Here is a 144,179-nt window from a genome sequence, read left to right as displayed (position 1 = left end):
CGAGACAGATAGACTGAGGTAACACTATTGGTTTTCATTCAACCAGCATTCCTTGAGAGATAGACTGAGGTAACACTATTGGTTTTCATTCAACCAGCATTCCGAGTGAGATAGACTGGAGTAAGACTATTGGTTTTCATTCATCCAACATTCCTTGAGAGATAGACTGGGGTAAGACTATTGGTTTTCATTCAACCAGCATTCCTTGAGAGATAGACTGGGGTAAGACTATTGGTTTTCATTCAACCAGCATTCCGAGTGAGATAGACTGGAGTAAGACTATTGGTTTTCATTCATCCAGCATTCCTTGAGAGATAGCCTGGGGTAAGATTATTGGTTTTCATTTAACCAGCATTTCGAGAGAAAGAGATTGGGGTAAGATGATTGGTTTTAATTGAACCAGCATTCCGAGATAGGCTGGGGGTAACACTATTGATTTTTATTCAACCAGCATTCCAAGAGAGATAGACTGGGGTAAGACTATTGGTTTTCATTCAACCAGCATTCCTTGAGAGATAGCCTGTGGTAAGATTATTGGTTTTCATTTAACCAACATTCCGAGAGAGAGAGATTGGGGTAAGATGATTGGTTTTAATTGAACTAGCATTCCGAGATAGGCTGGGGGTAACACTATTGATTTTCATTCAACCAGCATTCCGAGAGAGATAGACTGGGATAACACTATTGGTTTTCATTCAACCAGCATTCCTTGAGAGATAGACTGGGGTAAGACTATTGGTTTTCATTCAACCAGCATTCTGAGTAAGATAGACTGGAGTAAGACTATTGGTTTTCAATCATCCAGCATTCCTTGAGAGATAGACTGTGGTAAGATTATTGATTTTCATTTAACCAGCATTCCGAGAGAGAGAAATTGGGGTAAGTTGATTGGTTTTCATTCAACCAGCATTCCTTGAGAGGTAGAATGGGGTAAGACTATTGGTTTTCATTCAACCAGCATTCCGAGTGAGATAGACTGGAGTAAGACTATTGGTTTTCATTCATCCAGCATTCCTTGAGAGATAGACTGGGGTAAGACTATTGTTTTTCACTCAACCAGCATTCCTTGAGAGATAGACTGGGGTAAGACTATTGGTTTTCATTCAACCAGCATTCCGAGTGAGATAAACTGGAGTAAGACTATTGGTTTTCATTCATCCAGCATTCCTTGAGAGATAGTCTGGGGTAAGACTATTGGTTTTCATTCAACCAGCATTCCGAGTGAGATAGACTGGAGTAAGACTATTGGTTTTCATTCATCCAGCATTCCGAGAGAGATAGACTGGGGTAAGATTATTGGTTTTCATTTAACCAGCATTCCGAGAGAGATAGATTGGGGTAATATGATTGGTTTTCATTCAACCAGCATTCCGAGAGAGATAGACTGGGGTAACACTATTGGTTTTCATTCAACCAGCATTCCGAGTGAGATAGACTGGAGTAAGACTATTGGTTTTCATTCATCCAGCATTCCTTGAGAGATAGACTGGGATAAGATTATTGGTTTTCATTTAACCAGCATTTCGAGAGCGAGAGATTGGGGTAAGATGATTGGTTTTAATTGAACCAGCATTCCGAGATAGGCTGGGGGTAACACTATTGATTTTTATTCAACCAGCATTCCAAGAGAGATAGACTGGGGTAAGACTATTGGTTTTCATTCAACCAGCATTCCTTGAGAGATAGCCTGTGGTAAGATTATTGGTTTTCATTTAACCAACATTCCGAGAGAGAGAGATTGGGGTAAGATGTTTGGTTTTAATTGAACCAGCATTCCGAGATAGGCTGGGGGTAACACTATTGATTTTCATTCAACCAGCATTCCGAGAGAGATAGACTGGGATAACACTATTGGTTTTCATTCAACCAGCATTCCTTGAGAGATAGACTGGGGTAAGACTATTGGTTTTCATTCAACCAGCATTCTGAGTGAGATAGACTGGAGTAAGACTATTGGTTTTCAATCATCCAGCATTCCTTGAGAGATAGACTGTGGTAAGATTATTGGTTTTCATTTAACCAGCATTCCGAGAGAGAGAAATTGGGGTAAGTTGATTGGTTTTCATTCAACCAGCATTCCTTGAGAGATAGAATGGGGTAAGACTATTGGTTTTCATTCAACCAGCATTCCGAGTGAGATAGACTGGAGTAAGACTATTGGTTTTCATTCATCCAGCATTCCTTGAGAGATAGACTGGGGTAAGACTATTGTTTTTCACTCAACCAGCATTCCTTGAGAGATAGACTGGGGTAAGACTATTGGTTTTCATTCAACCAGCATTCCGAGTGAGATAAACTGGAGTAAGACTATTGGTTTTCATTCATCCAGCATTCCTTGAGAGATAGTCTGGGGTAAGACTATTGGTTTTCATTCAACCAGCATTCCGAGTGAGTTAGACTGGAGTAAGACTATTGGTTTTCATTCATCCAGCATTCCGAGAGAGATAGACTGGGGTAAGACTATTGGTTTTCATTCAACCAGCATTCCGAGTGAGTTAGACTGGAGTAAGACTATTGGTTTTCATTCATCCAGCATTCCGAGAGAGATAGACTGGGGTAAGATTATTGGTTTTCATTTAACCAGCATTCCGAGAGAGATAGATTGGGGTAATATGATTGGTTTTCATTTAACCAGCATTCCGAGAGAGATAGACTGGGGTAACACTATTGGTTTTCATTCAACCAGCATTCCGAGTGAGATAGACTGGAGTAAGACTATTGGTTTTCATTCATCCAGCATTCCTTGAGAGATAGACTGGGATAAGATTATTGGTTTTCATTTAACCAGCATTTCGAGAGCGAGAGATTGGGGTAAGATGATTGGTTTTAATTGAACCAGCATTCCGAGATAGGCTGGGGGTAACACTATTGATTTTTATTCAACCAGAATTCCAAGAGAGATAGACTGGGGTAAGACTATTGGTTTTCATTCAACCAGCATTCCTTGAGAGATAGCCTGTGGTAAGATTATTGGTTTTCATTTAACCAACATTCCGAGAGAGAGAGATTGGGGTAAGATGATTGGTTTTAATTGAACCAGCATTCCGAGATAGGCTGGGGGTAACACTATTGGTTTTCATTCAACCAGCATTCCTTGAGAGATAGACTGAGGTAACACTATTGGTTTTCATTCAACCAGCATTCCGAGTGAGATAGACTGGAGTAAGACTATTGGTTTTCATTCATCCAACATTCCTTGAGAGATAGACTGGGGTAAGACTATTGGTTTTCATTCAACCAGCATTCCTTGAGAGATAGACTGGGGTAAGACTATTGGTTTTCATTCAACCAGCATTCCGAGTGAGATAGACTGGAGTAAGACTATTGGTTTTCATTCATCCAGCATTCCTTGAGAGATAGCCTGGGGTAAGATTATTGGTTTTCATTTAACCAGCATTTCGAGAGAGAGAGATTGGGGTAAGATGATTGGTTTTAATTGAACCAGCATTCCGAGATAGGCTGGGGGTAACACTATTGATTTTTATTCAACCAGCATTCCAAGAGAGATAGACTGGGGTAAGACTATTGGTTTTCATTCAACCAGCATTCCTTGAGAGATAGCCTGTGGTAAGATTATTGGTTTTCATTTAACCAACATTCCGAGAGAGAGAGATTGGGGTAAGATGATTGGTTTTAATTGAACCAGCATTCCGAGATAGGCTGGGGGTAACACTATTGATTTTCATTCAACCAGCATTCCGAGAGAGATAGACTGGGATAACACTATTGGTTTTCATTCAACCAGCATTCCTTGAGAGATAGACTGGGGTAAGACTATTGGTTTTCATTCAACCAGCATTCTGAGTAAGATAGACTGGAGTAAGACTATTGGTTTTCACTCATCCAGCATTCCTTGAGAGATAGACTGTGGTAAGATTATTGATTTTCATTTAACCAGCATTCCGAGAGAGAGAAATTGGGGTAAGTTGATTGGTTTTCATTCAACCAGCATTCCTTGAGAGATAGAATGGGGTAAGACTATTGGTTTTCATTCAACCAGCATTCCGAGTGAGATAGACTGGAGTAAGACTATTGGTTTTCATTCATCCAGCATTCCTTGAGAGATAGACTGGGGTAAGACTATTGTTTTTCACTCAACCAGCATTCCTTGAGAGATAGACTGGGGTAAGACTATTGGTTTTCATTCAACCAGCATTCCGAGTGAGATAAACTGGAGTAAGACTATTGGTTTTCATTCATCCAGCATTCCTTGAGAGATAGTCTGGGGTAAGACTATTGGTTTTCATTCAACCAGCATTCCGAGTGAGATAGACTGGAGTAAGACTATTGGTTTTCATTCATCCAGCATTCCGAGAGAGATAGACTGGGGTAAGATTATTGGTTTTCATTTAACCAGCATTCCGAGAGAGATTGATTGGGGTAATATGATTGGTTTTCATTCAACCAGCATTCCGAGAGAGATAGACTGGGGTAACACTATTGGTTTTCATTCAACCAGCATTCCGAGTGAGATAGACTGGAGTAAGACTATTGGTTTTCATTCATCCAGCATTCCTTGAGAGATAGACTGGGATAAGATTATTGGTTTTCATTTAACCAGCATTTCGAGAGCGAGAGATTGGGGTAAGATGATTGGTTTTAATTGAACCAGCATTCCGAGATAGGCTGGGGGTAACACTATTGATTTTTATTCAACCAGAATTCCAAGAGAGATAGACTGGGGTAAGACTATTGGTTTTCATTCAACCAGCATTCCTTGAGAGATAGCCTGTGGTAAGATTATTGGTTTTCATTTAACCAACATTCCGAGAGAGAGAGATTGGGGTAAGATGATTGGTTTTAATTGAACCAGCATTCCGAGATAGGCTGGGGGTAACACTATTGATTTTCATTCAACCAGCATTCCGAGAGAGATAGACTGGGATAACACTATTGGTTTTCATTCAACCAGCATTCCTTGAGAGATAGACTGGTGTAAGACTATTGGTTTTCATTCAACCAGCATTCTGAGTGAGATAGACTGGAGTAAGACTATTGGTTTTCAATCATCCAGCATTCCTTGAGAGATAGACTGTGGTAAGATTATTGGTTTTCATTTAACCAGCATTCCGAGAGAGAGAAATTGGGGTAAGTTGATTGGTTTTCATTCAACCAGCATTCCTTGAGAGATAGAATGGGGTAAGACTATTGGTTTTCATTCAACCAGCATTCCGAGTGAGATAGACTGGAGTAAGACTATTGGTTTTCATTCATCCAGCATTCCTTGAGAGATAGACTGGGGTAAGACTATTGTTTTTCACTCAACCAGCATTCCTTGAGAGATAGACTGGGGTAAGACTATTGGTTTTCATTCAACCAGCATTCCGAGTGAGATAAACTGGAGTAAGACTATTGGTTTTCATTCATCCAGCATTCCTTGAGAGATAGTCTGGGGTAAGACTATTGGTTTTCATTCAACCAGCATTCCGAGTGAGTTAGACTGGAGTAAGACTATTGGTTTTCATTCATCCAGCATTCCGAGAGAGATAGACTGGGGTAAGATTATTGGTTTTCATTTAACCAGCATTCCGAGAGAGATAGATTGGGGTAATATGATTGGTTTTCATTTAACCAGCATTCCGAGAGAGATAGACTGGGGTAACACTATTGGTTTTCATTCAACCAGCATTCCGAGTGAGATAGACTGGAGTAAGACTATTGGTTTTCATTCATCCAGCATTCCTTGAGAGATAGACTGGGATAAGATTATTGGTTTTCATTTAACCAGCATTTCGAGAGCGAGAGATTGGGGTAAGATGATTGGTTTTAATTGAACCAGCATTCCGAGATAGGCTGGGGGTAACACTATTGATTTTTATTCAACCAGAATTCCAAGAGAGATAGACTGGGGTAAGACTATTGGTTTTCATTCAACCAGCATTCCTTGAGAGATAGCCTGTGGTAAGATTATTGGTTTTCATTTAACCAACATTCCGAGAGAGAGAGATTGGGGTAAGATGATTGGTTTTAATTGAACCAGCATTCCGAGATAGGCTGGGGGTAACACTATTGATTTTCATTCAACCAGCATTCCGAGAGAGATAGACTGGGATAACACTATTGGTTTTCATTCAACCAGCATTCCTTGAGAGATAGACTGGTGTAAGACTATTGGTTTTCATTCAACCAGCATTCTGAGTGAGATAGACTGGAGTAAGACTATTGGTTTTCAATCATCCAGCATTCCTTGAGAGATAGACTGTGGTAAGATTATTGGTTTTCATTTAACCAGCATTCCGAGAGAGAGAAATTGGGGTAAGTTGATTGGTTTTCATTCAACCAGCATTCCTTGAGAGATAGAATGGGGTAAGACTATTGGTTTTCATTCAACCAGCATTCCTTGAGAGATAGACTGGTGTAAGACTATTGGTTTTCATTCAACCAGCATTCTGAGTGAGATAGACTGGAGTAAGACTATTGGTTTTCAATCATCCAGCATTCCTTGAGAGATAGACTGTGGTAAGATTATTGGTTTTCATTTAACCAGCATTCCGAGAGAGAGAAATTGGGGTAAGTTGATTGGTTTTCATTCAACCAGCATTCCTTGAGAGATAGAATGGGGTAAGACTATTGGTTTTCATTCAACCAGCATTCCGAGTGAGTTAGACTGGAGTAAGACTATTGGTTTTCATTCATCCAGCATTCCGAGAGAGATAGACTGGGGTAAGATTATTGGTTTTCATTTAACCAGCATTCCGAGAGAGATAGATTGGGGTAATATGATTGGTTTTCATTCAACCAGCATTCCGAGAGAGATAGACTGGGGTAACACTATTGGTTTTCATTCAACCAGCATTCCGAGTGAGATAGACTGGAGTAAGACTATTGGTTTTCATTCATCCAGCATTCCTTGAGAGATAGACTGGGATAAGATTATTGGTTTTCATTTAACCAGCATTCCGAGAGAGATAGATTGGGGGTAATATGATTGGTTTTCATTCAACCAGCATTCCGAGGGAGATAGACTGGGGTAACACTATTGGTTTTCATTCATTCAGCATTCCTTGAGAGATAGACTGGGGTAAGATTATTGGTTTTCATTTAACCAGCATTCCGAGAGAGATAGATTGGGGTAATATGACTGGTTTTCATTCAACCAGCATTCCGAGAGAGAGAGATTGGGGTAAGATGATTGGTTTTAATTCAACCAGCATTCCGAGATGGGCTGGGGGTAACACTATTGATTTTCAATCAACCAGCATTCCGAGAGAGATAGACTGGGGTAAGACTATTGGTTTTCATTCAACCAGCATTCCTTGAGTGATAGACTGGGGTAAGACTATTGGTTTTCATTCAACCAGCATTCCGAGTGAAATAGACTGGAGTAAGACTATTGGTTTTCATTCATCCAGCATTCCTTGAGAGATAGACTGGGGTAAGATTATTGTTTTTCATTTAACCAGCATTCCGAGAGAGATAGATTGGGGTAATATGATTCGTTTTCATTCAACCAGCATTCCGAGGGAGATAGACTGGGGTAACAGTATTGGTTTTCATTAAACCAGCATTCCCTGAGAGATAGACTGGGGTACTACTATTGATTTTCATTCAACCAGCATTCCTTGAGAGATTGACTGGGGTAATACTATTGATTTTCATTCAACCAGCATTCCTTGAGAGTTAGACTGGTGTATGACTATTGGTTTTCATTCAACCAGCAGTTCATGAGAGTTAGACTTGGGTATCACTATTGGTTTTCATTCAACCAGCATTCCTTGACAGATAGACTGGGTTAAGACTATTGGTTTTCATTCAACCAGCATTCCTTGAGAGATAGACTGGGGTAAGACTATTGGTTTTCATTCAACCAGCATTCCGAGTGAGATAGACTGGAGTAAGACTATTGGTTTTCATTCATCCAGCATTCCTTGAGAGATAGCCTGGGGTAAGATTATTGGTTTTCATTTAACCAGCATTTCGAGAGAGAGAGAGATTGGGGTAAGATGATTGGTTTTAATTGAACCAGCATTCCGAGATAGGCTGGGGGTAACACTATTGATTTTTATTCAACCAGCATTCCAAGAGAGATAGACTGGGGTAAGACTATTGGTTTTCATTCAACCAGCATTCCTTGAGAGATAGCCTGTGGTAAGATTATTGGTTTTCATTTAACCAACATTCCGAGAGAGAGAGATTGGGGTAAGATGATTGGTTTTAATTGAACCAGCATTCCGAGATAGGCTGGGGGTAACACTATTGATTTTCATTCAACCAGCATTCCGAGAGAGATAGACTGGGATAACACTATTGGTTTTCATTCAACCAGCATTCCTTGAGAGATAGACTGGGGTAAGACTATTGGTTTTCATTCAACCAGCATTCTGAGTGAGATAGACTGGAGTAAGACTATTGGTTTTCAATCATCCAGCATTCCTTGAGAGATAGACTGTGGTAAGTTTATTGGTTTTCATTTAACCAGCATTCCGAGAGAGAGAAATTGGGGTAAGTTGATTGGTTTTCATTCAACCAGCATTCCTTGAGAGATAGAATGGGGTAAGACTATTGGTTTTCATTCAACCAGCATTCCGAGTGAGATAGACTGGAGTAAGACTATTGGTTTTCATTCATCCAGTATTCCTTGAGAGATAGACTGGGGTAAGACTATTGTTTTTCACTCAACCAGCATTCCTTGAGAGATAGACTGGAGTAAGACTATTGGTTTTCATTCATCCAGCATTCCTTGAGAGATAGACTGGGGTAAGACTATTGTTTTTCACTCAACCAGCATTCCTTGAGAGATAGACTGGAGTAAGACTATTGGTTTTCATTCATCCAGCATTCCTTGAGAGATAGTCTGGGGTAAGACTATTGGTTTTCATTCAACCAGCATTCCGAGTGAGATAGACTGGAGTAAGACTATTGGTTTTCATTCATCCAGCATTCCGAGAGAGATAGACTGGGGTAAGATTATTGGTTTTCATTTAACCAGCATTCCGAGAGAGATAGATTGGGGTAATATGATTGGTTTTCATTCAACCAGCATTCCGAGAGAGGTAGACTGGGGTAACACTATTGGTTTTCATTCAACCAGCATTCCGAGTGAGATAGACTGGAGTAAGACTATTGGTTTTCATTCATCCAGCATTCCTTGAGAGATAGACTGGGATAAGATTATTGGTTTTCATTTAACCAGCATTTCGAGAGCGAGAGATTGGGGTAAGATGATTGGTTTTAATTGAACCAGCATTCCGAGATAGGCTGGGGGTAACACTATTGATTTTTATTCAACCAGCATTCCAAGAGAGATAGACTGGGGTAAGACTATTGGTTTTCATTCAACCAGCACTCCTTGAGAGATAGCCTGTGGTAAGATTATTGGTTTTCATTTAACCAACATTCCGAGAGAGAGAGATTGGGGTAAGATGATTGGTTTTAATTGAACCAGCATTCCGAGATAGGCTGGGGGTAACACTATTGATTTTCATTCAACCAGCATTCCGAGAGAGATAGACTGGGATAACACTATTGGTTTTCATTCAACCAGCATTCCTTGAGAGATAGACTGGAGTAAGACTATTGGTTTTCATTCATCCAGCATTCCTTGAGAGATAGACTGGGGTAAGACTATTGTTTTTCACTCAACCAGCATTCCTTGAGAGATAGACTGGAGTAAGACTATTGGTTTTCATTCATCCAGCATTCCTTGAGAGATAGTCTGGGGTAAGACTATTGGTTTTCATTCAACCAGCATTCCGAGTGAGATAGACTGGAGTAAGACTATTGGTTTTCATTCATCCAGCATTCCGAGAGAGATAGACTGGGGTAAGATTATTGGTTTTCATTTAACCAGCATTCCGAGAGAGATAGATTGGGGTAATATGATTGGTTTTCATTCAACCAGCATTCCGAGAGAGATAGACTGGGGTAACACTATTGGTTTTCATTCAACCAGCATTCCGAGTGAGATAGACTGGAGTAAGACTATTGGTTTTCATTCATCCAGCATTCCTTGAGAGATAGACTGGGATAAGATTATTGGTTTTCATTTAACCAGCATTTCGAGAGCGAGAGATTGGAGTAAGATGATTGGTTTTAATTGAACCAGCATTCCGAGATAGGCTGGGGGTAACACTATTGATTTTTATTCAACCAGCATTCCAAGAGAGATAGACTGGGGTAAGACTATTGGTTTTCATTCAACCAGCATTCCTTGAGAGATAGCCTGTGGTAAGATTATTGGTTTTCATTTAACCAACATTCCGAGAGAGAGAGATTGGGGTAAGATGATTGGTTTTAATTGAACCAGCATTCCGAGATAGGCTGGGGGTAACACTATTGATTTTCATTCAACCAGCATTCCGAGAGAGATAGACTGGGATAACACTATTGGTTTTCATTCAACCAGCATTCCTTGAGAGATAGACTGGAGTAAGACTATTGGTTTTCAATCATCCAGCATTCCTTGAGAGATAGACTGTGGTAAGTTTATTGGTTTTCATTTAACCAGCATTCCGAGAGAGAGAAATTGGGGTAAGTTGATTGGTTTTCATTCAACCAGCATTCCTTGAGAGATAGAATGGGGTAAGACTATTGGTTTTCATTCAACCAGCATTCCGAGTGAGATAGACTGGAGTAAGACTATTGGTTTTCATTCATCCAGCATTCCTTGAGAGATAGACTGGGGTAAGACTATTGTTTTTCACTCAACCAGCATTCCTTGAGAGATAGACTGGGGTAAGACTATTTTGTTTTTCTTTCAACCAGCATTCCGAGTGAGATAAACTGGAGTAAGACTATTGGTTTTCATTCATCCAGCATTCCTTGAGAGATAGTCTGGGGTAAGACTATTGGTTTTCATTCAACCAGCATTCCGAGTGAGTTAGACTGGAGTAAGACTATTGGTTTTCATTCATCCAGCATTCCGAGAGAGATAGACTGGGGTAAGATTATTGGTTTTCATTTAACCAGCATTCCGAGAGAGATAGATTGGGGTAATATGATTGGTTTTCATTCAACCAGCATTCCGAGAGAGATAGACTGGGGTAACACTATTGGTTTTCATTCAACCAGCATTCCGAGTGAGATAGACTGGAGTAAGACTATTGGTTTTCATTCATCCCGCATTCCTTGAGAGATAGACTGGGATAAGATTATTGGTTTTCATTTAACCAGCATTTCGAGAGCGAGAGATTGGGGTAAGATGATTGGTTTTAATTGAACCAGCATTCCGAGATAGGCTGGGGGTAACACTATTGATTTTTATTCAACCAGCATTCCAAGAGAGATAGACTGGGGTAAGACTATTGGTTTTCATTCAACCAGCATTCCTTGAGAGATAGCCTGTGGTAAGATTATTGGTTTTCATTTAACCAACATTCCGAGAGAGAGAGATTGGGGTAAGATGATTGGTTTTAATTGAACCAGCATTCCGAGATAGGCTGGGGGTAACACTATTGATTTTCATTCAACCAGCATTCCGAGAGAGATAGACTGGGATAACACTATTGGTTTTCATTCAACCAGCATTCCTTGAGAGATAGACTGGGGTAAGACTATTGGTTTTCATTCAACCAGCATTCTGAGTGAGATAGACTGGAGTAAGACTATTGGTTTTCAATCATCCAGCATTCCTTGAGAGATAGACTGTGGTAAGATTATTGGTTTTCATTTAACCAGCATTCCGAGAGAGAGAAATTGGGGTAAGTTGATTGGTTTTCATTCAACCAGCATTCCTTGAGAGATAGAATGGGGTAAGACTATTGGTTTTCATTCAACCAGCATTCCGAGTGAGATAGACTGGAGTAAGACTATTGGTTTTCATTCATCCAGCATTCCTTGAGAGATAGACTGGGGTAAGACTATTGTTTTTCACTCAACCAGCATTCCTTGAGAGATAGACTGGGGTAAGACTATTGGTTTTCATTCAACCAGCATTCCGAGTGAGATAAACTGGAGTAAGACTATTGGTTTTCATTCATCCAGCATTCCTTGAGAGATAGTCTGGGGTAAGACTATTGGTTTTCATTCAACCAGCATTCCGAGTGAGTTAGACTGGAGTAAGACTATTGGTTTTCATTCATCCAGCATTCCGAGAGAGATAGACTGGGGTAAGATTATTGGTTTTCATTTAACCAGCATTCCGAGAGAGATAGATTGGGGTAATATGATTGGTTTTCATTCAACCAGCATTCCGAGAGAGATAGACTGGGGTAACACTATTGGTTTTCATTCAACCAGCATTCCGAGTGAGATAGACTGGAGTAAGACTATTGGTTTTCATTCATCCAGCATTCCTTGAGAGATAGACTGGGATAAGATTATTGGTTTTCATTTAAGCAGCATTCCGAGAGAGATAGATTGGGGGTAATATGATTGGTTTTCATTCAACCAGCATTCCGAGGGAGATAGACTGGGGTAACACTATTGGTTTTCATTCATTCAGCATTCCTTGAGAGATAGACTGGGGTAAGATTATTGGTTTTCATTTAACCAGCATTCCGAGAGAGATAGATTGGGGTAATATGACTGGTTTTCATTCAACCAGCATTCCGAGAGAGAGAGATTGGGGTAAGATGATTGGTTTTAATTCAACCAGCATTCCGAGATGGGCTGGGGGTAACACTATTGATTTTCAATCAACCAGCATTCCGAGAGAGATAGACTGGGGTAAGACTATTGGTTTTCATTCAACCAGCATTCCTTGAGTGATAGACTGGGGTAAGACTATTGGTTTTCATTCAACCAGCATTCCGAGTGAAATAGACTGGAGTAAGACTATTGGTTTTCATTCATCCAGCATTCCTTGAGAGATAGACTGGGGTAAGATTATTGTTTTTCATTTAACCAGCATTCCGAGAGAGATAGATTGGGGTAATATGATTCGTTTTCATTCAACCAGCATTCCGAGGGAGATAGACTGGGGTAACAGTATTGGTTTTCATTAAACCAGCATTCCCTGAGAGATAGACTGGGGTACTACTATTGATTTTCATTCAACCAGCATTCCTTGAGAGATTGACTGGGGTACTACTATTGATTTTCATTCAACCAGCATTCCTTGAGAGTTAGACTGGGGTAAGATTAATGGTTTTCATTCAACCAGCATTCCAAGATGGACTGGGGGTAACACTATTGATTTTCAGTCAACCAGCAGTCCTTGAGAGTTAGACTGGTGTATGACTATTGGTTTTCATTCAACCAGCAGTTCATGAGAGTTAGACTTGGGTATCACTATTGGTTTTCATTCAACCAGCATTCCTTGACAGATAGACTGGGGTAAGACTATTGGTTTTCATTCAACCAGCATTCCGAGAGAGATAGATTGGGTTAATATGATTGGTTTTCATTCAACCAGCATTCCGAGAGAGATAGACTGGGGTAACACTATTGGTTTTCATTCAACCAGCATTCCGAGTGAGATAGACTGGAGTAAGACTATTGGTTTTCATTCATCCAGCATACCTTGAGAGATAGACTGGGATAAGATTATTGGTTTTCATTTAACCAGCATTTCGAGAGCGAGAGATTGGGGTAAGATGATTGGTTTTAATTGAACCAGCATTCCGAGATAGGCTGGGGGTAACACTATTGATTTTTATTCAACCAGCATTCCAAGAGAGATAGACTGGGGTAAGACTATTGGTTTTCATTCAACCAGCATTCCTTGAGAGATAGCCTGTGGTAAGATTATTGGTTTTCATTTAACCAACATTCCGAGAGAGAGAGATTGGGGTAAGATGTTTGGTTTTAATTGAACCAGCATTCCGAGATAGGCTGGGGGTAACACTATTGATTTTCATTCAACCAGCATTCCGAGAGAGATAGACTGGGATAACACTATTGGTTTTCATTCAACCAGCATTCCTTGAGAGATAGACTGGGGTAAGACTATTGGTTTTCATTCAACCAGCATTCTGAGTGAGATAGACTGGAGTAAGACTATTGGTTTTCAATCATCCAGCATTCCTTGAGAGATAGACTGTGGTAAGATTATTGGTTTTCATTTAACCAGCATTCCGAGAGAGAGAAATTGGGGTAAGTTGATTGGTTTTCATTCAACCAGCATTCCTTGAGAGATAGAATGGGGTAAGACTATTGGTTTTCATTCAACCAGCATTCCGAGTGAGATAGACTGGAGTAAGACTATTGGTTTTCATTCATCCAGCATTCCTTGAGAGATAGACTGGGGTAAGACTATTGTTTTTCACTCAACCAGCATTCCTTGAGAGATAGACTGGGGTAAGACTATTGGTTTTCATTCAACCAGCATTCCGAGTGAGATAAACTGGAGTAAGACTATTGGTTTTCATTCATCCAGCATTCCTTGAGAGATAGTCTGGGGTAAGACTATTGGTTTTCATTCAACCAGCATTCCGAGTGAGTTAGACTGGAGTAAGACTATTGGTTTTCATTCATCCAGCATTCCGAGAGAGATAGACTGGGGTAAGATTATTGGTTTTCATTTAACCAGCATTCCGAGAGAGATAGATTGGGGTAATATGATTGGTTTTCATTCAACCAGCATTCCGAGAGAGATAGACTGGGGTAACACTATTGGTTTTCATTCAACCAGCATTCCGAGTGAGATAGACTGGAGTAAGACTATTGGTTTTCATTCATCCAGCATTCCTTGAGAGATAGACTGGGATAAGATTATTGGTTTTCATTTAAACAGCATTCCGAGAGAGATAGATTGGGGGTAATATGATTGGTTTTCATTCAACCAGCATTCCGAGGGAGATAGACTGGGGTAACACTATTGGTTTTCATTCATTCAGCATTCCTTGAGAGATAGACTGGGGTAAGATTATTGGTTTTCATTTAACCAGCATTCCGAGAGAGATAGATTGGGGTAATATGACTGGTTTTCATTCAACCAGCATTCCGAGAGAGAGAGATTGGAGTAAGATGATTGGTTTTAATTCAACCAGCATTCCGAGATGGGCTGGGGGTAACACTATTGATTTTCAATCAACCAGCATTCCGAGAGAGATAGACTGGGGTAAGTTGATTGGTTTTCATTCAACCAGCATTCCTTGAGAGATAGAATGGGGTAAGACTATTGGTTTTCATTCAACCAGCATTCCGAGTGAGATAGACTGGAGTAAGACTATTGGTTTTCATTCATCCAGCATTCCTTGAGAGATAGACTGGGGTAAGACTATTGTTTTTCACTCAACCAGCATTCCTTGAGAGATAGACTGGGGTAAGACTATTGGTTTTCATTCAACCAGCATTCCGAGTGAGATAAACTGGAGTAAGACTATTGGTTTTCATTCATCCAGCATTCCTTGAGAGATAGTCTGGGGTAAGACTATTGGTTTTCATTCAACCAGCATTCCGAGTGAGTTAGACTGGAGTAAGACTATTGGTTTTCATTCATCCAGCATTCCGAGAGAGATAGACTGGGGTAAGATTATTGGTTTTCATTTAACCAGCATTCCGAGAGAGATAGATTGGGGTAATATGATTGGTTTTCATTCAACCAGCATTCCGAGAGAGATAGACTGGGGTAACACTATTGGTTTTCATTCAACCAGCATTCCGAGTGAGATAGACTGGAGTAAGACTATTGGTTTTCATTCATCCAGCATTCCTTGAGAGATAGACTGGGATAAGATTATTGGTTTTCATTTAAGCAGCATTCCGAGAGAGATAGATTGGGGGTAATATGATTGGTTTTCATTCAACCAGCATTCCGAGGGAGATAGACTGGGGTAACACTATTGGTTTTCATTCATTCAGCATTCCTTGAGAGATAGACTGGGGTAAGATTATTGGTTTTCATTTAACCAGCATTCCGAGAAAGATAGATTGGGGTAATATGACTGGTTTTCATTCAACCAGCATTCCGAGAGAGAGAGATTGGGGTAAGATGATTGGTTTTAATTCAACCAGCATTCCGAGATGGGCTGGGGGTAACACTATTGATTTTCAATCAACCAGCATTCCGAGAGAGATAGACTGGGGTAAGACTATTGGTTTTCATTCAACCAGCATTCCTTGAGTGATAGACTGGGGTAAGACTATTGGTTTTCATTCAACCAGCATTCCGAGTGAAATAGACTGGAGTAAGACTATTGGTTTTCATTCATCCAGCATTCCTTGAGAGATAGACTGGGGTAAGATTATTGTTTTTCATTTAACCAGCATTCCGAGAGAGATAGATTGGGGTAATATGATTCGTTTTCATTCAACCAGCATTCCGAGGGAGATAGACTGGGGTAACAGTATTGGTTTTCATTAAACCAGCATTCCCTGAGAGATAGACTGGGGTACTACTATTGATTTTCATTCAACCAGCATTCCTTGAGAGATTGACTGGGGTACTACTATTGATTTTCATTCAACCAGCAGTTCATGAGAGTTAGACTTGGGTATCACTATTGGTTTTCATTCAACCAGCATTCCTTGACAGATAGACTGGGTTAAGACTATTGGTTTTCATTCAACCAGCATTCCTTGAGAGATAGACTGGGGTAAGACTATTGGTTTTCATTCATCCATCATTCCTTGAGAGATAGTCTGGGGTAAGACTATTGGTTTTCATTCAACCAGCATTCCGAGTGAGATAGACTGGTGTAAGACTATTGGTTTTCATTCAACCAGCATTCCGAGAGAGATAGACTGGGGTAAGATTATTGGTTTTCATTTAACCAGCATTCCGAGAGAGATAGATTGGGTTAATATGATTGGTTTTCATTCAACCAGCATTCCGAGAGAGATAGACTGGGGTAACACTATTGGTTTTCATTCAACCAGCATTCCGAGTGAGATAGACTGGAGTAAGACTATTGGTTTTCATTCATCCAGCATACCTTGAGAGATAGACTGGGATAAGATTATTGGTTTTCATTTAACCAGCATTTCGAGAGCGAGAGATTGGGGTAAGATGATTGGTTTTAATTGAACCAGCATTCCGAGATAGGCTGGGGGTAACACTATTGATTTTTATTCAACCAGCATTCCAAGAGAGATAGACTGGGGTAAGACTATTGGTTTTCATTCAACCAGCATTCCTTGAGAGATAGCCTGTGGTAAGATTATTGGTTTTCATTTAACCAACATTCCGAGAGAGAGAGATTGGGGTAATATGATTGGTTTTCATTCAACCAGCATTCCGAGAGAGATAGACTGGGGTAACACTATTGGTTTTCATTCAACCAGCATTCCGAGTGAGATAGACTGGAGTAAGACTATTGGTTTTCATTCATCCAGCATTCCTTGAGAGATAGACTGGGATAAGATTATTGGTTTTCATTTAAGCAGCATTCCGAGAGAGATAGATTGGGGGTAATATGATTGGTTTTCATTCAACCAGCATTCCGAGGGAGATAGACTGGGGTAACACTATTGGTTTTCATTCATTCAGCATTCCTTGAGAGATAGACTGGGGTAAGATTATTGGTTTTCATTTAACCAGCATTCCGAGAAAGATAGATTGGGGTAATATGACTGGTTTTCATTCAACCAGCATTCCGAGAGAGAGAGATTGGGGTAAGATGATTGGTTTTAATTCAACCAGCATTCCGAGATGGGCTGGGGGTAACACTATTGATTTTCAATCAACCAGCATTCCGAGAGAGATAGACTGGGGTAAGACTATTGGTTTTCATTCAACCAGCATTCCTTGAGTGATAGACTGGGGTAAGACTATTGGTTTTCATTCAACCAGCATTCCGAGTGAAATAGACTGGAGTAAGACTATTGGTTTTCATTCATCCAGCATTCCTTGAGAGATAGACTGGGGTAAGATTATTGTTTTTCATTTAACCAGCATTCCGAGAGAGATAGATTGGGGTAATATGATTCGTTTTCATTCAACCAGCATTCCGAGGGAGATAGACTGGGGTAACAGTATTGGTTTTCATTAAACCAGCATTCCCTGAGAGATAGACTGGGGTACTACTATTGATTTTCATTCAACCAGCATTCCTTGAGAGATTGACTGGGGTACTACTATTGATTTTCATTCAACCAGCAGTTCATGAGAGTTAGACTTGGGTATCACTATTGGTTTTCATTCAACCAGCATTCCTTGACAGATAGACTGGGTTAAGACTATTGGTTTTCATTCAACCAGCATTCCTTGAGAGATAGACTGGGGTAAGACTATTGGTTTTCATTCATCCATCATTCCTTGAGAGATAGTCTGGGGTAAGACTATTGGTTTTCATTCAACCAGCATTCCGAGTGAGATAGACTGGTGTAAGACTATTGGTTTTCATTCAACCAGCATTCCGAGAGAGATAGACTGGGGTAAGATTATTGGTTTTCATTTAACCAGCATTCCGAGAGAGATAGATTGGGTTAATATGATTGGTTTTCATTCAACCAGCATTCCGAGAGAGATAGACTGGGGTAACACTATTGGTTTTCATTCAACCAGCATTCCGAGTGAGATAGACTGGAGTAAGACTATTGGTTTTCATTCATCCAGCATACCTTGAGAGATAGACTGGGATAAGATTATTGGTTTTCATTTAACCAGCATTTCGAGAGCGAGAGATTGGGGTAAGATGATTGGTTTTAATTGAACCAGCATTCCGAGATAGGCTGGGGGTAACACTATTGATTTTTATTCAACCAGCATTCCAAGAGAGATAGACTGGGGTAAGACTATTGGTTTTCATTCAACCAGCATTCCTTGAGAGATAGCCTGTGGTAAGATTATTGGTTTTCATTTAACCAACATTCCGAGAGAGAGAGATTGGGGTAAGACTATTGGTTTTAATTGAACCAGCATTCCGAGATAGGCTGGGGGTAACACTATTGATTTTCATTCAACCAGCATTCCGAGAGAGATAGACTGGGATAACACTATTGGTTTTCATTCAACCAGCATTCCTTGAGAGATAGACTGGGGTAAGACTATTGGTTTTCATTCAACCAGCATTCTGAGTGAGATAGACTGGAGTAAGACTATTGGTTTTCAATCATCCAGCATTCCTTGAGAGATAGACTGTGGTAAGATTATTGGTTTTCATTTAACCAGCATTCCGAGAGAGAGAAATTGGGGTAAGTTGATTGGTTTTCATTCAACCAGCATTCCTTGAGAGATAGAATGGGGTAAGACTATTGGTTTTCATTCAACCAGCATTCCGAGTGAGATAGACTGGAGTAAGACTATTGGTTTTCATTCATCCAGCATTCCTTGAGAGATAGACTGGGGTAAGACTATTGGTTTTCATTCAACCAGCATTCCGAGTGAGATAAACTGGAGTAAGACTATTGGTTTTCATTCATCCAGCATTCCTTGAGAGATAGTCTGGGGTAAGACTATTGGTTTTCATTCAACCAGCATTCCGAGTGAGTTAGACTGGAGTAAGACTATTGGTTTTCATTCATCCAGCATTCCGAGAGAGATAGACTGGGGTAAGATTATTGGTTTTCATTTAACCAGCATTCCGAGAGAGATAGATTGGGGTAATATGATTGGTTTTCATTCAACCAGCATTCCGAGAGAGATAGACTGGGGTAACACTATTGGTTTTCATTCAACCAGCATTCCGAGTGAGATAGACTGGAGTAAGACTATTGGTTTTCATTCATCCAGCATTCCTTGAGAGATAGACTGGGATAAGATTATTGGTTTTCATTTAACCAGCATTCCGAGAGAGATAGATTGGGGTAATATGACTGGTTTTCATTCAACCAGCATTCCGAGAGAGAGAGATTGGGGTAAGATGATTGGTTTTAATTCAACCAGCATTCCGAGATGGGCTGGGGGTAACACTATTGATTTTCAATCAACCAGCATTCCGAGAGAGATAGACTGGGGTAAGACTATTGGTTTTCATTCAACCAGCATTCCTTGAGTGATAGACTGGGGTAAGACTATTGGTTTTCATTCAACCAGCATTCCGAGTGAAATAGACTGGATTAAGACTATTGGTTTTCATTCATCCAGCATTCCTTGAGAGATAGACTGGGGTAAGATTATTGTTTTTCATTTAACCAGCATTCCGAGAGAGATAGATTGGGGTAATATGATTCGTTTTCATTCAACCAGCATTCCGAGGGAGATAGACTGGGGTAACAGTATTGGTTTTCATTAAACCAGCATTCCCTGAGAGATAGACTGGGGTACTACTATTGATTTTCATTCAACCAGCATTCCTTGAGAGATTGACTGGGGTACTACTATTGATTTTCATTCAACCAGCATTCCTTGAGAGTTAGACTGGGGTAAGATTAATGGTTTTCATTCAACCAGCATTCCAAGATGGACTGGGGGTAACACTATTGATTTTCAGTCAACCAGCAGTCCTTGAGAGTTAGACTGGTGTATGACTATTGGTTTTCATTCAACTAGCAGTTCATGAGAGTTAGACTTGGGTATCACTATTGGTTTTCATTCAACCAGCATTCCTTGACAGATAGACTGGGTTAAGACTATTGGTTTTCATTCAACCAGCATTCCGAGATAGACTGGGAGTAACACTATTGATTTTTATTCAACCAGCATTCCTTGAGAGATAGACTGGGGTAAGACTATTGGTTTTCATTCAACCAGCATTCCGAGTCAGATAGACTGGAGTAAGACTATTGGTTTTCATTCATCCAGCATTCCTTGAGAGATAGACTAGGGTAAGACTATTGGTTTTCATTCATCCAGCATTCCGAGAGAGATAGACTGGGGTAAGACTATTGGTTTTCATTCAACCAGCATTCCGAGTGAGATAGACTGGAGTAAGACTATTGGTTTTCATTCATCCAGCATTCCTTGAGAGATAGACTGGGGTAAGATTATTGTTTTTCATTTAGCCAGCATTCCGAGAGAGAGAGATTGGGGTAAGATGATTGGTTTTAATTCAACCAGTATTCCGAGATAGGCTGGGGGTAACGCTATTGATTTTCATTCAACCAGCATTCCGAGAGAGATAGACTGGGGTAAGACTATTGTTTTTCACTCAACCAGCATTCCTTGAGAGATAGACTGGGGTAAGACTATTGGTTTTCATTCAACCAGTATTCCGAGTGAGATAAACTGGAGTAAGACTATTGGTTTTCATTCATCCAGCATTCCTTGAGAGATAGTCTGGGGTAAGACTATTGGTTTTCATTCAACCAGCATTCCGAGTGAGTTAGACTGGAGTAAGACTATTGGTTTTCATTCATCCAGCATTCCGAGAGAGATAGACTGGGGTAAGATTATTGGTTTTCATTTAACCAGCATTCCGAGAGAGATAGATTGGGGTAATATGATTGGTTTTCATTCAACCAGCATTCCGAGAGAGATAGACTGGGGTAACACTATTGGTTTTCATTCAACCAGCATTCCGAGTGAGATAGACTGGAGTAAGACTATTGGTTTTCATTCATCCAGCATTCCTTGAGAGATAGACTGGGATAAGATTATTGGTTTTCATTTAAGCAGCATTCCGAGAGAGATAGATTGGGGGTAATATGATTGGTTTTCATTCAACCAGCATTCCGAGGGAGATAGACTGGGGTAACACTATTGGTTTTCATTCATTCAGCATTCCTTGAGAGATAGACTGGGGTAAGATTATTGGTTTTCATTTAACCAGCATTCCGAGAAAGATAGATTGGGGTAATATGACTGGTTTTCATTCAACCAGCATTCCGAGAGAGAGAGATTGGGGTAAGATGATTGGTTTTAATTCAACCAGCATTCCGAGATGGGCTGGGGGTAACACTATTGATTTTCAATCAACCAGCATTCCGAGAGAGATAGACTGGGGTAAGACTATTGGTTTTCATTCAACCAGCATTCCTTGAGTGATAGACTGGGGTAAGACTATTGGTTTTCATTCAACCAGCATTCCGAGTGAAATAGACTGGAGTAAGACTATTGGTTTTCATTCATCCAGCATTCCTTGAGAGATAGACTGGGGTAAGATTATTGTTTTTCATTTAACCAGCATTCCGAGAGAGATAGATTGGGGTAATATGATTCGTTTTCATTCAACCAGCATTCCGAGGGAGATAGACTGGGGTAACAGTATTGGTTTTCATTAAACCAGCATTCCCTGAGAGATAGACTGGGGTACTACTATTGATTTTCATTCAACCAGCATTCCTTGAGAGATTGACTGGGGTACTACTATTGATTTTCATTCAACCAGCAGTTCATGAGAGTTAGACTTGGGTATCACTATTGGTTTTCATTCAACCAGCATTCCTTGACAGATAGACTGGGTTAAGACTATTGGTTTTCATTCAACCAGCATTCCTTGAGAGATAGACTGGGGTAAGACTATTGGTTTTCATTCAACCAGCATTCCGAGTGAGATAGACTTGAGTAAGACTATTGGTTTTCATTCATCCAGCATTCCTTGAGAGATAGCCTGGGGTAAGATTATTGGTTTTCATTTAACCAGCATTTCGAGAGAGAGAGAGATTGGGGTAAGATGATTAGTTTTAATTGAACCAGCATTCCGACATAGGCTGGGGGTAACGCTATTGATTTTTATTCAACCAGCATTCCAAGAGAGATAGACTGGGGTAAGACTATTGGTTTTCATTCAACCAGCATTCCTTGAGAGATAGCCTGTGGTAAGATTATTGGTTTTCATTTAACCAACATTCCGAGAGAGAGAGATTGGGGTAAGATGATTGGTTTTAATTGAACCAGCATTCCGAGATAGGCTGGGGGTAACACTATTGATTTTCATTCAACCAGCATTCCGAGAGAGATAGATTGGGATAACACTATTGGTTTTCATTCAACCAGCATTCCTTGAGAGATAGACTGGGGTAAGACTATTGGTTTTCATTGAACCACCATTCTGAGTGAGATAGACTGGAGTAAGACTATTGGTTTTCAATCATCCAGCATTCCTTGAGAGATAGACTGTGGTAAGATTATTGGTTTTCATTTAACCAGCATTCCGAGAGAGAGAAATTGGGGTAAGTTGATTGGTTTTCATTCAACCAGCATTCCTTGAGAGATAGAATGGGGTAAGACTATTGGTTTTCATTCAACCAGCATTCCGAGTGAGATAGACTGGAGTAAGACTATTGGTTTTCATTCATCCAGCATTCCTTGAGAGATAGACTGGGGTAAGACTATTGTTTTTCACTCAACCAGCATTCCTTGAGAGATAGACTGGGGTAAGACTATTGGTTTTCATTCAACCAGCATTCCGAGTGAGATAAACTGGAGTAAGACTATTGGTTTTCATTCATCCATCATTCCTTGAGAGATAGTCTGGGGTAAGACTATTGGTTTTCATTCAACCAGCATTCCGAGTGAGATAGACTGGTGTAAGACTATTGGTTTTCATTCAACCAGCATTCCGAGAGAGATAGACTGGGGTAAGATTATTGGTTTTCATTTAACCAGCATTCCGAGAGAGATAGATTGGGTTAATATGATTGGTTTTCATTCAACCAGCATTCCGAGAGAGATAGACTGGGGTAACACTATTGGTTTTCATTCAACCAGCATTCCGAGTGAGATAGACTGGAGTAAGACTATTGGTTTTCATTCATCCAGCATACCTTGAGAGATAGACTGGGATAAGATTATTGGTTTTCATTTAACCAGCATTTCGAGAGCGAGAGATTGGGGTAAGATGATTGGTTTTAATTGAACCAGCATTCCGAGATAGGCTGGGGGTAACACTATTGATTTTTATTCAACCAGCATTCCAAGAGAGATAGACTGGGGTAAGACTATTGGTTTTCATTCATCCAGCATTCCTTGAGAGATAGACTGGGGTAAGATTATTGGTTTTCATTTAACCAGCATTCCGAGAGAGAGAAATTGGGGTAAGATGATTGGTTTTCATTCAACCAGCATTCCTTGAGAGATAGACTGAGGTAACACTATTGGTTTTCATTCAACCAGCATTCCGAGTGAGATAGACTGGAGTAAGACTATTGGTTTTCATTCATCCAGCATTCCTTGAGAGATAGACTGGGGTAAGACTATTGGTTTTCATTCAACCAGCATTCCTTGAGAGATAGACTGGGGTAAGACTATTGGTTTTCATTCAACCAGCATTCCGAGTGAGATAGACTGGAGTAAGACTATTGGTTTTCATTCATCCAGCATTCCTTGAGAGATAGAATGGGTTAAGACTATTGGTTTTCATTCAACCAGCATTCCTTGAGAGATAGACTGGGGTAAGACTATTGGTTTTCATTCAACCAGCATTCCGAGTGAGATAGACTTGAGTAAGACTATTGGTTTTCATTCATCCAGCATTCCTTGAGAGATAGCCTGGGGTAAGATTATTGGTTTTCATTTAACCAGCATTTCGAGAGAGAGAGAGATTGGGGTAAGATGATTAGTTTTAATTGAACCAGCATTCCGACATAGGCTGGGGGTAACGCTATTGATTTTTATTCAACCAGCATTCCAAGAGAGATAGACTGGGGTAAGACTATTGGTTTTCATTCAACCAGCATTCCTTGAGAGATAGCCTGTGGTAAGATTATTGGTTTTCATTTAACCAACATTCCGAGAGAGAGAGATTGGGGTAAGATGATTGGTTTTAATTGAACCAGCATTCCGAGATAGGCTGGGGGTAACACTATTGATTTTCATTCAACCAGCATTCCGAGAGAGATAGATTGGGATAACACTATTGGTTTTCATTCAACCAGCATTCCTTGAGAGATAGACTGGGGTAAGACTATTGGTTTTCATTGAACCACCATTCTGAGTGAGATAGACTGGAGTAAGACTATTGGTTTTCAATCATCCAGCATTCCTTGAGAGATAGACTGTGGTAAGATTATTGGTTTTCATTTAACCAGCATTCCGAGAGAGAGAAATTGGGGTAAGTTGATTGGTTTTCATTCAACCAGCATTCCTTGAGAGATAGAATGGGGTAAGACTATTGGTTTTCATTCAACCAGCATTCCGAGTGAGATAGACTGGAGTAAGACTATTGGTTTTCATTCATCCAGCATTCCTTGAGAGATAGACTGGGGTAAGACTATTGTTTTTCACTCAACCAGCATTCCTTGAGAGATAGACTGGGGTAAGACTATTGGTTTTCATTCAACCAGCATTCCGAGTGAGATAAACTGGAGTAAGACTATTGGTTTTCATTCATCCATCATTCCTTGAGAGATAGTCTGGGGTAAGACTATTGGTTTTCATTCAACCAGCATTCCGAGTGAGATAGACTGGTGTAAGACTATTGGTTTTCATTCAACCAGCATTCCGAGAGAGATAGACTGGGGTAAGATTATTGGTTTTCATTTAACCAGCATTCCGAGAGAGATAGATTGGGTTAATATGATTGGTTTTCATTCAACCAGCATTCCGAGAGAGATAGACTGGGGTAACACTATTGGTTTTCATTCAACCAGCATTCCGAGTGAGATAGACTGGAGTAAGACTATTGGTTTTCATTCATCCAGCATACCTTGAGAGATAGACTGGGATAAGATTATTGGTTTTCATTTAACCAGCATTTCGAGAGCGAGAGATTGGGGTAAGATGATTGGTTTTAATTGAACCAGCATTCCGAGATAGGCTGGGGGTAACACTATTGATTTTTATTCAACCAGCATTCCAAGAGAGATAGACTGGGGTAAGACTATTGGTTTTCATTCAACCAGCATTCCTTGAGAGATAGCCTGTGGTAAGATTATTGGTTTTCATTTAACCAACATTCCGAGAGAGAGAGATTGGGGTAAGACTATTGGTTTTAATTGAACCAGCATTCCGAGATAGGCTGGGGGTAACACTATTGATTTTCATTCAACCAGCATTCCGAGAGAGATAGACTGGGATAACACTATTGGTTTTCATTCAACCAGCATTCCTTGAGAGATAGACTGGGGTAAGACTATTGGTTTTCATTCAACCAGCATTCTGAGTGAGATAGACTGGAGTAAGACTATTGGTTTTCAATCATCCAGCATTCCTTGAGAGATAGACTGTGGTAAGATTATTGGTTTTCATTTAACCAGCATTCCGAGAGAGAGAAATTGGGGTAAGTTGATTGGTTTTCATTCAACCAGCATTCCTTGAGAGATAGAATGGGGTAAGACTATTGGTTTTCATTCAACCAGCATTCCGAGTGAGATAGACTGGAGTAAGACTATTGGTTTTCATTCATCCAGCATTCCTTGAGAGATAGACTGGGGTAAGACTATTGTTTTTCACTCAACCAGCATTCCGTGAGAGACAGACTGGGGTAAGACTATTGGTTTTCATTCAACCAGCATTCCGAGTGAGATAAACTGGAGTAAGACTATTGGTTTTCATTCATCCAGCATTCCTTGAGAGATAGTCTGGGGTAAGACTATTGGTTTTCATTCAACCAGCATTCCGAGTGAGTTAGACTGGAGTAAGACTATTGGTTTTCATTCATCCAGCATTCCGAGAGAGATAGACTGGGGTAAGATTATTGGTTTTCATTTAACCAGCATTCCGAGAGAGATAGATTGGGGTAATATGATTGGTTTTCATTCAACCAGCATTCCGAGAGAGATAGACTGGGGTAACACTATTGGTTTTCATTCAACCAGCATTCCGAGTGAGATAGACTGGAGTAAGACTATTGGTTTTCATTCATCCAGCATTCCTTGAGAGATAGACTGGGATAAGATTATTGGTTTTCATTTAACCAGCATTCCGAGAGAGATAGATTGGGGTAATATGACTGGTTTTCATTCAACCAGCATTCCGAGAGAGAGAGATTGGGGTAAGATGATTGGTTTTAATTCAACCAGCATTCCGAGATGGGCTGGGGGTAACACTATTGATTTTCAATCAACCAGCATTCCGAGAGAGATAGACTGGGGTAAGACTATTGGTTTTCATTCAACCAGCATTCATTGAGTGATAGACTGGGGTAAGACTATTGGTTTTCATTCAACCAGCATTCCGAGTGAAATAGACTGGATTAAGACTATTGGTTTTCATTCATCCAGCATTCCTTGAGAGATAGACTGGGGTAAGATTATTGTTTTTCATTTAACCAGCATTCCGAGAGAGATAGATTGGGGTAATATGATTCGTTTTCATTCAACCAGCATTCCGAGGGAGATAGACTGGGGTAACAGTATTGGTTTTCATTAAACCAGCATTCCCTGAGAGATAGACTGGGGTACTACTATTGATTTTCATTCAACCAGCATTCCTTGAGAGATTGACTGGGGTACTACTATTGATTTTCATTCAACCAGCATTCCTTGAGAGTTAGACTGGGGTAAGATTAATGGTTTTCATTCAACCAGCATTCCAAGATGGACTGGGGGTAACACTATTGATTTTCAGTCAACCAGCAGTCCTTGAGAGTTAGACTGGTGTATGACTATTGGTTTTCATTCAACTAGCAGTTCATGAGAGTTAGACTTGGGTATCACTATTGGTTTTCATTCAACCAGCATTCCTTGACAGATAGACTGGGTTAAGACTATTGGTTTTCATTCAACCAGCATTCCGAGATAGACTGGGAGTAACACTATTGATTTTTATTCAACCAGCATTCCTTGAGAGATAGACTGGGGTAAGACTATTGGTTTTCATTCAACCAGCATTCCGAGTCAGATAGACTGGAGTAAGACTATTGGTTTTCATTCATCCAGCATTCCTTGAGAGATAGACTAGGGTAAGACTATTGGTTTTCATTCATCCAGCATTCCGAGAGAGATAGACTGGGGTAAGACTATTGGTTTTCATTCAACCAGCATTCCGAGTGAGATAGACTGGAGTAAGACTATTGGTTTTCATTCATCCAGCATTCCTTGAGAGATAGACTGGGGTAAGATTATTGTTTTTCATTTAGCCAGCATTCCGAGAGAGAGAGATTGGGGTAAGATGATTGGTTTTAATTCAACCAGTATTCCGAGATAGGCTGGGGGTAACGCTATTGATTTTCATTCAACCAGCATTCCGAGAGAGATAGACTGGGGTAAGACTATTGGTTTTCATTCAACCAGCATTCCTTGAGAGATAAACTGGGGTAAGACTATTGGTTTTCATTCATCCAGCATTCCTTGAGAGATAGACTGGGGTAAGATTATTGGTTTTCATTTAACCAGCATTCCGAGAGAGAGAAATTGGGGTAAGATGATTGGTTTTCATTCAAGCAGCATTCCGAGATAGGCTGGGAGTAACACTATTTATTTTCATTCAACCAGCATTCCGAGAGAGATAGAATGGGGTAACACTATTGGTTTTCATTCAACCAGCATTCCTTGCGAGATAGACTGAGGTAACACTATTGGTTTTCATTCAACCAGCATTCCGAGTGAGATAGACTGGAGTAAGACTATTGGTTTTCATTCATCCAGCATTCCTTGAGAGATAGACTGGGGTAAGACTATTGGTTTTCATTCAACCAGCATTCCTTGAGAGATAGACTGGGGTAAGACTATTGGTTTTCATTCAACCAGCATTCCGAGTGAGATAGACTGGAGTAAGACTATTGGTTTTCATTTAACCAGCATTCCGAGAGAGAGAGATTGGGGTCAGATGATTGGTTTTAATTGAACCAGCATTCCGAGATAGGATGGGGGTAACACTATTGATTTTTATTCAACCAGCATTCCACGAGAGATAGTCTGGGGTAAGACTATTGGTTTTCATTCAACCAGCATTCCTTGATAGATAGACTGGGGTAAGACTATTGGTTTTCATTCAACCAGCATTCTGAGTGAGATAGACTGGAGTAAGTCTATTGGTTTTCATTCATCCAGCATTCCTTGAGAGATAGACTGGGGTAAGATTATTGGTTTTCATTTAACCAGCATTCCGAGAGAGAGAAATTGCGGTAAGATGATTGGTTTTCATTCAACCAGCATTCCTTGAGAGATAGACTGGGGTAAGACTATTGGTTTTCATTCAACCAGCATTCCGAGTGAGATAGACTGGAGTATGACTATTGGTTTTCATTCATCCAGCATTCCTTGAGAGATAGACTGGGGTAAGACTATTGTTTTTTCACTCAACCAGCATTCCTTGAGAGATAGACTGGGGTAAGACTCTTGGTTTTCATTCAACCAGCATTCCGAGTGAGATAGACTGGAGTAAGACCATTGGTTTTCATTCATCCAGCATTCCGAGAGAGATAGACTGGGGTAAGATTATTGGTTTTCATTTAACCAGCATTCCGAGAGAGAGAAATTGGGGTAAGATGATTGGTTTTCATTCAACCAGCATTCCTTGAGAGATAGACTGGGGTAAGACTATTGGTTTTCATTCCACCAGCATTCCGAGTGAGATAGACTGGAGTAAGACTATTGGTTTTCATTCATCCAGCATTTCTTGAGAGATAGACTGGGGTAAGACTATTGTTTTTTCACTCAACCAGCATTCCTTGAGAGATAGACTGGGGTAAGACTCTTGGTTTTCATTCAACCAGCATTCCGAGTGAGATAGACTGGAGTAAGACTATTGGTTTTCATTCATCCAGCATTCCTTGAGAGATAGTCTGGGGTGAGACTATTGGTTTTCATTCAACCAGCATTCCGAGTGAGATAGACTGGAGTAAGACTATTGGTTTTCATTCATCCAGCATTCCGAGAGAGATAGACTGGGGTAAAATTATTGGTTTTCATTTAACCAGCATTCCGAGAGAGATAGATTGGGGTAATATGATTGGTTTTCATTCAACCAGCATTCAGAGAGAGAGATAGACTGGGGTAACACTATTGGTTTTCATTCAACCAGCATTCCGAGTGAGATAGACTGGAGTAAGACTATTGGTTTTCATTCATCCAGCATTCCTTGAGAGATAGACTGGGGTAAGATTATTGGTTTTCATTTAACCAGCATTCCGAGAGAGATAGATTGAGGTAATATGATTGGTTTTCATTCAACCAGCATTCCGAGGGAGATAGACTGGGGTAACACTATTGGTTTTCATTCATCCAGCATTCCTTGAGAGATAGACTGGGGTAAGATTATTGGTTTTCATTTAACCAGCATTCCGAAAGAGATAGATTGGGGTAATATGACTGGTTTTCATTCAACCAGCATTCCGAGGGAGATAGACTGGGGTAACACTATTGGTTTTCATTCAACCAGCATTCCGAGAGAGAGAGATTGGGGTAAGATGATTGGTTTTAATTCAACCAGCATTCCGAGATAGGCCGGGGGTAACACTATTGGTTTTCATTCAACCAGCATTCCGAGTGAGATAGACTGGTGTAAGACTATTGGTTTTCATTCATTCAGCATTCCTTGAGAGATAGACTGGGGTAAGATTATTGGTTTCCATTTAACCAGCATTCCGAGAGAGATAGATTGGGGTAATATGATTCGTTTTCATTCAACCAGCATTCCGAGGGAGATAGACTGGGGTAACAGTATTGGTTTTCATTAAACCAGCATTCGCTGAGAGATAGACTGGGGTACTACTCTTGATTTTCATTCAACCAGCATTCCTTGAGAGATTGACTGGGGTACTACTATTGATTTTCATTCAACCAGCATTCCTTGAGAGTTAGACTGGGGTAAGATTAATGGTTTTCATTCAACCAGCATTCCAAAATGGACTGGGGGTAACACTATTGATTTTCATTCAACCAGCAGTCCTTGAGAGTTAGACTGGTGTATGACTATTGGTTTTCATTCAACCAGCAGTTCATGAGAGTTAGACTTGGGTATCACTATTGGTTTTCATTCAAGCAGCATTCCGAGTGAGATAGACTGGTGTAAGACTATTGGTTTTCATTCATTCAGCATTCCTTGAGAGATAGACTGGGGTAAGATTATTGGTTTCCATTTAACCAGCATTCCGAGAGAGATAGATTGGGGTAATATGATTCGTTTTCATTCAACCAGCATTCCGAGGGAGATAGACTGGGGTAACAGTATTGGTTTTCATTAAACCAGCATTCGCTGAGAGATAGACTGGGGTACTACTCTTGATTTTCATTCAACCAGCATTCCTTGAGAGATTGACTGGGGTACTACTATTGATTTTCATTCAACCAGCATTCCTTGAGAGTTAGACTGGGGTAAGATTAATGGTTTTCATTCAACCAGCATTCCAAGATGGACTGGGGGTAACACTATTGATTTTCATTCAACCAGCAGTCCTTGAGAGTTAGACTGGTGTATGACTATTGGTTTTCATTCAACCAGCAGTTCATGAGAGTTAGACTTGGGTATCACTATTGGTTTTCATTCAAGCAGCATTCCTTGAGAGATAGACTGGGTTAAGACTATTGGTTTTAATTCAACCAGCATTCCGAGATAGGCTGGGGGTAACGCTATTGATTTTCATTCAACCAGCATTCCGAGAGAGATAGACTGGAGTAAGACTATTGGTTTTCATTCAACCAGCATTCCTTGAGAGATAGACTGGGGTAAGACTATTGGTTTTCATTCAGCCAGCATTCCGAGTGACATAGACTGGAGTAAGACTATTGGTTTTCATTCATCCAGCATTCCTTGAGAGATAGACTGGGGTAAGATTATTGGTTTTCATTTAACCAGCATTCCGAGAGAGAGAAATTGGGGTAAGATGATTGGTTTTCATTCAAGCAGCATTCCGAGAGAGATAGAATGGGGTAACACTATTGGTTTTCATTCAACCAGCATTCCTTGAGAGATAGACTGAGGTAACACTATTGGTTTTCATTCAACCAGCATTCCGAGTGAGATAGACTGGAGTAAGACTATTGGTTTTCATTCATCCAGCATTCCTTGAGAGATAGACTGGGGTAAGACTATTGGTTTTCATTCAACCAGCATTCCTTGAGAGATAGACTGGGGTAAGACTATTGGTTTTCATTCAACCAGCATTCCGAGTGAGATAGACTGGAGTAAGACTATTGGTTTTCATTCATCCAGCATTCCTTGAGAGATAGAATGGGGTAACACTATTGGTTTTCATTCAACCAGCATTCCTTGAGAGATATACTGAGGTAACACTATTGGTTTTCATTCAACCAGCATTCCGAGTGAGATAGACTGGAGTAAGACTATTGGTTTTCATTCATCCAGCATTCCTTGAGAGATAGACTGGGGTAAGACTATTGGTTTTCATTCAACCAGCATTCCTTGAGAGATAGACTGGGGTAAGACTATTGGTTTTCATTCAACCAGCATTCCGAGTGAGATAGACTGGAGTAAGACTATTGGTTTTCATTCATCCAGCATTCCTTGAGAGATAGACTGGGGTAAGATTATTGGTTTTCATTTAACCAGCATTCCGAGAGAGATAGATTGGGGTAATATGATTGGTTTTCATTCAACCAGCATTCAGAGAGAGAGATAGACTGGGGTAACACTATTGGTTTTCATTCAACCAGCATTCCGAGTGAGATAGACTGGAGTAAGACTATTGGTTTTCATTCATCCAGCATTCCTTGAGAGATAGACTGGGGTAAGATTATTGGTTTTCATTTAACCAGCATTCCGAGAGAGATAGATTGGGGTAATATGATTGGTTTTCATTCAACCAGCATTCCGAGGGAGATAGACTGGGGTAACACTATTGGTTTTCATTCATCCAGCATTCCGTGAGAGATAGACCGGGGTAAGATTATTGGTTTTCATTTAACCAGCAGTCCGAGAGAGATAGATTGGGGTAATATGACTGGTTTTCATTCAACCAGCATTCCGAGGGAGATAGACTGGGGTAACACTATTGGTTTTCATTCAACCAGCATTCCTTGAGAGATTGACTGGGGTGCTACTATTGATTTTCATTCAACCAGCATTCCGAGAGAGAGAGATTGGGGTAAGATGATTGGTTTTAATTCAACCAGCATTCCGAGATAGGCTGGGGGTAACACTATTGATTTTCAATCAACCAGCATTCCGAGAGAGATAGACTGGGGTAACACTATTGGTTTTCATTCATCCAGCATTCCTTGAGAGATAGACTGGGGTAAGATTATTGGTTTTCATTTAACCAGCATTCCGAGAGAGATAGATTGGGGTAATATGATTTGTTTTCATTCAACCAGCATTCCGAGGGAGATAGACTCGGGTAACAGTATTGGTTTTCATTAAACCAGCATTCCCTGAGAGATTGACTGGGGTACTACTATTGATTTTCTTTCAACCAGCATTCCTTGAGAGATTGACTGGGGTACTACTATTGATTTTCTTTCAACCAGCATTCCTTGAGAGTTAGACTGGGGTAAGATTAATGGTTTTCATTCAACCAGCATTCCAAGATGGACTGGGGGTAACACTATTGATTTTCATTCAACCAGCAGTCCTTGAGAGTTAGACTGGTGTATGACTATTGGTTTTCATTCAACCAGCAGTTCATGAGAGTTAGACTTGGGTATCACTATTGGTTTTCATTCAACCAGCATTCCTTGAGAGATAGACTGGGTTAAGACTATTGGTTTTCATTCAACCAGCATTCCGAGATAGACTGGAAGTAACAATATTGATTTTTATTCAACCAGCATTCCGAGAGAGATAGACTGGGGTAAGACTATTGGTTTTCATTCAACCAGCATTCCTTGAGAGATAGACTTGGTAGTTGTGAGCTGTTTTTTTGTTGTTGCGGAAAACACTTGTGTTTAGAAGTGGGTATATAAATAGAAAAAAATGTTTTAGAAGTGAGTATGGTTTACGAGAGGTGTGCTACACACCCTTATCCACTTAATGTGAAAGTAGTAGTGGGGGATAAGACTATTGGTTTTCATTCACCCAGCATTCTTTGAGAGATAGACTGGGGTAAGACTATTGTTTTTCATTCAACCAGCATTCCTTGGGAGATAGACTGGGGTAAGACTATTGGTTTTCATTCAACCAGCATTCCGAGAGAGATAGACTGGGGTAAGATGATTGGTTTTCATTCAACCAGCAGTCCTTGAGAGATAGACTCGGGTAAGACTATTGGTTTTCATTCAACCAGCATTCCAAGATAGACTGGGGGTAACTCTATTCATTTTCATTCAACCAGCATTCCTTGAGAGATAGACTGGGGTAACACTTGGTTTTCATTGAACCAGCATTCCAATAGAGATATACTGGGGGTAACACACAAGTACAAGACTGTTGTGTTGTAAAATGTAATGTACTTTTTATTATTAATACAAAATAAGGGCAGCACAACTTCAGAAAATTACACGTTACAGGAATTATTCACTTCATGACCTGTTCAAAATGTTGGCCAACAAAAATAGTTTTGAATTACAGGAAAAAGAAGACACTACATAGTATAGAAAGCCATAAACATTCACAGTACTGCAATAAAGGTGTGTAATTCAAAGGAATTTGTACTGGCAATTTGGTTACTGCAGCTCAACCCAAAGCTTCATTTTAAAAGTATTTATAGCAGGCGCTGATCAGAAAAATCTCCTTGGCAACACTAATATTCCTTAAAACATTACTAGTGGAGTTGTTCCTTCAACCTTTGGAAATTAATATCGATTGAGAATCAAATTGTGTTTAAATAACTTGCAGTGTTCAAATGTAGAACACTCAATAATTCACTATTTTCATATTTCATGCAATAGAAATCAGATGTTACAAGGAATATTACATGTAGGCGAGTGGTTTTCTGGATCAGTTTATTTTGGCACCCACTGTAAAATTGTTACAACAATTTGATTCTGACTACTGGTAGTTTACACTGTTGCATTCACAATGTAAGATAAATATGTGCATAATATTTATGTACAAACTGGACAGATGGAAAGTAATGATTTTATGCAGCCAACTTACCATGTTCTTATTGGCAAAAAATACAATGCTTGGCACCAAGCGGTATAAAATGTGATCTATGTTTACAGAAAAAGATTGGGGTGAATCTAGAATTACAAAAACTTCTATACAATTAGAACTACTAAGAACTTTATTACAATTCAAAATTTCATGAATAATATAAAACTAATTTAAGGACAAGTCTGTACAAGTTTTAACATTCAATCTGTCTTTGGGCTTCTTAGAAGTAATCCAGATTGAACTACTAATGTCACTGCTTTTTAGCCTTTTGAAGACCTAAAATACAAACTTCAAAGAAAATTTCAGCTGTGATTTAAAAAGAAAATACACATACATATTTAGATGGTGGAATGGGAGGGTTGGGGGCTAATAAATGAAGGCACCAAGATACTTTCAACATGCAGCAATTTACCACACACACTACAGTCAAGATGAGGTTTTCTGAGCTCTATATTACAAGTGTTGTTAGAGGGGAAACAAATGGTTTTCACAAAGCACAGTCCGGTCAACTCCATTTAAATATGTTTATGGCGAGTACATTTACATTCTCAAGTGGTTTCACTACTGATGGGAAAAATTAAAATTGGCATAGATTTATACCAATATATGCATTAGACATTATTTTGATTTGTTTATTTAGGTTATGTCTGTCAAAGGCTAAAATAAAAAATATCTGTGGTTTATTGAAAATGCAATACAGACAAGAAAATGTAATTTTTAGTATTGCTGTTTGATACTCCATATTGATAAATACATTGGACTGATTTATCATGACATGAAAACTCCATTCTTGTAGCATATATCTGAGTAATAGTTTGATAAAAGAATAAAAGTCTCTAATACACATGTGCACTGGTTGTTTTGCTACGCACCATAACAATCACTGCACATGCGCGGTTTTGATTCATCAAACAACTACTTTTGTGTCTGGCAAATGCAACATTTTTAGTTAAGATAAATTATAATCCGATTCGGTCTACAGTATGGAGCATCAAACAAAAATATTAAAACGTACATGTCTTTGTCCATATTGCATCTTTAAAATTAGTATACTAGGTTATGAATGTATGCATTTTCTCCAGTCCTACAGACATTGGCATAGTTGTAGAGATGTGGTTAAATTTAAAATGATGGGCAGGCAAGAATTGCTTTTTTTAGGTCAGATTATTTCAGGTAACTACATCACTACATGCTGATCCAGTAGAAGGGAAAATACATGTAACCATCACAATATCAGCAAGTCCATCTATATACAGTATGATATACATAACAAGACACCGAAAGACCAACAGGACAAGTCCAAAAAACAAAACACAGCAGCATAGTTTACAGCAAGTTTATCTATTGTTTAACAATACTCAAACTTAGAAAACTACAAGTATTTTAGCTAGTGCTTTAAAACAAATTTCTGCAACTATTAGCGTTTGTCAATGTGTTTTGCACTTAAATAAATGAATTAGAGAATCTCTAAAAATAGACAGCTTTTAAAACCTTGAAGGGTTCGATAAAAAAACATGACTTAAATAGATCAATGACAACCAGTTTAATGGTGATATGAATCCATCCAACTTTTAAATAATACCTTAAAAATGCAAACAATACAACTCTGAACTAAATTTAAATTGGAAGATGCGTTTTGAACCATATGCTTGATATAAAAATAACAAGCTGTCAGATGTCTTATCAGTTGATTTACAGGATTCAACAGCATTATGAAGCGTTGGCTAGTAGCTTTTAAAAACAAGTTGGATTATATAAAATATTCGCTAAAAATATAGAATTTAAGATATCATCAAAAATTAGGAAATCTGATAGAGTTCCACCCAAGGTACCTACATACGAAGTATCAAAGCAATCTGGCTAGTAGTTTAAGAAAAATGACAAAAATATTTGCTAAAAGAATTGTTTGAAAATTATAGCAATGAAATGAACAAATCTGATAGGTACTTGTATACCAAGAAGTCAATGAAAAATATAAAGTTGAGTAGGGAATTGTTGCTATGCTAAATAATCTAAATAGAAATACTATGCATAATACATTGCAGTAACTTGGTTGGTCTATAGCTTATTGTAATATTTTTGGGCATGTTAATTAGGTCATGCAATAACGTTATACATTTGAATTGAGTAATGTTCTTCGTACAGAGTACATACAATGCAGGTATATTCCCATGCACAGTCCAATGGATTCAAATTTAACTTTGATAACTGAAGCGTGTTTTAGTGTTATGAAAGTATTATAAAACTTGTCAAAACAATCATTTCCTATTGTACATTTCATACAGTTTCGAAAGCCAAAATAAGGTCAATCTAATAGATATCCCTATAAGGACTTCAGAACTTTACAAGAAATACAAGACAGTAATGCATATACACTGTGAGCCATGAATCATACAGCCAAACATATCTAACCAGATTGGACCACAATTTTCTTAACATTTTATGATCTTTTATGAAATGGTATGAAGATTCAACTCTGGCAAGATTTTAAACTGACTAAGAGAAAACCAAGTTTGATATTATTTGGATTAAAATTACTCAAGCCATTACACAAACATGAGCAATAAATAACAATGAGAACAGTGCCGCCATAAGCAAAAGCCACCACCCCTCCCCAACATAGTTGAGGGAAAAAATTAACATATAAATCTAGAGAATAAAATCGAATAGTTCTTAGCAGCTTTATGACGAGCTATTTGAATATTGTGAGCAAAATAAAATTGCTCTGATATAACTTGGTATATATTAAACATTCTTTACAAAGGAGGATTTCCCAGTGTTCCCCATAGCTCCTTCAGTCCATATCATTTAGGATTTAAGGTTTTATTCTTAAATTTATATCACAATAGGTTAACTTCATAATAATGAAGAAAAACAGAAGCAGCTTCAGAAATGGATCAACAAATACACACACAGTACTATGTCTGAAAAAATAATCTGGAGCAAGAGGAGATAGAACATAAAAAATTTACAGTTCTGAATTTTGCAGGATTTCGAACAGAAACTTGCAAGGTTTTATAAAATTAATCAATTATTCCATCATGTGTATTCTTTCTGAATAAAAAGAACCACCATGTGTATCTATTGCAGTGTCAACAATGAAGTATCATCTCTATATTGTGGCAATAGACACTTATTGCTGACCAGCACAGACCATTCAATTCACAAGTCCTTATTCTCAGCCATGAAGAACACTGGAAGGCAACATCAAAGCACAAGTCAGTATATTCTTGCTTACAGTATCATATCAAATCTAGGTCCTTTACTGATACTGATTTCGCCAAATGAGTCATCCTGATGAACATCAATTGCATTTTGTTTCTTTAATACAAGGAATGTGTAGAACTTGGATGCAGCTTGTTTGCGGTTGTTTTTCTTTGACAATTCAGAAAAGGTGATTTGGTCTTGTCTTTGAAGTTGTTTCTGTAGAATGTGTATCATTTGTTGTGTTCTTTTATTCCATCGCCTCTCTTCCATTTCTTCTACGTTTTCATCATCTTGTTCATCCCCCGTCTGAAAGAAAGTTATAATCTTCTATTAAAAGTATGTCTACCAAGACAATTTTACATGTCAATCTGAGGGCAAGTGTTAAACATAAAAACATCTTGCAGAGATGGTACAATGACAAAGAACCATTTGCTCTATTGCATGCTCTTATTTTTCATGAGAAATTTTTAAATGTAGATTAGATTCATCACCAACTTTTCTTTCAGTGAGAACAAAGGTTTTGTCCTTTTCTTTTCAAAGAGCTCATTACTTTTTCCATTTATGCTTAGAGTACTTAGTAGTTGCCAAATGGCTGTATTTATTTCTTTACCCTCATAGAAAAATATGTCATCTGACAGTTTATTAGTTCTGTTCAAAATCATTATTTATTTTTATGTGGTAACAGTACAGTACGCAGATGATTTTGAGAGATGATTTTGACAACTTTGCAATCCTAATTTAGTATCAGAGAGAATTATAATGTAGCCTGCATTCATAAATAAATTGATGAAAATTTGGAGGGATGGAGGACACAGAAAAGATGAACTTAATACTTACATCTTCTTCTTCTTCCTCTTCTTCAGGTTGTGCCTCTTCCTCTTCACTGTCGGAGGGCGCTTCAACACCGAATGACTGTACAGAACCAGGTCCAAATAGATCATCACCCATATCACCTGCATCACCATCACTTGATGGGGAATCTGGTCGTCGTACTGGTGACATTAATGGCAGATCTTTAGCAGCAATTGTACTTACTTCCCTATTTTCTATCCGTGCACTCTCATTGATATGAAGTGTTGAGTCAAGTTCTTGCACAGGTTGTTCTGAATCAATAAACATTTATATAAACAATGACATTACAAATAAAGAAACTGGCTATCAGTATCAGTCAGTCAATCTGGTGCAAGTAGCAACTCAACTTGCTGGTGACAATCTAAACAATGATGACTATCCAAAGAATGTTAAGTTCTAGTTTGATCAACAATCAGACCTCGAGTTACAGGCCACTTCCTGTATGGCACACTAACTGGTTGAGAAATCCTAGAAAAAGTATTTCTGAACAATTATTACACTAATCATTTGTCTGATGTATAGCAACTACAACTACAATTCCAAGCAAACAAAGCCTGGATAATGGATAATTAAATTGGTTGAAGTTTCATTCCCTCTTGGCAAATCTGACCAATTAAATGTTTAGACTGTGGATGGGCAATGAAAAAAACTGCATAAAAAGAATTAGGCAGCTCTGTTTGATCAGTTACATTGTAGTCTACAGAGTTGAGACCAGCCAGTACTTTCAAAATGAAATTAATGCGAAAGTATATCTTTTTTTATAGCTAAAATGGCATCCTTTGAACACATGCCATTAGCTTGTTTTGGAAAAATGTTTTACATATTTGCAAAATGAGAACTTTGAGATGTCAACTGGAAGAACTTGCTTATGATAAGATGACACTAAATATTGAATTATTCTCTTCACTTTCACAATAATTATCAATCTCTTGTTTACCTTCATGAATTTCTTCCTCTCTTGGTATTTCTGGTTCATCTACTTCCATTTTTTCTTCTGGTTCAGGTTCTGGTTCTGGTTCATGATTTTTCGAAGCCATTTTTTGTGTCGTTAAATTACGTGTGAAAATCTAATAAAACAGTAATAGAATTTATACTATGATGGTTCTAAAAATCGGCTGAGATAGCTCCGCTGTTAGCGATGCACATTTCAATTAAAGAACAGAAGATATTAGAAAATGAACAATATGTATAGTATCAAAGCAATGGGACTTGCTGTTTTCAACAGGAATTCAAAAATATAATTTTTCACCATAATTGATTGTGGTTTTTAACAAGAAGTCGAAAATATCACTTTTTACCAAAAAATGACAAAAATATTCACCAAAATTAAAAAATTAAAGATATCATTACAAAATGAAGAAACCTGAGAGAGGTACATATGTAGTACCTATATATGTAATATCAAAGCAATTGGACTTGCGGTTTTAACAAGAAGTCGAAAATATCATTTTTTACCAAAAATGACAAAAATATTCACCAAAATTAAAAAATTAAAGATATCATTACAAAATGAAGAAACCTGAGAGAGGTACATATGTAGTACCTATATATGTAATATCAAAGCAATTGGACTTGCGGTTTTAACAAGAAGTCGAAAATATCATTTTTTACCAAAAATGACAAAAATATTCACCAAAATTAAAAAATTAAAGATATCATTACAAAATGAAGAAACCTGAGAGAGGTACATATGTAGTACCTATATATGTAATATCAAAGCAATTGGACTTGCGGTTTTAACAAGAAGTCAGAAAATATCATTTTTTACCAAAAATGACAATAATATTCACCAAAATTAGAGAATTGAAAATATCATTACAAAATGAACAAATCTGAGAGAGGTCCACTGTAGTACCTATATATGTAATATCAAAGCAATCAGACTTGCGGTTTTCAACAAGAAGTTGAAAATATCACTTTTTACCAAAAATGACAAAAAAATTCATCAAAATTAGAGAATTGAAGATATCATCATGAAATGAACAAATCTGAGAGAGGTTTACCCAAGGTACATATACACCAAGTATCAAAACATTCAGGCTTGTAGTTTTCAAGAAGAAGTCGAAAAAGTAAAACACGATAAGCTCCGCTCGACAAAGTCGACAGCGGAGCTAAAAAAATTAATGCGTTTTCCCATGTAAATCAAAGCCAAACAATCGCACTACAACAACGATAAATCTTTTCCGTGTTTCGTTCACCACGAGGTCGCTGAACTATCATTAATATATTTAAATGAGCTATGGTAATTTAAACACGTTGGCACCACCCAGCGTTTCGATTGGTTAATCAGCGACTTGACCTATCAGGTCAAAAAACAGTTTCAAGTCACTAAAGAACCAGTTTGAACAAACATGGCGGATATCGTACCGGATCGAGCATTTATGTGTGACCGAAATCATTGGCTTGCGGAGAAACTAAGTTGAATTTTCACAACAATTCAACAAATTTAATTTTTGTACGTTATTGTAATCACTACTGAGTAATAATCATCAATTGTAACACTTCGAAAACAAGCAAGTTATTCACTTGTGTGACCGTTACCGTGATCATTTGCTACTAAAAATGCATTCGTTTTTGTTTTTACTTCTTTTAGAATATATATTTCGTTATCAAAAAAAAAGTAAGAAAATAAATACATATTACATTAATAATATACTGAGAATTTTTTTGTTATCATTTGAAAATTTTTTTTTGGAGTGACTGTAATTTCCCGATCTCTAAATTAAACATGGAATGTACAGTCACTCTGCCGGAAGTCGAACACGTCAGTAGTCTAACGCAATCAACTGTGTCAGACGACTGTCTCTCAGTTGTGACCTACTACTAGTATACCGGTGCTAACGAATTCAGATGCGTGAAGTCTTGGTGCGGCTTTAATTAGAACATTCACTTCGGTAACAGTGGGAAATTTTTTCAGAAAACAAAGGCCAGAAGGGATAATGATATGCTAATGAGATGCATGACACTCGATTGCAACTTTATTGCGATTCTAAGCGCACTTTCGGATTTTTACACACAGACAAACTTGTACACAAACAAAATTTCACACTGTATAACACACTGCACAATAAATAATATCTACAAATAGTACTGTATAATACAATTTCTTGAATAGACCAATTTGTCCATTGAAAAAAATAATTTTAATTAAAGCCACAACCTCAAATAGGAATTTTATGGTTGTTAATTAATTTTATTGTAACAAAATAGAATATATATAATAAGATGCCATGATTGGTAGTGTAGCTAGGGAGATACCAGTATTAACTACTTTTCAATGTTATTGATAATTCATACATAAATTAGAATGTGGAATATATTTGATATATCAATTTTTTTTTGTTTTTTTTTTGCTAAGATTTGTGTGCCCGCTGACATTCCAAGGCAATGTCATCACTTCTTCTGTGTTTAATGACAATCGCAAGTTAATTTGCAAACCAGTCTCTCAAATCTAATACCAGGTGTTTGGCACGTAGGGCAGACTGTACTCTGATTCATACCACTGAGTGAACCAGTCAGCTTCAGGATTCAAACCCAGAACCTCCTTCGAGCAAGACGAACACACTAACAATTGTACAAATGTCCAGGTGCCAACTATCTGAACAATGCTGGAGGGCACTGCACCATAAGCTTTTTTTGCCAGAAGCAGGACAAATCAAATCTCATCTGTTTTAATCAAAAAGCTTACCTTAAGAAGACATGTTCCTGTGACTCTGCCAGGCAATGAAAAAAGTTTATCTACACCTCCTGTTTCCTTCCAGATCATAAGTTTCTTGGTGGGTGGTGCTAAATCTAATGTTGTAACAATATCTGATGTGTCTTTCAGTTGTGCTTTTATGATATCACCTGATAATTCCTTACAATCATCAACAACTAATTTACGCTTGCGTCTTTGCCTAGTTTCTTTTAAACCTATAGAAAAAAAATCAACGAAATAAGCACATCTACCATACTCGACTCGACTGGGACATTTCTAATTTTGGGTTTACGGTTGGCTAAGCGGCAATCGCCAAATTTGACTGTCTAATCATAAAACTTCGTCTTTGATCATTGTTTAACTTTTCCGAATACTGGCAATCATTTTTAGATGATACAGCGTGGATATCGACCACCGTGAATCATTTGTGAATGCGTAGACCACGGTAATCGTGCGTAAACTACGCTTCAACAATGACCTATAAACGAAAGTGAAATACAGTAAATACTTCATGCCATATTCAGTTTACCTATCAAAAATTGCCAGTTGCCAGTTTTTGAAAAAAAATCATGCAGTTTATTTGCTGAAATCAAATCAACATAATCGATAATTCACTTCCGCATTGTGTTACCAGAAAGTCTTCGAGAATTTCCGAAGAATTGCATTGGCTCAACACAGCAATCTCATTGGTTAAATAACAGACGATGTTATTTGATGATGTTTTCTTGCACTATTTGAGCATTTTTGTTTCTTCATTGTAAAAGTCGCAACTAATTTTATAATTTTATTTCCTTCTAAAGTCGGTGAACTTAAATTGTCATTTGCTCTCTTTTACGAGGGGGGTGCTCGGGTAAGCGCCCACCCCTGGAAAAAAAAATCATGATTTTTTGAGTTGAGTACACTGTGAATGTTATATTTGTTCAGTAGAGGAAGGAAGCAGAATTCAATTCACTTTCCATTCTAACCATCAATTACATCATAGGTCATTTAATTCTATTTGAAAGAACATTTGTTTTTTTTCTCTCTTCCCCATGTTTTTGTACGACAGTTGTATTGTCAGCACTCTGCCATTATTAGGTTTATCACCAATATACAGAGATTTACTATACCTGTGACATCAATAGGTTCTAATGCAAATGCTTCATCTTCGTTTGGTACAAGTGTGGTTTGATCAATGATAGACGGAGCAACTGATGGAGGAGGTGCTACTGACGGTGGGGGGGAATATGATATAGGGTCTTCAACTACTCCTTCTACTTGTGGAGGCTCTTCACGTGCTTTCGCCACTACAAAATAACAATTAAAAAAGAATTAAAATTCAGGTTTTGCCAGGGCAGGGTTGTTCTAAACCAACGAGAAGCCACCCATAAAGTTAAAGTAACTTGTTTCTACTTTGGTTGATGAAAAGTTAAAACAAAAAGAAAAGATGGAATGATTGATGAAGAATGAATGAATCAAATTTGAGTGAATGATGCAGTGTGTGGTGACCAGCAACTAAGGCTGGCAAGGTATTGAGAATATTCAAGTACATACAATATACGCCTGAATTTCATCCGAGGATAACATCATGAGGAACTTGTATTGGGAATACTATAAAGTATTATACACTGTCACAATCCCAGTTAAATTTATGAGCATGTGTGTGAATACAAAAAACTTACTTCTTTCAGCTCGCTTTGCTCCTGGTTCAGGGCCAAGAGATATATCATTGCCTGTTATTTCTGGCTGTTCTTCAAAAAGATTGCCATCTATCATAAACCCATCACCTATCAAGAAAACAGTCATTATTACATAAGCAACTTCATTTATGTTATAACATTTACATACTGAAATTCAGTATATTGAAGGCACCCAATTTCAAACAGCATCAAAGCATACAGTTGGGGCATCTTGGCCATTGCCTCCATAAATTCCAAGCCCTGTAAATAACATTGACTAGTTCTACTAGCATAATTTACTCCTTTTATATAGGGGTTGTAGGTACTGACTACTTATATGAAATTCTTGGTTTGAATCCACCTTTCCAATAGCTGAGAAAGAACATTCACATCCAAAATTCAAAACCTTCAGAAATATCTAACACTAATGAGTGTGCAAATTACCAATCTACATGTGCGCAAACCAAAACTGTAGTAATTACTAGTATGCATACAAAACCTGGCGATTACTAATTTGCATACTGTATGTGGCTGATTATAATTCCACAGAGAAGAGATCAATTGTGGAAATACTATAATAAACACACGATCAGGGCAGCGGGTCACATGACCAAGAGTGGTAAAATATAATTTCCCACAGGGCTCATACTTTTGCATTCCAAGGATACTCATTTCTATATATGCCTTGGACTAAAAAAAACATTTGACAATTTTGAAGGGCATGAAAGCATTGTTGTTAAAGATCCAGACAATCTGTTCATGAAGTTTGAACCAAGTCATCAACTTCTGGTCAAATTTACTATTAACAAATTTGTATGCTTACCGAGAATACCATCACCCATTCCCATTCCTCCTCCAAAGCCATCATCTACAAGTGGTTTATCATATCCACCAAGATCCATAGGTTTATCCAATGATGCATCAATATTGCTATCTTTCTTTTCTCCTTCTAACAACAAATTACTTTCATCACCAGATGGCTTGTACAATGTCTCTTCCATTTGACTAGTATCCCGAAGAACTTCACGATCATCAAATGGAATGTCACCTGTATTAAACAAAAACATAACATTAACATATTTTTCCAAATGTTTATATTAGAACACAAGTAAAGACTCATGTTACAGCATGCCATAATTATGTAGTACTGTACAGAGTACCTGCATTCTATGTTAGGAAATTTGAATTCCAAATATGGAATAGTTGCTGTAATATTTCTAAACACAGCAGAAAACAAGATTCATAGCAAGAAAGTGGCACATTTCAGAAAAATAAGTTATTCACTTGTGAAACACAACATGACCGGATTGTGCTATTGACACTAAACATTTGCTACGAAGCAATGCATAAGAGTGTTATTCTCTGAATACAGTAACCTAATAAACAGTAGTGACTTACCAAATCCATCATCATGACCAGCCAATGTAATATTTCCGAAATCTTCTTTCATTGTGATTTCTTCTACTCGACTTTGATTCATAGTAAATTGTTTTTGAATTTCAATGTCACTGAATAAAATAAAAAGCATTATTAAAATTATTTTATGTAGATCAACGGCAAGTAGATTCATAAAGAAGCCCTAAATATGTAATTTGAAGATAAAAAATTGGAAGGATGTCAATTTCATTGAAATCAAATTGGGCAAGGATGACAACGTGGCTGCCAATCAAACCATTGAGTCGTATAACATGTTTGCATGATCCAAAACTAATAGTGGCAAAAGAAGCGTAAATCAGAATTTTCCATGATTAAATGAAACGTTCAACTTAGTTTGAATTCCTGATGGTCTAGATTTAAAAAACAAAGTTCATACATTGTCTTTAATTTTACCAACAACTTTGATTAAGTCTGGCGCAATTGCTAAACATTTCACAAATTAGAAAACAATGTTTACATGGAAAAAAATTATTGAAAGAATGATTTGAAACTGTTGTAATTAAAATTATCTAATTAATTGAATGTGTATTGTTAAATAAGGACAATGACTTTAGTAAGAAAAGAAATTTCTCTGAAAAGTTGGAAATTACATGCTTTTGCAACTTCAAGAAAATTATTTCCCACTAAAATTATTTACTAGACCCAAACATCTAGCATGTAAGAATAAGTTATGAAATTTAAAAAATGGCAAGCATATCAGTTGAAAGGCAACAAGCCTTATTTTTGTAAATTTCTAGTCCTAGTAAATACTTAGATAAAAAAAAAAATTATGTTCAAGTTACCCATATGCCAACAACACCTAACCAGGAGAATAATGAATCAAATCAATCAAAAATTAATTTTCCAGCTATTTGTATATGATAGTCATAAATGTATGCCATGTTACACGACATATCACTAAGTGATAACGCATTTACAAATAAGTAAAAACTCTGTTCATGTCGCTGAAACAGTTATCGCACGATGCATGCAAAAAGAAAAGTGCAATTTAAATATGGTTGATCAATGAGTATAGGTACTTACTTATAGTCTGGGACAGGTGCATCAAAATCATGGAACACTTCCGGTAAGGTGATGGCAGTGAATGCAGCTTCACGGTTTTCTTCTGGTAGGTCAACAACTCCAGGCCTAAAAGCCATCTTGATTTTTACAAAGGCTTCATTGCAATCTGCTAATAAATATTTGGCTTTCCGACTGTGGATTCGCACAACACCCAAGAGCAAATGACCCGATGTTCGTAATGCCATCTTGACCTAATAAAAAAATTATTACATTATGACCTATTTATTTTTTTGGTGAAATGTGGTACTTTATACTAAATAAACATCTTAAAACCAACTATGAAGTCAGGATTACTGAAGTTTTTTGTTTAAACTTGCTTTATCTATTGATCAGTGTTTCTCAGAAATTTAAACCACTGTGGAGGAAATCATTTGCACAATTATTCCATCCAGAAATGTTGATGATTAACATATTCCTCTTGGACGACATGCATACAATTATTTACAAACTAAACTTTTAAAAAGGAGAATCAAAAAACAACATAATGCTCCCACAAGGAAGATGTAGAATATAATCTACAGTTTTTTTTTTACATCATATTCAGTATTAGTAATCTACCATCTTATTATCTAGCAAAAAATTGTGGGTAAAGACATGCTAGTCACTTATGAAAACCCGAGAAAATGATTTCATCAAAAAGATCCATAAATCTGCAAATACAGTAGGTGGAAAAAGATTCTCATTTTTCATTCTTATTAAACTTTTCACCACCTATTCAAATGGTAGTTATCTTCAAGGGTGACTTAATTCTGTATTTATTAAAAATGCCTTCACTGTAGATTTCTGCATGTTTTGCATATGCTCATTAATTAATATTACATATATTCACAACTCTTGACAGTCATTAATGTAGGACACTTCAGCCAGGAAAATTTCAGGCACACGCATGTTTAATATTGCTTATATTCTTATATTTATATAGTTTTATGTGTATTAATGAGAAGTTTAGCATATTTATATTTACCAGTAATTTGCAAGTTGCAAGTATGGTTCAATTATATTTATTTACTAATAACTCATTGCAAGTACGGCATATTTAAATTTATTTTCTAATACATGTACATTACAAATTACATATTACACAACAATAACAGATTTTCATACACTGTCAGTGTTCTCTGTAAGCCTTATTTTCGCTCAATTTTCTCAGATTAAATTGTAGTTTCTCAGTGAAATTTTGTCTTTTGAGAAACTTTCCATGCATTTTGTATGCAGAAAAAACATTTCAAGGGGAAAATGGGCAAATTTTCACATTATTTTCATAATTCAAAAAAATTTAAGGGAACAGTGTACACTGTAATAGCATAAAATGTTGAAACATTACCTTGGGGTGTATGATACTCTCCACACTGCTTTCCACATTTGTTTCAAATACATGGGCCTTTGTCAGTTTCTTGTCCCAATGAGCTGCTAGCCATATCCTGGCCAACGGACCCTTCTTACTCAACACAAAATGAGCGTAAAACATTATGCAGTTTGTGAACTTTTTCTACAACTACCAAGGTTCCACACCTGAGTAAGAAAGGCAGACATAAAATTACATACCCTACTTGCTCCATCAGAAGCAGTTACAAATGACATATAGAATATAGTTGCATTTATGCACAGTTCCTCAGCACAGGCTGAAAGGTTAACCTGTACTAAGAAAATGTGTGTGAACGCTTAAGTATGGGTTAAAAAAACGATTACTGTAAAATCTGAACATTTTTAAGACCCAATCTTGACACTAAAGCATACCTACTAGATAAAACATTGCAACAAAATACTTATTTATAGTCCATTTGAAAGATTTACTATTACTGCCAAAATAAACATTATCCATTCATTTTTATAAATATCTATATTTCAATGACCAATCAATGAGCAGTGACAATGATATAATTTTAATATGTTTGAATGTTATTCCAATGGCTTTTGTTTCAGTGTGAATTGTGAAATTTATAAATATTAAAAAAGGGATACATGTACATTCCCTTCATATTTGAAAATTATGTTGTGTTGATAGAATATTCATAATTATTCATTTTGGCATGTCATTTCTGAAACGACAATCAATGTGAGCACATCCAGAGACTGACATTGTTCAAGAAAAAATGTACTGAAAATGCAACCATGTACTACTTTCTGATATTCTACAACTTGTACTTTCAGCTTTTGCACTGTTATTGTTTTATAATGACAGTCAATTTGATACCAAGGTACCTCACACCTCAATGTATTAAAACTGCGAAAATAGGTCAAAAATTGACAGAGCGATATTGTTGATTACCTATCGCAAAAGGTCATGATTCAACAATATTTAATTAATATCAACAAATGCACACCTAGTGATAACATACGTTTTTGTTGTGATTTTTCAGATCTTCAGAGACAATTCAAAACGAACGTTCTATTCATGCAAAAGGATGTTTACAATATTGTTGAACCCACGAAATTAATGCGTCACCTCACCTCGACCAGGCAAACTTCACGCCACTTTACTATACTAGTTGTTTTGCACCAAACAAAGTTCAATTTAATGTGTATAATATCCTTGATGACGACAATTTCATTGAGATATACAAATGAGAAATACCTATAAAAGTAATATGTACAACGACGATGGCAGGCAGTCTTATGATAATTCGTCGAGGACCAAATTCTTTTACACGTCAATTACAAAATCAATAAAATTTTACAAATACTCAAATAATATTGCCTAGCTGGGATACCGTTAATTATACATATTTAGCAGAAATGATTTCCTAAACAACAATAAACAGATTCTCAGTCATTTGAAATTCTGCGGATAAAATTTAAAATTTTCATGCTGCTATTCGCTTCCTAGTTAACTGAAATCCCCAAATAAAACCACTACAATGCAATAATTTACCTGAAGTGGGTAACAGAACAGACACCGGTGGCCGGAATCTGATACTGTACTTCGACGCACCTCCACGATGTGGCAGAAACAATCCTATTTTTTGCAAAATATTGTAAAAACGAGAGTACCGTCCACACAAACGCTGAAATGAGTCCAAGATGGCGTCCCTTTTTGTTTCCCGCCCAAACACTGCGTTCGAATTTGGACCATTTACGCCACTTCCGACAAATAGTTCATGAATTACTGTTATTTCTCAGCTTATTGCGGCAAATTTAACGCCAAAAGACACTATATTAATTAATTCTGATTAAATCTCTTGGGCTTGAGATCATAAATTGTCACAGGTTTGACGTTTGTTTCTATTCGGATAAGAATATTTCGTCGACGACTGGTCATGACCCTGAGGAAGGATTTTATTTACATGTTATAGTAATGCGCCAGGGTAGCTGTTTACATACATATTGCTCTTACAATATTTTTCCCTTATTTGTAGGTTATCGTAACTTTTTGTGTTGAAAATAAATTTTAAAAACACAGTTAGCTTTAACTTTAAACCGGTGATATATGTAAAGTCTAATAAATCTATTTTTTTCGAGAAAATTTATTTTTCGATATTTGATTCATTTTACGCGTCTCGTCGTTTGATGGCGCTGATGATGTCACCGGGCTCGGAAACGATTGATTGTATGACGTGTTTAATATCACGTGACATTCCAATATGGCGATCGCTGTAAAGAGCTGAACTTTATCTTCTGTCTTCGGTTTATATCTGAGTAGCGTTTCGTTTCTTAACACGGGAATATATTATTCATTGTATATCCAATTATTTGCAAAGCACGGTCCGTATTTTTGTGTGATCATGGCCGAAGGAGGAGTTCCGATTGATATACCTGTGGAAGAAAGCGAAGGTAAAACTAACAAGTTTCTCAGACTCGTCTCTCACTCACTGGCTCGCTTACCAGTGATTTTTTTCATGTTGTCAATATTATTTTACCCCAACGACTTTAAACTTGCGTCTTTTTTTATCCAACCCAGCGCTTAAACATTTTATTGTCTTCTTGAATGTTTCCGATCTATTGTTTGTGTATAGCTGCAAGTTGCATCCCTTCATGTGTTCTGCATATTAGTCACCGTGTCAGCAGGGTGCTGAAATTGAATATGCCGATGACCTGTTTCGCCACTGTTTCACACAGTGATATTTGAGTTCATTCACGATCGTCTTCACCTGAAACACCCAATCCTATAACTCAGATAAAACCAAATCCGACAATTTGTGTGATCGTTTGATTGCGATTTTCGAGGGCGTGGTTGTTATTGGACTTGGCCATGTTTGTGACCGTAGTGTGCTACGTGTTGTTGTAATGGACAATGCAACAGGCTAATGGAATATGACATGACTTGGATGTACAGGTACTGTGTTGTGGCTGAGTGACAACTTATTTCCTGCATGTTTGGATGTGTTGCAGTGGATACTAGGTGTGTTATTACGACATGATTGCCGTACAATTCAAGACTTTGATTGCAATTTATTTGGCAGTATTTAATAATTACATGTCTTATCAGATATCTACTGTGTGTTGAAATATTAATGTTTATTCATTTTTATTCACAATATATCACTGGATTTTACTTTGATATCCAAAATTTATCATTCTCTTAGCTTTCTTTTTCTGCAAGTATTAATTAAACTAGGGTTTTTCTGGGGTCTTCCCCTAAAAATTGTGCCCTTTACCATATATATTATAGAAGATTGAACTGTTGCATCAACTGTTGTTGTTCAGTATGTAATCTTGAATATAAAAGGTGATCTTTGTGTTTCTCTCGGTGGGTCATGCATTGTTCAGTGGCTACTGGTTGTGAACAAAATCAATAAATGCAAAATGTAATATATGCAATATAATATCTAGGGTCAGTTACATAAATAGCAAAAACAGGGAAAATGTACAAAACATTGTACAGATAAAACTATTTTGTTTCATTTTACAAATTCAGCAAGGCATATTTAAACTACCACAAGAAATTTTTTTTTTCAAATTTGTCTTGTAAATCTCGTAATGCCCTCGTATAGTGAAATACATGTTGCAGTCCTCTTGTTAATCAAAGGTCATCTTAAGGTCAAGGTCAAAACTTATGACTTGTTTATATTTGCTTTTTTTGGAATAAAAACAATTTCATGTTTTCCCACTCAGCAATTGTCTAAAGTTTTACTTGTGTTAACTTCTAAGTTGATTACTGCAGACTTAAAGTTACAGTTAATTTTTTTGCAATACATGTATTTGAAAACTTATTGTCTTCTATTGCTCTCTGCCTCTCTGCTTTTATGTGGATGTGCAGATAAATGTAGTTACTTTGTACATAATATTGTAATATGTACTGCTTGTTCTTTGAACTTTGTTATCAGAGGAAGGGGCCCATTAGTCTGCTCATAAATACACAAACCAAACATTTATCTCGGAGGCCATGTCATTCTTAGCAGCATGGAATTTTAACTTTAAAAAGTTTATTTTTTTTTATATCATTTAAGTTTGTTGAATATTGTAACAATCAACCTGCCCGGCTGCTCACAGCTTGTTATGAAATCAATTGTTACACTGTGTTCATGTTAGGGACAACATCAAAAGTTCAATGTAGGATAAAAAACTTAATTCCTTTTAGCCCCCCCCCCCCTGCCACTGAAACTTAATTGATAAATATTGATCATGGCGTCCAACTACATTCACCATTAAATACAATAATCGGACAGTAGTATGGCATAGCAGTTGGTTGTCGGGTGGGTGTAAAAAGACTTTACAAATGCGCCTCATTTGACACACATATTTACACTCGGGCCAAACAATTTTCCTGTCTTGGATGTTGTTTTTTTCATTTTCTGTTATTTCTGTTCATGATTAGATAGAAAGAAAAAAAACTACATATACTTCAAGATTTTTTTGACTTCATTAAAACATAAAATCGTTTTTGTAGGATGGATACTTTTTGAGGTCAACATCCAACCCCCAACCCCCACCTCCATACTAAAGCAAATAAGTTTTTTATCCGACATCGATCTTTTGATCGTTAGTTTGTGTAGTTACCGGTAATATAGTTTTGAGTTACTTCATCATGCTTTATTGTCAACTGGGTTTTATTTTCACCTTATTTCACCAATACATGTATAGCTAAATACTAGCATGCTACATTAAAACCTAGAGATTATGCAAAGTTAACAACAGAATTTATTGTTTCATTCACAAACTAATCAATTTCAAACCTACTAAATATCTCAGCAACATTGAATCTGCTAAAATTAAACCTTGTGAATATTTATCCTCCCACAATAAATACAATTCTTGGTATACATTCCACTGAATTCTAAGAAAACTGCAACATTTGCTGTTCTGCCATTACTTCCATTTTATCAGACATGCACAGGGCAAATTAAAAAAAAATAGTTTGCTTATTTAAAGTGCCTGTGAAATGGCTGCTATTTTCACGCCTAAAATTATCCATTGATACATAAATATTATTATTTTTTTATGTTTCTAAACATGAATTATTTTTTTAAGTGAAAAAATATGTTTTAAACTCAATCTGCGGCAACTTTATTTTTGTGTATTTTAAAACGAGACTCCTCATTAGCTTCTTATTTGCATACAGAAATTCCCCTTGTGACGTCAGAAGGGGAAGTCGCATGGCAGCTTGCATTGCAGATACGTGTAAATAAGGCAAATTTCTTCTGCAGTTTTCTCGTCTTCGACTAAATTTTCACTTATGTACTTGTTCGTCGAGGAGGAATGGGCCATAATGAACACATACTATCAATTTTTGTTGCATGGGGTTGAGTTAGATGCGAAATATGTTCGTTCTGGTGTTGCTGGTCACCGTGATCGTCAGCGGCGCACGTTTGTACACTGTCGCTGGACAAAATAGAATTTGACGTTGGAGTTATCTCGTTATTTAGCAGGTTACTAGGCACGTCACTATTTCATCGATCGTCTGAGTAAAACTTTCAAAATTAAAATAAAAGAGAACATATTTTGACATTCTAAACATCAGACCATAGTGATCACTATAAAATAATTAAAAAAAACGACAAATCACAGTTACTAAATAAATGACAGTCGCGTGGAAATAAATTGAAATTTTGTTGAAATAGGTGAACGCGTCGGGTCACGACGAGGGCAAGTGCGTTAAAAGCGGCGTTTAATTGGATGACAAAAATAATCGAGATCGACACACATACAGATAAATTCAGAGTGGATTCGAGTTAGCGTGATCCATGGCGTGATTGTCATAATTATAACATCATATTAAAACTTTATTTGGTGGAAACACATTGACCAAGCCCGGATTCTTATTTCAGAAATTATTACGCAGATCAAGCTGCAAGCATGGAGGTAAAAAAAGAACAGAGGTGTGAATTTGACATTCAACATAAACCACCAAACAATTCAGAAACTTTTAGCCTTCGAAAATGAAAACAATTAGCAGTGTGGAAGGGCTGTGTAATTTCCTGTTTGTCCGACGCTTCGTTTTCGTGTCACTGTTGAAATTATTGCTACCTTTTACTTAACAGGGACTAAATGGTCTCTATAAAACGATAATCAGGATCGCAAAAAAGTCAACTCATTTGAAACACTTGCCGGACGTCTCTCTCTCTTCTGAAATCCGCCTCGGTGATCATGGTCCGGAATCTATTTCTTTCAAAAGTGTTGCGCCAGGTTTATTTTGTCGGCGTTTCTCTTTTAAACCTATTTTTTTTTTTTTTTTTCATGAACGAGGACAGTTTTTCCAAAAAATGAATCTGAGGTTAAGTGGCTTTCGTCTACTGATGTCGCACCTTCGGATCGATTAGAAAAGTGTGAATACTTACACTATGACTATACGTTTCACTGCAACTGCCCACAACACAACATCTAAAAACAGAAAAAGAAAGAAAAAAACGCCAACTGAAAAATGTATATCGTTTAAATGTATACTGAATGACCAGTGTTATTACGGCTCAGGGGTATGACTTCCTCTCACATTTTGGCATTTGGTGGCGCACTTTCGGTGAGAGTCGGAAATCCGGAAACAGTAGGCCGTTTCAGGATAGGTGGGCGTGGCTACGACACGAGAAATATCCCAAATTTTCTTGGATACGAGTAATCATTTTCAGCAAAAAAATCAATAACTGCCCATTTCAGTGGGATACAGATCTAAAATGGGAAAGGTGAGGGTGGGCATTGCACAGGCACTTTAAAGTAATTGATTTATTTGCAAATCTTGCCAATTGATGTTAGTAATATTAGATTTTCACATTGTAACACACTTAAAACTGTTTTTGCCTCTAGTACCCGGTGATTCCATGAGTGACATTTTCTGTACTCAGAATATACATGTATCTCATAATTCAAATAATGAATTTTACATGTGACTAATTTCATTTAAAGTCTGTCTATAATTAATTATGATATTATTAGTCAACAATATGTGGGCTTTTGTTTTTATTTTTGGGGAAAAAATAGCCAAATAATATGCAAAAAAAGTACCATTTACAGTCAGTCGCTGGTATTATAATAGACTTTCCTTGATTTTGACACTGGTTTATTTTCATTGTTCACAAAACTTGCATAAAAATATATGGTCATGGGACTTTTTGCATTAAAAAATGGTGATGTTTGAGCCATTTAACATTTATGACAAATTAAATTATTTTTTACCTTATTTGATAGGGAAAATACCAGCAAATGACCTTAATATAGGGCAAAATAAAATCAGTTTGATATTATTCCTTGATATTAACAAGTACATTGTAAGACTATCCTTTTTTAACCCTATGCCACCAAACACAATTTAGAAATATTGAGATATCATTGCCATGGTAAAATATCCTAAACCAAACATGCTCTTTTACCTTCTGTTCATTAATAACTATATATGTTGATTCCATAATTGTTATTTATTTTATTGTGTGAAAAGTACAATATATTTTTCCCTTTTCGTAGAAGTGTGGTTTTTTTTTTGTCACTGTTTTTCAAAGGACCTGTAGTAAATACAAAATTCTTCCTATTTGGTTCAAAATTATCCAAAAAAAGTAGAGAAAAGAACATAAAAAATATGATAGCATGTAAAGAATATGTATAATTTACTGTAAAATACTTTATTTTCGCTTTGAATTAATTTTCGCTATTTTCGCTGAAGGGATGATTCAGTGAAAATAAAATCCAGTGAATATACCATATTTCCTATATTTCACATTCAACTCGTCAAAAAATCTGTGAAAATAAATTCCATACAAAACACCCAAAAGGTCTTTTCAGAAAAAATTTATTCCAGCTAAAATAAAGAATTTTACAGTAAACTGAATACCTGCATGATTAACCCTTTTCCGGTCAGGGGAGTTTCACGCTATCAGGTTAAGTCGTTGAAAAACGGTCATGATTCAATGCACTCCAGTAGCCAGCATCTGTGCATGCTATCCTGCCAGACATTTTTGTAAAAATAGGCCATAGTTAACAGACTGTATCGACCACAGTTTTCACATTTTTTGCAATCTGTTTGCATACACACTTCATTACCACCATGGACAACAATTTCTCGTATAAAAAAAATCACCGTTTTATTTCAATACACATTTTTTACTGTCGTTAAGTAACGATGTTTTGCCCTTTGTACAGTCTCAATAAACACGTGTTAAACATTGAAATAAATATTGCTTAATTGAAAACACATTACAAGCAAGTACAAGGTCACTACATGAATGCAAATTCGAAGTAAGAAAAAAAAAAACGCGTGAGTATGGGGATATTTGGGACATGTACCGTACGGGGGAAAACGTGTTTGACGTACTCGACCCGTTAGCGTACATTTCAAATTGCAACGTATATTCAACGACTGGAACTACATGTGTTACATATTACAACGTATTTTCCGTGACTTAACTGATGTTATATTCAAGCTCTAACGTATATTAACCGACTTGACCGTATGAGTAAGTCCACACTTACAACGTATATTTAACGACTCAAACTGAGACTGAAACGAACGAGAACGTAACTGCAACGACTTGATCGGGGTTACCTTCACACGGCAACGTATATTCACCGACATGACCACATTAACCAACTAAATATTTCAACGTATATTTAACGACTTGAAATAAAACGAACTAGCGAGAACGTAACTGCAGGGACTTGGCATGTATATATACTCACGCAGAAACGTATTTCCACCGACTAGACCCGATGAACTATCCTGACATTAAAACGTATAAATACCGACTGAGCATGAAACTAAATTAAAGTGTACACTGAACGATAAATTCGTCAAAGATATTATATTTCAATAAATAAATTGGTGACAATACCGAAAATTTCATCAAAATTCACGCACCATGAGCTTTGTTATGGGCGATCAATGTTAGCATTTTTACCGGTGCGTCGATGCTCATTTGTCTGTCAGGAACTCCGCGTCATTTATGGGCGTCAAATCTGTGACGTCACAAGTGTGACCCAAACATAACCCTAAGGAATAATGGCGTCGCCAACTCATAGTGCTGAAAGTTCGTCAACTCCAAGTGATGCGTCGTCGCAAAGCCGTGATTGCGAGCTTGAGTTGAATTACGAGTCTTCTGACTTCGATGTCGAGGGTTCATCGGTTGACGGAGGTATACGGCCCTACCAATTTGAGCCCGAATTTAACGACGACAGTCACAGTGATTCTGCTGAAGAAAACGATGTCGGTGATGCTTTGGGCGATCGCCTGAATACTACCGAGTGGTAAGTGGTCGAATCAGCTGGTTTTGATAACATTAACTTTCGGAGTTCCGCATATTTTGAATAATTATTAACCTGTATTTCGGAGTAGTTTAAGTCCCAGAACGAAATGTTCTGATTACGTTCAATCACGGAACTCAGACATGTATAGCCCACTAAGTTTAATTTCATTTTCTGTATCTGATGACATTATATTTGCAAGTCAGTACAATACGATCGGTGACACAACAGCTACCATTTAAGCTTCATATTATTGCCCTAGTAGTTAATTACAATTTATGATTAAATTGTATGCATAGGAGCTTATATTTGTGATGCATGTAATCACAGTCCCTCTATCCCCAACTGTGATGTAATTATAAATTATAAAGTCGAATTTAAGCAAGACATTTACTAATTAGCCAAATTGAAATTATCTTGTATATTGGACATCCAGCATTATTATATTAGACAGATCATGACAACCACAACACATACAATTAAATTGTAAGGGGCCAGAATGTTAGTATTTGGGAGGAGACTTAAAAAACTTATTCCCAATAAGTTGCTGTGATGTTTTTGTTTTTTTATTTGAGACTTTGGGTGGGGTGGTGCTATATCGTAGAGGTAATGCCTAATGAATATTAAGGTGAAGACCATATTTTCAAGTGTCAGGAATAAATGATTTTGAAAATATGCAAAATAAATCAATCTTAAGATTTTGACAACTTACCTTTGATAGTTCTGATATGGTAATAATTTGTTCTCACAAATAATTATACTGTATTTAGGAGGTAAATAACAAGATAGTAAATTTCATTTTTGCTGAGATACCTGCTTCAAGTATATGTTGTTTATATAATTCAGGTGTCAGTGTAACAGATGCCATGTCATGCCCTCTGCTGAGGAATGTAGATGCTGTTATGAAATAATGCAGGTGAAAGCTGTCTGTGATGAAGTTCCAAATACAGCATGCATCGCAGAACATCCTGGATTTAAGCCAGTGTGTCTGGACAAGTATGTATTGCTAACAGCTTATCATGTATATAGACAGTACCATGGAACTATTCCAGAATCCTCTGAGTAAGTATTAAAAGTCGCACATACTGGTCTGGTATGAACACAATTTTATTAGGACAAAATATATCATGGTTTTTGTTACACTGAAAATGTATTATGGTAGATGTGCATAAATGTTAATGAATGTCAGGCCAATTACAATTATGTTTTGCTAGAAATTTCTGAACTTTGTGAACTGAAAATGGTTGACACATAAATATGTACAACCAGAACCTCAGTATTTTGTTGAGGGCCATACCAACTACATTATATTTGTAATTGTATACTAACAGTATTCTCTCATGTCCAATAGAAGTATAGGCATTTTATTAGGTTGGAATAAACTGTGTGCAGTAGACAGAATTTGTACATTCAATTTATTTTCCTTGCAGGAGATACAGATATGTTGCCTACAGGCAACTTGTCCGATGGTGCTGGGGATATTTAGGCAAAGATGTCAGAGTTCCACTCCCATCATGTGCAGTTCATCTTATCAGAGAAACATATCCTTCACAGAATGGAGTTTATCAGGGATTTAATTATGTTGATTAAAAAACCTCGACTGAAAGTCAGAAACTGCCACTTCTTTATTCGGTCTTTTGAACTCACTGCAGAGTGCAGGAGGTACTTTGTTCAACACATCACCTTTTGCCTGTGACATGGTACATTTTACCACTCTTGCAGTGACATTAGTTGTCACATTTTGTACATACATTGTAATCTGTAATAAAGAATATTTTATTTTTTTAATTATTGTTATTGTATTATTTGTTGAAAAACTGAGCTGTGGTTGTGATTTTAAGTAGCTTCAGTCATGCAAATATATAAAGCTGCTAGTGTACATGCATGTAGAACATTTTATACCAGTACTTACTGAAGGTAGGTTCTGTCTTTACTTGACGCACTGTGTAACTGCCTTTTTTAAATTTTGGATAAGTTATTTTATAGCAAGGATTTCCCTCCTTAGTAACAGCAGCATGTCGCCCACCATTTTCATTATAATGCATTGCTGCCAAGACAAGCCTATAAATAAAACAACCATGCATTATGATATACTGTATTTTACCACTAAGGACTTAATAGAATTACAAATTCTGAGTGTTAGAATACTTGTTACATACTACATCAATTGTGATTGCTAACTTTTGAAGTTAGAAGGCTCTATCATAGGGATAAGACCTGTCAGTAAATAATTAAAGTCAAAGACAGTAATGAGAACTTGTGTATTACACACGTCTCCAAACCTGTTGATTTGTAAACAATATGTTGTTCTCTGTTTGATTGTAGAATTTAATGTGATAAAACTAATGTGATTGTACTAATTTAATCTACTAATTTGTTAGCCAGAACTACCAGGGCCAATGTTTTTTCAAAAATGTTGAATTTCAGGTCGTCATTTCAATGTTAATATATTTTGCTGCTATTAGACAACTGTACCAGTTGGAAGGTAGTTTTTTGGGGGGTACACATTGTGAAATAATACAATGACAAGTTTCTTTTATGGTGCCAAACTTTATCAACATCACTCCAGCCTACGTTTCCAACTCACAGTATATTACAACAAAGCTCTTTTGACCGCAAAGTTACTTGTTTATTTTCAATGTTGATTAATACAAGTACGCAGTAACGTCGCAGTTACCTGCACATCATTCCATTGTATGAGAACCCATGCATCTTTGGGGCAAACTGATTCACCACAGAATGGTATCCTTCCAGTTCTGAAGTCTGTTGTATTGTTGACAACTTAGGTATATCTTTCTTCATTTGTCGAGAATTGAGGAGCGTTATCAATTTCTCTAAGGGTTTAGTTCCTGGAAATATATATATAATATTTAGGCATTATAATAACAGCATACATATACCACCCTAGTCAAAGTGTGTTAAAATGTGAATAAGAGAGAAATACCTGGTTTTAACCATCGCTTTCTTCTCTCTTGTCTTGTTAAATCCTCATGTTCACATCTGGGAAAGAAAGTTGCATGCCCCTCATGAATATTTTGGATGTGGTTTACAACAGATGTCCATTTGTCCATCATCAAATCACCATTTCCATCAGGTGTTGAGGCAGCAGTCCAATAAAGATGATTGGTGACACTTTTGATCCAGTCTTGTAATATACCACACTCTTTCTCTTTAGAAAGAGCTAGCATTTTTTTCTGTAGACCTTAAGGAATAAATCCTATCATCAGTATTCTGTGTTTTCAGTCATGATTATAGTTGAACTGTTGCAAGGTAATTTGCTGGTCATGTTATAAAATTGCACTTAAATTGCTCTGAATATTGAATATTATCAATATCACTGATGCTGTATTTGACTAAAATAAATTGAAAATATCCTACAAGGATTAACAATTTCATCTAAAATAATCTGTTCTACTCTAGTACCCATCAATTTTTGATATCAATAGACCACGGATAACAGTGGATCATTTGCATACCAATAGAACAATGGAAAAATGTTTAAGCATGATAAAACAGCTGCTCTCAAAGATTGTGGGGAGAGAAAACTGCTTACCTTTAGCAACATGCCACACATCCACACAGTGTTGAGTATCTGTCATGTTCTCTCTGACCCATTTAATTATTTGAACATGACGGTCTGTGACTATTTTGTAGATACATGTATTAATACCTTGACCCTGTAAATATGCCACACTCCTTGCCAAACCTTCCTTCTCCATGTGGCAGCTACTTTTCACCTCGTTACTCTGAATATAAACAATAGATTCAATTTAATTATAAATTGTTACTAGATTGGTGTTTACATAAAACGAGGTACTTGGTAAGTAAAATGTATAAATACCTGCACAAGCTGTATGTCAATCATAGTACCATTATCAAGGTCCATGACTGAATATGAGCCAAATTTAGCACTATGGCCAGGGGTGTCACACCTCCCATCTCCACCTATGCAAAGTGACCTTCCATTTTGAAGTGCACCATCAATGTACTTTCCACGCATGTTTCCCCATACTTCCATTACTGCTGGTTGGAGGTAGTAGCTTTGATGTTTCATGAAAGTATCCATTGAAATACTTGGCATATTCATAAACTGTAGGACACGTAAAGTTTTTGATGCTAATGCCCCAGCTAACAAAATTCCACAAGAAAGTCTAAGATTTCCACTTGGAATGGAACCTATCATGGATTGGCTGTTCCATTTTGTGCTTAGTCCACAAAAAACACAATTCTGCTCCACTCTTACCATTGTGCCACATATGTGTGTGATTTCACCTAATATAGGTGAAGAGCATCTGGTACATGTGTGGAATAAATTCATGAGTTGAGCTTCCCCAACAACAAACAATCTATTTTTCTGCATACACCTATAATTAAGAGAAATAAACTAAACTATATTTATTGTATAACACATTTTATTTTACCATAAACCGTGTGATCTGAAGCTACTCAATGCTCACCATGTTTACCTACTTTCATTCACAAATTTTCCCATTTATATTTTATAATTTTATTAAAACTTACCAATCATCAGCACTCGAACATGAAGCTTGTGATTCACATTCTGACTGTTCATACGTCTCATCAGAATCAGTTGTTGCATTGGACTCTGAACTTGACCAAGTTGTGTCAAGTTCATTGTCTGGGGGTGGTTCTTGTACTTGTATTGTTTGGTTTGGTTTCAGGAGATCACATTGTACTTGAACGCTTCTTCTTTCTGGAGGATGCAACATCTCTGTCTGGCAAACTGTAATGCAAATAACACAGTCAAGTTCAAATACAATACCAAATGTAATTGTCCCATCTGAAAACCTGGCAGTGTGATGGAGAACTTTTTTAAAAAAAAATCTGAGGGTAAGAGAAAAAAAATATATTCATTGTCAAGATACGAGAAAAAAATATTTTCAACATAAAATATTCTCCTAGCCTCCCCACATACAATACATACCTTTATTTGATCCAAAGGGCCTTACTTGTACACGCACACTTCTCTTATTAGGCTGCTTGTAAGATATTTGAGTACCATATGTTCTAACAGTCTTAGCCTTGGTTAAAGTCTTAAATGTGAAACAAAATTTAGGAAGTGATTATTTATTTATTTATTTATAAACACACTAATATAAACACACCAAGACGCTGTTTATAGAATACATACATGTTTTTCATGCAAGTTTCTCGCAAATGTTCAGTACCTGAATAGAGCTGTCGGTAAGAGAATCAGTGTCCTGTACTTGGTGGCTTGTGTCCTCGTCATGGGTGTCCTCTGAATACTGCAGAGTTACCTGTATTAAACAATGATTACAAATAATAATGTATGAAAAAAACAGACAAGTGAACGTACGTAATAGCATTACCGCCATAGACAGTCGTTATGTGTAAACGTAAACATACTCGCGGTAAATTCAGTGCGCGGCACATAGTCGAACATGAACGAATACAAATACCTACCCTAGCATTTTCTCTTTTAAGAAAAGCAATCCTTGGCCTTTTAGGTGTTGTTGTTTTTCTTCCGGGAACTTGTCCCATCGCACGCATAAACTTGTATTTTGCCAGGTAGCACTCGTCTGTGAAATGGACTGAGCAAAGCACAGAATGCTTCGTAGGACCATGCCATTTAGCTCTCTTCACCCGAACAAACTTCGTCCAAAGTTTGCTCAAAGACGGTCTGTCGAGGGGGAATGCGTGAAGCGAAACACCGTCAAGGTTCGTGTTCCAGCACCCGAAAGCAACGCAGCGTTTACCTCGTCTGTCACAACGACTTGACATTACTAGTTTAAATACGAAGCTCAAATGAATAAAAAAAAATCCCAAACGCAACAGTTCGCGTCTTTGGTTGCAATATCACTAAAATAAAACCGTAGAACATACACGAAAATCAACAATAACACAGCTGATCACGAACGACATTTACATACGGTTTACATATCAATGGCGGCAAACTGAACAGGGTGGTCACACTTATGACGTCACATCCAAGAGGTCATGTAAACGAGGTCAAACGGGGGGAGCTTACGTGCGATTTTAACAGAATCCGCTATATTTCGTAAATGAGTCATCGGATTTTAAAACAAATTTCTGGTGTTTGATATTTAAATACAAGATAGCAGAAAATGAAATAAAATCTAGCGTTCAGTGTACACTTTAACGATAACGTATTTTCACCAACTCAAACTATTGTACAGTTCGTGACGCTGTAATAAGTCCCAAATTTATTTGTTGTACGCCTTTCTTAGTCGTCCACCCCGGCGGGCTGCTCCCATGCGTCTGCCTGATGTCGAGGGCTGCTCTTCCGTACTTCGTGTTTGTGTTCCCACGGTGCGTTTTCCCCTCAGTGCCATGTTGTGATGAAAAGCAGCGAAACATTCGCCCGCGTGAAGGTGAACTTTACAAATTGGGCATCCTTTTGATGTTTCTGATAATCGGCCACTCGCAGTTTTTCTCCTGTCCTTGTTGCACTGCTTACACGATTTTTGACGCCCGGATAGTCTGCATATTTCGTGCGAATCCATGTTTTCACTACGAATAAATGACGTGTTACTTGGAAGAGAGCCAACTTCTCTTATGGATTTTTGAATTCTACTCGAGTGTCCACCAAACAGTTGTTTACCTGTGCGGATATTGAAGAATTTGTGCGTTACTTTAGTCGTGCGATTCAATGCCTTGAAACATTCATAAGCATTGACCAATGCAACATCTACATGTATGAGGTAACAGGCCATGTAGATCCACCAACGATTGTTTTTTCTGCCCGTGTGATAGTATTTTCGCCTTTGGTTAGAACGATCCACGCCACCCATGTGATGTCTGTAACATTGTAACGATACAGGCACGTGTCTCTGGTCATCTACTGCTTCTGCCAACGTAGCCAGTGGGGGATAGACTGTATTTAAAATCAATATTTGCGCGCTGTCATCCTGGTATGCAGTACAGTGTTCTCCCCAGGCTCAGAGGCAAGCATGGCGGTCTAATTTGCATGCTAATTTGCATACTAATTTGCATATTTTTCAGGATTCACTCTCACAAAAACAAACATATAAGACAGTATTAAAATGTATGAGAGACTTTATTTAAATTACATAATACTTTACATAATATACCATAATTTGACAAGATCGTCATTTAATGTGAACTGCTCCATAAAACTTAGTCAAAACTAATCCTTCTGAGTTTGTTGTGCTCCAAAAATTGGCTGCTTTACTGTAGTTAAACTCGATCGTCATAGACTTGCACGTTACTTTGTTCCATAAAGAAGATCCACTCTTTGCAATCATGTTGTGCTTTGAGCATTAACTGCACAACATTCCTAGTGGGAAAAAATGATAAATAATAAAAAAACAACAATAAGGATTGAGGTTCAAATAAATGTAAACATAACGATTGAATTGTGCCACGATCGGGAACCCAGTGCCGTATGGATAGCATTTCGTCTGCAAAACATGTTGTTTACATGTTGGTTTTGTCAGGTCAACGACAAGGAGACTCGGGAATTTCGAGTAAAAAAAAACATGAGGTCACTATTCAATTAAAATTAAAACGTAACGATAGAATTATGTATACAAATCGGGATTCCATCGATCATAGCGCGTGATGATAGCAGCTGTCGTTCGCAAGACGTTGACAGGCCGCCATCTTGGAAATACCTACACAGGTCAACATGTGACCGGAAGATTACAAAATTCGATTTTTTTTTTGCTTGGACAAATTATAACAAACGCGTACCCATTAATCTATGAAGATATCCATAAATAATCTAAAAAAAGTTGACAGTAACGAGTGATGTTTTTTTTTTCATGTCTTGTCTATACCAGCCTCGTGTCTAAGATGTTGATTGAAATCGGTGTAGGCCTACCATGTTCGGTGTTCTTACGATCGGCAAAACATACACACACTGGCATTTTATTTCTAAAATTACGAAATCTTACCTGAACAATTGACCTTAACCAGGGAAATGTCTTTTTCCACGACTCATCAAAACCAGCCTCACACCGTTTCCGTGTTTCTACACGCTTCCGTTTCTGTGCTGTGCTAGCGGTGATTGTACGTTTTAGCCGGGCGGCATCACCTTTTTTTCCTTTACATGTTTTGTCATATAGCATCTCGGTGTTTGCAACTTGAGTGACAATTTGTTTCCCATTGACAGCGTCTGTACTTCACACGTGTTTAACAATGGGACTGTTTAATTTGTCCCGGCAAGTTCAAACCGCCGTGGCGTAGACGGTGATAATTTATGCAGTGTTACGTGTGAGCGGGTCAAATGGACGTAAACAATGCATCCTATTAGCATGGCGGTGAAGTTGTAAGCATGGCGGTCCGAGCCCAAGCGTGGCGGCCGGGTCGCCAAGCATGGCGGTGCCGCCATGCTTTGTTCTATGTGGGGAGAACACTGCAGTAATATTGATAGTGTCGTCCGGTCTAGTTGCTGCTTTCATTTCACCAATTTTCAATTTCAGCTTCTTGCTTTTCCCTTCAGGAATTAATTGCGGCGGCATGGTTTTCCGATTTCGTCTGCTAAAACTACCGACCATGTACACTTTCTTGTCTTGTAATTCAAGGGCTGTGTTAACTGACGTAAAAAGCGAATCACAGAAAAGAATATGTTTTTTTTCTGTGAAGGGCTGTAGCAACCGGTGTGTTGTCTTCTTGATTGTCCCAGTTTCTTTCTTTCTCCCCTCAATTGTAGTTTTATATTTCACCCCCAAATATGGTTCAAAGTTTGCAATGTAAGACGTTGTCGAGTCGCACACCTGCCATATTTTGAAGCCATCACGGTCGGGTTTGTGGGGCAATCTCTGCTTAAACTTGGACCGTCCCTTGAATCTAATCATACCCTCATCAATCGAAATTTCCTGTCCCATCTGGTAGTATCGCCGACAATTTTCGAGTACGGGTTTCAGCCACGTGTTGATTTTATACAACGGGTCGGCCTCTGATCGTTGACGGCGACGTTCAATGTCAGGATTACGCTGTGGGTCATTTACTGGATCAGCTAAATGGAAATAACGCATTAGCATTTGAAATCTGGCCCGAGTCATTACAGATGCAATTCCCATGTTCTGCAGAAAGGGGTCACTCGACCAATAATCGTCGATTGCTGATTTGTGATCAACACCCATACATATCATCACACCAAAGAATGCTTGCATTTCACTGAAATTTGTATTACTCCAACGGGCATTTAATTTTTTTGCAATGCATTTTTGATGATATTTGGCGTATTTATTAGTCTCGGTAGAAGCCAGTTCTATCAGTTCTGGTGGGATAAATTTGTAGAAATATTCCACCTCACGAGCATATGAAGGCAGTTCGAAAGTTGGTCCAGGTTCGGGTTCAAAAACTGGAATAGTAAATATATCGCTGTCTTCCTCCGTGGCCATTCTCCATTCACCAGTGCCGGAGGCAACATAATTGAATGTAGCACCAATTTCTGTGTCGGATTCAATTTCAATGTCGCTATCGAGTACAGGTGGGTAACGTTGCTCTAAAAAATCGTCATTCTCAGCACGATCTTCATCGATTTCTGAATCTGTATCGTCGTCATTGCAACTATGAAGTCATCTGGTATTTTGTGTCGTAGCTCATTAGTTTTTTCGTCCAATACAAGTTCATCATCACGCGTGTCAATTGGCGATGCGTGTGCATACACAACACGTTTTTTAATAGTTTGTTTTTCGGGGAAACTCGCAAGTGTTGATTGTTCTGTATCGCATACATTTTCTTGTACCATTTCTTTGGTGACATCGACGTTTTGTTGCGTACTCGCTGGGTCGATATGTTCAGGCCCCTGCTTTTCTGCGTTGGCAGTTGTGGCGGATATCGACGGTTCCGAATCGCAAACATTGTCTTGCAAAAATTGTATCACATCTTCGACGGCACGTTGTATTTCAGCATGACCAACTTCCGTTTCTTCGGCATCTGCTTTGTCGGCAGCTGGCGATTCAACCACTTTACGGTTCGTCTTCGATTTACGTTTGCCTCCTGGTTTGCCCCTGCAGTCCTTCAAACGTTTTTTTTCTGTAATCGCATGTTCATTGACAGAGGAGACAGTCTCCGACTTGCGTTTGTTCTTATTCTTTTTACGCCTTTTCTTGAGTGGACTATTATCACTGGTGTCCGTGGTACGCTCGGCTGGTAACTCACCGACGTCAAATGTTTCCTTTGCTTTGGATTTCTTTCTTTTTCCACGCTTTGCTGGTGAAAAATCTGTCGTGTCAATGTCAAACTTATCACTCCCCGTGCCACTGCACGATTGACGCGTTTTCTTCAGTTTCCTTCTTGCCTTCATGAAACACTTTCTATCTGTATAAGACGGCATATTAACGTATGTGTCGGAAAGGAGGCACACAGCGAGTCTGGGCTTTATCTCACTTTCTTCAGCCATATTTATACTGAACGACCAGATGTCCACAAGACTGCATCTCCCCACAATTTGAATATTTATTGTTATGTAAATAAATATGTTATTTTTTCGAACACGGATTGGTTACAATTTGCATACACATAAAATTGCATATGCTAGCTCAGACGGTGAAATCACGTGGACTTTAATATTTCCCACCAGCTGTCCTGGTCATTTTACGTTGGTGATTGCCGACATTCCAAGCTCAGCCGTTGGAATCCGTTATGCTATTCATTCTAAGTGCCGGGACTATTTGCCAAGCTGGTCAAAATATGTTACTACCGTTATAACCGTGAATCGTGTCGTTCAAATACGGTTGTAAAGCTGCAGTTTGCAATATGGTCAAGGCGGTTTTTTTACGTCGTCGCAAACGTCGCGTTGTGACGGTAAAATAGTGAAATGAGCAGACAAGAGTATAGAATTACATTCTTTATTACTTGGTTAATTTATTTGACTTGGCGTAATCAAAAACAAATTCTCTCCCTCCATAATTTCGCAAGTGTAAAATATCAGGTTCCGTACAACGTATTATAAACGCTTGACCGTCTGAGCAACCTAAATAGCAGGCCGTTTTTCAACGACTTAACCAGTTAGCTACCTGGAGTGGGAAATTCTAGCATACCCATATTGACGGCGGTTTTTCACCGACTTGACCGGAAAAGGGTTAACAGCTGCCTATATAAACCACAACCCTGTTTAAAACCACAAACCACAATGGCTATAAGTTATTTTAAAAGGAAGTGATCTCCATTTCCTTATTTATAATTCTTGCTCATCATTCAGGTTTCACACCACGTTTACAAAACCTACATACAGCCAGAGACTGTAACAAAGGTGTTGACCATTAGAAATGCTGCTTGCGCTTGTAGTGGGAATGAGAAGCGGTGTGTAGAATTAGAGACAAAAAAAAATTACACAGGCAAAAAAAAAATCTGCATGCCTAAGTCTTATGGGAAAAAATATTCCACACGATGAAAAGAAAGAAAAATATAGTAAATGGGGAAAAAAAATTGCAATAAAGTGAAGCAAACAAATATTAATAATAATAATAAATCTTTATTGTAGAAAATTCATCCAATATTAAGAAAAATATATCTATATATACAAAACAAACTAAGAGAAAAAAAATAATTGGTGAAATATATAGTTGTAGTCATAAACATATGGGCAATGTAGCTACCGTAAAATCTGTATTAGAAGACGCAACCCTAATAGAAGTCGCACTCAATCTTTTTGAATAATTGAGAACAAAAAATTCATCATTTCTCATATGTGTAGATGCTCTAATAGAAGCCGCATCCCTTCTGTTGCATTGTACCATTTTAATAGAAACTGCGGCTTCTAATACAGATTTTACAATACGGTACAATTATTTTGTAAAACCAGTTATATTAGGAGAAAACTGAAAGAATCTGTGGTAGCACTGGACACTTCCTCACTTCCACTGAAGGTCAACTCTGCTGTCATTTTGGATTATTCAAATTCCAGTCTTGTTTTCTTTATGCAATTATCATTGTTTATGATCTCTAAATCATGTTGACTTTAGACTTGCAGAAACCTATATCAACTATGCTACACAATAGTTGCGTTCACGCACAGCTCCTTAGCACGGGCTAAGAGGTCAAATTCCTTAGCCCGTGCTAAGAAAACGTACATGAACGCTTAGCACGGGCTAAGGAATGCTAAGTATGGGTTAAATCTGATCTGAATTTAAGACGCGGTCTAGACCCTTAGCACGGACTAACGAAGTATGCATGAACGCTTAGCCTAGAGCTAAGCGCCCTCTGCAGCGACCTTTGGGTGTGAAAATTGTCCCATGTTCGTATAACGACTCTATTCCACCAGTCATTACTCCGCGCTCACTTCCACACCGATCAGGTCGCTGTAGTAGAGCGTACAGCAGCTCCAATTGTAGACAAAATAAATTTGGTTCACTGTCTACGATATGCATTAATAAAACTCTGTATTCTGTTACGCCCGTTGTATACTGTTTCTGTGCATCCAAATAAGTTGGGTCCGTCTTCTCCTCGCGTTCCTGTGCATGTCGCTTCGAAATTAGAACGAAACATGCCAGCAGCAGAAATAGAACCTTGCGTGTGTCATCCGTTTTTCGTTCGTAAATGGAGGCTTACCAAAGGTCACTGACTAATGGCACCCATTAGCCCATGCTAATGTGAACACAACTAATAACCTGTTTCAAATTTGGTGTTTGTTGAATAAACAAGATTAAAATTTGGTTCACATCAACTTTTCGTTGGAATGCAGATTTGATACGTCAGAAGTGTCAAACATAGCAGACCTTAACGTGTTGTTTTCTCTGAGATTTGCTGTATTTATGTAGCAAATCCTGACAAAGAGTACAGTAGTTTGGATCATCAGAATGGTTTATTTAATTGTCCCAGAGTTCTCTCAATTAATTTGAGTTGTGGATAGCGGGGAAAGTGGCCACAAACAAACTTTTCAGTTTGGTTTGGAATATGGTTTGTTTTGAACTGTTCAATGGAAACTTGACGACAGTGGCAAAATTGAACAAGACAGTAAATTGGTACACTTGCTCCTCTGGCCACTATGATGGTTGATGTCAATTATCACTTTAAAATCTGCTGACAGAGAAGTATCTCCTAACCAGGCAATAATCTTTGTGTTGAATTTGGTCTTCCTTTTTTTTGGCAGTCAAATTGATTCTCTCACACTTACAGCCATCATCGTTGTTTTTGTGAAAAAGGTTTGTGAGTGTGCAACAAAGCACACAAACCTGATTTGCATATTTAGTCAGCTGTGACTTACTTAGGCCGGCCTAAATATTCATGTTTGTGTTCACTCACAAAATTTAGGAAAACCCAAAATTGGATAAGCCTAAGTCCGGCCTTATTTTCTGATGGGAAACTACTAATAGTGGCTTACAATGCTGATGTTGTGTCTTTAAATCAATAAATGTGGATGGAGTGACCAGTGCATCTCTTTAGTCAATTTTATAGTTTCATTCAGTCTGACAGTGTTACCTGTTAGATATAGTAGAGGTATACTATTAAAACATTAATACTCACACATTGGCTTATTGTTTTTGTGACAAGTTAGATAGAATGGAATCCTATCTCCAATGCACCTGATATCCTAATTCTGTTTTGTTCCTGGCGATTACAATATTTTATTTTATTTTTGTGATTAATTTCAGATGACCTCAATAAAAAGCGAGTAAGACCACCGAATAAAAAGAAAATGGAGGACGAAGTTGATGCATTGATGGTTGAAATCAAAATAAAAGAACAAGAATTTGTATCCTTGCTGATCTACTATGCAGCAACAGATATATGTGACATACTGTAGAATACTTTATTTTCGCTTGGAATTTATTTTCGCTATTTTCGCTGAAGGGATGATTTCGTGAAAATAAAATCCAGCGAATATACTATTTTTCCTATATTTCATATTAAACTCATCAGAAATCAGTGAAAATAAATTCCATACAAAACGCCTAAAAAGCCTTTTCAGCGAAAATTAATTTCAGCGAAAATAAAGTATTCCACAGTACCCCTCAATAAAGCTACAAAAATTTCTTTAATTTCTTGGATATGTTCCAAACAAAAACACCTCCAACTGCCACAAAATTGCCAAAAATTTGTTTGTCTGTCCGTCCACTAATCATACAGTAAATCACCCTAATGAAGTTACAATAATTTGGTCACTATTATCAAATTATGATATGCTGGTGGAGACAAATACCAGTTATGCTATAATCAGCTGTCTATACATAGAATTACCAACAATAATATATTGGTATTTTTCTCAACTTGTAAAATTCGCAAAAGATTTACATAATTTGTACCATAACTAAAATATCATAACTTTATATTATTCAACTCATTAAATAATGTAATGCTAGCAGAGAACTTTTGATTGGTTTTTGTATCTATATGTTGTGAGGAAATCATCTTAATCTCACTATTAAAGCTACAGTCAGGTTAGCAAGTAATGTCATTTCATTCAGTAAACTGTGTATGAGGTATGATTTTATTGCACTTCAATTGGAGGCTAATGTGGCAGTAATAAAAAAAATGATTTAGAAATGTGTCTATGATCAATATACCATACAATGAAATGACGTCATATTTAACTCATTATATCTCCCGGAAAAAACAATAATGTGAAATAAACATGACGATTTTGCACGCTGACTGGAACATTAGGCAGAATAATATGTGGTTGTAAATCTTTCTTCCTCTCGCTTTCTAACTCTACCAACCAACATACCATACTTACCTAATTGTGTTTAAAACTTGACCATGATTGAATTGTAATTAATTGCTCGGAGTACAACTTGAAAGTACTGATAATTTGATCTCTACTTTGTGCAAAATACATCAATCTAAAATTAAAGCCTTGCCAGATGAGACTTCAGTACAAAGATTTGTTATGCTTCCTTAATTCAAGCTATTCTAGAAATGTCTTCAGCTTCGACCACCATCTAATGATGGGTCAACGGAGAGTCTTGGTGAACGAGAAGTTTTGCAGGCTAAACTGAAATCACTTTATTCTGACAAGGAGGTTGCAGTAGCAAAAAGAAAAAAACTTGATGAAGAACTGCGTGTGATCAACGCCCAGATTGCTAAAAAGGTATTTGATATTTATTTATTAGCTTCATTCCTCTTGAATCTCATTGTGTTTACTGTGATTGATTGGTATTATCTCTTTTATCATTGGATACAGTAATATTATCAAAACGTTTATTGAGTCAAATGACTTGGTAACCTGTTATTCATAAATAACCTGTTAGGTCATTCCATTAGCCGTGAACTTTGACACACCAGCTTACAAAATAGACCTTGATACTATTTAGGGAGAAATTCTAACATTTTGACAAAAATCAAAATAATTTAATCTGACCTGTATTCCACTGAGGAGGCTTAGTGTTCCCTCTTAGCCTGATTTTCTAAGTGAAATTTGACAATCTGTCTGAGAAACATTCCTTCAAATTTTATAAATATTGTATTCACCTGATTTCACATGAAACAACAGCATTTGTCAGCTCCACATTTGCTGAGGGAATGAATAAATAAAAACTTGTTTTATTTTCTAAAACTAGTTTTTTTGAGGTTTTTATTTTTACTCATTTCAAGTGTGTGTTTTTGGGAACAATAAAAACTGTTTGTTTTGTGTTTGGTTTTTGACATCAGTGGACATTGCTGTAAATTAAGACTTCTTCCAGCAAACATCACCAGAGCTATGCATCACTTTAATAGGTAAAAATCTTAAAGCATACCCAGCCAATAACATGTGTGAAGTTGTCTGTAATTGAGCGGCCACAATGCCATATAATGTGGTTATAGTGTCAAAGTTTATCTTGCTAATCATCATGGTATTAGGGGTCGTTTTTTTAATAAAATTATTAACTTATGTCACTCATACTGATTTTTTTAATAAAAACTTTGACCAGTTCTAAAGGATTATTTCGTAAAATCAGTGATTACAATAACATTGGGTTACATACAAGATGCATTGTTTATTGTTAGAAAGGCAAAATGTCTGTCAGTTTTTGGATTGATTCATGGCCAGAACAGCCAGAATTCAACTGAGTTAATGCAAAAAAGAAAACACTGTTACATCATTTTTTTTCCATACTCAACAGAGTTGTTTCTATGATCAAAATAAGTAACATTTTAATGATTCAGTATACATGTACAACAAATGGGATTATTGGGTTAATTGTGATTCTATTAAAGATGAGCTTATGTAAATGCAAATACAGTCCTCATCTTAGCTTTTAAAATTATTAATTACCTAAGGAATTACAATCCAATGTCTTTGAAATATATGCAGACTTTAGTTTATTATTGTTTTCAAGACCCGGTAAACACTATCGGTATTTTTAATACATTACAAACATGCAGACAACTATGGTACAATACACTATAAAAAGCAAATACAATGGGCTCCTTAGATTTGTTGAACGAAAATTATGAAAAAAAAAATTGGCGAAAAGGAAAATTGTACAACAGACTTTTTTTAAATATAACACAACATTGGTAATTCTAGCAGATTGAATTGTGGTATTATAAGTGTTGTAACAGTATATATCTGTAGATGTCTGTGAATATATACAGTTGTACTTCACAACGGCTGCCCTTTTTGTTCAATATTTAGGAATAAGTTAAACAAAAAAAAACATTCTTGCTGAAACCATGTTGTATTTGTGTCATAATAAGTATAACAAGAATTAGAAACTAAAAACCAGTTTTTCAGTCTATACATGTTAGCTTCCTTTATTGCTCATAGTTATTTTTAAACTGTTCACATCTGGAAAATCCCCAAGGACTTTAATGTTACATGTCTCAACATGCTTTTATTCTTAATTAGGATTGAACAAATTATGAATTATCACTTGAAATTTAAATATTTTTTTTTCTCATGGCTACCAGCTCTTCAATCGTAATATTTGCCAATCCATTGTAATATGGAGTTTATTCTTGCACAAAACTGACTACAAAAATAAATAAATGTCATTACTGAATTCATATAGCACACCCATGCAATATTTGTAGTCCAACAATGAAATTGTAGGTCTAAGACAGACATGGTTTTTTTGCCTCTGAGAACTATTTTGAGCCCTGTTTGTGATGCAAGATAATGATGATAATAAAACACATAACTTTTAAGTGTCATCATATTCCCACTCAAATTTAGGTTTTACATTTAATGATTAACCTCCATGGCTGAAGCACAGGTTGTACAATGTGTGCTTTTTTTTGGCATCATTCCAAGTGTCTCTCTATCCTGATGTCTAGAGAGAAGCAGAGTGGGTGTCAATGAAATGATGAAACTCATCCACACTGGAATTAAATCATTATTGAAATAATAACAGTAGACATGCTCTGACTTGTCTTTTTTTGTGGCAGATGGCAATAATAAGCATCATTTGTACCGGTAGTTATTGTTTAGATTTTCTGAATCGTGACTAATTATTTCCATTTTTATCTGCTGTTATATGTATCTAAATTTATGAAATTCAGTTTCAGTGAATTATTTGAAACCTGTGGGTTTTTTGAGCAGCAATTTTTCATTTATTGCTTTCATAATTTTTAGTCCATATAATTCAGGGATAAAATGACACACAAAGAGGTAAATGCTAGAATATCTATGCTATGCATGTATAAACAGACGTAGACAGCTGGAATATGAATATTTTGTAGACTATAAATCTTTATATTCTCGCTATTTGCATGCTATTACCATAGATATTCCATGTAGCATGATGTATCACTGTGCATCTACTTATGTGATACTACACAAGTAATATTCACTTGGTATTAGATGGATTAAAAAATATGAAAAGAATTTGCGAAAAGCAGCTCTTTAACCTTTCCACATTCCAAACATGAATCAAGACTCTATCCATCATATATTTGTAATCTATAACAAGGTCATATTCTGTCTATACAGTTCAGATTTAACATTGTGTATAAAACTACCAATGAGGTGAGAAAACATGCATCCAAATGTTGCCTCTATTTTTAGTCCCCGTTCGGACGTAGTCCGAAAACGGGGACTTATGGTTTGCCCTGTGTGCGTCCGTCCGTCCGTCCGTCCGTCTGTCCGTCCGTGATCACCTGTATCTCGAACATGCATGGACCGATTAAGTTCAAACTTCACTCATACATCACACATTATATGGGACATATGCACATGCATTTTATTCATGATCCGATTAACGATAGCCGAATAGCGGCCATTTTAAGGCCAAAAATGCATCAAAATCACACATTTTCACCATTCCGGACCCGGATCTCAGTTATGCATGGACGGATTTTGTTCAAACTTGGTACATACATTAAACATAATAGGACCTTGATGCACGTCATTTTTTTGGGGGGATCGGGTTTGAAATGGCCGACTGGCGGCCATTTTGTTTTAAAGAATTCAGTTCTGGATCCGTATCTGAGACATGCCTGGAATGATCGAGTTCAAACTTCACACACACAAGGTACATCATGTCACAAATATGTATGTGCATTTGTTTCATGATCTCATTAACGATAACCAAATGGCGGCCGTTTTAAGGCCGAAAATGCATTGAAATCGCACATTTTCACCATTCCGGACCTGGATCTCAGTTATGCATGGACAGATTTTGTTCAAATTTGGTACATACATTAAACATAATAGGACCTTGATGCACATCATTTTTTTTTCCGGATCAAGTTCGAAATGGCCGACTGGCGGCCATTTTGTTTTAAAAAATTCAGTTCTTGATTCGTATCTGAGACATGCATGGATTGATCAAGTTTAAACTTCACACACCCAAAGTATATCATGTCACAAATATGTATGTACATTTGTTTCATGATCTCATTAACGATAGCCAAACGGCGGCCGCTTTAAGGCCGAAAATGCATTGAAATCGCACATTTTCACCATTCCGGAACGAGTCTCAGTTATGTATGGACGGATTTTGTTCAAATTTGGTACATACATTAAACATAATAGGACCTTGATGCACCTCATTTTTTTTTTCGGATCAAGTTCGAAATGGCCGACTGGTGGCCATTTTGTTTTTAAAAAATCAGTTCTTGATCCATATCTGAGACATGCCTGGATTGATCGAGTTCAAACTTCACACACACATGGTACATCATGTCACAAATAGATATGTGCATTTGTTTCATGATCCGCTCAACAATAGCTGAATGATGGCCATTTTAAGGCCGAAAATGCATCAAAATCACGTATTTTCACAATTCCGGAACCGGATCTCAGTCATGCATGGATGGATTTTGTTCAGATTTAGTACAATCTGTTGTACATATACAGGTGCATTTCGGATCAGACCACGGAAAGTGGTCTGCAATTTCGGTCATGATCTGCTTTGAATGTATATGTCACTCAAATATGAACGGAACGGGGACGTGTCATTGACAATGACTTGTTTTTTATGAATGTCTTTAGTCCCGAGATGTATTAAGCTCAGTTGTCAATATTGCCCTTGCACTGAAAGGAGAGTATAAATAATTGTGATAGATTGACACAAATGACTTTATTACATCGATAGAGAAAATGTGATAAAGATATACGGTAGGTTGATTTAAGACCACTCCCATATTTGCAGGGGCTTATATTGTTTTATACGGCACATGATAAGAGAAATGTTCACTGGTTTGCATTTTAGACGATTTGATGTAAACTGATTAATTTTCACTTGTAGAATTTTATGACATAAATGAAAAAAAATGTTTGCAACTCACAGAATAGGAACATAGGATCTGAGAAATTGTCACTGCTGCAAAATTTTCTCTGACTTGAAATTCACGATAAAATGTCTCTTGAAAAATTAAGGCGGTTTACAGTATTGACTAGGTTAGGGACAATGTCAAATAAAAAAATTAATTCTTTTAGTTTTTTCCCAAACCCTCCCACCCCTCCCCCACAGAAACATAATTGATAAATATTGATCATAGCATCAGACTAGATTCAATACAAATTGATAATCGGACAGTAGTATGGCGTAGCAGTTGGTTGTAATGAGAATATACGCATGCGCAAACTGCTTTTCTTGGTTCTGTGCATGCTCTAGGTCCATGTCCTGAAATTTACCTCATATTCACATATTCACACTCGGACCAAACCATTTTCTTGTCTTGGATGTGTGTTTTTTCATTTTCTGTTATTACCAAACGCTTCAGCGTGGTATTAAGAATTTGTTTTCAGGGTTGGATGATACCAAGGTTGAAAATGGATGCACATATGTGTGTAATTTCTGGAATTGCAATAGAGAGGGTTCAGGCCGAAATACAATATATAGTGTTTCCATGTTTCGTCTGATATTTCTGTGGTATTCTGCTGCTGTAAATAATGCAAGATTTGTTCCGAAATTCAGTGTGTTGTGTGCACTCCAGGGTTATTCGTTTTTTGCTCAAAACACCCCTATTTTTTAATGGCAGAGTCGAATAGTTTCACTCCAACTGGGAAATCTGCATTGTTGCTTGAATGAGATCTAATTAAACACATTTTCCAGACCGGCGAAAGTGTATGCAACAGCCAATTTTAACAGCCTGTCACGTGATTTTACTCAGAATGTCAACATGAAAAGAGGCTATTCCATTTTACGCAGGAATAATTGGGAGTAGAATATGTGAGGGATAGTATCAACAGAGATGTGTATACTCAAAATTAATACCTATCCTTCTCTTCCATCACTGAGCATTTCTGTTTTAGTATACTGGTTTGAAAATGTTGAATTTGCATGATTTGCGATGACTTTCGTCGAGAGCGGTCGTCGCTGAGCTGCACGCTACAACTTCGCTTGTGATGTAACTTGTTAGCCGTGGATTGAATGAATCTGGATTACCGGTTAAAATGTTGTTCATTTGGCGTTGGTAATCTTTATTTGGAACTGGGTAACGTCACAACGTCGCCAGCAGAAACCTCCTGGTACTTTGATCTTGATGGTTGTGCCTCCATGGCAATCACTAATTTTACTGCGGGGGGGAGGGGTCTTCCGAGAGCCCTTCAGGGTTTATAAAACTCAACATACACCAAGTTTTCTCAATCGTAGTATTCCATGTGATGTACACTCAATATGCCAAAAATGTTGCTCAACAATTTGAACTGGATAAAAATAGCAGATGAAAATTTGTATACAAAATAAAACTAGTCTGTTGCCAATGAAAACAAGCTGGTAGGCTGGTTGGCGATGGTAGGACATGAACGTGAAGCTATAACTAAATAAAACTAAAACCGGGCACCGTATATTAAGTTCGCAAAAAACATTCAGTCTTTAGAAGTCACTTAATTTTATTGCTAGGACGTATTCTGCCGTTAAATGTATTATTTCCAACCATTTTGCGATAGTATTTTCTAGATTGGAGGCAGTATTTACATTTCATTCAAAGTTCAAAGTTGCGTTGAGATTACGTTGATACAGTGTAACAATGTCCGTCGGCGCCGGTGTGCAACGTAGCCAAAATAAAAGGCATAATCATTTAAGTATTAAGTATTAAAAAAAACAGTTTCTGGCTGTTGGGCCAGGGTTGTTTTTCCAATTAGTGACGGTAAAACATGCCTGTCATGTGTGAACAAAATTAGCCAAGAGAGGAGTTAGAAGCTGTTGCTGGTGAAAAGTTATATTCTCAGTAATGAAAATAGACATAAAAAACAGTAAATTGTTGCCCACACTCAAGCTGAGTAGAATGAGCTACGCCCGTGCTTTTTTAGTCCCCGTTCGGACGGAGTCCGAAAACGGGGACTTATGTTTTGCCCTGTGTGCGTCCATCCGTCCATCCGTGATCACCTGTATCTCGAACATGCATGGACCGATTATGTTCAAACTTCACTCATACATCACACATTATATGGGACATATGCACATGCATTTTTTTCATGATCCGATTAACGATAGCCGAGTAGCGGCCATTTTAAGGCCGAAAATGCATCAAAATCGCACATTTTCACCATTCCGGACCCGGATCTCAGTTATGCATGGACGGATTTCGTTCAAATTTGGTACATACATTAAACATAATAGGACCTTGATGCACGTCATTTTTTTTTTCAGATCAAGTTCGAAATGGCCGACTGGCGGCCATTTTGTTTTAAAGAATTCAGTTCTGGATCCGTATCCGAGACATGTCTGGATTGATCAAGTTCAAACTTCACACACACAAGGTACATCATGTCACAAATATGTATGTGCATTTGTTTCATGATCCCATTAACGATAGCCAAATGACGGCCGCTTTAAGGCCGAAAATGCATTGAAATCGCACATTTTCACCATTCCGGACCCAGATCTCAGTTATGCATGGACGGATTTCATTCAAATTTGGTACATACATTAAACATAATAGGACCTTGATGCACGTCATTTTTTTTTTCAGATCAAGTTCGAAATGGCCGACTGGCGGCCATTTTGTTTTAAAGAATTCAGTTCTGGATCCGTATCCGAGACATGTCTGGATTGATCAAGTTCAAACTTCACACACACAAGGTACATCATGTCACAAATATGTATGTGCATTTGTTTCATGATCCCATTAACGATAGCCAAATGGCGGCCGCTTTAAGGCCGAAAATGCATTGAAATCGCACATTTTCACCATTCCGAACCCGGATCTCAGTTATGCATGGACGGATTTCATTCAATTTTGGTACTTACATTAAACATAATAGGACCTTGATGCACGTCATTTTTTTTTCCGGATCAAGTTCGAAATGGCCGACTGGCGGCCGTTTTCTTAAAGAATTCAGTTCTGGATCCGTATCCGAGACATGTCTGGATTGATCAAGTTCAAACTTCACACACACATGGTGCATCATGTCACAAATAGATATGTGCATTTGTTTCATGATCCGCTTAACAATAGCTGAATGATGGCCATTTTAAGACCGAAAATGCATTAAAATCACGTATTTTCACAATTCCGGAACCAGATCTCAGTCATGCATGGATGGATTTTGTTCAGATTTAGTACAATGTGTTGTACATATGCAGGTGCATTTCGGTCATGATCTGCTTTGAATGTATATGTCACTCAAATATGAATGGAACGGGGACGTGTCATTGACAATGACTTGTTAATTATAGAAATGTAAGGTGTGATACATTTGGCGTGAAGGTATTAAACGAATCAGTTTTTGGATGTTGCCATGGAAACGGTGGTCAGAATTTGTTTTCGGATTTTACAAAAAGTAACTTTGTGCCCACACTCAAGCTAAGTAAAATGAGCTATGTCTGGGGTGTTGTATCCTAAATTTGTAGCAGGAGATACTTTTAGTGAGAAGTTATCAACAAATCAGTTTTTAGCTCCGCTGTCGACTTTGTCGAGCGGAGCTTATCATATGAGTGATTGTCTGTCGTCGTCGTCGTCCGTGTCAATGTTTTACTTTTTCGACTTCTTCTTGAAAACTACAAGCCTGAATGCTTTGATACTTGGTGTATATGTACCTTGGGTAGACCTCTCTTAGGTTTGTTCATTTCATGTTGATATCTTCAATTCTCTAATTTTGGTGAATATTTTTGTCATTTTTGGTAAAAAGTGATATTTTCGACTTCTTGTTAAAAACCGCAAGTGCAATTGCTTTGATATTACATATATAGGTACTACATGTGGACGTCTCTCAGATTTGTTCATTTTGTAATGATATCTTTAATTCTCTAATTTTGGTGAATATTTTTGTCATTTTTGGTAAAAAGTGATATTTTCGACTTCTTGTTAAAAACCGCAAGTGCAATTGCTTTGATATTACATATATAGGTACTACATGTGGACCTCTCTCAGATTTGTTCATTTTGTAATGATATCTTTAATTCTCTAATTTTGGTGAATATTTTTGTCATTTTTGGTAAAAAGTGATATTTTCGACTTCTTGTTAAAAACCGCAAGTGCTATTGCTTTGATATTACATATATAGGTACTACATGTGGACCTCTCTCAGAATTGTTCATTTTGTAATGATATCTTTAATTATCTAATTTTGGTGAATATTTTTATCATTTTTGGTAAAAAGTGATATTTTCGACTTCTTGTTAAAAACCGCAAGTGCTATTGCTTTGATACTACATATATAGGTACTACATGTGGACCTCTCTCAGATTTGTTCATTTTGTGATGATGTCTTCAATTCTCTAATTTTCGTGAATATTTTTGTAATTTTTGGTAAAAAGTGATATTTTCGACTTCTTGTTCAAAACCAATAGTTCAATTGCTTTGATATTACATATTTAGATACTACATGTAGACCTTTCTCAGATTTGTTCATTTCGTGATGATATCTTGGATTCTATAATTTTGGTGAATATTTTTGTCATATTTGGTAAAAAGTGATATTTTCGACTTCTTGTTAAAAACCAAAAGTTCAATTGCTTTGATATTACATATATAGATACTACATGTAGACCTTTCTCAGATTTGTTCATTTTGTGATGATATCTTCAATTCTCTAATTTTGGTGAATATTTTGGTCATTTTTGGTAGAAAGTGATATTTTCGACTTCTTGTTAAAAACTGTACGTCCGATTGCTTTGATACTATACATATTGTTCATTTTCTGATGATGTCTTCAGTTCTTTAATTGAAATGTGCATTTCTAACAGCGGAGCTATCTCAGCCGATAGGCTGCTTGTTTGGCTGTTGCTATGGCAACAGTGGGCAATTTTTTTTTCAGATTTGTCCTGATGAATGTGTAACCTACCTGCTAAGTTTGAGCGAAATCAGCCAAGCCAAGACACCCAAAAGTGATTGTACAGCCAAAACAAAGTCAGCTTAGACGTTCAGTTGTGAGACATGACAAAATAAACGGTGTCAGCGATAGATTTCGAGTATGAAAGAACAAAATAAACGCAATCAAAGGCGCCGACCACGCGCGTTGGAAATAAATAGAACACGTTGCGACATGCAATCTCACCTGCATCTTTCACTCACGCAAATGCACACAGGCATGCTATTTCCGTATATTGAATACGTTGGCAACGGAAGGGACAAGTTTAAATCATCTTTGTATTAACAGAACTTGAAAGCAACAGTCTCACACTGAATATATGTTTATAAATTATCAAATTAAACATTCAATGAAGCGGACTGCGAGGGTTAAGACGAAAAGACAAGGCTAAGACGTAAAAACATGTGACAGTACGATTATGCTCGTCTACTACATGCCCCGGGACTACACGTTCAAGTATTCAACTTCCCAATACAAAATTTTTTTAGTATCAGCAATAATTTCTAGTACTGCCCGGATAATTGCGTATTATTAGTTTACATCAGACATAACTCTGTACAGGATTTTTTTAACAATGTCTCAAATTTCCGAAAGAATATTCAAATAAGTTGGGATGAATATGAATTGAATGTCCATCTTTTAAAAATCAGCTAAACAGTTCAGTTTAATATGGTGAATTGTCGAGTTATCAACGAAGACGACGGGACGTCTCCGATCATGAGCTGGTTGGTTCGAATTTATCCACTTTTACAGTGATGAATATTGCGTTCGAGTTGAGTTACTTGTAATTACAAGCTTGATTTACATTTTTTTTGTGGTGTTTTTGTCAATGTTTTAAATATAAGTGTGTTAGGAAATAGCATAATTATATTGCGTCAGTGAAAGAGGCTGGTGAGACTGTGTCACAACGCGTTCTATTTATTACCAACGCGCGTGGTCGGCGCCTCTGATTGCGCTTATTTTGTATTTTCATTTTCAAAATGTATCACTGGCTGCGTTTTTTGTTGTTACGTCTCGCAACTGAGCTGTAAGAGCAATCCCAGTGGAGTGGATCGCCAATACCATGTTCATTTGCATATTGACCGTGAAAATACAGAAAACATTATTGCATGGGTGATATGCAAATTAGTTTTAGTCAAAATAAATGACTGCCTAGAAGTATCATTACTGTTGTTCAAATTTTATTTCACTCGGCAAGTATACTGTATCCATGTTCCCAAGCGTAAAATATCGTACTTCTAAATATAGTTTATTTCTGCTATGTTTCGAAAAACACTACTCTTGAAAGGACTAATTTGTTTGCTCCAAGACCTCATTTGCATATGTGGTGTGGAGATAACGATTTTGATTTCAGGGACGAATCAAAATAAACTGCAGTACATATGTAATAATGTGAAATACTTCATTTTCACTGTAAACATTTTTCCGCTAAAATAAATTCCAGTGAAAATGCCATTTCCCACATACCCCATTGAGACTTGACACAGCGCAGTGAAAATTGGATTCACACGTAATGCTTGAAAACGAAAATAATTAAGTGAAATTCTATGTGACTTCATGAGAGTTGGAAATGAACAAATTATATGACACCCAACCCTACCATTCCATACACAGTCTAAACTAAACCGTCCCCCAAAACATCCATTCACCGATGTATTCTATTTGACTTCAGGAGACATTGAAATAAACAAATTATATGACAACGAATTTAATTATAATTTCAGCTTCTAGTTCAGCACTGGTTAAGTAAACTACCTCGTCTCTATGCCAACTTGAACCAGTGACTTCAAAGTTTATGTTTCAATCCGAGGATTAATTGCATTTAATTGCATTGGAGTGCCAGTCTTTTATTTTCTATTGTAATGTCAATTTCTTACGATTACTCGGAACATGAAGCTGTAACCACAGACCGTCTGGGCTGTCTAGGTGCTGTAACTAAATCCTGGTATAAGCACCGGTTAGGCAGGCTTGAACTATGTATTTGAAGCCAGCTGAGAGGTAAATCCAATCCAATAGATTTCTCATTGTTTGGTAACTATTTGCTGCAAATGCAACAAAAATCAATATAAAAATATTACCCACACAGCATTCTACAGGTTACTTGTTTTTGTCTATGATTGGATAGAAAAAAAAAAGGAACTACAAATACTTCAAGATTTTTTGACCTTATTGAAAAATAAAATTGTTTTTGTAGGATGGAAACTTTTTGTGGTCACCCCCCACCCCACCCCCAAACTAAAGCAAATAAGTTTTTTATCTGACATTGATCTTTTGACATCGTCCCTTAATTGAGTGTACATGCATCTATCAGTGAATAAAAGAAAATAAAACCCAGCTAATAATTGAACTCTAATACTGTAAAATACTTTATTTTTGCTTGGAATTAATTTTCACTGAAGGGATGATTCAGTGAAAATAAAATCCAGCGAATATACCGTACCTTTTTTCCTATATTTTACATTTAACTCATCAAAAACACTGAAAATAAATTCCATACAAACCACCCAAAAGTCTTTTCAGCGAAATAAAGTATTTTACAGTAGAGCAGGGATGGGCATTAATATATGTAGTGTATTGTTAGCAAACTAAGTCATATTTACATGTTATACTGGTAGCATGCATTATATGTTATTTTAGAGTTATCTACATTTCTATTGAATACATAATAGTGCAAATATGTGCATATTAATTAATAATCACATTAAGAAAACATTGCCATAATTATCTTCCTTATAATTGTACACTATATATTAACTGGTACATGTTTGCTGCATGACTAGTAGACCCCGACCACTTTGATCTGCTGCATGCATCAATAACTTTCTCCCACAAATGTCAATTAACTCTGTTTAACAAATTTTCAAATATTTTAACACTAAACAGTCTTGATCAGATAACAGTGTATTGTTTCGTTATTTGATACTTTGTTTCCTACAGTTTCCTATTGTCATCTAGGCATGAGAAATCCCCACTCACATGATTCTATTGTAGTTTTGTCAATTGTTTCTTTACTGTTGTTATCAAGTGGTGGGAATATTGGCATCTGGTGTTTTTGTTAACAACTAACAATTTGTAATAGTGTTCTCACTAATAAACAGAAGTGGTCACTGTTTGCAGAAACTTGAGACCTGCTTTCATTTCTCCAAACAAACATGTCTGTCAATTCTTCATGGGAATTAGCTTCTCAAGCACTCTATTGGATACTGTACAATGTAAGACAATGTTTGACCTCAAACAAAGATATGATTGGGACATTCCAGTGTTATCAGTAAATCAAATTGAGGGAGGGAAAGAGAAAATACATATTTTTTTATTCCAGAAATTGAAATAAATAAATGATTGAAATGATTATAATTTGTATAAAGTCGAGACTGCTATAATCAGATAAGATAAAAGCCCATTCCCCCAATCATTGCATCATGCATTGAACCCCTAACCGGTGACAGTCATGACTGGTGTCACATCTACAAAGGTAATGAGTTTCTTGATTGTGTCATGGTAACCTGTTTTTTGCCATTTATACACTCATGTAATATTATATTTTCTTTAAATAACACCAAAAACAAACAGGAGACTGTATGCAAGCCTACCTTATTCCCAGTGTAAATAACTTGAATATTTGTGTGGTATAATACACATGCAGCAATGTGAGTTACAATACATTGCACATATATGTTATTTCAAAATTTTCCATGTTTTAAAATTATGTCTTACATATTGATGCTATTGCTGATTTTGGTGTACATTTCCTCCTGGTTTTTAAAATGTGTGGAATCTTTCAAATAGTTTCCTCTGATTTAGTACTAGTACATGGCAATTTTTTCCAAGATAAGTTATTGCTGCGATACTATACACAATATCCTGCATTGTGATGGTGGGCTAAAAGTCAGTCAACAATGTGCAGGAATTCTGTGACACTTTTACTAATCTCGGTAAATATGCAAACAATAAATGCTTTTTCTCAACTAAATTGAAGTGTATTGTATCGGTAAATGGTTAGAATGAGTATGGAGATTGTAAAATATTGACAGTTGTTCCTAAAAAGTACACTGTAAAGCTGCATCCCTGGTAGCATACACCACAGACTCAATGGGAAGGCCAATTCCACTGGTCGAGATTCATTCACAAACGAATGCGACTTGCGATTTTTCATATGTCTAGATGCTCAAATAGAATTCACAGCTTCTAGTACAGATTTTACAGTAATATTAACAACTTTCACTTACACTTGAGACTGTATGGGAAGGCCAATTACAGAGTGAGGCACTGTCTTTTTTCAATGTGAACAGGTCGTAAACATTTTCTTTAAAAGTTATCAGATCAGATTACAGATCAGAACAACATGTTTTGAATGATTTGTTGATCCCTTGAAATTGGGGTGAAGTTTAGTAAACATTCCCAAATCTTTACACTTTTTTCTCCTATTTACATTCGTTATTATGTCTATTTGATGGAGAAGGTGATATAAAACTAGAAAACTCATATATATATAAATATAAAATGTTTCTAAAGTTAAATCAATTATAAATTTACAGTTATTTCAACTAGGATTGCACAAAACACACATACTTTGAAGCATGGAAGTAAAAAAACTTGAGTTTCATATTTTTTGAAAAATATAATATAGTTTTTAGCTCTTGCCCTAAACATCTAATTCTAACATCCAAAGACGGAACTGCAGCAAATCGTTTGTCTTCTATTGATTTTCTTTTCCAGTCCAACTTTGAGATTAGCAAAATAAAATATATGTTTAGTATGTGCAGTGTACTGTGTCCCCATTCTCTCCCATTTATGTTCTGACAGATTCTGCCATAAATCAGTTCAGATTGGATTTTTCACCAAAAAAATGTGAATAAAATTTTCGGCATCATTATTATTAAACAATTTTGGAACAGTGTTTATAAATCATGCTTTGAATAAATATTATGTGCCAACATTTTAAAAATTTGAATTCTTGATTTTGAATTGTTTTGAGAATGTTGCACACAGTGTGAATAATAAATAATGAGAATTTCACAATATAAATACATAGTACAAATGACAGTGTAAATATGTCAGTGTAAAGATTTACATGTATAGTAAATAATGTTGTGAACATCCTGTCTAAAACACACTTTACACATTATCTGCTGAAATCTTCCATGGATGTACAACAGCAGGCGATAAAATATTGATATATATGGTAGGTAATTAAACTAGTATCAAAGCTTAGCTGTTTTGAATTAAATAATATTGAAAATATCATCCTTAGATTGAAAAAAAAAAGAAAACTTTCAGATTGTAGAAATAAAATAAATTGAATTTAAGTAGTTGGAGACCTTGAACTTATCTGACAGTGACAGTGAAGTCATTGTTTACTTTGTTTGCTCAAACATCTCATTATGTGATGATTCTGTTCATAGCGAAAAATAATCAAGAACATAGTTGAACTCTGGTGACCTTGCCCTTTGTTATATAATATAATTTCCTTTATCATAGTTTGTTTCAATCTAAATATGCATTGTCATAATTAATTTTAAATACAAACAAGTTTTGGGCTTGAACCAACAGTGGGGAATCAGTCTACCGAATGTCCTTAAAAGATGTAAATATCTTACAAAAACATTGGTGCCTTATTTGTTTAATTATTTTAAGGGACATAATTTCCAGCTTTCTTCAAAGTAATTCAGATATTTTAGTATAAAAACAAATGTCTCATTGAAAAAAAAAAAGTGCTGCATTTAGATGTGAATAGATTCATAAAACATGCAAGATAACAGAAAATTTTAGCTGGCTTTAGTCCAAGTATTTTGTACAGGTGTCTGTCAAAAATTAATGATTCACTGAGACAAATATGAACTGCCTCATTGTGTGACTACTGTATTATATGAAAAGTAAAAAAAAACACCCATATGAATAGCTATCATGTTGCAAGCTCTGCTTTGTATGCAAATCAACTTAAATAGTTGGTGTCCAGTGGAGGGAGAAGTCAACAGTACTGTTGCCTCCTGAGAATCTACATCTTCAAACACTGCAATCTTTGAAGCGCGTTTTTAAACTAGTATTATAAAAACTATCATTCTGTTCTAATAGCTGAAACATATTCCTGTGAGTTTTCATTTGTCGAATGAACTGTTTGTCAAATACAGAATACATATATTTTAGAATAATTTTCTTTTTAAAATGTGGATGAAATGTTTTGCTTTTAATGTATTTTTTATGTATTGTTTTTGATTTGATAACTTTGAACTAAACAGATTTTCTATTAGCTTCAGATTTTGATCAAAGTTAGGCACCCAGTTCATAGGAGTGCTTATATTGATTTTCTAACATCTTGTTTTCTGTAAAGATTTTATTGGTAGGTTTGCAAATGTGTATCAGACTGTGCAATCTCTCCATGAGTTGGTTTTGAAACCCAGTATGGGATTCTGAGATACATTACCAAGGATATTATTACAAGATAAATCATTTGCTTCATTGAACACACACAACAATGCATATTTCCACTGAGATCAGTGACCTTTGATGTGTATCACCAGTGATCAGTCAAGTAGAAACAGTCAAAATATTTTATCAGATTTTCTCAATTTTTGCATGATATTTTCATACAGGACATCTGTTGTTCAAACTCAGGGAAGACTTTATACTGATGAATAAGGTGACCAAGTTTGATAAAATTTGGAATAGAATTAGTAAAGTTATTATGCACACAATAACAATTATTAACGACGACGACGACGACGACATCTTTGATGGTACGGGCAAGGTAAAAATTAAAATTATGCCAACAATATTGTAGTTGGAAGCACTGGCTTATTGGGTAAGACCCCAAAGTTTATTATTTAAATGATGAGGAAATTATTTGCTGTATCAGTTAAACATGGCTTGCTGCCAGCAGCTGTTTGAAGGTGGTAATACTGTCTGCCATGTGGGAGAAGCTGTTCGCTCACCCTTTCAAAGATCCATTTCCTGTCCATTGTTTGTTATTTGCTCATCAGCTTTTAAGTTCCCAGGGTCCTTCAAACTTTGACCTCTCCAATGATGACATGGTATCCATAGTAACTAAGGACAACACCCTGGTGTATGATGTCATATTTATTTTAGGCAATGATTCCCTCCATATATGGGTCTTTTGTATTTTCTCCCAGTTTGCTGAGGCAGGCAGGAAAATATAATAAAAATGAATGTCTATATATTTATTTAATTTAATCTTTGTGTTATTCTGCTTTACATTATCGGCTGACATCTTCCAGACGTATTTTAGTGAGCTTTGTATTTTATTATAGATGGTAAATTCCTAATTCCATATGACAATTTTCAAGTTTATATATTATTCGTTAAAACTAAAAGTTAGAAACCCATATTCTTCTTCTACATCAATCAAAACAATGAATTGATCATTGATTAGTGGTTAGAATTCTACAAATATGCTCTGTTTAAGATTTGGAAAAAATGTTTGTCTTTTAAGTTATAACCTCTATCAATAATAATAATAAAATGAGAAGTTCTTGATGTTATATTTTAAAAATAACCTGTTAAGTTTTTAATCCATTCTCTTGGCACAAGTGTTTTTTGTGGATGACTCATCTAACTTTCACTGAAGTATATTCAATCATGTGTTAACCAAAAAAGTTTTTTTCTTAATTATCCAATCAGAATTTAGTCCTTGATTCAAATTTGATTTTAGTTTATTTTCCTCTGCTGTCTAAATAATTTTTAGATTCTGAGTATTCTCTCTACATAACCTTTGTAACCTTAATTTGCTATTAATTATTTTACTTTACAGAACTTTATTCCTAACAGCATTAGATCTCCTAATGTTTTTTTTTTTTAATTCAGTGACCTTTATTGAACTCTCAGTTATCTTCTGCTAGCCACACTTCTGTGCCTAAGAAAGTAGTACCGGGAATACTGTTTTGCTGATATTGAGGGAGCCCTCACACTGGAAAAATATCATTTTAGTCACTAGAGGGCGTTTTCCACATGTTCTGATCTCCTCTTTATGGTACTAATCATTAAAAGTAATCTGAGGTTGAAATAGCTTTGCTGTTGTCGCTGTCTATCAATAATAAGGGCTTGCATAGTGGGAAAACAAATAAGTTTCAATCACCAATTGGAGTTATTAAGAAAAAGTTGAAAATAAAATTTTTGACTAAAACTCACAAAAATAGTCATTAATAATTTAAGATGTTGTCACAAAATGTTCAAATCTCATAAAGGTCCATATGTAACAAGTATAAAAGCAATAGTTACCTGTTTTCAAAAAGAAATCAATTTTAAAATAATTAGCACAGAACTACGACTATTACAAACAATCACCTATACAAACCTGCCTGTCATCTACAGTGGAGTTAATAATTACCATATAAAATAAAATAGTTTTTGACTCCCGTGTGCGAAGCACAAAAAGAGTCTTTGCAGTTAGTGTGTCTGTCTGTCTCTGTCTGTCTGTCTGTCTGTCTGTCTGTGTCTGTCTGTCTGTGTGTGTGTGTGTCTGTTCCATCGATATCTCAAGAACTAATGTTCAGCTTTCAATGAAACTTGGTATATAGCTTGTCTGGGGCAATGCGCAGATTTGATTAGTTTTTGGTTGACACCCATGCATATTAATAAGTCATCTGCATAATAATGTGTGAATTTTAAGCTATTTCAGTTATATCTCAAGAAGCATTAAAATGACTTTTATGTAACTTGGTAAGAATGTTACTAATGATTGGCTGCTGCAATTCATTGTTGTATTTTACATTTTAATTAAAATTTAGCATTTTTTATGTATTTTTAGCTCCGCTGTTGACTTTGTCGAGCGGGGCTTATCATATGAGTGATTGTCCGTCGTCGTCCGTGTCAATGTTTTACTTTTTCGACTTCTTCTTGAAAACTACAAGCCTGAATGCTTTGATACTTGGTGTATATGTACCTTGGGTAGACCTCTTAGGTTTGTTCATTTCATGATGATATCTTCAATTCTCTAATTTTGGTGAATATTTTTGTCATTTTTGGTAAAAAGTGATATTTTCGACTTCTTGTTAAAAACCAATAGTACAATTGCTTTGATATTACATATATAGATACTACATGTAGACCTTTCTCAGATTTGTTCATTCTGTGTTGATATCTTCAATTCTCTAATTTTGGTGAATATTTTTGTCATTTTTGGTAAAAAGTGATATTTTCGAATTCTTGTTAAAAACTGTAAGGCCGATTGCTTTGATACTATACATATTGTTCATTTTCTAAGGATGTCTTCAGTTCTTTAATTGAAATGTGCATTGCTAACAGCGGAGCTATCTCAGCCGATAGGCTGCTTGTTTTATTTTTTTTTTCTGCCCAATTGCATGAATACAACTAATAGGAATCGGTGAGTGGACTAATTTGCATAATAATGTGCATGCGTATTCTATTTTTTAAGACCAGCAATTTATGATGTTGTCAGCCATTTTGTTATTTCCAGTGTGTTGTACAAAAATGAAGCAAACGCCCCGGAGATGACATGTATCAGTTTACATTATGAAAAGGTCTAAGAAATTACATGTATGATTTTTTATTATCGTATAAGTAAATAAATAAGTAATTGAACAAATGTATAACCTCAATGACTGAAACAAATTACTGTGCAAGCTAGTTTACATTCATGTGTGGTGTACAATTACATTCAAGCCACGGTACTTTGAACCCTGTGTGAGCCCAGTCAAGAAAATAATGAATGTGAGATTCATCATCGCCAAAACAATAGCAGTGTTGACGATATGAAAATGGTTGGTAGGTTTGAATTTATGGTAACATATTGTGTAAATTTGTTGTACTTGTGAATCCTGATTTATCACTGTATTATTGAACGCGAGAACAAATATGCCGTAAGGAGATATTTCCTTTGTATCGCTTACCAACATTATATTGTACTTCTTCCCTTTATTTTCCTTTACACATTTGGAAACTTGCATGGTGCACTTTCACCCCCACCCTCCCCAAATTACAAAGCTAACATACCGAATTTACCGTGACAGCAGTGATCAATTTTGGTGCCGATTGTTGGTGGGCTGATCAGCATGTCGGATTATTTCTGAGAACGTTCTTCGTGTGGGTTTACCTTATTTTTGTGTCAGAGTACCCTGTACAAATGAAATTTATCAACATGCGATGATTACTAAAACAATTTGACAATCGGTGTCTCATTTTTTCACACACACCCCCCCCCCCCAACACGGTGATTTGTTATGACGGTGATTTGTTATGAGGGGTATTTTTTCCCAGCCTTTTTCGTCAGAAATTACGAATTCATTGGCTCTAATATATCCTAGTTTACTTTAGTTGTTTCATCCGAGTATTCTGTACATTGATTTTACCTAGCAAAGGAAACAATCGGTGTCTGGCTTTGTTATATTTACACTATTGCAACACCTTAAGTGGGCCCCAGCATGGGCCTTGTGTTTCACTATTTTTTTCATTGAATATTACACTGCACGATATCCCTCAAATCGGAAGGCACATTTATTGCTCGAGTTACTGTTCCTATTAAGTTAAGCCATGGAGCAAAAAAGAAAATATGGTTAAGCTGAATACCATGCTTCATGTGGAATGTATAGACCGTGACGTCGGCATTAACTACTGGATGCACAGTGGAAACCACTGGGGCAACGCCACGCTGACTGGCGTCTCCTGCCTGGTAAAAAAACATGCGGGACGGGATGCAGGGTTTTAAGCCGTCGTAGATATTTACAAAACGAAAATTAGCGAATAGGTTTTGTTTCGAGCCACCTAAAATGTCCTGTATGTATTTTTGGTTGGTACTCATCGCGACACTCAGATAGTGTCAATTTATACCGGTACGCAGTAACAAATGAGACGCGTTGGGATTACTTTGAATTTTATGTACCGAGAAGTCTGCCGTAAATTATTAATATTTGTTATGGTACTGAGCTGTACGATGGTTGTAATTTTACTGTGTCGATTTTCGGGATATACAAACCAATCGAAGGGGCTCTGAAGATTGTGATGCTTTCCTTATTAATATACGTAACTGAAAATAAATAAATATAATATTTATTGACACACATATTGATATTAAGATAGTGGTTTGAATTTTAGATATTTATGTTGTGATTGTTTGTCAGAAATTTACATAGTTGTTCTTGCTACTTTACGTTTTCCGTGTTAACTAAATTTCTAAAATATTTTTAAAAGTTTATTTTGGGCATTTATTTGTTTACTATTTTCGTTGCATTTCATTTTCCTCAATATTTTATGAATTATTTCAGTTTTGTTTTTAAGGTGTGACTTTTTATGCATATTTTTAAGTAGGCTTATTGTAGGTATACATTTGTACGATGTTTATGTGTGTAGATGACTACTGGTGGCTCCTTATTTAATAGATTATTCATAATTTGTTTATCATTTTCAAATATTCCCAAATATTACATCATGATCCCTATTCCCTCAGCACACGGGAGTTCTTTCTAAGCTTTCTTTGATTAGATATTAGCCTGAGGACCTGAACATTTTGCTGGTCAGAGTTTCTCCCTCTGTGCTCAGATCTGAACATTGTTAGCAGTGTTTCACAAACAAACTTTCATCGTTGATTTGTTTCAAGTTAATTTACAAAAAGTATGCTTAATGTTCTCATATGCATATTTTTTGATATTAAAATTTAATTTGAATCAGCAAACATATTTAAAAACCCAATACTCGTGCTTTTTCTGGTCAAATTGATTTTTACTATTACAGTTCAAACATGTTATACTGTAAAATACTTCATTTTAGCTGGAATTAATTTTCGCTGAAATCATTTTTCAGGCGTTTTATATGGAATTTATTTTCACTGATTTTTGATGATTTGAATGTAAAATATAGGGAAAAAGATATATTCGCTGGATTTTATTTTCACTAAAACATTCCTTCAGCGAAAATAGCAAAAATTAATTCCAAGCGAAAGTATTCTACAATAGTAAAAGAAATACATTTTTTTTCTCCCTTAAGATTAATCTGTTCAGATAAATCTCATCTAGTAATCTGCAGAGTCTGCTGTCTTATTAGATATTCAAAAAACCTGACAAGACAGGAGAATCTGAATGTTCTGTTTTATCGGATTATTCTGGTGAGATAAATTTGACTTCACATAAATTTTGCAGATTTAATAAATTCCAAAATAGAGGGCGCTGTACAAAATAAGTGAGAGAGAAAAAAGTTGGACCCTCACTACTTTTGGTAGTGCGCATATCTTTACCTTAGATATGAGGAGTATTATGATTAGCACGTACCTTAATTAATACTGTAAAATGTTTGCTGCTAGCAAATCTCACAATTTGATGAACTAAGCGTTTAGGAAGACAACATTTTACTACTTCATCTTTTAGTCTCCCACTAAATAAAATGTGAAAAATTATATCCTGACAATATTAATGATATTAATATTATACTGATTGAACTCACAGTTCACAGCTAGTTCACTGACAGTGACTTCATGAAAATTTCTCTCACAATATTATGATTTGTTGACATGCAGCACAATCCCTCAACATGCCAGCCTCGCTCTTGAAAACCGAAACGCGCATCTGCCAAGGATTACGGTGATTAACACCTTTTAGACAAAAGTGTTTCTAAACCAGTTGTTGAGGGACTGTGGATGCAGATACCCTGTCAAAATGTCAAATAAGCCAATCAGTGGTTAATAGCTTTGTTAAGAATATACTGTAAAACATTTTGAAAAAGCGACATACTATTTTAGCAAATTGTGGTAAAACGACGTAATAGCAAAATGTTGATTTAGCGAATCTCTTCTCTTTGTTGATATCCTGTTTTCACAATACTTGTCTGTCTCCCGCCAAAACAATTGCGCAGTTACATGTATCACCTTCATGAAAACAAAGAAAAACTGTCAAGTGTAATAAGCACTCCAGATTATTACGTAGTCTGTGTTGTTTACAAAGTGTGTGTGTGGAGTAAAATATGTTGTTTGGTGGCCATTTTGAATTTATAATGAAGTCATTAGCGACATCTTAAATAAGCGAATTAGTTCTCGTGCTAAATTCGCTAAAGACATGCTCGCGAAAAAGACATGTTTTACAGTAGCTAGATTCAATATACAATTGTTGTAACACATAACACATGTTGGTAGATGGATGCGAGACATGAAGACTCGTAGTTATGTTTGTATGCTATGTTCAATAGGTTGATGCAGTAAAGAAGTTACAGGCTACTTTACGATACAAGACTGATGCACGAATTGACGATACTATTAGGAAACTTGACCGTCAGTTAAGAACTCAGAATTTTAAAATGGCTGAGGAGAAAAGAATTGTATCAGAAATCGATGCTCTAAAAAGATCCAAGAAAGTACTAAGGTATATAGAAAAATATACTCCACTGCTCTTGTTATATTATGCCATCTGATTTTCATATATATTTTTATTTTTGTTCACCTGCAGAGAATTTTTGGAGAAACAAAGTGAAATTGACATTATACGAGAAACGAGAACTGAACTGAAAGCAAATAGAGATGTAAGTCGACTTAATCATTCATGTGTAACATTTATATGTTCCATATTTTCTCTACTAGAAGTGCATTTCCAAGAGCAGCACATATATAATATCAGCTTCACTTTAATAACCATAATAAATGCAACAAATTATTTCTTTGGCTTTACAAACATGCTTGATGTAATATAAGGTTATCTTGAGAATACCTCCAAGTATGCATGAAGGCAATATGGTGATCATATCAATCAGTACATAGCCAAAGCCTATGTGTTCTAGTACTGCCTGTGTGCATACTTTGCGGCATCCTTGTCATTATACATCTACGGTAAAGCCCAAAATGACAAACAATGCATAAACATTTTTGTGATGTGTTATAATGCTTCTGAGTCTGATATGAACGAATGAATTTTTTCAAATGTGACGTCAATAACCATGAACGCATCAACATGGATGACATAGTTTTCTCCATGTAAGAGATAGGTGTATAATAATATGAGATTATTACGAGGATACCGAAAGTATGCACAAAGACATTACAGCAGTAGTATCGACCGATGCAGAGGTTGCTGCAACAGCTTACTGTCGTAATAACCTTATTATTATACATCTTTTCCTTCCCAAGAATACATCATGGGAATGCCGAAATCTAAAATGTTTAGAACAGAATGAGCAAACTTTTTTGTGTGGAGTCCGGTCAAACCCTGATGGCAGCCATGTTTGTTTTTATTATTAGAGGACGCTCTAATCAATCCATATTTGGAATTCACATTTCCTAATATGGTAGGATGAAAACTGTGACTTATGGCGTTACAGTGACAGATGTATTATGTATTAATTGTTATTTCTTTCTTTTTCTCTGCCATAACAGTTTTATTTTAAATCAGTATTTACGATCCGATCTCAGGAAGAGAGTATTAAGAAAGAGCTTAATAGAATGAAACGTGAAGAAGATGAAACTTGGGCTAAGTATAAAGAATCTGGACAACTGAGAGAAACACTGAAAAAAGGTGAAAAAGCATTCATTGGGTTGAATATTACAATTTTATGAATAAAAACAAATAATTACTGTACATCTATCCTCGTCAGATCCTGATTTTTCTTCCATCAAAAAAGCATGCTGTTGAGAAAAAATAGAAGCATTTTTTTACATTTATGTAGGCTAGGTTTGAAAAAAAAATTGCAAGTTTGTGCAGCTATCTTAATTCTTCAGTTTTTAGAATCACTATTCTCATATTTGCTCTATTAGAAATACATCTGTCATAGAAGTACATATACACCATACTGGAAAATATTTTATTTCAGCTGGAATTATTTTTTGCTGAAAAGACATTTTTGGTTCTTTGTATGGAATTTATTTTAACTGAAATATAGGAAAAAAGGTGTATTCACTGAATTTTATTTTCACTGAATAATTCCTTCAGCGAAAATAGTGAAAATCAATTCCAAGCAAAAATAAAGTATCCTACAGTAGATTGTGTTCACTGTTTGCTGGATCATTAAATATCTTACTTATTTTGACCATGCAAATTTTTTGATGCATCTCTGTCAGTTATTTAAGTACATGTACTAATCATTCAAAACAAGTACAATAATACTAGTTAAAGAACCCTAACAAAGCTCAAGGAATAATCTCAAAGTTGAGCTTTAAAAGCACATTCACTAAACTAAGAGTTGAAATTAAAAATTAAAGTTGCATGTTCATTGGACAAGTTGGTGAATAAGAATACCTGTTCTAATTGGTGATGTACCTGTTCCAAGCAAGATAAATTTAAACTTATATAATTCTTCAAAATAACAATTTAATTCTTGGCCCATCATCATTTTATAAGGCTAGAAGCAATTTTCTGGACATTATCAACTTGGCACTATCCCATTGGTTAATTAAAAATTTGTGTTTTGACCTCCATGCGTCTGTGCGTTCGTCCGGACCTGTACATGTATCTTAGAAATGCCTGGACCAATCACAATCAAACTTCACACATACATCATACATGATATTATACATATGCACATCAATTTGTTTCTCAATCTGATTCAAGATGGCCGAATGGCGGCAATTTTTGTTCTAAAAATCATCAAAATCAAGCATTTTACAGCTGTTTACAAATGGATTTTGTTCAAACTTGGTATATACATTGGACATTATAGGACCTTGATGCACATCATTTTGACTGGCAGCCATTTTGTTTTAATGAATGTGGTTCTAGTGCCATATCTCTGACTTACTGTGACTGATTATGTTCAAATTTTGAATATTCATTATACATCATGTCATAGATACATGTATACAGATATATTGGTTTGACGATCAGATACAAATGTCAGTCATTTAAATGTTAAACAATCATCATAATCATATTCCTGACATGTTTATATTCCAGCTATATTACTATACACAAAACTATATATCTTAAATTGTATAACTAACGGGGACTGTGCCATACATGGCTTTTATCTTTGTTCACTTGTCCACAGGGACAGGCAATTTGTTCATTTATTTGTCTTAATTTTGACCCCAGTAAATACTTTGTTAAAACCACCAAGATAACAGATGTTAGTAATGAGTTTGTCATCTCTTCTAAACCTCTTCTAAGTTACAAAAACTACTTTATTTTTTACTTAATTGATTGTTGTGTGTCTAAAAGAGCAGATACAGTTGACACTTTTAGAAATAACTCCTGCTGGAATGAGCTTCTCTCGCTTTCTGTTTCAGAAATTGACAAGCTTTTTGAGAAAAAGCGAGAAATCATCAGTACTTATAAGCAGCAGCAAAATGAATATTTTGAATGGAGCAAGACGGAAAAACATAAAAGTTACTTGAAACGAGAAGAGGAGAGACGGTTTGTTCAGGAAACCAAGCAAAAAGAGATGTAAGTACTGTATTATTTCTAAGTAATAGTCAGTCTGTTTACGTATTTTTAGTAGCATTTTCAAAACAAGGATTCATGTTTTGGGTTCAATGTATGCATGGAATGACGTCAAACAAATGGAATATGCAACGTGTCAACCATTTCTTTGGTATGTCTCTGCAATTTGGTGAAATGTTTGATTGCGGTATACCGTATTACCCCGGGCACGCGCCCAGGGATCTGAACATACAAAATCGGGAAAAATTGGGGGTGGGCGCTTACCCGAGGACCACCCCAAAAAAGATTTAAAAAAGTTGTTTTTGTGATCGTATAAGGTCAAATAAAGGAAGGCTTTCGTACACTTTGTACACGTACTTATTTCTTGATTTATGCGAGGTTTCAATAAACGTGAGCACTCGGTCAAGAACTGTGGGAACACTAAGACACAGGGTCGAATTTCAAGAATAAAACTTTTTTTATGTCAGCGAATTTAGTAACCATGATCAGTGCAAGTCGAAACAGCCGGGAAAAACTCGCTTGTAATCCAAGATGGCAATGACCTCATTAGCATAATTTTGTTCACGCACGTATTGATACATCGCATCGTAATTACTGAAGAATAGCAGACAGGTTTATGAAACAAATAAACCTTTTATTACTGATGTGAAATGTTCACAAACTATTGTGAATACATAAACATATCCAAATGTCAATACATAAAAAACAGACTGAAAATGAACTCTGGTCGACCTCATTAACATGATTTATTCACGCACCCACACACATGACAAAATTACAAAAATAACGATGATGCAACAAGTTTCCATCGTCGGCATGCCTCATTATGGTTATCGTAATGGATTTGAGGTCGGCAAAATGTTTTTTCTTCAACGACAGAAAAATAATCCACATGACCGTAATGCCATAGCTGTGATGAAGGATGGAAAGAAAGTATGGATTCACAGTCAGCGAAATGCTACGTTTTGAAACCGAAGCTAAGTGCTTCAAACCACTCACCAAAATATGGATTGTTGCAATATTGGATTCATCGTGAATGAAGAGAAAGCAGAACGTGTGCGCCACATGCTGCGTGGTTCATCTTACATCGTTAAGTTCCAATGAGTTTTTACGTAAAAACACAAACAAAACGGCCCTTTTCATGGCCACCACACACTCCAAAAAAGAGAACTATCGTAACAAACACACTATTTAAATAAATCAAACGCGTTCGTTTTTGACAAATAAAACTTTATTGTTGACCCCGTTTTTGGCTAAAAATCACCCTTGGCGTTTAACTGAGGATGTCCCCAACATGTAACTTTTGTGAAAACAGGGGGATGGGCACTTGCCCAGGAAGGGGCGCGTGCCCGGGGTAATACGGTAATAATTCACTCAAAGTTATTGTCATTGTGTCAACCCAATTTATTGACATGTATTTGTTCTTTGTCTGTAGAGATGAATACAAAGCCACACGTTTGCCATATGAAGATGATAAATTATTGATAAGTACTTTACTGAATTATTTACATCGTAATGTAAACTTAGAAGACTCAAATGCTAATGTGTCGGCTGCTGATAGCAGTGATGAATCTTCACAAAGGTGTAAGTATATATAGCCATGAGCTTAGGAGATCAATTAACCAAAATTAGGAGGGTAAATAACCACCTTGCATGAGTGCCAATATTTTGGCTGCAATATTTGTATTACAGATGATAAACATGTACTTAGGTCTCTAAAACTATCACTCACATCACTGGTTAACGATAATATAGCTGAACTTTTTCAAGTGGACTATGGAATGATGATATGTCTCAATAACTCATTTGTTAATTTCACTTTATTGGTAGCTGTGACCTCAATTGGAGATGAAGTGAAAGAAACCGATGGTGACTTCCATATTCTCAGGAAGAAGTCTGCTGATGATATGACTGAAATGTATTCTGGATTCTCTGGGAAAAGAAAGAAAAGTAGCAATAAAAAAAAACGCAATTCTTGGCTGGTGAGAACTTTATCAAATTTTGCATTCTTTACAGTAGCCGTGGTGATATATCTCAAAACAGAATTTAGAAAAAATATAATTATGTTTTGCTCATCACATGTATCAGTTTTTAGCTCCGCTGTCGACTTTGTCGAGCGGAGCTTATCATATGAGTGATTGTCCGTCGTCGTCGTCCGTCGTCGTCCGTGTCAATGTTTTACTTTTTCGACTTCTTCTTGAAAACTACAAGCCTGAATGCTTTGATACTTGGTGTATATGTACCTTGGGTAGACCTCTCTCAGATTTGTTCATTTCATGATGATATCTTCAATTCTCTAATTTTGGTGAATATTTTTGTCATTTTTAGTAAAAAGTGATATTTTCGACTTCTTGTTGAAAACCGCAAGTGCAATTGCTTTGATATTACATATATAGGTACTACATGTGGACCTCTCTCAGATTTGTTCATTTTGTAATGATATCTTCAATTCTCTAATTTTGGTGAATATTTTTGTAATTTTTGGTAAAAAGTGATATTTTCGACCTCTTGTTGAAAACCGCAAGTCCAATTGCTTTGATATTACATATATAGGTACTACATGTGGACCTCTCTCAGATTTGTTCATTTTGTTATGATATCTTTAATTCTCTAATTTTGGTGAATATTTTTGTCATTTTTGGTAAAAAGTGATATTTTTGACTTCTTGTTGAAAACCGCAAGTCCAATTGCTTTGATATTTACATATATAGGTACTACATGTCGACCTCTCTCAGATTTGTTCATTTTGTAATGATATCTTCAATTCTCTAATTTTGGTGAATATTTTTGTAATTTTTGGTAAAAAGTGATATTTTCGACCTCTTGTTGAAAACCGCAAGTCCAATTGCTTTGATATTACATATATAGGTACTACATGTGGACCTCTCTCAGATTTGTTCATTTTGTAATGATATCTTTAATTCTCTAATTTTGGTGAATATTTTTGTAATTTTTGGTAAAAAGTGATATTTTCGACTTCTTGTTGAAAACCGCAAGTGCAATTGCTTTGATATTACATATATAGGTACTACATGTGGACCTCTCTCAGATTTGTTCATTTTGTTATGATATCTTTAATTCTCTAATTTTGGTGAATATTTTTGTCATTTTTGGTAAAAAGTGATATTTTTGACTTCTTGTTGAAAACCGCAAGTCCAATTGCTTTGATATTTACATATATAGGTACTACATGTCGACCTCTCTCAGATTTGTTCATTTTGTAATGATATCTTCAATTCTCTAATTTTGGTGAATATTTTTGTAATTTTTGGTAAAAAGTGATATTTTCGACCTCTTGTTGAAAACCGCAAGTCCAATTGCTTTGATATTACATATATAGGTACTACATGTGGACCTCTCTCAGATTTGTTCATTTTGTAATGATATCTTTAATTCTCTAATTTTGGTGAATATTTTTGTAATTTTTGGTAAAAAGTGATATTTTCGACTTCTTGTTGAAAACCGCAAGTCCAATTGCTTTGATATTACATATATAGGTACTACATGTGGACCTCTCTCAGATTTGTTCATTTTGTAATGATATCTTTAATTCTCTAATTTCGGTGAATATTTTTGTAATTTTTGGTAAAAAGTGATATTTTCGACTTCTTGTTGAAAACCGCAAGTCCAATTGCTTTGATATATTATACATATAGGTACTACATGTGGACCTCTCTCAGATTTGTTCATTTTCTAATGATATCTTCTGTTCTTTAATTGCCATGTGCATTGCTAACAGCGGAGCTATCTCAGCCGATAGGCTGCTTGTTTGATAAAATATAAAAACATCATTTAATGTCAGTTTTATGTCAATCGATTTTCTTAGAACAAATTTACCAAAACTTTAAATTGCCAAAATTAAAGTATCGATAAGTGCCATATCACTCAGGAAGAGTGTTTCTCTCTTCCACTTTAACCACTTAGTGTTTGTTTGTTTGTTACAGAATAAACCTTTGAAGCATTCTCCGGAAATCTTCACTCAGTTTTCTCAGTTAGGGCTTACTGCTCCTGCTACTGTTGGTGAAATGTCGGCTATCATTGAGGCATTAACAAAAAAGAAAGTATGTACATGTATGCATTGTCTGATAGTGTAACTTGCCAGTGATGACGATTTATTAAGTAATATGGAAAAAAAAACTACCAAATTGACAGTTATTTTTGGTCTTCGGTGTAGTTTGGATGGTTTCACTATGTCAACAATACATATGCTCTAAATTGCTTTAAAAAAAAGGGGGGTGTGGCTTCAATTAGGAATGTGGTTTCTAATATTGTGGTAATGTGGTAATTAAGTATCAAAATGATTGTTCTTTTTCTGGCCATAGGAACAATTTGACGATCTTTCAACCCAACCAAGACCAAAAAGAGTGCTTTCAATGGTTGAAGAAGAGAAACTGAAAAGTGCCTTCCCAGTTGAAAGTGGACAGTTTGATGATGCAATTGAGCCAGACGAAATGGCTGATTTCCCGGAACTTGTTCCTGGAAATGCTCCTCAGATGGAAACCAGCCAAGTAAAGTGGGGACGTAATTACGATAATAATTGCAACAGCTTGAGTGATGAACCCTCTGAAGTCACTTTGGTTGAAGCAGTTTTGGACAATCTAGTTGGTCAAATCAATTCTTTGGATATAGACGACACTAACGTCAATAACGTGGCTGATGTCTCTCAAGACAACAGTAATTTACAGGGATCGCGCAATACAAAGGCTCCACAAGATGATAACTCTTCCAGTCGCAATTCATCTCAGCACAATGTACATGAAATCAACAACATGGATGGAATAAAAGACTCTTACGATTCCATAGTTAACTTCAGTAACCTTGACAACGATGTGCGTGATGTGGTCAGTGTCATTTCAAAGGAAAGATGCACTGATTTCCAGGATAATCTACACCCCTGTGACTTCGTTGTCCAAGATTCTATTTAATCGCTTTAGTCAAATTTAAGAAAAATAAGCCATATAATATTTTCCAAACATTTTGACGAAAATCCTGTAACGAACGGAAAATGTCTATTTGGTACAAAATAAAACTTATAGCATTACCTTAATAATATTAGGCCATGTTAACATTCATTACTATGTCTTTCTTCCAGAGATATGTTGCTTCTTTTTATTTGCTGTTTTATCCTATTTTAGAAGTAAAATGTAAATTGTTTTAAAAAATATATGTATTTGTTCGTGCAGTTTCATGCATATTTGTGCTGATCTAGTTGGTACTATGTAGTTTGGGTCTAATATGAAGAAGCTAGGGAGTATTTCACCTTTTTTCTTCCTTAGTCTCATTTGGTTACAATTGTAGTGACTTCCTAGTTAGTTGAGAAAGTTTTATACCGACATGGCATAATCTCTCTTGCTTTTGGAAACTCCCATGTTTTACTGAAAATGCAATACAGTGTATATTAAAATGAAATTTATTTTTTGAGTTTTGTTTTTTCAGCTATGTGTTCAAAATATTTTAATTTCAGATAATGTTTCGTCCATTGATTATTTTACTTGGAAAAGATGGAGAACAGAATCTTTAAAAAAAAATTAAATCTGTGTTTTGTGCAGTTTGTTTATTGGGCATTATCAGGATTAAAATAATTTGTCTGAAAATTTACAATTTCTTAATTTGTTTTTGTTTTTCTGGTGGGGAGTCAATATTTCAGTTGAGGGCAGATAACCTTTGACACCATTCATAACATGAAGAGATGAGAATTTTTTATATTTCCTCAAAATTTCGATCAGGACTTGTAACTAATAGGAAATTAACAAAGAAAATTATAAAAAAAATGTGCAAAATGTTGCACAGAAAAACTGGTATTCCTCTCTGTCAACATTATAGATTCAGACTCACTGTGTTGTTGCCATGGATGTAGTTGTCATGATGATAATGACAAATATGTTATACTGATGACCAGCATTTTCTTTGTTTTTCCATTTTTATCTTTAATTACCTTAAAAAGGTACTGTTCACAGTAATCATGAGTGTTGTCATAAATAATGTTTTCTCTAAGTACCCTTCAATGGTGATGTTATCTATGTACCCTTCAATGGTGATGTTATCTATGTAAAGCTTTGTGGCTGTATGTACTTCCTTGATGGCAAATTTTTAGCTCTAAAAAAAATCTACTGAAGTCCAATTTTCAAAAAAAGAAGTATGTTTGTTGGAATGTTGTTTATACCTCAGAAATTACTGGTATACATTTTAATCAATGATATTTTCTTTTCTTCAATTAATTTTAATGAAGTAGATGGGTTATCCAAATAATTTTTTGAAACAAAAAATTTTTGGTGAAGGAATTTTAAAGTTCAGGTTTTTAAACTTTCTATACACTATATACGGTAGTTGCATTTTTTTTTTTAGTATTCTAAAACAATCATGCTCTATCCATCCGATTTGAAAACTTAAAACACAATAATGTTTACGGTTGATTTATGGACGATACAAGTCAAGTGATAATGTGTGCAGATGGAATTACTGTATTGATGATGATTTTGTTTTTCAAGAGACACCACAAAGAATGAAATATTTGTGTATCGCTATGAAATAAATGATGGGTATTTTTGTTTTTCATCGTCAAATGAATGTCTTTTCAATATTTGCTTTGTTTACACATTATTGTGTTATATACAGATTTCTTTGATATTCAGTGTGCTTGGATTTTGGTGATCAAAACGGTTGTTCAAATTTCATTTGCTAAACTTTTGAATATTGTTTCAAAGTCATTCAAACTACTGTATTTGCACATACATGTACCATATACTTTTTTTAAGTATGTATGCATTTATGGTCAATATTTTAATAATTCATATTTTAATAATTCATTATGCAAATTTTGGGTATATGTGCGCTTTATGTGCTTCTAATAAAACAAATACAGTACTAATTTTAAACTGCTGTCAACTTGTAATTTTGTGTAAATGAAAGCAAAGCAAATGCGTATATATAAATTAAATCATTTAATTTTATTGACGACACTAAACCCAAAACACATATGTGCATGAAATGTCATATCCAGTGAAACATATATCATTCTCATGTAACAAATCTGTCTTTTGTAAACTAGTTTACTTTCATTTGCAATTTATTTTTGCTAATTTCGCTGAAGGGCTGATTCATTGTAAATTAAAGTGTCCTATATTTTACATTCAACTCATCAAAAATCAATGAAAATAAACTTCAGGACAAAACAGCCAAAATGTCTTTTCAGTGAAAATTACTTCCAGTCGTGCATACGTACAAATGATGTATTTGGTTTCTGTACAATTTTTTGAAGGTCAATGTAAAAGCAGTATACAACACATAAGTAAAATTATTGTCATTTTCTTTGTTTGATATATCATGTTACAAGGGCTAAATAAAATAAAAATATGGAGGTCACCGTGCTCAGTTCAGAGAAAATCAATAAATAAAATACGGTACATTTATTGTCTGTTTTAATCGCATTTTACCATTGTTTCTTATGGAACGGATATATCCCAATATGACAAGATTTTCTATTGTGTCTTAAAATGTCATTTTTGATGTTCAGAAGTGTTACAATTTGATAATATTTTTAGTGGGTTTTTAAATTGTGGTCTATGGAAACTGTTGCTAAAATGGCATTTTATTCGTGTTTTACATTTTTTCTCAAAAAATTAGATTGACAGTGAACCAAAATAATTTCACATATTGTTGACTAATCTAAAATGAATGTTTGTAGACAGATTTGGACACAAAATATTACTGCTACATGTGCTGAAATATGCGCACATGTGAAAACAAGTATATTATCGAGAGAAATTATACTAACACATGTCAACTTTCTCATATGTACGTTTCCTCGTCTGTTAGAAGTCTGAGGCTTGTATCCTAATGTTTGTTGTGAATACCATCAGTCCTATCATGTAGTTGTAACTCGTTTACTAGTAGTGGAATCCTAACTGCTAAAAAAATAAATGTGCTTCATGTAAAAATACATAACACTATTGGTTGCCATGCATACCCTATATTAATTATATAAATGATAACATAGAATCTGAAAGAAACAAAATGTTTGTTTTATAATTTTCCCTTTTAAGTAATTTTAAATCTGTAATTATTATCAAACTATTATAAATTGTGAATTTGTTGATAAGTTGATGAATTATTGTTCTTGCTCTGTTAAGGTAGCGAGACTATTATTTGCATACTTGTTTTCATCTTCTAATTGTGACCAAATGACTACAAACAGACCCAGGAAAGTATATATTTTTAGAATCGCCAGACTTCAAGCTTTTCACAAGTGTATTTTGCATGCCTGTATCTGCATTCTACGACGCGTTACTCAACCAAAGGTGAAAAATTACTTTTTCTGTAAAAAAAATAATTACGCATTTATGCTGGCGATAAAAAGTATTTTTTTCACTTTTCCTAGTTGTTTAATAGTCTGGTAAATTGAATGTGTCTGGTCAGTTTTATTCAAGCAAGACGTTTTAAAAAATAGTGTGCTGAATTTCAATTACTGTTTTAGTCGCATTGCCCCCAACTCAAACCACAACTCGTTGGTAAATAATCGATGAAATAGTTTGTCTGGACACATTCAAGTTCCTCTCATTGTCACCTTAAAGCTGTGAAAATTTGGTGTTAATCCGACGATAATAAGTATACGTTATTTTTTGTTAAAGACCTTGTATTTTGAAAAACATAAACTCCTAGAAAACGTCAATGAATTAACAGCAAAGATTTTCAAGCTTGTTTATCGGCACAATCAATTTGTTTTCCCATCAAGGTTTTTTTTTAACATGTGTAGGGACATCCAAATGTGTAAGGCTATTGGAAACCAAAAAAATAAAGGAATGGGATAGCTATAATTGGATAAATTCGGCATATGAAAACACCAAAATCAATGATTTTTTTCAGTGGCTGTGTGACCTTGTGTCTGACACATTCATATGCAAATAACTAATCTGTGAAACAAATAGGGGCGGAGAAAAACCACTCAAATGTTTGGAAACACTATTGTGTGTCAGATAGCTACTGATTAAACCTGTGTTGTTGATTTTGGAAAACACTACTGAGGCTGCCTTGCTTCCCTTCAGAAAATCTACATTTTAACCAACTTACATGACATTCTAGGTTACGTTGACTTTATCATATGAAAGTTTATAGTGCATTTCATAAATTAATAAATAAATGTGAAAATCGTAATTTTCAACACAAAAAGCAGTCTCGCTACCTTAATCTTATTTGATCTATTAGACAAGCTTATCCAAGTACCATGTAAGGTATGAATATTTCTTTTGGTGGTTCTTCCCAATTACAACACGATTTGTTAATGCTAACCTTTTAATGGCATACCATATTTACTCTATTAGAAGCAAATCTCTAATAAAAGCACACTAAATCGAAAATTGAATATCTGCTGTCAGGCTTTCCCACATAAAATTTTCATAACTTCAAAATCATGTGCTTTTCTCTCTTAAAACATAGTTTCCATAGAATAAATGCCCTTCATAGTGTACATGCACTGAAATTAACAGAATTGTAAAAAAAATTATATTGTGAAAAATATTTTTGTGAGATTGTAATGAAACTGATGTATTTATCATGTTTATGAGGATCTCAAATTATTAAAGGAAAGTTGAAATTATTACTGTGTGTGTGTGTGTGTGCGCGTGCGCGTGCGCGGATTTTTTTTAGGGCAGGGGATATGCATGACATGTCTAGCCATTTTTGTACGATACGTTTTTACAGGAAATAAAAAGTTCCAATTACAGTAAAAAATAGTTTTTTACACTTGACAGATAAAGCAAATTCCTAATGACAGTTTACATTTTTATAACATACTTGATAATTTGTATTTAAGAATCAAAATTGGAAAATGCGTACGAATTACAACATTTAATGTTGAAAATGCTTTATACGCTTAAGATCTTTGTACAAATTACGGACGAATAAAATACCTGATTACATTTTATACCTTGTCCATGTCTATGAATTTACGTTTTTTTATTCAAATTAAATTATCAGGAAAATAAAACAATTGATTACAGCTTATGAAAATACCCCTTGTCGACCCTCGCACATCTCTGCGACACAGATTCTTAGTGCTCCTTATTGGTTATGCTCATTCCCTGGCATGTCATTGCGGTAACAGAAAATCATGCATCGACAAATATATCTTGAAAAACATCTTAGTTATGGAGTTTGTAATTTGGTGAAAAAAAAGTATGGTAATAATGAAGGAAAACAGACCCCCTACAGTTACATCTTTAATTTTCTGCATTTCCAGCAGTAAACGAGTTGACCTAATTGTATTATGGGATTCCATTTTGACTTAAGAACGCTACAAAAAAAATTTGGTTTTAGAATGCACTGTGCAATGCGAGACGGAAACCAACAAAAATTTCTTTGTACGATTGACCAATGTGGTTTGTATAGTTGACCAGTAGAGGGCGCTTGTCAGAGTTGAATAAACACTGCACCAGACCTTAGTTGAGTCTATGGCAGAATTTTTCAACAAACAAGCAGCTCTTTGATTGGTCCGATTATTAGGTAATAATAACAACCTTTATTGATATCGTATCCCTTCTGGGATCTAGATTAGAATACAATAAGGATATAAGGAACAATAAAATACATAAGTAATAATAATAATAAAAAAGAAATAAATAGTAATACTGTGAAAATATTATTATATAAATATTTTTATGGTGTTATTTTGAGGCAGCTGGTAAATTGCTTTTCATGAAATTCTCTCTTTTATTGAAACAGTCACTGATAAACTTGGCAATTGCTTGGACGGTTTCAGAATTTTTGTTATTGAGAAGTGCTTTCAGATTACCGGATAAGTTTACGTTTTCAAACAAAGCATCTCTTTCAAATTTGTACTGGTTACAATTGAAGAGGAAGTGTTCTTCATCTTCAATTTCATTGGAGTCACAGACAGGGCATGTTCTATTTAAGACATCTATGTTGTGATATCGCCCAACTTCAATCTGAAGTATGTGGGCACTTATCCTCAGTTTAGTCATAGATGATCTGTGGATGGGGTTTTTAATAATTTCAAGGTATTTTTCAAGTGCAAAATCAGTTTTCAGCTGTCTGTAGGTACGAAGTTTATTTTTGTGATTAGTGCCTTTATTGTCATTATGCATTGTTTCTGTGCAGTGTTTCTCAAACATATTTTTTAGTTTTTTTGTAGCTAATGGATAATACTGGTTTTTTCGCAAACATCACTAATTTCCAAAAGGTTCAGTAATTTTGTTATGCCTGTGGTCCAATTACTGACGTTTTCTTTGTCCAAATTGGTGCCAAGTTTGTAGGCCTCAGAGATCAGAGTGGTTTCATCCATATGTTTTATTTTCAGCCAGTAGTTAATCATATGTTTGATGCTTGAGATGATAAGTGGATATCTTCCCAGTTCAAGTAAACATGCCAAGTTTGTGGCTTTACAGTTTACTTGTAGTAGGTACTTGCACATTTTGTGATGTAATTTTTCCATAGGCAAGGATTGTTTAAACAAGTCTGTTGAGTGCATATTAATAATATCGCTTGCCCAGATTTCGCTACAGTAGAGTAAAATTGGTTTGACCATAGCATCAAACAATTTCAGATGTGTTTTGATTGGAATATTTGGGTCTGCATAGAGTAATTGTTTTAGTTTAAAAAGTGCCTTCATTGCTCTGTGACTAAGGTCTTCTTGAGCTCTGTTCAGTTTACCAGTAGCATTGATTTTAACACCAAGGTAGGAGTATGATGAGACGTTTTCCAATTTTTGGCTATTGATTTGAAATCTGAACTTACTTAATATTTTACCTTGCCTGTTGAAAATGATAATCTTTGATTTTGACACATTGATATCTAGTTTCCATTGTTTGCAGTATGTATTAGGTATTAGGGTTATTAGGTATTAGGTATTAGGGTTAGGTAGCCAATCGGACACAATCTTACAAATAGTTTCGCATTGAATTCCAGTACTTTGTGTGCAATAGACAAAATGAAATAATGTGTTTGGTCACAGGGAGCCCAGGAACTATAATCAACTGTAATACGCAGTCTTGAGCAGGGGGGGGGGGGTATCGGCTGGTATCTAGTGTAAGAAATAGACAAGGAATGAAGGCTCCAGCCAGCTCACATTTTTTAAACTCGAAAAAACAGACAAAAAAAATAAAAAATAAAATCTAAAAAAAATACCAGGTTGAAGAATATTAGTTGCTCCTTCGAATTTCGCCAAAGCCTTACCTATATTTTACCGATATCTGCAGAATAAATCAAGAAAACTACACAAATTGACTCCATTTAGGAATTCCTAACGGTTAGTCCATGAGCTAATCTTATTTTAGCTCCATGGTTAGTCCGAACGCACGACACCGTTGGAGGCGTGGCCTGTTCAGCATTTGTCAACAACCAATCACAAGATTGGTTACGAACCAGTTGAGCGATAAGTTCAGTGTCTTATAAGCACTCGTAACTGGTTTGGACAGGCTTAGTCTTTTCCACGAAACGAAACGAAATGAAACGAAACGAAATAAATTTATATAAAATTTGTTAACGATATCGAAAATCGCCACGTCATAGAAATAAATTTCTCGAAAATATTTAGTTTGCAGCTCAATAAATACCAGTAACTAACATGACAGCTCAATAAATAAATACGAGTAACTATAACATGGCATGACCGCCATTTCGATTCACAAAACATGGAACGACCCAAAACGAGACAAACGAACCAAAACGAGCCATACTACCCCAAGACGAGTCAAAAACGAGTAAAGAAAATAAAGATAAAACAACGATTGTAGACTTTAGTATCAACACAATCAATTCGGATCACAAGGTATTCTGGTATTTAACATAACAATATTACTTGAGGGTGCGACTGACTGACGTGTGGCATGACGTGAATTTCGTATCTGATGTGTACTCCGTTTTGATTCCTAAGATCTGGGTGGAAAGCAAATGGGTAACCGTACCTTGAAATGTATTTTTATACCCTATATCGCGTTTCCCTGAAAGTAAATTGTATGACGTATTCAGGGCGTGCTTGAATTAAATCACTTTACAAATATTGTGATTTTTTCTATGCAATGCAGCAACTACAAACTTTAACCTAACGTGTTTCCAATAGGGTAGTGACATAGTTACCGTAGTAGGTGTGACGTCACAAATAATACAATAACACCCATTATTAGGGTGGGAGTAAAACAGGGCTGTAACTTAAGCCCAACCCTATTCAACATTTTCATAAACGATTTACCAGATGTCCTTAATAAACCTAGATGTGACCCACCCAAACTACAAAACACACCTATTAACTGTATAATGTATGCTGACGATCTTGTAATTCTTTCTGAATCAAAAACAGGATTACAAACTTGCCTTGATAATTTATCGATATACACTAAAAAATGGCATCTAACTGTTAACACGGAAAAGACAAAAACTATGATCTTTAACAGATCAAACAGACTTCTAGAGAATGATATTTTCTTCTTTGAAGGTTGTGAGTTAATTACTGTAAAATCAACCAATTACCTAGGATTAATAGTAAGCGCTAATGGATAATTCAAGGAAGGCCTAAAAAGCATAAAAAGAAAAGCTTTAATGGCCTTATTTTCCTTGAAGGGAAAAACAGGCAAAAATCTAAGTATACCACTGTCACTCTCTCTGTTTGATAAACTAATCAGACCAATTCTCACATATGGTAGTGATGTATGGGGAGATGAAATTTCATTAAAATCACCAATTGAAGATGTACATATAAATTATCTTTGTTTTCTTTTGGGTACATCCAAAAACACTACAACAATGGGTTTATACGGCGAACTTGGACGTTACCCATTGGAGACTTTTATCGAAAAACAAATGATAAAATATTTTAATCGTATAAAGAACTCGTCAAATCCATTACTAAAACTAGCTTTCCAAGAAAATAAAGAAATTAACAGTAAATGGTACACCAATATAGATTCCCTTTTAAATAACATCAACCATTCTTACCTGATCGACAGCGATGAAACTCTAACTGCAAGGGAATTAGGACAAATCAACAAAAATATACAAACATCATTCATATCAACTTGGAAAAGTGAATTAGATAATGACAATCGATCAAAACAAAATGAAAAAAATAAATTAAGAACATACAGAGAATTAAAAAACAATTTTGCTTTCGAAACATACCTTGTTACCCTGAAAAACATTGATATGCGCGAAAATTTAACTAAATTCCGCCTCAGTGACCATAACTTGAAAATTGAGACTGGCAGACACAAAGGAATACCCCTTGCTAATAGATTATGCAACCTTTGTGATAAAAATGAAGTAGAAGATGAGTATCACCTCATGATGTCATGAAAAAGATATACCCCCGAAAGAAATGTCCTATTCGAAATAGCAAAAACCAAAATCCAAAACTTTAAAAATTTGCCGCTAAAGACTCAATTCATAGCCTTGCTAAACAACAGTGGCCTAACACTCCCCGTAGCAAGGTACCTAAAGAAGTGTTTTGAAATAAGACAGCAACCCCAGTGACAACCTTCTCTCACTATTTGAGTTTTGCATTTTGTTTTCTATCTATCGTAGTATCTTAATTTTATACTAGCTATTATCAGTAATGTATTAGCTTAGATTGTTTTTTTGTTTTTTGTTTTTTTTTTCTTTGTTTTTTTTTTCTTATCTATTTTCTGTTTTGTAACCTTTTATTCCTTTTTAAACTTTTGTAACCATTGCCAATCCCTCCGGGGAATGTGTAAGTGTTAATAAAATTAGTTAGTTAATTAGTTAATGTAGGGCACCTTAAATGTGTCTGTTGGTAACATATATACGTATCTTTATCCACATTGCATTACACATACTGAACAGATACAGTCAACGTCAACCAACATATGTGTCCAGTTATATAATATATTTGGGACAATGTAATGTAGGAAAGGTTACACCATACATATACTTTGTGCCTCAGTAAAATGCTGTAATTATGTGGCATTGGATATGCCCAGAAGAGGGCCCACTATGCTCATTCACATAACGTTTACAGCTAGTGTTTATCGAAATTAAAGGGAATGACATAAAACATCTTTTATACGTGGCGGGGTATCCTAGATTTCATGATATAAATTACAGTTTTGGGAAGAATGGGCGATATTATGAGCGTTGCTTGTTGAATTATGACGTATCATTCATGCGAGAGTTTTTGGCTGCGTTGGCTACCGTACGCAGGGAGTTCATTCTAAACATAAAAGTAGTTTTTTTTAGCCTCCCATCGACTAATTAGCGAGATGGGAACAGCGCCTCCAACTGCCAATTCAAAGTATCCTTTCAAAAATGGCTGACCGCTCACCTTTTTGATTTTGTGCCCAATTTTGGTTCGTTTGTGACTCATTTGGCTCATTTTTGGTACGTTTGGCTTGTTTTTGGCTAGTTTTAAGTTATTTGGCTCGTTTTGTGTCGTTTGGCTAGTTTTGGGTCGTTCCATGTTTTGTCAATCAAAATGGCGGTCATGTCTTGTTATAGTTACTCGTATCATGGAAGGTATTTATTTATTGAGCTGTCATGTTTAATAGTTACTCGTATTTATTGAGCTGCAAACTAAATCTTCTCGAGAAATTCATTTCTATGACGTGGCGATTTTCAATGTCGTTAAAAAATTTGATATAGTTTTATTTCGTTTCGTGGAAAAGACTAAGCCGTTTGGACAAGGTATTTTGTATTTTGAGGTGTGATTTTCGGCTGCTAGAAAAATGTGTGCACATTTTGTTTCCTCCCTTGTCTTATATATAGTGCAAGCTGATCGGCCAGAAACAAGTATTAGTGATTTTCGTGGTTTCAGAGCGTGATGATTAAATTTAATAACATATGCTTGCTTTACATTACTAAACTGTTTTGGCCCACATTTTATACAGGCATTTAAGTTTTTGGTCTGGGGGGCAGATTCTTTTGTTTTGTTTTTTGTTGGGTTTTTATGAGAAAAGAGTCAAATTTTATTATAAGTGGTGTACCAGGGAGTATGTTACAATTCAACTGCCATGTTTTCTGAACTTAAAATTTTGTCATTAAATGTGAGGGGCTTGGGTCGTTGCAAAAAAAGGAAAAAAGTGTTTAGGTGGGTTAATAATCAAGGCTCTAGTATTGCTTTTTTGCAAGAAACGCATAGCAGTACAGATGTGGTTAAATTTTGGAGTAAGCAGTGTAGGGGAAAGATGTTTTTTAGCCATGGTGTTTCCAACAGTAAGGGGGTGTTGACTATCTTTCGAAACATCGACTATGAGGTTTTAAATACAATATGTGATCCAGGCGGCAGGTATTTAATTCATGATGTTATGCTATATGGGAAACATTTTCTTTTGGTTAATTCATATGCCCCAAATGAAGAAAAACTGTACATAAATTTTCTGAAGAATTTACTCAGTGAGATCAGGGGGAGCATGTCAGACCCAGATATCCAAATTGTGTGTGTGGGGGGGGGGGGGGCGATCACAACATTGTATTGGACATGGTTAAAGATAGGAAAGGTGGTGACCCCCAGGAATGGGTTCGTGTTTCGGAAATGTTTCATGGCTTTTTGGAGGCGGTTGATCTGGTAGATGTATGGAGAATTATACATCCGGGGAAAAGTAGCTTTACATGGAAACGCTTTAATCCTGTATTGATCCAAAGTAGACTAGACTATTTTCTGGTAAGCCAGTCACTTATTAGTGATGTAGTTCAAACAGAAATTGTTCCCTGTGTGCTGTCTGATCATTCGGCGGTCGTCATTAGCTTGAAATATGACGAAACTGTGCATGGTCCCTCATATTGGAAATTGAATACTAGCTTATTGAGAGACACTGATTATATTGAGCTTATTGAAACCCAGTTCCCTAGTTGGCTAAAAGAAGGCGAGGATATTGAGGACCCGCGTATGGTATGGGACTGGCTTAAATATTGTATTAAGAAAACCTCAATAACTTTTAGTATAGAAAAAAAGAAAAAACAAACAGTAAAAATAGAAAATCTGGAGCGAAAATTAAAATCTGTTTCATCTTTTCTATGAATGTCCAGTAGTAAAATTATTTTGGGATACATTCTTTGAGATATGGGGGACAAAACTGAGTTTCCCTCGGGTAAACGACCCAGAATGCTTCTTGTTTGGTGATAGTCTTCTCCCCCTCTAGCCCTGCGTACAGTGCTGTGTGTACGGGGACGCGTTGATAGATGTCCCCACCACAGCCCTGCGTACCTCCATAGAGAAAGTACGGGACTTTGAAAAATATAATTTTTTTAATGAAATAACATGCCCAGGTACCAAAAATGATGATCGATCACCAGATATATCCAGAACTCCCAGTTCGGAGTCCAATTGTGGATGAAATCGGCTACTTTGCCCTAAAAACAAACACATTCTCTTGCGTGAATGAAATTAAAAATGGCGGCGCTTGGTGGATAATTTCTCCGGTACCTACGCGTTTACATTTTGTCCGTCTTTACTAGTCGCATTTTAAAGACATTTCAGTTTCAGATAACTTTGTAATGGTTGTTACGGATAACTATCGTCATTTCAACCGATTTCGGCTGGGAAACTACTATTTTTAACTTGCGCACCAATTACGGTGCGCTCCCTCCCGGACTTTGTCTATGGAGGTACGCAGGGCTGTGGTGGGGACATCTATCAACCGAACGCGTCCCCGTACACACAGCACTGTACGCAGGGCTACTCCCCCTCCTGTTAAACTTTTTGCTTTTGGTAGCCAGGAGGTTTATTTATATTTGCAGATGCAGATGTCAGGGTAACAAACCAAAATTTGAGGAATTTAAAGACTTCGTGCAGAGGGTACAGAAAACTGAGTACTTGATTGCAAACAGAAAAGGTAAATTGGGAAAACATTTAAAAAAATGGGGAAAATTTATGAAAATTGTAGCAACGACCTAGCATATCAGCATGAATTCCTGAAAAAATTGTAATATTTTTGTGAAGACTTTGTACTTGTTTGTTGTGCAATGCATTTTTTTGGTACACATAAATGTAACTACGTAAAGTGCTCATGTAAATTGACTCAATAAAAAATGTTTTAAATACAAAAAAAAAAACTGTTTTAATTCTATAATTTCCATTATTTTGAGCAAGGACAAGGTCCTGTACCGGGACATAGTCGCTCGGTCCCATAGACGTGCATGCATTGAGACGAATAGATCGTCAGGCCCCTGTGGTCCAATCACTATGATGTCATCGCTTATATTGCTATCTTCAATCGCTTTCCATGAGTGTCCACTAAATTGAAGAAATAGAGCTCATTAAAAGCTGACTTCTGTGCGAATGTTGTGTGATATTCAAGGTTTTGTTGTTTTGAAAAAAAATGAAAATACCAATTTGCCATCTGTGAATCTAATTGTCCATTTTGTATCACAAAAACTCTGTCTGCGAATGTTCTAATCAAATGTTAGTATTCATTACTATGTTATTGTTTGGGTATTTTGTGGAACTGTGATCATCATAACTATCGGTAGTTTCAATCGTAACTTTGGAAAATAACGCTTGAGTTTAGCGATGTCAGATATTTTGTCTGCCTTTGTCATAATAGTTTGGGAAAATATGACAGAGACCATTCAAACAAGAATTTATAACAAACAGAGTACATTGTATATTTCTCTACATACTTGAAAAACTGAAGTTTAACATGTGGGGGCGCTGTCCATACATGGTGCCATGTTGCACTTCTATACCTTCAACAAACTGCTTTTACCAGTTACATTCTCTGCTAATTATACTCTGGTATTGGAAACACTGATGTTCAATACACTAAATATGTGAAATAAAGAGTAAAATACTTGCTTGGGAATACAATAATATTTTATTTAGTTTTGAAAATAAATGTGAATCTAGAATTTTGAATTCTTGTCATAAAAATCCTACTATAATCACAAGAGAACATAGAAATGGAAAACTTTTGTAATATTTGGTTTGCAATACTATATATATAATAAAAAACATGCAAATCGTTACCAGTTGCAACTAATAATTTCAACATGAATGAAATTTTATAAGACATCAGTGAACAAAAACAAACAGCTGTTAAGAATTTCAAGAATTTACAAATAAATGGTATTTAAGTATTGTGATATGTGATGATCATCTCATACCAATTGAAGCAGTCTGTGAATTGTTGATAAGAAATTGTCAAATGATATTGTCACAAAATTGCCAGTTACAAGATAATTTAGAAAAAAATAATTTGGTAAGCTATAATTATATTACCAATTAATAAAGACATTTTTTATAAATCATAAATATGACAGTTTCTATGAAGCTAATAAAATACTAATAACTAAATAACACAAGACCAACATACTCTGTGAAACCATAGAAACAAGAAATAACATGGACACCAAAAACTTCAAAGAAAAGGCACCCGTGTTCTGTGCAACATCTGTTACTAGTACACATCGTGTGTTTGATTTACACAATTGAGGAATTTCATAAAAATGTGATTCAACATCAAGAAATAAAATACCGCAGATGTTTGCCTCAATTCTCTCTTATGTTGATAGTGACTGCTAAAAGACTCAAATACTACAAATAAAATAATACACAAATATTTCGATAAAAATTGACATGAAAATAGGCAGTGTGTCAGGGAAATAATAATTACTGGTGTATTTAATAGCTTAGTAGTGCAATGTAAAGCTTATTTCTGCTGTATTTAGAAGTACATAGGTGTAGGAAGTGTAGAAAACATGTAAAGTGATAATTAACATTTAAAGAGCTATAGACGTTGCACTGCAGTGTTTTCGGAGTGGGTCCCATGCAACAAATACAATCATGGGTGAAAATACTGTTTCCATGAACAAGCATTGCACAATGATTGCGGCCTTGTATGTCACATTAATGATTAAAATATGTCAATATTTCTTGAAACTTATTCAAAAAAACTTGTATTTTCAAAATCATCATAGTTACAACAGCTGCCATGTTAAATGACACAGTTGATATACTGTGTTTTGTTCAATATGGGGGTTCCATGTAATGTGTGTAAAGTAAATCAGTGCAAGATGATGTTGAAATTTGGCTCATCAATAAAAGATGCAATGAAATCATGCTTCGAATATTAAAAATATCCATATGTGACAGTGACTGATAAATATTGACTCAATACTACTAAACACAAATTTTGTTTTAGTTGTTATGTCACAGCAAGAGGGAAGAAACTCGCATGACATTTATTGTGTGTTTTAACCAAATGTTAATTATTGTTACAATAAAATTGACTTGAATGATAATTAGAAATATTATTGGTACTTTAAATTTAGAAGAACTAAATTTGTTGTAAGACTTTCTTAGGAAGCCCTCACACATAACTTTAATCCAAACCTTGCCTGTCCAGTGCTACCCCCCTCCCCCAATTTAATAGTACATGCCCCTCTATGTACATACAATTACATTGGGGTTAGGGTTAAGAGGAGGGGTCTTAAGGAACTCTTTCCATTTTTTTTTAATTACAATAGTTCAAGAAAAAATGTGAAAAAGCAAACCTAAAATTTCCAGATCTTGCATAATACTGAGATGTTTGTTTTTTTCGACACAAGTTTTTAAGATTGACAGAATATTTGCTTGTTATACTACAACAATAATAATATATATATTTGGAGGATATTGATAAGAAATAAATAGATGATTTTTTTGAAAAAATAAATTATTTTTAGTAAAGATTGTTTTTATTATTTCCGCCCTACAGTTCAAATCAATTTATTGCCACCCTAGGTTGAAAACACACTCTGAGGCAGACAATTAGATACCAATACTAGTACAGTACATCCATTAGGTCAGGTGACAAGTCAGGTGACAAGTTAATGAACAAATGAAGCATATCTTGTGTCATCTTTTTCACAGTTTGTACCCTTTATATCTGTCTTCTCACCACTGCAAAAGATAGAGCATGTAAACAGAAGTTAGTAGAGTGCAAAGTTGCCTGTCAATTTTAGTATACATCCAAAATATTGTGCGTTCAATTTCATGAATCGCTATGACTACTACTACACAAATTTACAATTCTCTGATTTGCGAAATTTGTGATAATTTGTCTTTTGTGATTTAAGCTTCAAAGTGAGTGCAGCACGGACTATCCCAAATAACAGAATTTTTCTATTAGAAGTGCATCTTAAACAGAAGTGCACATAAACATGGTTACTAAAAGAACGGTTACGAAACTATTGTTAGATATGCTAATTACCCATTGACTTCACTTTGATGTGTGTCTAACCACTATGATGTCATCGCTTATATTGCTATCTTCAATTGCTTTCCATGAGTGTCCACTAAATTGAAGAAATAGAGCTCATTAAAAGCTGACTTTTGTGCGAATGTTGTGTGATATTCAAGGTTTTGTTGTTCTCGAAAAAAATGAAAATACCAATTTGCCGTCTGTGAATCTGAACCATGGCATTTTGTATCACAAAAACTCTGTCTGGGAATGTTCTAAAATGTTATTATTCGTTACCACGTTATTGTTAGGGTATTTTAATGTGGAACTGCGATTATCATAACTAGTTTCAATCGTAACTTTAGAAAATAATGCTTTTTTTGTTGAGGTTAGCGACATCAGCTATCGTGTCTGCCTTTGTCATAATAGTTTGGGAAAATTGCTGAAAAATCTAGAGGATTAATATTTTAGTACAACGCTTTGTTAAATTTGTATTTATAATATAGTTTACTTTGTTATAATTTCTGTAAGTTAAATACTAATTTGTTGTAGAAAATTTTCAGTACGGCGATCAAAAGTCTGCGTCTGCTGATGTTCAACATGGTGACGAAATTTTGTACCCTGAAAATGCATATCGGAACATTTTTTATACCTTGAATTAGAATCTGTGAGTCTCTTATGAGAGATCTATGATAGTTTCAACAAATTTAGTTTTATTTTCACAAAGTTTGAAAAAAATGTTCTCCCAGATAGCAATATTGGTCATCTTGTTTTCTTCATGACCGCTACCAGTGGCAGTGTAGATAACACAGAAGTTGTATGGTTTCATATAGTACAGTTTTAATCTGAATATATTTTTTTTGTATTTCAGTGTTATTATTCATACCAAATCATGACAATGTAGTATAAATTGGGAAAATTTATTAGAAAAAAAAAACATTACAGAAAACCATAAACTATGGAATAGTCTTCAAACGAATATGTAATTTTATGCAAATTACGATCGTCGCAACGTCAGCAGTATGCTAATTCCCTTTGTTTTAAATGTTTACCGAGACATGCATCTTAACAAAAGAACCGAGAGAATTTCCTAACAATTCTTCTAGTAACCGTGATATAAACCAAATATTGCATTTACACTAGATCTGATGATCATCTGTTTCAATCATTGCGATTTACTTATTTTTTTGCTTCTATTCTAGATAATTATGCTCAATGTTTGTTTAAAATTGAAGCGATGACTGAATAAACGAACCTTGGCTGGCGAAGATGTATCAGGAAGTGTTCACATTTGTTGGAAGTGAAAAAAAAATATTCAATGTAATGACAACAATTGTAAAATGCTGTGTAATTTCTTTTGTAAATAAAAATATACTAGCAATTTTCTATTAATGGTTTATTCAAGTGGGCAAAATATAATGTACAGAAAGATTGCCCGTGGAGTATTGCGACACTGAAAAGTAAGCAACCGACAGCCTGTATAAAAGGGGGTCTGTGATTGGCTGTTACTTACGCAAGATTTGAACGGGACTTACATAGACGTCTGATCAGATGTATGTAGGGCGGAATTAAACAAAAAATTACAAAATCAAAATCAAAGGAAAATAATAAAATAAAAAGGCATTAATAACAAAAGTAATAAAAAATTAAATTAAAATAAATTTATAGCCAAAATAGTTAAAGCCCGTACACTACATAAGATTTTAATCAGATTGATTATGCACTATGCATATTTCATTCATTCAAGGTAGCGAGACTATTATTTGTGTTGAAAATTACGATTTTCAAATTTATTTATTAATTGATGAAATGCACCATAAACTTTCATATGAAAAAGTCAATATAACATAGAATGTCATGTAAGTTGGTTAAAATGTAGATTTTCTGAAGGGAAGCAAGGCAGCCTCAGTAGTGTTTTCCAAAATCAACAACACAGGTTTAATCTGTGTGCCTATAAGTTTCAAAGATAAACTCAAGACAAAGCAATGTTAGGATGTGTTATCAGTAGCTATCTGACACACAATGAGTGTTTCCAAACATTTGAGTGGTTTGTCTCCGCCCCTGTTTGTTTCACAGATTAGTTATTTGCATATGAATGTGTCAGACACAAGGTCACACAGCCACTGAAAAAAATCATTGATTTTGGTGTTTTCATATGCCGAATTTATCCAATTATAGCTATCCCATTCCTTTATTTTTTTGGTTTCCAATAGCCTTACACATTTGGATGTCCCTACACATGGTAAAACAGACCTTGATGGGAAAACAAATTGATTGTGCCGATAAACAAGCTTGAAAATCTTTGCTGTTACTTCATGGACGTTTTCTAGGAGTTTATGTTTTTCAAAATACAAGGTCTTTAACAAAAAATAACGTATACTTATTGTCGTCGGATTAACACCAAATTTTCACAGCTTTAAGGTGACAATGAGAGGAACTTGAATGTGTCCAGACAAACTATTTCATCGATTATTTACCAACGAGTTGTGGTTTGAGTTGGGGGCAATGCGACTAAAACAGTAATTGAAATTCAGGACACTATTTTTTAAAACGCGTTGCTTGAATAAAACTAACCAGACACATTCAATTTACCAGACTATTGAACAACTAGGAGAAGTGAAAAAAAATACTTCTTATCGCCAGCATAAATGCGTAATTTTTTTTTTTACAGAAAAAGTAATTTTTCACCTTTGATTGAGTAACGCGTCGTAGAATGCAGATACGGGCATGCAAAATACACTTGTGAAAAGCTTGAAGTCTGGCGATTCTAAAAATATATACTTTCCCGGGTCTATTTGTAGTCATTTACTCACAATTAGAAGATGAAAACAAGTATGCAAATAATAGTCCCGCTACCTCAAATGAAATATGGTAATTAGTACTTTATTGTCACAAAAATTATGACACATTTTGGTGTCCATTTTGTGTATTTACTAGCTTGCATGTACCAGGCCTTTGTCAGCTGTGCTTACAAAACCCCTATATGTGCTATGTGTAGTCATGACAACAGTGTCATTTAATAATTGTCTCTTTACTTTTGCTGAGAGAGTTCTTTAGATTTTAGTGTGGCAACTTCTACAGCATTTATAAGGCACTTTCTGAATCCGTCTTCTTCTAGTCTATGAATGGCACAGATTGTAGAACCGCCTGGAGAGCACACATCATCTTTCAAATCCATAGGGTGACGATCAGTTTCTAAAACCATTTTAGCAGCTCCCTAGAATGACAAATGTTTAAATATAAGTTACAAGCTCCCCTATCTTATTCATTTTCAGTAAAAAAAGTTGACATTATTTATAATGTCATTATAGTATGGTATGTCAAGGAAGGAAGGATGTGACCTTACATGTACCACAGGGGTCAATGACCTAAATATCATTAATTAAACCAGGAATTTCCTTATATCCTATGACTGGTTATTTGGAAATCCAAGGAAAGAGCTGTGGTATATCCAAACTACTTTTGGAATTTCAGTTGTACATATTTGACCAAATTTCAATTCAAAATGGCTGACAGAAAAGGGCTAGTTAATTGTTTGAAGAAACTCTCTAAGTCACTGTTTCCATAGAAACAACTCCCAACCCCTCTTTTAATTTTATTCTTTGTCATTTATTTGATTGAGCAAAATATCTGCAGACATTTGAAATTTTCTGCAAATGTATTACATGTATGTACTAGTTATTGATGCGTCCATCCACAGATTTGATTACAAACAATCAAAATAAAATAAATTTTATGCAAGTTTAGTTAAATGAAAGAGATTTTCCGTTCACTGTGAGCTCTCAAATATTACACAAAACGAACAGATCAAGTGTGTGCCACTAAAATCAAATGATTTTAATCAAAATACTAAGGGTTTTTTAAATATATTAATTTTTAATCTGAAAACAACAAAATATGAATGGGCATACCAGCAATGTCTGTGCAGCAAGTTTAAGTGCTAGTTGCCTTGGCAACCCCATTTTCACACCACCATCAGCTAATGCATCCATAGCACAGAAAGCCTACAAACAATTAGAATGAGTTATCAAGGACGACAACAGCTTGTCCTGATGGAAAAACAAAATGGCAGAATTTTTTTAAACACAAATTAGATTAAAGTTTAACAAATATATAAAACGGCACATAGGAATAAAATTGCTGTGAGACAAAATTTATATGAGATTTTTAAACAAGATTATGTACATCCAGGATGTGTAACTCTGTGTCAAGTTACTCTGAGGTTTATTACATGTAATTTACAACAGCTGTAGCAGAATAGGGTTTGTGACCCCGATGTTTGTGTCTTAATCACTCTTACACTTTAGCTTATCAAGTACGCATACTAACGGCAAAAGTTGTTGAGATTCCTTAAAATCCTTAAGGATCTATTGAAGGACTTTATATCCTGGTTCTGAGTGTGACTCATTTTCTCAAGTCAAACCTCTTTGTTCATATAAATTGTCTTTCGACCACTATACCATAAATGTCGTAAGACTTTTATATGCCTTTGTTCTCATAAATTGTTCTACAACTTTTATATAGATCACTGACCGAAATCACTGACCGAAATCACTGACCGAAATCAGAAAGGCTGCATTTGAACTTACACAATGAATAATGTGAGAACTCTGCCCATTCAGCTTTCTGGGACATGATGTTGGTTATTACAAATTCACAAATTGCGCAATACATGTTCTAGTATGTTTATATCATATTCCAGGGATTTTTTTAAACAAGGAAACAGGGGCGCATTGCCCTCATGCCATGGCCATGTGCCCCCTTACCCTGGGGAGCAGATCCTCTGGCAACCATAAAATTCTGATTGCCCAGGGATCACATGTGGCCAGTCTTCAACTGTGACCTGTCTGATTGTAATTTTGGCCCCAAGGAAGCCATGGAATGCTCCATTTTAACTTCCATTTTAATTATCAAAACTCCATAGCCTGGTAGGAAGAATCCTATCTCCCTCACTTGGTGGCGCCGCTGAATTACAGTACTCCCTCTTGCAATTTTTTTCAAGAAAAACCTCTGATATTTCATTTGAAAATATTACAATATTCTTTGCAGAATGTAAAAATTTTCTCCAAATATATATCCCCAGATGGTTTGGACCAAATAGACGTAATTTACTATACCGGTAAGTCTTGATCAGAAGTTTGTGAAATTATGCCAATTAATAATTAAAGATACACTAGCTGTAACGACCTAGTTTTTTGTATTGCAAACGTGTTCTACATGAATAGCAATTATTTCCGTTCTATTAGCTGAAACTAGTTCAATTATTTGGTACCGGGCCCTTCTGTATGCACTGAATCAACATCGTGAAGTGTTTATTGTACGTACCCTAAGCTCCGTTTGTTAAACCATCATACGTCATTACTGATTGTTTGCGCGTGCGTAATTCCGAGTGCTCCGTTGTGTCGTCACCGGAAGCGCTGTCCCAGCACAAACCTGTGTCATATGACGCCTTACTAGCCGATTTTGGCTAAAATCCCGCTCCGCCGCCTCTTTACAACAGTGTTTATATGCGGAACTTGATATTGCTTTTTACAATTTGGGTTGCCTTTGAATCACACATTTTAGTGAAACATTGTTTATAGAGTGAAATATTATTGTCATACATAATTCAATCTTTGAAACAACAGAAACTAACACATAATAACGATAATCAAATTTGTGTTTGAAGTTCGAAAGTAGTTGCGTTATTTCCGGTTTCAACTAGTTTAAAAATAGAACGTCCTTGAGCGCAATAAAATCACGCGTAGAACTCCATCCGAACCAGGGTAAACTTATTGGAATTTGCGCGATTTGGGCCCAGTTTGTTCTTACAAGCTTTCTAAGTTTCATTTATCATTATTTAGTAAACAGGCCTTTAATATTAGCACAAGTTACTTTAAATTATTCTTACATAGGCAGGGCCGCTTCCGCCGAGTCCAGTGACTGCGTCAATGAAAGACTCATCGCCTTCATCACAGAATCCTATACTGGAGAAAAACTTGCGAACAATTATAGAATCTGTGTGTTTTGTAGCTGCCCCCCTGGCAAATATCGTGGCACCTTCTCCCACTATACAAGGTGTGTTTGTCATCACACGAATCACTCTTGCATTGGGTGGTAGTTTCTGAAATTAGAAACAAATCTATAGAAGACATTCAACATTCTGACTGGTTTATGAAATACAACATTCTGATTGGTCTATGAGATACAATATTCTGATTGGTTTATGGCATTCAACATTCTGATTGGCTTATGGCATTCAACATTCTGATTGGTTCATGACATTCAACATTCTGATTGGCTCATGACATTGCATTCAGTCTTTGGAAATTAATATTAACTATCGACCCCAAAAAAACAAAGCTAGACAGAATTTGTAAGCATAATAAAAAATTCCACCAAATATTGATGCCATCTTGATTTTTCAAACATTGATTCGGTTTTTGTCCAAATGCTGCAGTCAATCAGACCATACTAAGGAAAAAAACACTCATTCTCACCTGTTCTACAAAATCAATTGTAATGCCAGCAGCTAGCGTCACTACAAGATGTCGTTCATTAATAACTGGAGCAATTTCATCAAGAACTGTGGGCATCATATTCGGTTTTACAGCGAGGAAAACAACATTACTAGGTTTTACAGCATCCATGTTGTCGTATGTCGTTCTCACACCAAGTCTCTGTAAAAAAAAAAAAAAAAATGTATATTATGTCCTCTACAACTAATGTTGCCCTGGGCTAGTGTTTATTGAAGGTGTGACTATGCAAATGAGTCCTGTTAATCACTTGCATTGCCTATGTTTACAGAAATTCATAGTTTAGTCAGACTTGCTTCCATACAACACTGACGTGAGCTGCATAGACATTCCGTAATGGCAAGCTAATATGGCATTGACCATTTTTTTGAATACGGTACGTTTATTTCTACTATAGCATTCGTCTGAAATGCAGAAATGACGTATCATACCCATTTGTCAGCCTTGTATCGTATCGTTGAACAACAATTCAACGATGACCACGATGCACGTATGCTGTCAAGCTCGCGGTTAACCATGGAAAAATATTCACTGCATGGCGTTCACACTTTCACACGCATAAATGCTGCTACTGATATGTGGCAATAGTAAAGATAATAAATTTGAGACGATGTATCACTGCATGCAAAAACATGATGACCGACCATAGCCACTTAATAAAACTGCTATATGCCGACTAGTGTAGTAAACAATACTAAACACATTATTCATTTCTAAAACAGGACGAGGGGTATTTCTAGCTCGTACTCTCTGTGGTAACTTTTAAATTTGCGAACACGATTTTCATTGTCTCCGTTAAATCCACTATGTGATAATGAGAAAAGTATTAGGAATTGTGTCAATGTTTTTGGAGATTAGATGACGCAACCTGTTTCAGCGGCCCAACGTCATGTGACATTGATTGTTTTTGAGGTTTATCCAACAAAATCTCAACTCGTACTATTTTCAGTCACATACATCTACTTGTCACGACATAATCGACCTGTAAGTTCGAGAAAACGCGTTTTTACCAGAGCTTGACTGTAGCTGTTTACAACAGCGTGACTTTCAAGAAAATCATCCCTATTGTTTAGAAGCGTATTTATAGTATACTTGGGTCTTTAAGCAACAAATGTTCATCACAAAGTTGTTTGATTTGGATATACAGAGATGACAAAGCCGTAGAGGTTAATAAAATCAAGTTGCTTCTAGAGTCACATGATAGGCATGTCATCTGAGAAGAGCACTCATTCAACTCGCTCAGATTTTAATATCTCTCCCAGTCACTCATATTACTGAGTTGGAGAGGGGCATTCCTAGCTTGGTAGGTAGTTTTAAGAGACAGCACCTGACATGGATAATACCATTGATTTTTCAAAAACAATATCTGACTTTAGTGAGAATCACGTGCAAGCTGTCCAACACTCTAGTTTTAGTAATTAGTAATGTATTTGTTAATCAAAAAGTCACAGCGACAGACAAGACACAAACATAATGAGCTATTTGGCGAATATTAATCTATCTGGTGAGTTCGGAAAAGAATATTAATTGACAAAATTGATGAACAACTATTAAAAGAAGAATATGTTTTCTTTATTTCAAGAATACAATACTATGTTAAAATTGAATCACAAATGATGACATAGTCCCTGTATGTTTTTAATGATAGGTACACCTGTGTAATTAGTGCATGTGCTGCTAATAGAGTAAATATGGTATTTACAAAGTGTGCATGTATAATCAGTAAATATGAGTAGTGGAAGACAATGACAAATATCCATCAAAAGATGCGTGACATCTAACTGATATTTCATTTGCAGTAAGCTATCTTGAATTGCAAAATTTACAAACATGAATGTCACAGCTTTTATACGTATCTTAGGATGTGATAGAAACTGTGTAAAGTCACATCGCTTTCAGTTGTAATGGTACAGCTGCTAACAATATACATCATCTTACCATTGTTAAAAATATCCCTATAATCGTTATTATCAGTTACTATCTAGGATCACACCACAATAAACCATTAGGTCTATAAATAAACATCCTGGGTAAACAATAGTCTATTAGTAATCTACTGCAAGCTGGAATAAGCCACTAAACACAATCTTTGTCTGTGGATCACCTACAATATTCCCTGTGGTAGTGTTCATAAATTTACAGAAACAACTATTTAACAAGTCATTGTCAATGACACGTCCCCGTTCCGTTCATATTTGAGTGACATATACATTCAAAGCAGATCATGACCGAAATGCACCTGCATATGTACAACACATTGTGCTAAATCTGAACAAAATCCATCCATGCATGACTGAGATCCGGTTTTGGAATTGTGAAAATACATGATTTTGATGCATTTTCGGCCTTAAAATGGCCATCATTCCGCTATTGTTAAGCAGATCATGAAACAAATGCACATATCTATTTGTGACATGATGTACCATGTGTGTGTGAAGTTTGAACTTGATCAATCCAGACATGTCTCGGATACGGATCCAGAACTGAATTCTTTAAAACAAAATGGCCGCCAGTCGGCTATTTCGAACTTGATCCGAAAAAAAAAATGACGTGCATCAAGGTCCTATTATGTTTAATGTATGTACCAAATTTGAATGAAATCCGTCCATGCATAACTGAGATCCGGGTCCGGAATGGTGAAAATGTGCGATTTCAATGCATTTTCGGCCTTAAAGCGGCCGCCATTTGGCTATCGTTAATGAGATCATGAAACAAATGCACATACATATTTGTGACATGATGTACCTTGTGTGTGTGAAGTTTGAACTTGATCAATCCAAGCATGTCTCAGATACGGATCCAGAACTGAATTCTTTAAAACAAAATGGCCGCCAGTCGGCCATTTTGAACCCGATCCAAAAAAAAAAATGACGTGCATCAAGGTCCTATTATGTTTAATGTATGTACCAAATTTGAACAAAATCCGTCCATGCATAACTGAGATCCGGGTCCGGAATGGTGAAAATGTGCGATTTTGATGCATTTTCGGCCTTAAAATGGCCGCTATTCGGCTATCGTTAATCGGATCATGAAAAAAATGCATGTGCATATGTCCCATATAATGTGAGATGTATGAGTGAAGTTTGAACTTAATCGGTCCATGCATGTTCGAGATACAGGTGATCACGGACGCACACAGGGCAAAACATAAGTCCGAACGGGAACTAAAAACTATAATATAACTAAAAATGAACATATGCTTGTTTGTCAGTTGAACTAAGCTTTTGTTAAAGATAATCAATAAAGTAAAAAAAAGAGAAAATTTTTCACTAGAAAATTATTCTCTTATCTATAGCAGCAATGACGAAAAGAAAGAGGTCACCGACCTTGTTTTTGAAAAAATTGTAAGATTACATTACCCAGTTAATGGTTTGATGAGGAAAGGTGAAACACGACTCTTTCAAACACAAAAAAAAAAACATGATGAAGCGCTGTAGAAAACAATGTTACTATATGCTAAGGACATAAATGGAGACCTTTAAGTCTAATGCAGTATTGTAGTCATCGTGAGTATTTTTGACAGTAAAAAACTATAGTTTTCAACACCTTTTCAGTAGTCCTTTGAAAAGTAATATTCTAACATGTCTGACGTAGCATTGTTTGGGTCTTTAAGCAACAAATGTTCATCACAAAGTTGTTTGATTTGGATATACAGAGATGACAAAGCCGTAGAGGTTAATAAAATCAACTTGCTTCTAGAGTCACATGATAGGCATGTCATCTGAGAAGAGCACTCACTCAACTCGCTTATCACTCACAGAAATAAAGACCTACAACGACTAATTATCAATCTCAGACCAGATTTTAATATCTCTCCCAGTCACTCATATTACTGAGTTGGAGAGGGGCATTCCTAGCTTGGTAGGTAGTTTTAAGAGACAGCACCTGACATGGATACAATCAAATCATAAACAAAATAATACCATTGATTTACAAAACATTATCTTTTTCAAAAACAATATCTGACTTTAGTGAGAATCACGTGCAAGCTGTCCAACACTCTAGTTTTAGTAATTAGTAATTTGTAAATCAACAAGTCATTGTCAATGACACGTCCCCGTTCTGTTCATATTTGAGTGACAAATACATTCAAAGCAGATCATGACCGAAATGCACCTGCATATGTACAACACATTGTACTAAATCTGAACAAGTCATGAATGACACTGCCTTCGCTAGTTGTCATTCTAAAGTTGCATGGACATAAATTGGCAAACGTGATTTCTATGGCATTTTCAAGTTTATAGCACTCTCCATCCAGGTCAGCATTATTCTCAGCAAGGAAACCAGATAGCACCAAACCAGTACAACAGGTAAAATGACAAGGAAGTATACAAATCAGATCTGCAAATATGTAGAGTCAGTGTTGTGTCTGTTTGGATAAACTAGTTTGTGGCCCTGGATTAGTTTCAATATCTCTAATAAGGACAAGATTACTTCTCATGCGACAATGATACAAATAAAGTGCAAAAATCCAGAAAAATATTATCAAGTTTTTATTATCATACATTAATATTAACATATCGTGTGAAATTTTATGTACAGAGAAACACATATTTATGCTTTGGTTGACAGAACTTCTCAAAGTAAAAAAAAGAGGACCTGCGAAACTTTATACAATTGTCAGACACGCAGTGAATAGTACCGGTATGTTTTTGTAATACATGCAGTTCCAGTGGCTTTGCTTTCTGAGAAAAAAAATCTGGCTCTGCACCTGAAAAAAAAATAAAAAAAAGAACATTTAGCCCAAAGTAAGCAGAGGTTGTAGCATATGTGCTCCCATTGGCTGTTAGATTTAATTAAAAAAGATATTTGAGTCTTTTTAGTACGAAAAAATATTACTTAATAAATTTATACCAGCCAGAAAGAAATTGCAGTTCACACTGTACTATTTTAAACATGTTCTACCAAAGTCTAGGATGAACTAATTCAACAGTCTGTTTCCACTCTACAAAGTTGTCAAATTAATATTTACGGGATTCTGCAAAAATAAAATATTAAGAATGTGCAAAAAGCCAGAGTACTTATGTTTTCAATGTCATTAAAATCTGACCAGGGATTTGCCGAAAATTTCACTTGAGCTGAACCAAATGGATGCCAAGCTATCAAAAGAAATAAAAAAAAACTATTGAGAAAAATACAAAAAAATACATTTAATATAAAAGCAGATAGAAGTGCATAAAAAACTAATCAGCAGAGGTAGTGATCATGTAGGTAACCTAAGTGTATATCAAATTTCCTTTGAACTGGATTGCATTGTCTCAGATTGGCTGCTAATTTGCATATTAATTTGCATACTAATTAACATATTGTAGTTGTATTAAAATAATATCCGGAGTTTTGAAAAAAAAAATTATGACTAAGTCAACATCATTAAAATTGAGGATTACGTGAATTTGACCCCCTCCCTAAAATTGTTTCACATATCCCTTAAAAACATGGCTGCCGTTAAATTCATCTCAATCGAGGTCCGTACTTTATTTTCCTGCTCATAATGGAGATAAATTATGGTAGCTAAACATTGAAATTGCCACCCTGACTTCAGTACCGAAATAAATAGCTGATTGGGAAAATGTGTCTCTGTTGACAGAGGTTCGATTTACCGATAAACTTCAACACCGCATGGAGCATGGAGGTCCCGGTCACGAGTGTAGTAACGCACTCGGGTATCATATTTACTTCAAAGATAATTTAAAAGTGATGATAGATTCATTGATATTGAATTACAGTACTTTTCAATTTCATCATTTGCTTTCAAGCAGTCACGGTTGGCCGAACTTGACCTGTGTTTTCTCGATAATTCTAGTCTAATATGTCGTCACGAAACCAAGTTTCAATCTGCTAGCAGTTGCCAATGAACACCGGAAATAGCAATCGTACATAACAGAATCACGATCAGCGTGTTCTAAACTTTTACGTTTTTATTATTCCAGCATTTTATATGCCAAACGTTATTCCCAAGCCTCCTAAATGACGAGATAAACTTTCGATTTACACGTTTCATAACCAGTTCTTGAACTAATAGCAGGACTGTTTTTCTGGCAAAGTGTGACACTGTGCGATCGCTAGTTTCTCACTAAAGTCAGGACACAAAAGGATAAATCAAAGTTCATAATAAATACCATAAGCACAGTTTCTTACCTTTGAGATAGAATTTAATCTATGTAAGCCTTGTGCAAAGAAAGATACAGTCCCGGAATACAATATCCTCAGACGAAATCAACAGCGATTTCCTCAGCGGTTAGACTGGCGCATGCGCAATACGGTATGCCAGTTCTCTTGCGAGATGTCGTTAAAACTCAGATTTTTCCGGCAAATTTCGGCACTTGTACTAGTAAAATGTTGAAAATCACAGAAAAACACAATGAAACTTTGGCGAATCAAAAAAATACTTCGCGGGCCATATGTATGGCATTGAGAATTACATTTGCACCAACTTGGAAAAAAATTGGACAGAGCATATCAAAGTTATAAGAGGTAAAAGACGGACGCACGGACGGATGGACGGACGGATGGAACCCAATCTATAAGCCTTCGGCAGACTTCGTCTGCGAAGGCTAACAAAATCCATCCATGCACGACTGAGATCCGGTTCCGGAATTGTGAAAATACATGATTTTGATGCATTTTCGGCCTTAAAATGGCCATCATTCAGCTATTGTTAAGCGGATCATGAAACAAATGCACATATCTATTTGTGACATGATGTACCATGTGTGTATGAAGTTTGAACTTGATCAATCCAGACATGTCTTAGATACGGATCCAGAACTGAATTCTTTGAAACAAAATGGCCGTCAGTCGGCCATTTCAAACTTGATCCGGAAAAAAAAATGACGTGCATCAAGGTCCTATTATGTTTAATGTATGTACCAAATTTGAACGAAATCCGTCCATGCATAACTGAGATCCGGGTCCGGAATGGTGAAAATATGTGATTTCAAATGCATTTTCGGCCTTAAAGCGGCCGCCATTTGGCTATCGTTAATGAGATCATCAAACAAATGCACATACATATTTGTAACATGATGTACCTTGTGTGTGTGAAGTTTGAACTTGATCAATCCAAGCATGTCTCAGATACAGATCCAGAACTGAATTCTTTAAAACAAAATGGCCGCCAGCCGGCCATTTCAAACCCGATCCCCAAAAAAAAACAAGCAGCCTATCGGCTGAGATAGCTCCGCTGTTAGCAATGCACATTTCAATTAAAGAACTGAAGACATCATTAGAAAATGAACAATATGTATAGTATCAAAGCAATCGGACTTGCAGTTTTTAACAAGAAGTCGAAAATATCACTTTTTACCAAAAATGACAAAAATATTCACCAAAATTAGAGAATTGAAGATATCATCACAAAATGAACAAATCTGAGAGAGGTCCACATGTAGTACCTATATATGTAATATCAAAGCAATCAGACTATTGGTTTTTTACAAGAAGTCGAAAATACCACTTTTTACCAAAAATGACAAAAATATTCACCAAAATTATAGAATCGAAGATATCATCACGAAATGAACAAATCTGAGAAAGGTCTACATGTAGTATCTAAATAGGTAATATCAAAGCAATCAGACTATTGGTTTTTTACAAGAAGTCGAAAATATCACTTTTTACCAAAAATGACAAAAATATTCACCAAAATTATAGAATCGAAGATATCATCACAAAATGAACAAATCTGAGAGAGGTCCACATGTAGTACCTATATATGTAATATCAAAGCAATCAGACTATTGGTTTTTTACAAGAAGTCGAAAATATCACTTTTTACCAAAAATGACAAAAATATTCACCAAAATTATAGAATCGAAGATATCATCACGAAACGAACAAATCTGAGAAAGGTCTACATGTAGTATCTAAATATGTAATATCAAAGCAATTGAATTATTGGTTTTTAACAAGAAGTCGAAAATATCACTTTTCACCAAAAATTACAAAAATATTCACCAAAATTAGAGAATTGAAGACATCATCACAAAATGAACAAATCTGAGAGAGGTCCACATGTAGTACCTATATATGTAATATCAAAGCAATCAGACTTGTGGTTTTTAACAAGAAGTCGAAAATATCACTTTTTACCAAAAATGACAAAAATATTCACCAAAATTAGAGAATTGAAGATATCATCACGAAATGAACAAATCTGAGAGAGGTTCACATGTAGTACCTATATGTGTAGTATCAAAGCAATTGGACTTGCGGCTTTTAACAAGAAGTTGAAAATATCACTTTCTACCAAAAATGACCAAAATATTCACCAAAATTAGAGAATTAAAGATATCATTACAAAATGAACAAATCTGAGAGAGGTCCACATGTAGTACCTATATATGTAATATCAAAGCAATTGCACTTGCGGTTTTTAACAAGAAGTCGAAAATATCACTTTTTACCAAAAATGACAAAAATATTCATGAAAATTAGAGAATTGAAGATATCAACATGAAATGAACAAACCTAAGAGAGGTCTACCCAAGGTACATATATACCAAGTATCAAAGCATTCAGGCTTGTAGTTTTCAAGAAGAAGTCAAAAAAGTAAAACATTGACACGGACGACGGACGACGAACGAACAATCACTCATATGATAAGCTCCGCTCGACAAAGTCGACAGCGGAGCTAAAAAGACGTGCATCAAGGTCCTATTATGTTTAATGTATGTACCAAATTTGAACAAAATCCGTCCATGCATAACTGAGGTCCGGGTCCGGAATGGTGAAAATGTGCCATTTTGATGCATTTTCGGCCTTAAAATGGCCGCTATTCGGCAATCGTTAATCGGATCATAAAAAAAATGCATGTGCATATGTCCCATATAATGTGTGATGTATGAGTGAAGTTTGAACTTAATCGGTCCATGCATGTTCGAGATACAGGTGATATTGGACGCACGGACGCACACAGGGCAAACCATAAAAAAAGTCACAGCGACAGACAAGACACGAACATAATGAGCTATTTGGCAAATATTAATCTATCTGGTGAGTTCGGTAAAGAATACTAATTGACAAAATTTATGAACTATTAAAAGAAGAATATGTTTTCTTTATTTCAAGAATACAATACTATGTTAAAATTGAATCACAAATGATGACATAGTCCCTGTATGTTTTTAATGATAGGTACACCTGTGTAATTAGTGCATGTGCTGCTAATAGAGTAAATATGGTATTTACAAAGTGTGCATGTATAATCAGTAAATATGAGTAGTGGAAGACAATGACAAATATCCATCAAAAGATGTGTGACATCTATAATCAACCAATCAATAAAGTAAAAAAAGTATAGTTTTCAACACCTTTTCAGCAGTCCTTTGAAAAGTAATATTCTAACATGTCTGACGTAGCATTTGAACAGTGAATTTACATACATTTGTTTTTGTATTAAACACCCTCCTTCTCACAGTTGGCTGGCGTACAACTTATAATAGAATAAATGCAATTAATTTACTGATATTTACTAAATGGGGGCAGCCATCTTGAATATGGCTTGAAACTAAATAAAGAGACAAGTTCTCCAATAGGTTTTGCAGATTCCTAAAAATCAGGAAAGAAATACCAAACTTTCACAGCCAAACTATCCTAACAGCTATAAAAAAATGTTTACATACGAATAACTAATTACACAAAGAGCACAGAACACTTTCACAGGGCATTTGAAACCAAAATCATCATCTAAATATAAAGCTGTCGCAAGTTAGCTCACGGGTTGGATAACGAAAAAGCCTGGGAACGTGTTCTTTGTGTAATTAGACGTTTGTATGAAAAGATTTTTTCCACACAAAATTTGGTTGAATTTTGTTACTTGAACTGAAGCTAGGTGAACTATACATATCGGTAGCTATATTCATAAACATATGGGCAATGTAATTACGTTGAAATTATTTTGTAAAACCAGTTATATTAGGAGAAACTGAAAGAGTCTATTGTAGCACTGGACACTAACACTTCCACTGAAGGTCAACATTGCTGTCATTCTGGATTATTCAAATTCCAGTCTTGTTTTCTTTATGTAATTATCATTGTTTATAGAATAAACATACTGTAAAATGACTAATTTTTACTCGGTTTAAATTTCACTGATTTACCATTTCAGGCATATTCAGTGGGTTTTAAATTCACGTTTTTATCATTTAGATAATGTGTTCTATGCAAAGTTTTACATATTCACTGGGTTTTAATTTAGCACATTTTCCAGTCAGCGAAATAAGCAAAATTAAAACCAGTGATTAATGAATCCTTTTACAGTAGTAAAGCATTGATGTTGTGCCTTTAAAAATGTGTCTTTAAAGTGCCACTGATAGAGCAAATATCAACTTGTATCTTGTATACTCATTTGTATTACGTTTGAGAATGGATTCTTTGACAAATTACTATTACAAATTATCAAATTGTATATTTCAATGTTTTCTGAGTTGTTTGTTATTTGCCAAAATAGAAATAAAAAAAAAAAAAGATATCATTAATATCATCATTAATAAAATAAACATGGAAATGTACAAACAAGAACAAAAATCAAAGAAAGCTTAGAAAGAACTCCCATGTGCTGAGAGTATTGGAAACACATTAAATATAATTTGAAATTACTTAGCTGAAAACTAATTATGCAAATCAGAAAATTAATATGACCAGATTTGAGTGTAAAACTAATGAGGTCTGCGCAATGTAACAGAAAATCTATGTCTCCAAGTTTAATTGAAATGTGATTAGAACCAAAAAATTATGAATTATTATGCTTATTAGGGAATTAATATGAACAGATTTTTACCCCAAACTAATTAGGTTTGTACATTGTCCTAGAGCATCTTTGTACTAAGTTTCATTGAAATGGAATAATTAGTACCGTGAAAACTCCAAAATTTCGACCCCTCTAAAAATTCGGCCGCCTATTTATTTGCCGGGTTTCGGTGTTTTATTTACCTCCAAATTTTCGACTCCACTAAAAATTGCCGACTCATTCTTATTCGAAAATTGCGACCAGTTTTAGTTTTCCCCCAAACGAAAAAAAAAAACGATGTGAGCGTTCAAACGGGACCTTCCTCAAAGGCATGAATCCGGGTTTCTGATTGACTGAGAGATTTTTATTTTATTGGTAACGAAAATATATTCTAAATAAACGAAGTTTCAAATAAAAACGAACACAAAAATCTCGGCATGCTGCGTTTCTGAATTGTTGATTATTACTGTACTCAGTAGTGATTATAATAATGTACACAAAATAAATTTTTTGAATGGTTATGAAATACAAATAAAAGTCAACTTAGTTTCATCGTAAGCGAATGATTCCGGTCTCGTATAAACGTTTGATGCTGTAGGATATCCGCCATGTTCTCTTAGGTCAAATAGGTCAAATCGCTAATTAACCAATCAAAAAGCTGGATGATGCCAACGTGTTCAAATTACCATAGCTTATTTAAATATGTTAATGTTATTGAACGCAATGCGGAAGAGATTGATGTTGTAGTACGATATTTTGGCTTGGATTTTGATGCGAAAACGGCATGATTTTTTTTAAATAAATAAATTAGTTGTTTTTAAAAAATAAACTGGTCATCTGAAGAATAATTTAACATTGTTCACAGTGATAACAGCTCATTCTCGAAAGGAAGCTTACCCGCTCACGCTAGTCACGATAAAAATCATACACGTGTACTCTTGAATAGACAGACGTCAATGACTACGGTAAAACTTACTCTATTTTAGCCGGCAGGATTGATTGAAATGTCCGAAAAATGACGCCAAAATACACCTTAAAAGTTCCATTTTATTTTCTTAAATCCCATTTTATTTTTTAATCCAAGGGCGAATTTACGGCAGAATTTGGTCCCTCAAATAAGGGACACGTGAGCTTTGATTCTAACCGGATACATTGCACTGGGTCGGGGAGATAGTTTGCTAAACTTCCATGTATCTTTTGTCCAATGGGTACCTGTACTTCGAACATTCGCAAGTTTTCCTAGGTAGTGCGAGACAGCTTTGTCTTTTGACCTATTAGTTTTGTGCTGACCTCTTCTCCGCTCTTGATGTTTTGTTTTGCTTGTCATAATACTCACTGATTGATGACTTTGTTTAGATTTTGAGTTACAACTCGGCCACGACCTTTGCTTTTACCGTGAAACATGAGGAAGTTTACGTCAATTGACGGACATTGCATTTTTTAAAAACTAATGAAGCACACTGTCTATCATCCCCATTTTTTCATTTGCTGATTTTTATTCTGAAAAATTCGACCGTCCGAAAATGCACCTTAATTTTGACTCTAAAAACACGTCACATTTCTAACACCAATTATTTTTACGGTACTTTAGATATCAGTGTGAAAGCTTAAAATTGGTTAATTATGCAAATTAGGTAATTAATATGTACAGATTTTAACCCACAATTATTCAGGTCTGTCTATTGTCCTACAGCATCCATGTGCATTCATTGATATGTGATGTATAGTACCTGAGATATCAGTGTGAAAGTTGGTTAATTATGCAAATTAGGTGATTAATATGCACAAATATTTACCGGAAACTAATTGGGTCTGCATAATTCTAGATTCATTGAAATGTGATGATTAGTACTTTAGATATCAGTAGAAAAGCTGAAAATTAATTATGCAAATTAGGTAATTAATATGCACAATTATTTACCCTAAAACTAATCAGGTCTCTGCATAGTCCTAAAGGATCTATGTACCAAGTTTCATTGAAATGCGATGATTAGTACTTGAGATACCCGTGGAAAAGCTGAAAATTAACTAATTGTGCAAATTAGGTGATTAATATGCACAAATATTTATCAAAAACAATCAATCTCTGCATAGTCCTTGAGTATGTAAGTACCAAGTTTCATTGAAATGTAATGCTAACTACTTATATCAAATGCTGAAAATTAATTAATTATGCAAATTAGGTAAATAATATGTACTGATATTACCATAAAAACTATCAGGTCTGTGCAGTGTCGTATGACATCTATGTACCAAGTTTCATTGAAATGTGATGATTAGTACTTGAGATATCAGTGGAAAAACCGAAAATTGACTAATCATTATGCAAATTAGGTAATTAGTATCCACGGATTATTACCAAAAACTAATCAAAACCTAGCATTAGTTCAGATCATCTATGTACCAAGTTTCATCAAAATCCAATGAGTGGTTGTTTAGATATCAGTGGAACAGTCATGGAACCACTAAAAAATAGCTAATTATCATGCAAATTAGGTAATTAATATGCACGGATTTTTACCAAAACTTAATCAAATCTGCGCATATGTTCAGAGCATCTATGTACCAAGTTTCATCAAAATCCAATGAGTGGTTCTTTAGATATCAGTGGAACAGTCATAGAACAGCTAAAAATTAGCTAATTATCATGCAAATTAGGTAATTAACGAGCATGGATTTTTACCAAAACCTAATCAAATCTGCGCATTGGCCCAGAGCATCTATGCACCAAGTTTCATCAAAAACCGATGTATGGTTCTTGAGATAGCAGTGGAATAGTCGGACACACATACACACACACATACACACATACACACATACAGACACACTAACTGCAAAGACTCCCATTTTGTGCTTCGCACATGGGAGTCAAAAATATGGAAAACATCTCCTCTGAATAACCATCATAACTATTGAGAAATGCACAAAAAATGACTACCAATGAAAATATGCAGAAATGTTTTTCTCCAAATAAATGTCTTTAAGCGCGGTGGTCGTGGTGCAGCGTGTGTTCGAATTTCATGTAAATAAACAATGCATTTTACACGCGTTGTATACGTCGCTATGAGTCCCATAGCGAACAGGACGCGGCACGACGACTGCCGCCCTTTAACATGAATTAAAATCCAAGATGTATGATCATGTTTTAATAACTTATATTATAGTGCTCCCATAATTACAATACAGCTACTCGCAGTGGATGCCACATTAACTCATAACCTGTGGGAAGCCACTACGGATAGATGAAATGAATGGAAAAAAACGGCTTCAATAGGAGAAGTGTTAACTTTTCCCACTTACATAAAAACTAACACAAATTAATTAATTTACTTTGACTAAACTTGACTTACATGTAGGTTACATGTAATCTACTTCACTGACAACATGAACTATTAATTTTATTTTGGAAAATGATCAAATGATAGGAGTGTAATTTGTTAAAACCTTTGGTAGGTCTGTATTACTGAATTCCTCTATAGGTTTGATCAGTGTTTTATGAGCAATTGTTAACATATGTTGCTTATTACCATAGTTACCATAGTTATATGAATATTAGATTACCAGTTAAACAGGAAGAGGGTGTTTTATTTGTCAAATCATTTGATATGCAAATGATCCATTGTTTTAAATTAACTGAGCAAGCAGTCATCTCTAAATAGTGTTTATTGAGTGGAGGAGTAAGTGGAAGAATTACTGTAAAATACTCTATTTTCGCTTGGAATTAATTTTCGCAATTTTTTTCGCTGAAGAAATGATTCAGTGAAAATATAATCCAGCGAATATACATTTTTTCCTATATTTTACATTCAACTTGTCAAAAATCAGTGAAAATAAATTCCATACAAAACATCCAAAATGCCTTTTCAGCGAAAATAAATTCCAGCTAAAATAAAGTATTATACAGTATTATCTGTTTCTGAATACATAATGAATAGGAATCCATACATAATATCTAATTGTTCTGAAATAAACTTCATGTGCTGTATGTATGCTCTCATGTGTTTTTTACATTTTAGTGCATATAACATTAGTAATATTTTGTGTCCAAATCTGTCTACTAATATTAATTTTAGTATTAGTCAACAATATGTGAACTTTTTAGGTTCAATGTCAATCTAATTTTGAAAAGAACTTGGAGTTAATAATTATAACCAAATTTATAAAAATGGAATAATTTTATTGTCATGTGTACCCACTTTTTTCCATTCCCCTAAAAATAGTCACATGTTGTTTTTGCCAGTTATTGTCACTAAAAATAAATATCTGGTATATAAATATCTGGTGTATTAGTAGTGCATGCAATAACAAAAATTACAGAGGAGTGTTTATGGTCAAAATAACTCATATTTTACCTAATGGTTCAAAGTATCATAAATATCGGTAGTTTAAATTTGTAGTTTAATGGCTTCATTCTAATAAGACAAATACAACAATTTACCTGGTATGAATGTAACCATTATATAGATATTTTATTTGACACAAAATTTAGTATGAATGAAAAAAAAAATCAATGGTCAAAAAAAAATAGACTATTGACAATGAAGCTATCTTTAGTGCCTAGCAAGCACTTAAATTTCTCAAGTTGATAACTTGCAAATGTTGTCATCATAAATTGCTAATTCAGCTTCAAATTTAGTAGAGCTTGTACAATCTGATTATTTTTACATTCATCTCCAATAGCCTGTTCATTACAAGGTGTTTTATTATATCTAAATTTTTCAATTGGCAAAGAGTGTGAAGAAATGCGAGAAAATTCATATATGTATACAAGTTAGACCATATAGCAGATTAAGGAAATGAGTGAATGCTATGTTTATGAGGGGAAAGGGGGTCACGTAGTAGATATGATCGTATATACACTGTCCCATAACTTTCCAAAAAAATAATAACTTACCCCCATTTCTGTTAAGCACTCAGGATTAGGGGAACTTGATATAATACGATCAGCTGACACTAGACCTGTTGTTTATTTACAAAAATATAATTGTTTTTAATATCACAATCAACATCAACTAAACACACATGCAAGTTAAAATGTTATATCACTGTCTCGGATTTAACTAAAAGCCAGTGAAGGAAACTATACGTTGCCACGTGTACACAACTGACATGCGCCCGGTTTTATTTCAAATGTGTTTTCTTCAGAAATTCCCATTAATTTACATATGGCCACAGTGTACAAGCATGGCTGCTGAGTGATCGACTCGTTCGTGGATACTCCCCAAGACACAGGCCGACATACACATGATAAGTTACCAAAATATGTCAAAATCGACTTGAATGCCGAGCGGCGAGATGGATGATGTAATCACTATAGTACGCACTATACCGTTTACTACGAGTGGGACAGCTTGAACTTACTTACCGGCTCGAACGAAACCTCTTGCCATCGCTTGTCCGATCTTCCCCGCACCTACGATTGCCACTGACATCTTCGCTACCTCCGAAAAGTGCTCGGCCTGTCCATAAAACTGAAAGAATACCTTGCCTAGCCGCATATGAAGTTTAAGTTTGGAATGACAGCAATATACACACACAGCGTCGAGTCACCAGCCTTGTCAATATAACACGGTTGTTTATAAAACACGGAACCGGAACCGGAACCAGTATCGGAATCTGTGAAACATCTCAATAATTAAACTCCTATATAGGAATGAAATTTAATTCGACTCAATTAAATTAAAATCCTCTATAACTCAATTAATTACAATCCTATACAAGAATGCAATATATATTACATTTTTTAATTAGTGTACGTTAACCGCCATTTTGATTTGGGTAAATCTGAAGCTAACATTAACAATTAAAAAACAAATATTTCATTCATTTCCAATATTTTCGGTTAAGTTGGCATGAAATGTATGTTTGGAACTGGTATCTAAAGGTTTCAAGCAATTTCAGGAGTTACAGATGAAATCATTACCTTGATTATTCACAGCTAATGCTATGATGCCATACTTTATACCTATAATCTTTTGTTAGAAAAACCAATTGGTGGACTACATATACTAATGAAAAAAATGAATATCAAGAGCATAAAAAGTGATATAAAAAATGTAAATTTTATTTTGCATTTGTAGAGGTCTTCATCTGAGAGCATTAAAGCGTGGTGGTCGTCGCGCAGCGCGTGTTCGAATTTCATGTAAATAAACAATGTATTTTACACGCGTTGTATACGTCGCTATGAGTCCCATTCGAACAGGACGCGGCACGACGACCACCGCCCTTTAAGTTGCTGGCATGTATTTAGTTAAATTTGATTTAATGATTTACTAGGTCTTATCATTTGAATATAATGCCAAGACATATCCATCTTTAAATTGATTTCAATGTTATTTTTTCAGTTACAGTACACAATAATCTTTCATGTTTTATAGACAACCATATAACAACTCGCCTCTGACTGATCAGTACACTGTTATTTACATATTCAACATCATTCATTTATTTATTTATTTATTTATTAACACTTACTCACTCCCCGCCCGGAGAGAGTGGCAATGGTTACAGATATTAGTAAAAGTATACAGTATTAATACACTAATAAGGAATAAAAAAAATAAAATAAAATAATCTACAAAAACAGAATATTAATGGAGAAAAAAAAATAATAATAAAACAACTCCTTCAATTAATCCAAAATTTGTCTAATTTCAAAGCACTTGTTGATATACTGTGCTACCTGGATGACAATACTATCATTATTTAACAGTGCAGTGAACTGTTCTTCAGGAGGCAGGTTGTGAAAGGAGTCAATCACATCAGCCGCTGTATCAAACAGAACACTGCGTCTATTACTGTATTTGGGACACTCCACCATAAAATGAAATTCATTTTCAATGGTATCTTGGTTACACATGTCACAAACCCTGTTACTGAGTGGAATACAATTGTGTCTGCCAGTCTCAATCTTGAGGGCATGGTCACTCAGACGGAACTTAGCCAGACTCGTTCTCAAATCAATGTTTTTGATATTGATGAGATATGATTCCATACTGATATTGAATTTAAATGTTCTGTAAGTTCTGAATTTGTTTTTCCCTCAGACTTTTCACGAATATCACTATGAATTTCTTCTTTCCAATATATGGGATGTAAATTTATGTTTGAGGTTGGACTTGATGATATTTATGTCTGTTGAAGTTAATTTATCACTTTTATTAATTAAACATTCTTGTTTAATATTCTTCAGCAAGTCTGTAATTTCTAAACACCACTTAGTTTTGGGGCTTTTATTAACTGAAAAAGCTTCTTTAAGGAAAACATTTTTAGTATTTTTAATACGGTTGTAATATTTTATTAATTGATTTTTAATAAATATATCCAAAGCTAGGGTATCTTCCTAACTCGCTGTAAATTCCCATAATTGGGGTTCTTTGTGAAACTTGAAGGAGATATCGACAGTATTGAACATTAATGTCCTCAACTGGTGATTTGGATGAGAACTCGTCACCCCATACATCACTACCATAAACAAGTATCGGTCGTATTAGTTTGTCAAAAAGCGATAGTGACAAGGTGATGGACAAATTGTGTATTGCCCCTAATTTAGTTTTGAGAGAAAACAGTGCTTTTTGAGCCTTTCTCTTAAGGTGCTTTAGAGCTTCCTTAAATTTTCCATTTGCACTGATTATTAAGCCAAGATAATTAAATGTTTTGACTGTCACAATTTCACTGCTCCCTAGAAAGAAAGTGTCACTGTTTAGACATCTGTTTGATTTGTTGAAAACTAATACTTTTGTTTTTTCTGGGTTTACAGTTAATTGCCATTTATTAACATATTCTGACAAGTTATCCAGGCATGATTGTAGTCCATGCTTTGTTCTAGAGAGAAAGACCAGGTCATCTGCATAAAGTAGACA

The 144,179-nt window shown here is 35.7% G+C and overlaps 5 protein-coding genes and 2 long non-coding RNA genes across 8 annotated transcripts; 2 read left to right on the top strand and 5 right to left on the bottom strand.

The window, feature by feature from the left end:
• Nucleotides 1-37,326: 37,326 nt before the first annotated feature.
• LOC100376067 (double-strand-break repair protein rad21 homolog) lies at nt 37,327-49,444 on the bottom strand. Its single transcript, XM_002736341.4, has 11 exons — nt 49,305-49,444; nt 47,757-47,944; nt 46,394-46,623; nt 45,332-45,441; nt 44,757-44,981; nt 43,937-44,041; nt 43,385-43,561; nt 42,267-42,490; nt 39,516-39,645; nt 38,564-38,829; nt 37,327-38,032 (listed from the first exon to the last, which is right to left on the bottom strand). The coding sequence occupies exons 2-11, from the start codon at nt 47,898-47,900 to the stop codon at nt 37,754-37,756; spliced, it is 1,890 nt and encodes a 629-aa protein (XP_002736387.1). The 5' UTR covers nt 47,901-47,944; nt 49,305-49,444; the 3' UTR covers nt 37,327-37,753.
• Nucleotides 49,445-49,950: 506 nt separating this feature from the next.
• LOC100376219 (uncharacterized) lies at nt 49,951-107,543 on the top strand. The gene is made up of 11 exons (XM_085507757.1): nt 49,951-50,203; nt 70,600-70,700; nt 71,865-72,038; nt 94,776-94,948; nt 95,033-95,105; nt 95,953-96,091; nt 97,798-97,954; nt 99,387-99,535; nt 99,782-99,933; nt 101,896-102,012; nt 102,274-107,543. Exons 1-11 carry the CDS (start codon nt 50,155-50,157, stop codon nt 102,874-102,876), a joined length of 1,887 nt encoding a protein of 628 aa, XP_085363883.1. The 5' UTR covers nt 49,951-50,154; the 3' UTR covers nt 102,877-107,543.
• Nucleotides 56,696-58,621, top strand: LOC146734354 (uncharacterized). Its single transcript, XM_085508193.1, has 3 exons — nt 56,696-57,034; nt 57,878-58,093; nt 58,462-58,621. Exons 1-3 carry the CDS (start codon nt 56,790-56,792, stop codon nt 58,619-58,621), a joined length of 621 nt encoding a protein of 206 aa, XP_085364319.1. The 5' UTR covers nt 56,696-56,789.
• On the bottom strand, nt 58,429-60,023 carry LOC146734353 (uncharacterized). The gene is made up of 4 exons (XM_085507615.1): nt 59,976-60,023; nt 59,709-59,880; nt 58,944-59,092; nt 58,429-58,790 (listed from the first exon to the last, which is right to left on the bottom strand). Exons 2-4 carry the CDS (start codon nt 59,831-59,833, stop codon nt 58,759-58,761), a joined length of 306 nt encoding a protein of 101 aa, XP_085363741.1. The 5' UTR covers nt 59,834-59,880; nt 59,976-60,023; the 3' UTR covers nt 58,429-58,758.
• Nucleotides 64,271-65,183, bottom strand: LOC146734352 (uncharacterized). The gene is made up of 2 exons (XR_014931468.1): nt 64,951-65,183; nt 64,271-64,331 (listed from the first exon to the last, which is right to left on the bottom strand). It is a non-coding gene; the product is annotated as an uncharacterized LOC146734352 (long non-coding RNA).
• Nucleotides 107,544-116,701: 9,158 nt separating the features above from the next.
• LOC100376371 (pyrroline-5-carboxylate reductase 1, mitochondrial-like) lies at nt 116,702-141,882 on the bottom strand. 2 transcript variants are annotated; one of them, XM_085507756.1, is made up of 8 exons: nt 141,683-141,882; nt 141,212-141,276; nt 125,550-125,729; nt 124,961-125,173; nt 122,982-123,074; nt 122,106-122,287; nt 119,101-119,185; nt 116,702-118,790 (listed from the first exon to the last, which is right to left on the bottom strand). In XM_085507756.1, exons 1-7 carry the CDS (start codon nt 141,813-141,815, stop codon nt 119,110-119,112), a joined length of 942 nt encoding a protein of 313 aa, XP_085363882.1. In that variant the 5' UTR covers nt 141,816-141,882; the 3' UTR covers nt 116,702-118,790; nt 119,101-119,109. The 2 variants fall into 2 exon arrangements, with proteins under 2 accessions (XP_085363882.1, XP_002736389.2); XM_002736343.4 differs by lacking the exon at nt 119,101-119,185.
• On the bottom strand, nt 130,067-131,852 carry LOC144346475 (uncharacterized). The gene is made up of 2 exons (XR_014931467.1): nt 131,727-131,852; nt 130,067-130,299 (listed from the first exon to the last, which is right to left on the bottom strand). It is a non-coding gene; the product is annotated as an uncharacterized LOC144346475 (long non-coding RNA).
• Nucleotides 141,883-144,179: the final 2,297 nt, after the last annotated feature.

Source organism: Saccoglossus kowalevskii, chromosome 14, assembly GCF_978046115.1.
Source record: "Saccoglossus kowalevskii chromosome 14, keSacKowa6.1, whole genome shotgun sequence".
Classification (NCBI taxonomy): Eukaryota; Metazoa; Hemichordata; class Enteropneusta; family Harrimaniidae; genus Saccoglossus; species Saccoglossus kowalevskii.
The sequence above is the reverse complement of the archived record's forward strand: the minus strand, read 5'-3'. Positions and strand labels throughout refer to the sequence as shown.

What these genes read in the sequence shown, in the direction of transcription:
- LOC100376067 (XM_002736341.4), bottom strand. Translation starts at nt 47,900, where the DNA reads ATGTTTTACGCTCATTTTGTGTTGAGTAAGAAGGGTCCGTTGGCCAGG. An exon ending in GCACCTGTCCCAGACTATAA is followed by an intron (nt 45,442 to 46,393) that starts GTAAGTACCTAT and finishes TATTTTATTCAG; the next exon opens with TGACATTGAAATTCAAAAAC. An exon ending in AGAGGAAGAAATTCATGAAG is followed by an intron (nt 38,830 to 39,515) that starts GTAAACAAGAGA and finishes TTATTGATTCAG; the next exon opens with AACAACCTGTGCAAGAACTT.
- LOC100376371 (XM_085507756.1), bottom strand. Translation starts at nt 141,815, where the DNA reads ATGCGGCTAGGCAAGGTATTCTTTCAGTTTTATGGACAGGCCGAGCAC. An exon ending in CAATTGATTTTGTAGAACAG is followed by an intron (nt 125,174 to 125,549) that starts GTGAGAATGAGT and finishes TTCTAATTTCAG; the next exon opens with AAACTACCACCCAATGCAAG. An exon ending in GCGGAAGCGGCCCTGCCTAT is followed by an intron (nt 123,075 to 124,960) that starts GTAAGAATAATT and finishes AATTGTTTGTAG; the next exon opens with GCTTTCTGTGCTATGGATGC.
- LOC146734354 (XM_085508193.1), top strand. Translation starts at nt 56,790, where the DNA reads ATGGCGTCGCCAACTCATAGTGCTGAAAGTTCGTCAACTCCAAGTGAT. An exon ending in CGCCTGAATACTACCGAGTG is followed by an intron (nt 57,035 to 57,877) that starts GTAAGTGGTCGA and finishes TATATAATTCAG; the next exon opens with GTGTCAGTGTAACAGATGCC. An exon ending in ACTATTCCAGAATCCTCTGA is followed by an intron (nt 58,094 to 58,461) that starts GTAAGTATTAAA and finishes TTTTCCTTGCAG; the next exon opens with GAGATACAGATATGTTGCCT.
- LOC100376219 (XM_085507757.1), top strand. Translation starts at nt 50,155, where the DNA reads ATGGCCGAAGGAGGAGTTCCGATTGATATACCTGTGGAAGAAAGCGAA. An exon ending in AAATAAAAGAACAAGAATTT is followed by an intron (nt 70,701 to 71,864) that starts GTATCCTTGCTG and finishes AAGCTATTCTAG; the next exon opens with AAATGTCTTCAGCTTCGACC. An exon ending in AGATCCAAGAAAGTACTAAG is followed by an intron (nt 94,949 to 95,032) that starts GTATATAGAAAA and finishes GTTCACCTGCAG; the next exon opens with AGAATTTTTGGAGAAACAAA.
- LOC146734353 (XM_085507615.1), bottom strand. Translation starts at nt 59,833, where the DNA reads ATGAAGAAAGATATACCTAAGTTGTCAACAATACAACAGACTTCAGAA. An exon ending in TACAATGGAATGATGTGCAG is followed by an intron (nt 59,093 to 59,708) that starts GTAACTGCGACG and finishes TTTTATTTATAG; the next exon opens with GCTTGTCTTGGCAGCAATGC. An exon ending in AAAGACAGAACCTACCTTCA is followed by an intron (nt 58,791 to 58,943) that starts GTAAGTACTGGT and finishes TCTTTATTACAG; the next exon opens with ATTACAATGTATGTACAAAA.